At 40.1% G+C, this 126,260-nt stretch overlaps 1 protein-coding gene and 1 long non-coding RNA gene across 2 annotated transcripts; both read right to left on the bottom strand.

The window, feature by feature from the left end:
* Positions 1-10,351: 10,351 nt before the first annotated feature.
* LOC136884279 (uncharacterized) lies at positions 10,352-20,642 on the bottom strand. The gene is made up of 2 exons (XR_010861337.2): positions 20,416-20,642; positions 10,352-10,648 (listed from the first exon to the last, which is right to left on the bottom strand). It is a non-coding gene; the product is annotated as an uncharacterized lncRNA (long non-coding RNA).
* Positions 20,643-47,499: 26,857 nt separating this feature from the next.
* On the bottom strand, positions 47,500-116,256 carry LOC136861673 (hemolymph lipopolysaccharide-binding protein). Its single transcript, XM_067138837.2, has 6 exons — positions 116,161-116,256; positions 100,113-100,253; positions 97,861-97,993; positions 95,165-95,365; positions 94,991-95,065; positions 47,500-47,782 (listed from the first exon to the last, which is right to left on the bottom strand). The coding sequence occupies exons 1-6, from the start codon at positions 116,212-116,214 to the stop codon at positions 47,628-47,630; spliced, it is 759 nt and encodes a 252-aa protein (XP_066994938.2). The 5' UTR covers positions 116,215-116,256; the 3' UTR covers positions 47,500-47,627.
* Between the last annotated feature and the right edge of the window lie 10,004 nt (positions 116,257-126,260).

Consider the following 126,260-nt stretch of genomic DNA (forward strand, 5'->3'; position numbering starts at 1 on the left):
CTATTCACTATAATAATTTATGACACAGACTGATTTCAAATTAAATGTGTATATAAAATTTTTATTGATAAAAATCAAAAAAAAGAAAAGTGAAGATAATTGTTATAAAAATGTGAAATAAATTTTTGTTAATATTATATCATTACCATATGAGACTGTACAAACTAAAATTCTCATAATAACACACATGACCACCTCGTTTATCAATAAAAAATATTATAATTAATTATTAATTTTTTTATATATCCAATAATAATTACCATATTTGTCCGTCCAATTACTTGATATCAGTGTAACTGTACACATTTATTAGGATAGTGACGCTTATATATAACATGTGGATCAATAAATAACAGTAATAATAATAATAAGAATAAGAATATTTAATAATAATAATAATAATAATAATAATAATAATAATAATAATAATAATAATAATATCGATGTGAATGAATTTACTGTGGCTAACCCAAAATTAATCGTCAGAATAGTATTTGCCATCAGTCAAAATAATAATAATAATAATAATAATAATAATAATAATAATAATAATAATAATAATAATAATAATAATAATAATAATAGATACTTCTAAGATATTAAAATAAATAAAATGTTGATACTAATTAATTAATAAAATTATTTTGGTATCACTGAAATGCATTGTAAACTATTTAAAAGAATTCAAAACGTCTCCACGATGCATCATAAATGCGTGTATAAAATCTGAAAAACCAACATGAAAATGTAATACAATAGTAATAATAATAATAATAACTGAAATAATACGACGATTCTGCGTAAATCATAATCCAGAAATATTATTAATAACTCCTGAAATGTGTAAAATAAGTTTACAAACCAACACACAAGGAGTTACTGTAAAAAAATATTAATTAATGTTTACTAATTAAATTGCAATCAAATTTATTAATTACTTAATTAATTACCTAGCTGACAACTGGAAACCATTATCTTATGACTCAACTCTTCCAATATAGTGATATCAAATGAATTAGCAATGCATTGAGATGATAATAATAATATTGCAATAATAATAATATCATTTAATGAATATTATTTCTATATTGGATATCATTAAATAAATCCTTAAGAATTAATATTTGCATACCAAATCCAATACTGTTGATAACCAAATCGTAGATAAATTGAATAAACAAATATATATAAAATGTTAATATTAAATTAGTTAATAAATCCACAATTGACTGACACAAGTGATTAATATTATACTCATCAGGACTCCCTAATAGCCTGTGAATTTCAGTGGTAAAATATTAAATAATAAGAACCAATAATAATAATAATAATAATAATAATAGGCCTAATAATAATAATAATAATAATAATAATATCATTTAATGAATATTATTTCTATATTGGATATCATTAAATAAATCCTTAAGAATTAATATTTGCATACCAAATCCAATACTGTTGATAACCAAATCGTAGATAAATTGAATTAAAAAAATATAAAATGTTAATATTAGATTAGCTAATAAATCCACAATTGACTGACTCAAGTGATTAACATTATACTCATCAGGACTCCCAAATAGCCTGTGAATTGCACTGGTAAAATATTAAATAATAAGAACCAATATTAATAATAATAATAATAATATTAATAATAATAATATTTTTAACCTGACCTGTAATTACGGTACTATTGATCCACCATCCTGATAAACCATAACGTGTTCGTGTCTGTTACCTTAGAACATTCATTTACCATAATTAATACCATTGGAATATAAACTTTATTAACAGTGCTTACTGAATTTTCTTCAACTATAAAACAATATTTGCCAGGATAGATTATAATTTAATGAAATACCTGATTCACTGTGTAAAGGCGTAAACATAAATTTCTCATAATAGGTTTTACAATATTAATAATAATAATAACATTTCTCCAAATAAAACTGTTACTTGTTGTAACCAACGAAAGTAGTTCCTACTAGCGAGCATTCACAACAGCTCAGTTGGGTGTTCAATGTTGCCAACATAATATTAAAATGGCACTCAAAATGCGTACGATAACCTTTCTCTTAGTAAGCGATGTTGTGTCACAGTTGAAATATTATAAGTATCATTTGGTCCTTCTAAATCATACATCATCTTTGACTGGCTTATTCTCCTACTACATTTTTCATTTACGGAGTCATTTCCATTTCATTCTGCATAAATTCTACTACATCTCAGCTATCACGCTGGCTACCTTCATTTCCAGTCATATTAGAGAATATGTTCACCATACTCTTTATTCTATATACTTTTCTACAGCCAATAACATCATGCTCATAACTATGGACCTTCAAACCTCTCAAACATTCTCACCGTCACTCAATATCGTTCTTATTGCTCAACAACACTTCGATTTACCTGAACCAAAATTTTCTGATTAGCACTGTCCACCCAACTGTTTAATTATGGTACTTGCCATAGCAACAAAATATGGATATATCTGTGTTACTGTCGCCCAACCAGAATTTTCGACAGTAACCATCAGATATATGTGGTTTCATCGTTAATTCACTACATCACTCATCTACCACGGTGTCTATGTTTGCGTCAAACAAATAAAATATCTGCATAAATGAAATACTGACAATATTAATAATAATAATAATAATAATAATATAATAATAATAATAATAATAATAATAATAATAATAATAATAATAGCGCAAGTATACGCAAACTGCTCATTATAATTGCCTCAAAAATATAAAATTCAGTCGATAATGACAGATCAAATTATACCTCCAAACTATATTACACAAGATTAATAATAATAATAATATTTACACTAATCATGAACTAAATTATCCTAACTATCTGGCTGTGTACTCGGGCTTTCTAGTTATACCACCGTCACTCGCATACCTATTTACATCAAGATATCATTATCAAAGAAAAGCTTTAGATTCTATTAAAAATATGAGATTTGTACTCACATTGATGGCATTTCGGGATCACCCAGGACTTGAGGCAGCCATGTTGTTTTACAGACTCATGACAAACATATTAATACCAATGATCATTCTTCCTGTATCCGACATTGGCTTATATACCCGTGTTAACACTTTTACACACGTTTTTTTTCTTGCTCATAATATTAAATATGACAACTTGTTATAACACTCAACATTAAACACTATAATATATATACAACACACGCAGTACTCAGATATCTTGAAACTTAAGCATGAATTAACGTACTATGCTCTAGCTCACATTTGCTTCTAATGTAGCGAAGTCTTTCGTGGTATCTGCAGTCCCCTTTGTATACACAAAGCAGCTGGGGAAGAGATTAGCCTCCCTCGACCTAAATATCTGTAGTTAGTGAAAGTGCCTTCTCCGCTCCACGTTCCAAACATCAACTAACAGCTCAGAGTAGCAGGCAAATATGCTCCACTCCACTACGGCTTACAATACATGTTAAACTGTCTGAGTTCCTCTGCGGGCTACATATTCAAACTGTGTCATATAAGACGCAACTACTGCGCAATTCAAAGTTTCATTTCAACCCTGCGTAGACTGAACACTTATAAAATCTGTAAATCTGTTAATCCACTCACTAATGTGGTTTCAAACATTTTACCAACTCAGCTTATGTTTATAAAAGTTGATTCCATCTCCAATATAATGGTAAATACACATAACTAAATACAATTGTACTTGAGAACGGAGCAAAATTCAAACACGTCTGAACGCAAGGAGACTCTGGGTGATGACTGGCCATTGGGAAGCTACTGCTCGGGGATGTTTGGCGCACTTATCGGCGTAAGAACGCTAATTTCTGACATCTAAAATCCCAATTAAAATAGTGCTGGGTAGCTCCAAAATAAAGTTACTAAAAAAATGAAATGTCCTACACACAAAATTTCCATAATTGCATGTTACCACCCTGGTGCATCGTGATTATTAAACTGTTAATAATTTCTCTCACAATATAGTAGGCGTCAGTTGGACTATATCCCGTCCTGTGCTGCTGAACCACTCTCCGCGCTGGCAAGGGATTCCCACTGCTGTTGCTATCGAACACCTGGGTACACAAATACTTCAATCCGTTTCCAACAAACCAGTAAGTTGGTCAAGAATTATTACAATAATTATTGACGTCTCCTCTTGACATAATCTTCATTAATTACTGACCGGGATTAATTATGAGCCACATACCATTTTGTCGCGCTAATTTTGAAAATATTTAAATGCAGTGATCTGATTGGAGCACACACTCCGTTATTCATCTGTATGGACAAGTCCATTTCAAATTAAGGGAATTCAGGTATCTAGGACCACGATTCTCTATCTCACTCACTCCCTCCAGTACTTTTCCACTGCTGCTGCGTAATTTCGAAAGATGACGCAATAACAGGTGTTCCAAAGATATCAATTTATTTTTAGCAGAGAAAAGAAGCGTGGGTTTCTGTTAAGGCTTCGTTCTCACGCAATGGCTACTAGAAATTTCAATGCTGTCCTTTGTTTCAACCTGCCGGACTACTACCATTAGTTATTAAATACAATTATTAAAATTTAGCCAATCAGACTCATCTAATGGGTGCAGTACTGGTCATCCTCCCCAGTTGTATCCCCCGACGCAGAGTCTGAAGCTCCAGGACACTGCCCTTGAGGTGGTAGAGGTGGGATCCCTCGCTAAGTTCGAGGGAAAAACCGACCCTGGAGAGTAAATAGATTAAGAAGAAGAAGAAGAAGAAATACTTCACTGATTCTAGTACATATATAGCTAAAACATTACTAATCATAATAAAAAAGAATAATATACAAATATTCATGTGTTTGGAAATTATCAGGAAAACGGCAAAATAGTGGCCATGATATACCACGATTTTGAATAATTAATTATAGATAATGGCATAGGTTTATATGATTTCGAAATATGTAGGCGTATGATTAAGGAATAATGTGTTTGAGATACTAAGTTTCCTGTTAGTATTCCTTTCCATTATCGCGGAAGAAAGTTTAATACACCCTACTTTTTCTATGTTCAATGCTGTAGGTCCACCCTTAAATCAAATCAGCCATCGAAACCGTCCGGTAGACTAGGCTGACCAGACGTCCCTTATTTTATGGGATTGTCTCTTATTTCTCTAAAGTGTCCCGCTGTACCAGCAAAAAATGTACTGAGCGCATATTGTCCCGTTTTACGTGAAGCGTCCCGTATATTTTAAAATACTATGTTTAAACTTTGATTATCACAAAGCTCTGATGTATATTTCTCATACTGTAAAGTCAAAGCCATGCCCAGGACTTATTTCGGAGGATTTGGGGGTGGAGGTTCCGAAAACAAAAGCTATAATAACAAATAATTTTTACCTTCATATAGATTTTATACAAGGAAAGTTTGAGTTTTAGAACAGTACCATTTAGAACTCAACGGGTCTGCTGAGCAGAATACACTTTTACACGTTCGTGCAGAGCGACACAAATATTTATTTAAAAATGGAGGTAACAATATGTGTCACTGTATTAATAATATTTAGAGGTTTGATTTTTTTAATTTTCTAGAGGTACGATAACATGAACATATTTCTGTACGTTTATTGAAATCATTTTGTATGGTGCAGAGTATTAATAATATTTAAAAAAAACAATCTGTATATCTCTCCAAAATTAAAATTTCCATTTATGTTTTCAGTAAATTTGTTAACTATAGGCTATTCATAGAGAAACATTTAAAGATGGCACATATTTTACTGATTGAATTCACTTGCTTACTTTGCAAGTGCTTATTTATTATAATATTTCTAATTTGTTGTAGGCTTCGAAACAGACTTTCAACCTATTAGGTCGTGTTACGTACATTTAGTACGTGTAGGGGAGATGTTAGTCTGCCTCTGTGGTGTAGTGGTTAGTGTGATTAGCTGCCATCCCCGGAGGCCCGGGTTCGATTTCCGGCTCTGCCACGAAATTTGAGAAGTGATACGGGGTCTGGAACGGGGTCTACTCAGCCTCGGGAGGTCATGCGAGTAGAGGTGGCTTCGGTTCCCACCTCAGCCATCCTGGAAGTAGTTTTCTGTGGGTTTCCACTTCTCCTCGAGGCAAATGCCAATTCATAGGAGTATTATCAAAAAGCTTCGAGAACGAAACAGGTGTTAGACAAGGAGATGATTTGTCCCCCATCCTGTTTAACTGTCTGCTGGAGTAGGTCATTCGGGAATGGACGAACACACTACTTGACAACTCTGGATTAAAAATCGTCTACAAAAAAGACAAGACAAGTTTACAGTCACTTGCTTAGCCTTCGCAGATGACCTCACACTTTTAGCTTCAAGTATGGAAGACTCTACGTACTAGCTATCCTCCCTCGAACACATGACAGCTAAAGTAGGGCTGAAGATCGCTGTCAACAAAACAGAATTTCTGACCAACATCAGAGAAGCACCCAACTTCATTTATTTGGGGGACAGAATAATACACAAGGCCAACTCATTCAATTATCTTGCAGAATGGATAACCCCAAATGTTAATGAGGGCCTTACTAAAAAAGAGTAGATGCACTAAATTAGAAAGAGCTTATCATCTTTGTAAGAACATATACTAGTCTAAATCACTATCCTTGAATCTTAAACTGAGAAACTACAATACCGTAGTAAGACCATCTGTACTGTATGCCTCAGAATGCCTAAACATGACCATAGGACAACTCAGAAAATTGGAACTGAAAGAGCGAAAGATCCTCAGAAGGATTATGGGTTCCATTAAAGAAGGATATGGGTACAGAATCAGGCACAGCAAGGAACTGTAGTAAAATAGAGAGCATTACAACAGCTATGAGGAAGAGAAGATTAATGTTCTATGGTCACATAGTCAGGATGGATAGCCAGAGACTCACTTCAAGGATCTTCAACACTGTATCTAGAGGGAAAGCAACAAATGCCAAATGGACAAATTTAGTTCGGAAAGACCTGCAATACCTAAACATTGATCACATTGACATTTACAACCGAGATAAGTCCAGAAAGTTAATCAAGACATCTGACTCTCTCCAGTCACTAACAGCTAAATCACTGCGTCCAGGAATAGGAGTGAAATGGACTCAAGAAAGAAAAGACATCCATTGCGCTAGAATGAAGGAATACTGGGCTAAGAGGAAGAAAAAAGCTCACCAGCGTTAAGAACCACGTGGTCCGTCGTAGGCCTAAACGAAGAAGAGGAGAGGGGAGTGTCGTAATAAGGGAGATTCGTATTATCAGTCTAGTGAAGTGGAAAATACAGTAACAAACTTAATTAGGCTTCATCCACGACGCTCCGTTCAAGTTTTCCTAGCCGCTTAATTTTCGAACCATTCTGTTTAAGTTCAGCAAAAATTTTATGCTTGCTCTTCCAGATCGTTTAGACTGTGAAATTAACACGGTCAAACTCACGACATACGTCAGCCTTTCTGATTCCATTCTCAATTTTTTGAATCACTTTAACTTTTTCTTCCAAAAACGGCACAGATCTCTGCACATGGTTATGAGGATGTTTAGGGATTGTAGTAAGGGTGTAAAGGAGAGGGCATATACTAAGTCCCTGGTAAGACCCCCACTGGAGTATGGTTCCAGTGTACGGGACCCTCACCAGGATTACTTGATTCAAGAACTGGAAAAATCAAAAGAAAAGCAGCTCGATTTGTTCTGGGTGATTTTCGATAAGAGTAGCGTTACAAAAATGTTGCAAAGTTTGGGGTGGGAAGACTTGGGAGAAAGAAGACGAGCTGCTCGACTAAGTGGTATGTTCCGAGCTGTCAGCGGAGAGATGGCGTGGGATAACATTAGTAGACCAATACGTTTGAGTGGTGTATTTAAATGTAGGAAAGATCACAATATGAAGATAGAGTTGGAATTCAAGAGGACAAATTGGGGCAAATATTCGTTTACAGCAAAGGGAGTTAGAGATTGGAATAACTTACCAAGGGATATGTTCAATAAATTTCCAATTTCTTTGAAATCATTTAAGAAAAGGCTAGGAAACAACAGATAGGGAATCTGCCACATGGGCGACTGCCCTAAATGCAGATCAACATTGAATGATTGATTGATTGACCGTACGTCGGTACCGTTAATACCGCAAGAATTTTCGCCAGGTTGCCAAATTTCTACTAATTACAGGTAGACCTCCTTATACGCGATAGTTACGTTACAGAATTGCCCGTCGTCGGAAGGCCCTACAGCTCAAGGTAACGGCAGACATCTTTTAAATATGTGATAGCTCCAGACAGTTAACTTGAGAGGAAGGTTTCAAACTTCTTACTTAATGTAAAATTCTCAATTTTAATATCACCTAAATATAAATTTTCAGGCAAGTCTAAGGACTCTATTCAAATCCTGGCTGGGAAATATGTAACTTAGGGAATAAACAGTGTTCACCTTCTATTAATTCCCATTCAACTTGGTGTAGGGGTGATTATGATTTTCTAAAAACGCTAAATTCTTCAAAAACCCTTTTGGAACTTAATTTTTCGCATCAAGTCACCGTCTGTAGTATAGGATTAGCCTCTGTAACTTCGGGCCATAAGCCCATATAGGATTTTAAGTGTATTCTAAAAGAAGTGCAAGTGTCTCACCTCCTAGCATTTTGTTTATGGCCGATCTCTTAAACCTTTTCTTTTGTATAGTAAGCCCATTTAGAATGGACACTTATTGCCCCTGCTTAAGGGGAGAGACCCAGCTTAACAAAGGGAAAACATAGGTTAATATTCATTCGATTGTTAAATATGCTACAATTGTTGTTGACAATTGCTGCACATATCCCAGTATTGGCATGCTTCCTGGCAACCAGAAGCAACTTCAATAATGTCGGAAATTTAAAAATTTTAATATTTTAAAATAAAATGTTCAAAATTTCCCGCCTTTTTTTTACAGTACATCACTGTTTCCGTTATAAAATCCAAGTTTATAAGAATTTTCGTACTTTTCCTTTTTTAAAGTGTGTATCAAACTTCCAGCTACAAAATAAACCTCAATCATTAACATAGACTGTGATTTGGATTTTTTTGTCGGGTTTTTATTGCGAGCACCAAACAATATTAATATTTTTGTAAATAAATTTGTTATATAAAATCTAATTTAAATCTTATTGATCTGAATGAGGTACAGATTGTAGTACAACACTATGGGAGGAAACGCTGAAAAATCATAAGTATCCGTGAAACAGTAAGAGAGTTATGAAGGAAACCGTGACATATTGTTAAAAAGGCGGGAAATTTTTGACATTTTAGCATTTAGCATTTGTCAACAACGTTTGTAGCATATATAACAATCGAATGAATATTGGCCTATTTTCCCCTTGTTAAGCTAGGTCTCTCCCCTTAAAGTGTCATTAGTAATTGACGAGTGTGTAATAGACTGTTGTGCTGAAATGACATAAAAAACTGTTTTGAAGTTTATCTAGTGTAACATTCGACAGAAAACTTGTGCCTCTGAGAGGCCGGACTATAATAACATTTTATCCAGTAGTCGGGAGATAGTGGGTTCGAGCCCCACTGTCGGCAGCCCTGAAGATGGTTTTCCGTGGTTTCCCATTTTCACACCAGGCAAATGCCGGGGCTGTACCTTAATTAAGGCCACGGCCGCTTCCTTCCACTTCCTAGGCCTCTCCTATCCCATCGTCGCCATAAGACCTATCTGTGTCAGTGCGACGTAAAGCAAATAGAAAAAAAAAGAAAAATAATAACATTTCGGAATGTAAGTGAGTGGAGCAAAGGTGCTCTTTGAAGTAGTGTAACTTTAGAGCTACAAAGCTCATTTCTTGTAACTTATTGCGTCAACAATTTTCTCTATTGTACCTGATTTTTGGACTTATAGCCCACTCTTGTTATCCGAGCTGACGAGCTCTTTAACTGTTATTTGTTGTTGTTGATTCAGATCATCTATCGAAGTTTGTAGTCAGAAAAAAAGGGGAAATAAATAACATTTCAGAATTTAGTGTTTTAAATTATGCTTTGATCTTTCCTCTGTCCAGCCATTCACCCTGGCAACTTGTTACACCTCTGCGGACCACGATATTCCCGTAACAATGTCCACTACAGAGCGGTCCACTGCTTGGGTATGGTGTCTCGTGTATAGAAACTCCTCCTTCGGAGTGATTTCTTTAGTTTGGAGAACAGGGCTCATGTCCAGCGAATAGGGTGGATTCTGCACGACCGCCACCGTGCCAACATATCCCTCACAGGAGCAGCACTATAACACCGGGCATTGCCCTACAGGGAATGGGCGGATGTATTTGGAAACGAGGCCATTTCCTGCGAGTATTGGCCGTTGGACATATGAAATAAGGATGAATGATGTTACCAAACATTTTGAACAGAAACTTCTCATTTGAACAATATTTTAAAGCTACGATTTATTTTAGGAAGCATTTCCAAATATTATCCTCAAAATAGTAAGAAACCAGTATTTCCTTTGTCCATCTCACTGTACGGGTTGACAGGTTGAAGAAGTCTTCTTACATATGAGGCCTTCCGCGCAGGGACAGAGAACATAGTAGATGTTGGTGACCTGCAGGTCAGATTGACCGTGCCGTGTCACGGTAGTGTTGACTGGCTCGTGAACTCGACAGGTGTCCCCCACACCGCGCATCTCCTCGCAGTGAGGTACAGCGTAGCGGTCGTAGCCTGTTGAAAAATAAGAATAACAATTAGTAGTAATTTCCAACAAGTGAACTCTAGAACGTTACAGACACAGATTGCTTCGAGTTTTTGCGAAGTTAACCTACATGGGAACAAAATCAATACCTAATTGGTAAGGTAAGGGTGTAATCTGCCCGAAGGCAGGTCCGAACCTCCGCAGAGGTGTGCTTGAGCTGGAGTTTACGTACGGTAGGGTGGCCAGTTCCTTTCCACTCCTCCTTTCCCTTACCCCCACCAACAGCGCATGGCAACCCATCCAAATCTTGATCACGCCCAGTGTTTCTTAACTTCGGAAATCTCACGGGATCCGGTGTTTCAACACGGCTAAGGCCTAATTGAAAATTCTCCTTAAGTTTGAGATTTTAGCGTTTCGATAAGCCGCATGCAGAGAAACGTTCTTGTAGCATAGTGATTGAGGCGCTGCTTCTGTATTGAACCGTACAAAGTTTCGGCTCAGGTCATTTCTAATTTTAAAATTAATTTGCTTCCTCTTGTTACTTTTACCCTAGTAAAATAATAATACGCCTCTGTAGTGTAGTGGTTAGTGTGATTAGCTGCCATCCCCGGAGGCCCAGGTTCGATTCCGGGCTCTGCCACGAAGTTTGAAAAGTGGCACGAGGGCTGGAACGAAGTGCACTCAGCCTCGGTAGGTCAAGTGAGTAAAAAGGGGGGGGGGGGCTGGATTCCCACCTCAGCCTTCTTCGAAATGGTTTTCCATGGCTTCCAACTTCCCCTCCAGGCAAATGCCGAGATGGTACTTAATTAGGGCCATGGCCGCTTCCTTCCCTCTTCCTTGTCTATCCCTTCCAATCTTCCCATCTCCCCACAAGGCCGCTGTTCAGCATAGCAGGTGAGGCCGTCTTGGCGAAGTACTGGTCCTCCTACACAGTTGTGTTCCCCGAGCCAAAGTCTCGCGCTCTAGGACACTGCCCTTGAGGCGGTAAATGTGGGATCCCTCGCTGAGTCCGAGGAGCCATCAGCCCTGGACGTAAACGGATTAAGAAAGAATAATAATTATGTCGGTAATAATACATTTTAAAAATAATTTGACTTCTCTCCAACGGGGATTCGAACTTAAATACTTTTCGAAGAAACAAGCATACATTCCGCACCTTGGAGGTTTCCACAATAATAATTTAAAGTTTGTGTAGGTATGTGCTACAAACCCATATAAGTCTCCTCTATTTAGGACCATTTTTATACTTTATAACCTAGTATTATTCTTTCGAAGACTGCCCAAATATGGCTCACCCAGCAGGACGCAGGTTCGATTTCTCGTCTGGAAGTCCAAAATATTTTAGGCATGAGATTCCTGCTTTTGGAGGGGCACCCCCTACGGTTGATAGATCCTATACGAGCAATGGATAATTGATATCCATTCCTGGAAGCAGAGGCGTCAGGTATAGAGCTAAGCACTCTAGCCCACGTAGTGCCAAGGTGGAAGCCTTTACACTCCACCCCTCCAAGGGCCTTCAGGGCTTTGCTTTATTTTTATAACTTAGGACACCTGTCTGTCAATTTCGACGTTCCGTCTCCTTTTCTACTGAATGGATGGGAAATCTGCACTCTATTGGGTGACCTATTACTGAGCTTTAATTAATTTTGCCTATCAATCGTTGATTGTGCAACATGAGTTCCATTTTACATGCCGACTTTGTACGACATAGAGTACGGAAGACTCTTCCCTTCGCCCTCTACATACCCGACCTCTTGGACTCGCAGGGGAACTCTACCACCCACTAATAGGAGGAAATTTTTAAAACTATAATCCTTCCACATTCACAAGCTTTAAACATTTTATATATTGCAAACTAGAATTTGGACAGCCACTCCAAAATGTTTTGATTTTGATTTTCTTTAAAATGCGTTTATGGAATGGGTGCAAGTTCTGGAAAAGAAAACAATGCGAAAAAATTCTCGAAAAGCATCAGGAGTGGTAGGTGTTCATTGAACAATTTTTTCTATTATTTTATACAACAGAACGATGAAAATAAAACATTTGATATGGTTCGTTACTTATTCTTTGCAGAGGAAATACCAAATAATGACAACAATTTAGACTGATAACAATATTACATTACTGGATCTATTTATATGAAAGGTTATAAGAACTTTCCCCTTGGAAAAGTAAAATGTTCATAAATATTTCTTTCAAGAAAATGTGTGACGCGATGTTACCTAGCAACCGTCCAGGCTGTGATGTGAAGTATTGATGGATGGCTATGACATAGAGATCCATGGCCTGTGCATATCTCGAGGTACTGTCGCTAGGTAAGATCGCCTTTTCGGATGACCCTCAACTCGAAGACATATTTATGTCAAAAGGATTCAGTCAGATGTTCCATTTACAGTAATCTGTTTTTACAGTGAGAGACAGCAACAAGTTACCTAAATTTTAGCCGATTTTGTAACTGCAGGTGGACTGGCGAAATGCTTGTTATTTTCCCGAGTATCGGGGATCGAGTGTGCAGTCAGGCAGCGGAGCGAGCATGGTTAATAGTAATTCATGTTTAGTTTACAAGTGGAATGTAAAGCTTTGTCTCTTCTGTCAGCCTATTATTCCAAGATATTAGACTGTAAATCTTCAACATGAACTACCATTAGGAATAAGTCGTCGGTAAAGGCCAAGGTGCTTGCTATACCTCCCCCCAAGTGAATCCCTCCTTGATATTTAATATCTTTCTTTGAATGGTCCATGTACATTATGAACACTGAGCATGAAAGATTACAAACTTGTCTAATCCCTGTGAATTCCTTGAACCTAGGACTCATTCTATCATCAGTTTTCACTGTAGCTTGTTGTCCGACTCGTTGGCTGAACGATCAGCGTACTGGCCTTCGGTTCAGAGGGTCCCGGGTTCGATTCCCGGCCGGGTCCGGGAATTTAACTTTAATTGGTTGATTCCAATGTCCCGGGAGCTGGGTGTATGTGTTGTCTTCATCATCATTTCATCCTCATCACGACGCGCAGGTCGCCTAAAGGAGTCAATTAGAAAGACCTGCACCTGGCGAGCCGAACCCGTCCTGGGATATCCCGGCACTAAAAGCCATACATTTCATTTCACTGTAGCTTGTTTATCAATACAAAACACTTTCGATTACCTGTAATATCGGATCCTGTAGCCCCTCAATATGCTCAACATATTTTCCTTTGTACTCTGTTATATGCCCTTTCTAGATCCACGAATCTTAACTGGCTAATAATATGTCGTAATATCGTAGTATTTTTTTATTATTTATTTATTCACGAAACACAAGATACAACTACACTGAGCGCATTTCACTTGTACTGCCAACAGACTAATTAACAAATGTAAACTTTCATTATAAAATATAACGAATGTAACAATAGATAACAAGATCAGGTACACAGTCTAAGACAGACTAAGACAGACTAAGACAAGTCCATATCGAAAACCACGAGAATGTCCGTGTTCAAAGCCAAGTCGCCGTGGGTCAAGATGGCGGTATAACCACTTCTCATCAATTTATCCTTAAGAGACTATTTACACCCCTATGAAATATACTTTTTCTTGTGGATGTGGAAGGATTATAATTTTTAAAAGTTCCTCCTATTAGTAGGTGGTAGAGTTCCCTTGCGAGTCCAAGAGGTCGAGTATGTAGAGGGCGGAAAGAATCTTCCGTACAAAGTCGGCATGTAAAATGGATCTCAGGTTGCACAAGTGACGTTTCTGCTGCTGAACAGGTTAACAATGGAGGCATTGATACGAAATGCTGCCCAAAGTGTGTGTAATTTTCTTCGCAAAAAGCCATATTTAAAAATAATCTATTTTTTTTAGGTTACTGTTACAAATGCCACATCAAAAATGAGAAGTTGAAATTAAGACAAGTGTAAAACCTGAATGTAGGAGAATCAGCTTAAGTTAGAGAAAAATCGATTTGTTGTGACTCAATATAATTTCTTAGGGCATTAGAGAGTCAATTACCGAGCTCGATAGCTGCAGTCGCTTAAGTGCGGCCAGTATCCAGTATTCGGGAGATAGTAGGTTCGAACCCCACTGTCGGCAGCCCTGAAGATGGTTTTCCGTGGTTTCCCATTTTCACACTAGGCAAATGCTGGGGCTGTACCTTAATTAAGGCCACGGCCGCTTCCTTACCACTCCTAGCCCTTTCCTGTCCCATCGTCGCCATAAGACATATCTGTGTCGGTGCGACGTAAAGCAACTTGAAAAAAAACAGAGAGTAAATTTAGCCGAGATAGGTAGCTCTTGAGGTAGGGCACTAGCCCTCTGAGTTCAATATAGTGGGTTCGATCCCAGGTCATTGAAGGCCAATGTCGGTAACTGGTTCCAGTCTCAACCAGATGATTTCTACGAGCAGGATATTCGCTGTTTGCTAAGACAGTGGGACAAGTGCCTTTTGATATAAACCTGTTGATTTCATTCTGTGTCCCCTATTACGTTTTCATTATTTTGATCCTCCCGAAACCCCAAACTCAAACCCTTCCCCCATCACCTCACCGTTACTTAGAGAGAAGCGAGGTAAATCTTCTAGATCACGGGTTAGTTCACGGCCTCCTTTAGGACAGAGAACACATTCAAATACCAGGACGGGTAAACTTTCTGTTGCGATAAAATTGCATGAGGTATGGAGGATTATAATTTGCAGTTCCTTCCCTCTTTGTTTCAAAGGATCCCTTGATAAAATTAACGTTAGCAAGATTTGGATGCAGGAAAAAAATAAATACGAGTAATATAAAATCGTAAATTCTGAATATTCTTATTCTGTAGGATTAATTTTTACTGGGCATGCAGTTGGAAGTTTCATTTTCTACACATCTTTCATGTAGTATTTGTCGATAGGAGCAGTATTAATGGAAATATTTGAGAATTAATTTTCAGACGTTCTCCGGAACTATTATATCACCCAGCGTGAATAAAAATATTGATGGCGCAGATTTTAGTGTCTTCTGCCCTGACTTTAAATTCTAGTTTTCATTACATTCTATTGAGCCATTTCCTGGTGCCCTGTATAGGCCTACATACATACGTGAAGAAAATATAAAAATTGCATCTCCTTCTTATTCAGTTCATTACCGATACATAAATAAAAACTTTTAGTAATTCTGGCAAAATTGCAGACATATACATTTTTTAAAACAATTTGTTTCACGTCACTCCAACACAGATACGTCTTATGGCAACGATGGTATACGAAAGGGCTAGTATCGTGGCCCTAATTATGATACAGCCCCAGTATTTGCCTGGTGTAAACATGGGGAAACACGGAAATTCATCTTCAGGGCTGCCTAAAGTGGGGTTCAAACCCACCATCACCCGAATGCAAGCTGACATCTACATGACCCAAGTTTATAACCACCCGCTCAGTAATTAAGATTTTATAGGTATTATTATATTTTATAGATAAGCAGATAAGGAATGCATCGGAGTAATGCCAGGCTTCAGTCAGGATATGATATTAAAATGTGTCCACCAGAAGAATAGGAAATGACGTACCATGCGAGTTTTTACGACCGGATGCCCTTCCTGACGCCAACCTCATCAAGGACTAAATGCGAGGAAATGAATGTCGCGTTATATGATCTTAGGAAGGAAGAAATCGAAACCCAGTGCCAGCTCACATAGCCTGCTCCTGTCGAAAGAACCTAGGTGGTCTGCTTAATTCTTAACTTCTCCATCCGACGAATGAATCATTATCATCAGTGTCATATGTTATATTATTATCAGACAATTTCTTTGTTGGTTTTGTGAGACTGAATGGAGCTGGTTTCCATTCTCAGACCCAAATGAAAATATTTGGACTTGTCGGAAATCGAATTCAGGGCCTGTAGGAAAAAGTGAGGTATGCTATTCCGCCATTAAAGAGATGGCTTAAGTAGCTCACATAAATACTTATCACTTGGTCAAGCCTCATACATGAGGTACTTTGTTTCGATTTACAGTTAATTAACTTTGATTCTAGCCCTGGTATAGGAGCTAGAACAGGGCTTAGCATCATTAGATCTAATCTTTCCACCTAGGACCTGTTTCGATCTCCAGTTCATTAATCTTTATTTTAAACCTGATAAAGGAACAGGAACATGGTTTAGTCAGTATCATTAGATCTGCGGAGGTGTTGTCTGATAGTAGAAGCACTGAACCCAGCTGAAGCAATTTTTTTGCAAGTTGCTTTACGTCGCACCGACACAGATGTAGGTCTTACGGCGACGATAGGAAAGGAAAGGGCTAGGAGTGGGAAGGAAGCGTCCGTGGCCTTAATTAAGGTACAGCCTCAGCAGCTATCGAGCTCGGTAACCAGCTGAAGAAGGCCAAATAATATGCATGAAGATAATGTAACGTTGACCACGTGACACTCCAGTACCTGTCGGCTATCTGACTGGGTAACCGTCATCTTGGCAGTCTAAGGCTATGGTCACACGTGCGCTTTTCATGTGGATTTTCGGCGTGAAAATACGCCAAAAATATGTATCACAATAACTTGGATGAGACCGGCCAGACACAGCGTGATATCCCGCCGGAAAAGAAGGGACGCTCGTCTTCAAGGTTACCCGCTGGAAAATGCACCTGGGTCCATTAATTGGCTGGTTTTCGAGCTTGGCTTTCAAGTTTTGTCTAGCCACACGCACGGGGAAACACACTTCTATAGTATAATAATAATACTAATAATAATACTAATAATACTAATAATAATAATAATAATAATTGTACCGGGCGGTACACCTCCACGCCGCTAATTTAAAATGTGCGCCAATTGAAACTCCTCTGCTGGAGGAAGTCTGAACTTTATCTACGGTATTAATTTTCTACTTTCTCAGAAGATGTCACTACCTGGAAATTTTGGAGTTTCTGAACTGTGTCATTTTCGACGTATTTTTGTTTTGCTTGTAGTAAGAAGTGTGAACTTTCTCTTCTAGAGGACACTACTGAAGATCAACAATAGTGCACCCTAGTGCGAAGTGAAAGAACTGTTTCTTGGAGAAAATTTAAATTCAAAAGTTTGTTCTTTGCTAAATTTCTTTCAGTCATTATTTAAGTTGGCAATATTAACCCTTTCTTTCCCCTTGTTTTGAATTTAGCCAATCCCGAATTTCTTCTATTTATTTTCCACCAATTATGTGTTTCTTCTTCCGTTTGTGTAGGGGTTTTCTCGGTTAGCCAATAAAGTTCTTTTTGGGAGGGTGTTCTCATTCCCCTAACGCCTCGAACTTTCCGCGAGAGTATATAAACTGCTGATTTTAGGGTCTCCGGGCCACTTCTGTTCCATCTTTCAGTGTGTAAAGTACATAGAAGGGGGCGGGAAGCGCCTCTTTCGTCGGCAGCGGTCAACAACAAGGTAATGGCCGATTAATAACTTCTTTCTTTGCTAGCTCAGCAGTTTAACTCTCGGGGCGGGTCCGAAGTTGTTCCATTATGTAACCTTCCTTAAAATGTAAAGAAACTTGTATCTATTCTATCTTTTAAACTACATATTGGGATAGAGAGTGCTTAACCCTCTCGAGCTCCCACTCATATTGCTTTGAGGTGAACTTATTTTTTTTCTCTACCTATTCTTCTTTAACGTAATGTAAATTGTTTCCTTCTTAAGTCACCTCTGTAGTATGGGATTAGCCCTTGTATTAGTGGCCTAGAGCCAGATTAGGTTTTAAAAAACAAATGCATTAGGAGAGCAGATCGCCTCCTCTCTAATTGTTATTTTAGAGGTCATGTAATTACCCCTTTTCATTTAATAGACCTCAGTAGGTTGGGTATGTTACCCCTGTGTCTATGTCCTGAGAGGACAACTTGAAGGTGGAGTTTGGTGTGGCCTTTGAGAGGCTTAAAGTTTGAGAGCGTGTGGCTCTTTCTTGAAAATTAAGTGTTGTATGCCTCGAGGAGGCCTTTCTGTGTAATTTGGGGCAAGTGCTCTTGAACATGAATGGGGTTTTCTGCCCCTCTGGTAAAACTTATTTTGGAGTAAAGTTGGGCTAATTGCCCTAGAAGTGTGAAGTCAGGGCGCGAAGCCCAAATCCAGTAAATATTGTAACTACATTTTGTTGACTTGCTACTCTGTACCTGCCGTACTTGTTATTTCTTTATTTTGAAAAGAAAATATAACCTTGTTAAATTTTTAAATTAATTTTACTTTCGTAGCTTGAGACCTGTTCACCACCCCGCACCTTCTTTCACCTCTAACTACCACGGAAATCTCCGTAACAATAATAATAGTAATTTTTTACTACTTTTGTCAGTTTTCGGAGACGCCGAGGTGTCAGTATTTTGTCCCGCGGGAGTTCCTTTACGTGCTGGTAAATCTACCGACATGAGGCTGACGTATTTTAGCATCTTCAAATACTACCGACTGAGCAAGGATCGAATCTGCCAAGTTGGAGTCAGATAGCCACTCAGCCCGGCGCTGCTATAGTATGCACTCAAAAGTTACATAGCAGACACCTACAGCGAACTGTATTCATGTATATCGTGCGTTATCGTTATTGAGTTAATTCACAGCTTTTAATTATTTTGAAACAGTGTACATCACGTTTCTAGTGCTATTTGGAAAAATGGAAATTTTTTAGATAGTGAACTGATAATTTTGGAAGTTCAAACATACCATGAGATGACGGACAACCTGTAATACTCGAAAAAGTTGCCACGATTTTCTTACACTGTGTTACGTAGGAACACAAATTTTCCCTTTACTGACCTGTTCCTCAATATCGGATGAATCCAGTAATTTCTACGCCACCACCGCCGCCGAGTGACAACTAATGCAGTATATAATACAACAACTGCATTCTTACTTCATGAAATTATGTTCATAATCATTACAACTAGCAGTTTCCCGCTGGCTCCGCCCGCAATGTACAACTTATGATGTTGTTCGTTACTATCCTCACGGACGTATTTGCAAAGTTTCGAGTTAATGAAATAAAGAACATCCTCTGCTGTGGTAATAGAATGTAACATTATGTGAACAAAACACTTGAAAGTACATCACACAAAGAAATTGAATTAAACGTTCCTTGGAACAACACTACGCGCTGAATTGTTGAAAAGTCCTTGAAAGATCTTCGTCATGGAGACAAATGTATTCATAACTTTTCTCAGAATCTACCAATTTAAGTAGTTGGTACATCAAAAGAAAGCGTTTGATCCACTGAGTGTTTTTAGACCAAAACGAACTGCGTACCTCAATTAGAACGAAAGATTTAATTGCTTCAATGAAAAAAAATGTTGAAGAAATGAGACGTCAAATTGAATGTGCACTCATAACTTTCCTCAGAATCAAGCAATTTGAATAGTTAAAGGCTGAAATGAAAGATCTTGATCCACTGAGTGTCCTTAGGTCAAAACGAACTCCGTACCTCAATTAGAGCCAAAGATATGATAGCTTCAAAGAGACAAAATGAAAAAATCAAATAATTTGAGGAAGGCGAAAGTTAAGTGATTTATAGTGCCTGATGACAAATCTGTGCACGAATACCTTTCAGTTAAAAAAATGAAGGAAATCGACCGGATAGAATAGCCGTATTGACTGACTTTAGTTTGCATCAATTTTTTTAATATATAGAATAAGATTGCACACACGATGGGTTATGCCAGCGCACTCCGAATGTGAACCGCAACATGAAAACATATGCGTGAGTGGCCATGGGCATTTTATGATTTAAAGCTGCGTGAAAACACGCTTTACCAATAACATGATAACACGCACATGTGGCCGTAACCTAATGCCCGTTTGTGTGTGTTTCCCTTCTGCATTAATTACAGGAAAATTGTTACCTTACTCACATAAGACACAGCAGCTACCCGGCCCGCAATCCTTACTGTCTCGACATCCGACGTCATTCGGGAGCTGTGGGAGTGAGGAGACCAAGACGGCCAGCATCGCTCCGAGCAACAGTAGCTTGGACATCTCGACGTAAACTGAATCCGGAAGGCCAAGAGATGAGAGATGTTATGCACAGTAAACAGGTTGTGAAAGAAACAATTACGTGTGTAGGAGAGGTGTTAGCTTATGTCTGACGAGCAATCAGACTCGTTATAAGTATGAGTGTTGCTCATATATGACGGTAATCCCCAGCAAATTATGTAATTCCATTTAACAGACGAATTGCCATTTTGACAGGGAGGGGAGTGCATTAGCCGCATAGTTCAGTGGTTACAGCTGGAATAACTGATCGGGACGATTGTTAAATTAAAGGGCAAAAACTGGAATCTGAAATTATTTCTGGAATTTCTGGCACTGATCATGTTTAAATCACTATCTGTTCACTGTATATGAAGGGCGATTCAAGAACTCTATGAATGTCTCATTCATTTCTGAGGAAAAAGATGCAACGGAAATTGCATGAGATATGTGCAACATTTCGCTATTTATCAAATGAGATTAAGAAACGTTTTTTGCTCAGGAATTGTTAATACATAAATTCCGAAGTATAAGTGTAAGGTTCATAAGACTAGCCAATACATATATACTTACCTTGGATGTTGTTGTTAGAGTTATCAGTCCATAGACTGGTTTCATACAGCCCTCCATGCCACCCTATCCTGTGATAACCTTTTCATTTCTACATAACTACTACATCCTACATCTGCTCTAATCTGCTTGTCATATTCGTATCTTGGTCTGCCCCTACCGTTCTTACTTCCTACACTTTCCTAAAAAACCAACTGCACAAGTCCTGGGTGTCTTAAGTTCTTCTGGTGAAATTTAGTCAAATCGATCTCCTCTCACCAATTCGATTCAGTATCTCTTCATTCGTGATTCTATCTATCTATTTCTCTCACCTTCAGCATTCTTCTGTAACAACACATTTCAAAAGCTTTTCTCTCTTTCTTTATGAGCTAGTTATCGTTATTTTCTTAAGGAAAGGCCTTCCTTGCTTGTGCTAGTCTGCATTTTATGGCCTTCTTACTACTACCATCATTAGTTATTTTACTACCCTAGTAACGATATTCATCCATTCTTTTCCCAATCTAATATTACCTGCATCACCTGACTTTGTTCGACCGCACTCCGTGACTTTTATTTTGGACTTATTTACGTTTCATCTTGTATTCCTCCTCCAAGACTCTGTCCATACCATTCACCAATTTCTACAGATGTTTTGGAGAGTCAGATATAATAACAATATCATCAGCAAATCTCAGGGTTCTGATTTCCTCTCTTTGGACTTTGATTCCCTTTCCAAATTCCTTTTTGATTTCCTTTATCGCCTGGTTTATGTAAACTTTGAAAAGGAGAGGCGGAAGACTGCAGCCTTGCCTCACTACTTTCTAGATTACTGCCTCTTTCTCAAAGCCCTCGATTCTTATCACTCCAGACTGATTTGTGCATATATTGTAGATAATTCTCCTTTCTCGGTGTCTCATCCCGATCGCCTTCAGAATCTCAAACAATCAACATTATCGAATGACTTTTCTAGATCTACGAAAGCCACGTAGGCCTACGTGGATTTGTCTTTCTTAATTCGGTCCTCTAAGATTAGTCATGAATGCTTCACGTGTTCCCACATTTCTTCTGAAGCCAAATTGATCTTCTCCCAACTCAGTTTCAACTTGTCTTTACATTCTTTTGTAAATAATACGTGTTAACATTTTTCAAGCTTGAGGTACTAAACTAATGGTGCGGTAGATTTCACACTCGTCAGTACCGGCTTTCTTGAGAATAGGTATAACAACATTCTGCCGAAAATCGGATGGCACTTCTCCTGTATCATACATCTTACACACTAAACGGAATAACCTCTCCATGCTGGTTTCTCCTAAAGCACTCGGTAATTCTGAGAGTATGCCATCAATTCCTGGTGCCTTGTTCCTCAAAGCTCTGTCGAATTCTGACCACACAATTGGGTCTCCCATGTCATCAGCATCAACAGCCTCTTCTTGTTCCAGAACCCTATCGCCTATTTCTTTACCTTGATACAACTATTGGATATGTTTCGGCCACCTTTCTGACTTCTCTTCTTTCCCTAGAAGTGGTTTTCCATCTGAGCTTTTAATATTCATACATCTAGTTTCCCTTTCTCCAAAGGTTTCCTTGATTTTCTTGTATGCAGCATCTACCTTTCCTAGGACCATACAACCTTCAACGTCCTTGCACTTCTCTTTCAGCCATTCTTCCTTAGCTGTCCTGCACTTCATTCTTTATTCGCCTGTATTCTTTTATGACCTCCTCTTTTTTTTGCGTTCTTTTACTTTCGTAATTCGTCAATCAAGTCTAGTATCTCTTGCGTTATCCACTTATTCTTAATTGGTCTTTCCTTTCTTCCTAAATTTTCTTCAGTAGCCTTACTGATCTCATTCTTCATGACTGTCCATTCCTCCTCTACTGTTTCCTTCAGCCTTTAAATTTAGTCCTTATGTTACATGTTCTTGAAACAATCCCTCACACTATTTTCTTTCAAATTCTCTAGATCCCATCTGCTTGCATTCCTTCCTTTCTTCAATTTCTTCAATTTCACATGGCATTTCATGACCAGCAGATTGTGGTCAGGGTCCACATCTGCTTCTGGGAAAGTCTTGCAATCCAACACCTGGTTTCTGAATCTCTGCCTAATCATAATTAAGTCTATTTGATACCTTCCAATGTCTCCAGGTCTCGTCCATGCATACAGCCGCCGTTTGTGGTGTTTGAACCAAGTGTAAGCAAGGACTAAATTATGATCGGTGCAGAATTCAACCAGCCGGCTTCCTCTTTCATTCCTTGTCCCAATCCGAATTCTCCTACTCTGCTATCTTCTCTTCCTTGGCCTACCACTGCATTCCAGTCTACCATCACAATTAGATTTTCGTCTCATTTTACATATTGCATTAAATCTTCTATCTCTTCGTATATTCTTTCTATTTCTTCATCATCCGCTGAACTAGTAGGCATATAGATCTGCGCTATTGTGATGGGCATTGGCTTAGTGTCTATCTTGACAACAATAATCCTTTTACTATGCCGGTCGTAGTAGCTTACCCGCAGCCCTATTTTCTTATTAATTATTTAACCAACTCCTGCATTTCCCCTGTTTGATTTTATGTTGATAATTCTGTAGTCGATTCACCAAAAATCCTGCTCTTTCTTCCAAAATACTTCACTTACACCAACTACATCTAACTTTAGTCTATCCACCTCCATTTTCAGATTCTCTAACCTACCACAACGGTTCAAACTTCATACATTCCACGCTCCGACTCGCAGAATGTGAGTATCAATCTTCCTGATGATTGCCCCCTCTCGTGTAGTCCTCACCCGGAGATCCAAATGGGGGACTATTTTACCTCCGGAATGTTTTACCCGGGAGGAAGCCATCATCAGCACATCATTCATACAGATAGAGCTGCATGTCCTCGGGAGTTAGTTACGGCTGTAGTTTCCCGTTGCTTTCAGCCGTGTAGCAGTGTCAACGTGGCTAAGCCATTTTAAGTAATATTACAAAACCATATCTGTCAATCATCTAGGCTGCCGCCCTTGCAACTTCCGAAAGGCTGCTACCCCCCTTTCGATGAACCATTCGTTAGCCTGGTCTCTCGACAGATACCCGTGCGATGTGGTTGCAACTGGGGCTCGGCTATCTCCTTCATCGGGACACGCAAGCCTCCCCACCGCGGCAAGGTCACATGGTTCCCAGGGGAAGCCTTGGATTTTGCAGTGAATAATTGTATTTGTACAACAAAGTACCTCGAACTTTCATTTGGACAAAGTAGTATTTCTACTAGAGAACTCTTCCAGAAACACTTGAATTTTTCAGCTATCATAACTTCGGAGTCCTAGCAGAACATACAGAATATACAGCATATCCTTCAACACATCGAATTTATCCAGACGGATATAATATAACAACAGTAAATCAAACACCTAAAAGGAGGTCGATGGGACCTTCTTTAACTATGATTATTTATAAGCTAGTATTTTGAGGGTTGCCATGAAAGAGTTCATTACAAAAACACGTCATAAATTTCTATTTTATTCTTGGATGGGTGATGAATTTAAATAGTGCACTGGTTACGTAAGAAATAACACAAATCATAAAATACATAATATTGATTTCTTAAATAACAAATAGACGCCTCTGTGGTGTAGTGGTTAGTGTGATTAGCTGCCACCCCCGCAGGCCCGGGTTCGATTCCCGGCTCTGCCACGAAATTTGAAAAGTGCTGTAAGGGCTGGAACGAGGTCTACTCAGCCTCGTGAGGTCAACTGAGTAGAGGAGGCTTCAATTCCCACCTCAGCCATCCTGGAAGTGGTTTTCCGTGGTTTCCCACTTCTCCTCCAGGCAAATGCCGAGATGGTACCTAACTTAAGGCCACGGCCGCTTCCTTCCCTATTCCTTGCCTGTCCCTTTCAACCCTCCAATCTTCCCATCCCTCCACAAGGACCCTGTTCAGAATAGCAGGTGTGGGCGGCTGGGTGAGGTACAGGCCCTCCTCCTCAGTTGTATTCTCTGACTCAATATCTCACGCTCCAGGACACTGCCCTTGAGGTGGTAGAGGTGGGATCCCTCGTTGAGTTCGACGGAAAAGCCGACCCTGGGGGGTAAGCAGATTAAGAAGAAGAAGAAGAGGAAGAAGAACAAGAAGAAGGAGAAGAAGAAAATTAGGCTATTTACTGAACACATCACCTAAAACTAATACAGGGAATTTGTTTTAAGGAAGCAAGATTGAGTTTTAAGTGACTCTTGATATCGTGATACTAGTCTCATGACGTCCAGTTTTACAGGGAATTCAATGCGCCGGCAGGCCGATGCATGTATCAAAATTGCTGACGAAGGGCACTTTGAACATTTCATGTTAGAAAGAGTTTCATGCGGTATGCTGTTACGTTGTGTCTGTGTGTTTCCCTTGATTAATGTTCTATGGAGAGTTGCAGAAACAAAGCCTTTCCGGACCCATGTCCATATAAAAAAATAAAAAATAATTCTTCTACGTGTGAGGAATGTGCCCGAAAAGTTTAGCCGCAACTTACTGTTACATGCTGTAGAAAACTGGTCCCTAAGAAGCAAATATGGCAGGTTTGAATCTTCACTAAAATAGTTCAAGATATGCAGTGTAATACACTCACTCTTACTGCACCGCCTTCCGCCTCCGTAGCGTAGCGGTTAGAGTTATTGGCAGCCGTCCTCAGGGCCCCGGGTTCGATTCCCGGCACTGCCAGAAAGAATGACAGGAGGGCTGGTATGTGGTTGAATTAGTACTTTCTTTCGGTTTGTTCTACGTCGCACCGAGACAGACAGATCTTATGGCGATGTTGGGACAGAAAAGGCCTAGGAATGGGAAGGAGGTGGGCGTGGCCTTAATTAAGGTACAGCCCCAGCATTTGCCTGGTGTGAAAATAGGAAATACCGATCTCGATAGCTGCAGTCGTTGAAGTGCGGCCAGTATCCAGTAATCGGGAGATAGTGGATTCAAGCCTCACTGTCGGGAGCCCTGAAGATGGTTTTCCGTAGTTTCCCATTTTCACACCAGGCAAATGCCGGGGCTGTACCTTAATTAAAGCCAAGGCCGCTTCCTTCCACTTCCTAAGCCTTTCCTATTCCATCGTCGCCATAAGACTTATCTGTGTCGGTGCGACGTAAAGCAAATAGGAAAACCATTTTCAGGGCTGCCGACAGTGGGCTTCGGACCCACTAAATCACAGCTGCGCGCCCCTAACCGCACGGCCAACTCGCCCGGTTGAATCGGTGCATGGACCTCACTTCCATTGGGGGTGTGCTCTGTAAAGAGCTGCACCACCTCAGGATGAGGACACGAGTTTTGACCATGGCTAAATTGTTAGCGTGCTGGCCTTTGGTCACATGGGTCCCGGGTTTGATTCTCGGCAGGGTCGGGAATTTGAACCACAATTAGTTAATTCCTCTGGCACGGGGACTGGGTATGATTGTGCCGTCTTCATCATCATTTCATCCTTATCACGACGTCAGGTCACCTACGGGCGTCAAATCCAAAGACCTGCACCAGGCCTCTCCGAAGGCTACACGGCATGTCATTTCACTGCACCGCTAATCTGTAATTGTCCGTGTCGTATATTAAACAAGAACGTGGAATGAAAGGAAAATACCGTCCTCACTGAGAGCCATCACCTAGTGAAGAACTCTTACTCTGTCAACAAAAACGTACACATTCCCTAGGCATATTTAAATAATGCATTCCGGGCTGAGTTCCTCAGATGATTGAGGTGCTGACCATTAGACCCCAGCTTGGCAGGTTCGATCCTGGCTCAGTCCGGTGCTATTTGAAGGTGCTCAAATACGTCAGCCTCAAGTCGGTAGATTTACTGGCACGTAAAAAAAACTCCTGCGGCACTGAATTCCGGCACCTCGGATTCTCCGAAACCCGCAAAAGTAATTAGTGGGACGTATCGCCAATAACATTATCGTTATTATTTCAAATAATGCGCGTTAAAATAACAAATAAGAATAAAAATCTCAAAATATGGTCTACCATTCATAACACAGCGAAAGGCACGGCCATGCTATGACCAATACCAAAACGACATACAAATTATTACAGCAGCCCGAAACCTAACACTCCTCAAGTTTATTGTTAGTGCTTTCACCCCATTATATTTGAACAATCAGAATTTCGTTCGTCCGCCTCCGTGGTGTAGTGGTTAAATATGATTAGCTACCACCCCAGGTGCCCGGGTTCGATTCCCGGCAATGCCACGAAATTTTAAAAGTGGTACGAGGGCTGGAACGGGGTCCACTCAGCCTCGGGAGGCCAACTGAGTAGAGGTGGGTTCGATTCCTACCTCAGCCATCCTGGAAGTGGTTTTTCGTGGTTTCCCACTTCTCCTCCAGGCAAATGCTGGGATGTACCTAACTTAAGGCCAGGGCCACTTCCTTCCGTCTTCCCTGTCTATCCCTTCCAATCTTCCCATCCCCTTGCAAGGACCCTGTTCACCATAACAGGTGAGGCCGCCTGGGTGAGGTACTGGTCATCCTCCCCAGTGTATCCCGCGACCCTGAATCTGAAGCTCCCGGACCCTGCCATTGAGGCGGTAGAGGTGGGATCCCTTGCTGAGTCCGAGCGAAAAACCGACCTTAGAGGGTGAACAGTTGAAGAAGAAGAAGAAGAAGAAGAAGAAGAAGAAGAAGAAGAATAATTTCGTCCACATGCATTACAGTGGTTGAAAATTACAGATAGCCATGAGCCATCCAGCAATCCAGACCAGAGAGATGTAATACCTTATAACTTTGGTTTTACGTTTCTTGCGCTTTCCCTGCAACTTTCTGAAAATAGCACCTTTTGAACAGACATTCCTCATATGTTCATAAAGGTTCCTTAGCTGTTCTCATACTTTTGACTAAGGACGAGATTTTTATGCACTATAAAACCCCAAAATATGCGTATATTCACACTCCATCAAACTATAAAACATGCGTTATCAACGAAAAATGCACTAAAATAAGCATTTCATATTAATGTCGGAAACACTTCTTAGCAGACAAAGTAGAAGTCTCCATACTAAGAAAAACGTAAAATTAAGCATTTTCTTCAATTGTGTCGAAAGTTGAAGGGCTAAAGGGGCCGAAAAGCTTTTAAATTGTGAGTATTGGATAGCTCTATCAAACTGAAAACACAAATTTCGAAATTTGCAGAAAAACAGAATAAAATCGCTTGTTTCTTTGCTCCTTGCCTTTTTGATTCAAATCCTAGCCAAATTAACTCATTAACATAATTATTTCTGTTAAGTGTGCCTTGGTTCAATATCCTCAAGGGATTTTTTTATTTTTGAAAAATGTCCACACCAAATGTAGTTATAAGGGCTTAAGTGAATCTCTGCACTGACTCACATTAACGCTTGTAGTGGCAGAAAAAGGCAAACTGCTGATATAATCGACCGGATAACGATTGATCAAGAAAAGGATTATAAGTTTTTATATATTCTCATATTCGTAGTTCACTTTACTTTCTTTTCACAGTTAACAAACCATCGATACTTCTAAAATGTTTTCTATGAGGTTCCTGTACTTGTCAGTCGATATGTTTCTCTCTATATCACAAGAAATTATGTGTAGAAACTTGAATGGACTTTTTGTTTTTTACAGTGCCAAGTCCAATATTTCCGTCAAGTAGTTCGCCACAAAGAACTACAAAACAAAAGAATCCCTAGGCCGGATTCGCGTTTAAGACCTTGCCCACTTTGTTCTTCGCCACTATGTCACATTCCCAAGGGCATAACTGAGGAATGTATGAAATTCCTCAACAATTGACAATGAGTCTACCAGTGGCAGATATGTGGATTCTAATTTTGGTTATTATAGAGTTTAGTTTATAGAAGTTCGTTTTATGCACACGGAATTATGCTGCACAATTGTACATTCAAACGATGCTTGTGCATCTCTGATGAAAGGAGGGAGTGTCTGAGGGGAAATTAGTGGCAAGGAATTAGAGCATCTGGTAGAGAATGGAGAGAAACTTTATCATCTAAAAATATTTACTTCCAAATGAAATAAAATAAATTTTAATTACGGTTATGAACGGCAACAAAGTATCGATTTCATTTCATACCAATTTAATGACAACGTATTATGAAACTGGGGAAAGCGAAGCTCAATTCACAAGTGAGCGTGAAAATGGAAAATACAAATCAGAAAAGGGGAAAATTAAGTCAGAATGTTACATTTTGTAAAGCCATTAAAAATGCATTTTAACTGAATATAATCTACATTATGTGCATGATTAAGCTAACAATTCCTTAAATATGTAAGCCTATTATACAAAATGTTCCCCCAAAAGTGCTAAAACATGCAAATATGCCAGGAAAAGCTTCTCTTATTTGGAACCCGAAAGTAATGAAATGGGTAAGTACTCAGTCTGAGCCATGCCCTATGTTCCTGTAAAAACATGACCAAAGAGAAACCTCTACACTCTCATCGGTTTCGTTGAAAATTTGAACATTGGAAAGATCCAGTACTACTAATTTCTACATATAACGGCGGATGGCATGAACCTCTTCCGTACAATTTCCAGAAATGATCTACAAAACTCATACAGGTATTTTTTAAATAAGGAAAACTAGTGCTTTACGAGGTAAACAGGTTTGAAGATTGCCACACTAGATGCATATACCAAGTTGAACCACGTTAAAATAGTTAAAATGTTTGATGACGAAAGGAAATTTCTTGAAAATGTAAAGTACGTCATCAAGAATCTAATCACAATACATGTATTTTCTCTGTGCAAGGAGTGCACCTTGTAATGAGGAAACTGTAGTAGCATTTGTGTTGGTTATTTACATTATTCAACTTCTTATGCAATTCATCCAACGCTGTTAGGTGATGTCATTACTCATCTAAGGTCAGACCTTAATTGATGAAACTACAAGGTTGTAAAGAGTAGAGAAATAGACGTACTCACAGTACATCCAGGAAAAGTGTTGTAATAATCTGTAGAATCTAATATAACTTCTGATGAGTTCACCTCTGTAATGTAATTATATTCAGTTGAACTTCCATATATCGTAGTACTTACGGAGGCTGAAAATACTTCTAGTTATCAAAAATTCGACCTACAGAAAAACGTGTATACTACTTCGGCTCCACATAAATACAAGATTACTCGACCTGCTTACTTTTCGAGGGAAAACGCAAATCTTACGTGCAATTAGAAGTCTTGTCTTTATTTTCATGATAGTTGACAGCGTATTATTGACTAAAACACCAAAATTACACTGCAAGTTTTACTCTTTCTCCTTCTTCTTTCCACTTCTTTAATCAACTTTTATTTTTCAGGCACACTTACAATTTTTAACACAGGTTCTCTTCCCCATGGCGATGACGTTATTGTTCATACCATGGCTCGAGTAATCTGGAAGGTCAGGAATTCCCAACTTACACATCATCGCGTACTGCAAACAGCTGGCTGAGGGTTGCGACTACATAAATATTGAAAAATGAAAGCTTTAACAAAAGAACTGTACTTTTCTGCTTTTTTTATAATTTTTAAAATTTGATGTCTCTTTGAACCATTATCTCGGTAACTATTGAGTAAGAAAATAATTTTTACCAGTGAAATTTGAAGAAAATTTCATGTTCTTCAAATTTTTAAATAGGTGTATTCCAGTGAAAATGCATAGTTTAGGAGTTATAAGTGAAAAAATGAAAACAGTCCGAAAATTTCAAGTTGCAAGGTAAGAATAAAAAACTTACTGTATTTTGAAGTCTATATTATGTAATTTTACGGCTTTGTACAGTATAGTATTAACAGTTCAATCAGTGACAGTAATAGGATGCAAGGTTGAATGAATATTTATTTATAATACAATACAATTATTTTCATTCTTCTGCCTTGCTCTATTCAGATGGATCTTCTATATAAATAAAATCGTAACTGCCGTGTGTCTGTACATTGCCTATTTTGGAGAAATTTCCGTACAGTTAAACGTTTCAGGTGTAATAATGACCATCTGAATATTTTTTGGAACTGGTGTCTGTTTGTCTGTTTGTCTATAACTTGAAAACTCATGGATATATTTCTACCAAACTTCATATTCCGAATCTACCTGTCCTTGGGTAGGTTTTAGGGCCAATATTTGTTCTAAATCACTGAATTCACTGGGAGTTTATACGAAACAGAAACCGTGATTTTGCACTCCCATAAAATATACACAACCAAACTTAATGGAAATCTACCTGCCTTAATAGAAATCAATTTCTAAACCTCTTTTCTCATATGAATCATTTCGATACGAGGATTAATAAGGGAGATAACATTTAACGGACCGTTTTTCGGTACAAGTCCCACCGGACGTAACTTAGGAGTGGGTGCGTGTAAAGCGTATTTCTTACAACTTGAAAACTACTGAAGATATGTTAACCAAACTTCATATTAAGCATCCACATGTCCAAAGATAGGTTTTGAGGTCCATACCATTTCAAATTCCCGGAATGGGCTAGGGGTTTATTGGGAACCGAAATAATGACTTTGCTCTCCCGCAATATATACAAGACTAACCTGACTAGAAATCGACCAACCTTGATGGATATTCTTTTCTAAAACTTTTTTATCATGTGCTTTTTTTCTATAGGAGGATTAATAATGGAGATATAATGAACGGTTGGTTTCGCAGGCTGTGTACAGCGAACATAGCCCCAAAAGTGTTATACGTAGAGCAGATATTTTATATAACTTATATAAATAAAATTGTAACTACCGTGTGTCTGTACATTGACTATTTTGGCGAAAATTTCGTACAGTTACCCGTTTTATGTGTAATAATGACCATCTGCATATTTCTTAGATTTAGTTTCTTGAAAATCCTCATTTTTAAACCCTCCCTCAAAGCAGGATTTAGGCACAGTCTGACAGACGCGCTAGAAAATTGAAATTTGGCAAAATTATATGTCTTAGCCTGTAATCGATGGAAAGCTTCCAAGATCTTTAAATATTTCATTTTTTTATACCCCCGAAAAATTTCGGAATATTGAGGCAATTTTAATGTCCGTGTAGACCTTTGATTCGAGGTATTTCGTGGCTAAACCGTAAGTCGTATCACAAAGTAGATGGCACAATCTCCGTTCAATTTGTAGTGATCTACAACTTTGGTCGTATGACTTTTTGTCGTATCTCTCTCCCTTATAGGTTAGATTTGGCTGTATTTCTGGAGTGTTCGTAAATTTGGTGATTTTTACACGTATATTTAATTGTTTGACACACTTATGGGACAGATAGAGTTATCAAATTTGGTGTGCACATTGACACAATGGAAGGCCATATGTGGTCCAAATTTCATGATTCTAACTTATGCATAAGTATGCAAAAATAATAATATAAAGCGTTAAAAAATGTACCCAAATTCAAATTCAATTTTTTGAACTCAATTTAACCCATAAATATGGGAGATACGAGAAAACGTTTTAGAATCAAACATGTAGAAGAAAAAAGGGCGCGTCTGATGGTGGTAATCGTTTGTTGAAATCATGTACCGATTAGGAGTAGTGAATCTCGGAGTGGAGGTCTGTACTCTTAAACTTGTTCGTGCTTATCTGTCATCTACCCACATATATATAAAAGCAAGTTGGTCTGGAGCGATCTATATAAAGGTATAAAAATGAAAATAGCCGTGAATTAATGAGGCACTTCGAGAAATCTCAGAAATTTGAATTGTGATACCGGAGAAGGTGATGACCCCAGGATTGCTAGAAAAATCGAACATTCTCAAAAATACCCGAAGGGGGCACGCTGAGGGCTTCAAATTTTGGGCTCAGCTGAAGAACGCAGTCGTATAATTTATCCAAAGCGACAACCTATAAATTTTCTGGGCTTAAATATTTTCAGGAATTTCCTAATTTTTATCCCCATTGCCCCCAAATCAAGATGTTCAAAATTTTCACCTTTTACCCCCCAAAAATATTAAAATATGGACGCAATTTTAATGACTGTGCAGACGTTCTTCTTGAGATATTTGTTGGTTAAACGATAAGTCGTATCACAAAACGGATGGCACAATCTCAATTCAATTTGGAGTGATCTACAACTTTGGTCCTATGACGTTTCGTCTTCTCTTCCTTATATGTTATATTTGTCTCTTTTTCTCGATTATACCTACAGTTTGCTCTTTGTATACGTATAATTCGTAATTCGAATCACTTATACGAAATATAGAATCATCTAATTCTGCACGATGATCGGCTCACCCAGTATCCATACGTGAGCCAAATTTTATGTTTGTAGTTGTCGTATTAGTACCCGAGAGTAATGCACTATGAAGAAAACTTACCCAAATATCACCCTATTCAACCTTTCGAACTCAATTTCACCCATAAATTGATTAGACAGGAGAAAATATCTTAAAGCCGGCCATTTAGACCGCTAAATGAGGCGTCTTATGGTACAATCCGTTTGTCGATATGATGTATCGTTTAGCAGCTGTTAATCTGTAAATGATGGTTTGTAATATTGTAAACATGCATATAATTCGTATGTCGATCTATATACTGTATATTCATTGAAGTCGATTTTTAACGATGTGGAAATGGTGTGTTTTGATTGATTCTTTATTCTTTCTCCAGATTTACATAATATGTATATAATCCATTAATGTGGAGAAAAGTAACAAGTCTGACCTAAACCAGCTCACAAAAAGAAAAGGAAAAGAATGCCACCAGATAGGCAGACATATGAACAAAACCATACATAATAATAGTAATAATGATAATAAAAATAACAATAATATAAATAATAATAATAATATGGCAATGAGGCAGGATAAACACCGTCGCCTGGCCCGAGATCAACCCTTATTGGTGGTCTGTTGGCCATGGCAGAAGGCAGTATGGCAGTATGATAATAAGAAACTAAAACAAAAACATATTACAGTGTAGAGGATATTAGTGTCAGCAGACGGCATCTGTAATTTAAACAAACAGCATATCACTTCCGGCCTGGTTCGCAACTCAGCGCAATCCTTTCTGAACACTGACCTCTCTGTTCTTCTACTTAAGTTGCAAACCCAGCTTTCGTGTTACATCCACTGACGTGCCGGTGTGCAGTTATTCTCCTTACGTTTCATTACCATTGTCCACTGTTAAACTCCATTATCTCGCTACACTTATTTTCTTCTAAAATTTCAGGCAACTCTCGACATTAAATGAGACCATCTCACTTGCCATTCCGTACATTACCAGCCAAAAATCACTATCTCCCTATTCATCCACCAGCCTTGACTCATCACATATATTTTACATCCACTCAATTACCTTCTACCATCTAACTCCACACATTAACTTAATCACGAAACCTCGTGATTATTTACTAAGCCACCACACATTCCATCACAACTTTGAATCACACTCATCCTGTTCCCACTTGTATTCACTAACCAAAGTATCTCAACTATAGCGACACAAACCTCTCACCATATTAAATTATACCACTACATTTTACCATCTCACCATATTAAATTATGCCATAACATTTTGCAATTAGCTTTTGCCCTTATCACCTACCCATTTTTACAATCACTCTCTTCCTTACTTACTAACAAAATACCCGCGTCATCTTAAATACAGCCTTCCAATATCATCTAATGGCAGTAATTAATATACACACTTCACCGCCTACTAATTTAACTACTTAGTCGCTCTTATCTCAGTTACAAATAACACACACCATCTACTATTCTCATGTGCTTAACCAATTTACTCACTGCTGCTGCTTGTTTTTTTTTTTACTTCTTGTCATTACGCCTTACGTTCAATTTACTCGTCTTATCCCACATTTATTTTAGGCTGAAGCTTCTGCTTTTCGCCAAGGCACCTCGTGCTTCTGCTTTCTCCCTCCAAGCCGTATTTTCACTTCGTTTATGTGCACTTGTCACATCTTGTGCTTCCCCCCCCCCCCCCCACATTCACTCCCTGTACCTTCTTTTTTTCTCTCGCACTCATCTCCGTCCTCATCTCCTTAATTATTTCCCTGGTCTCCCTCCTCATCTCAGTTGCTGCTTCCCTGGCTCCTTATATGATCGATTCGAAGATAGCATGCGCGACCTCCTCTGCCCTGCTACTTTCTTCTTGCTGCAAGCTCTGTTCCAATGCCCTATTTTCCTTGATTTTTCTTTATCTCCATGTCCGTCTTCACCAACTTTATTGTCTCTAATTAGCCTTTCTTCCACTCTCTTCCCCTTTACCACTTCGTTCTTCATATTCTCCTCCATTTCGCGTAATTTCGTTACTGTCCAAAATCTGGTCCGTTGTCCATTGGTTAACACTAATAATTGGCCCTTAATGTAGGCTCTTAACACTTGCAATCTAGCCCTGACCAAATGTTTTTTCAGTGTGTTTCTATTCTTAATTCTTTCTCTTCCCATGTCTCTTTTAATCCAAATTTTTGTCCTCCGTATATTATCCGCTCCTCTTATCACTATTTCCGCCATGAGGGTGGAAACAACTTCAATTTTATCGGCCTATTACCCCGTGCTTTACCTATCCTTTCCACATCGTCAATATCAGCTTCACTAAAGTTAATTTTCATCATTTTTGGATGATTTTCACAACTTTGTAGATAGTCAGCACTTTGTCCTCTCCTTTTCTTTCGGCACTTTATATATAAATAAGCATTTCTTCCTGCGATCTTGGCTACCGTCTTCTATTTCTGCCTTCAGCTTCACCATGGCTTCCTCCATCTCCCTTATTTTCACCTTGAGTGATATAATTTCTCTCTCGTTGGTTTCAACTTTGGCCATTGTTTCATCTGTTTTTTCCTGTACCCAACGCCTCATATTTTCAAATTCTTTCACTTGTTCCTTCATCATATTTTTAATCTGCTCAAACGGGCATACTTCTTCCACGCCTTCTTTAACCACTCTTCTTATGACCTCCACATCTTCCCCGCTCATGTTGCCACTGGAAGTCGGGCCGAGGTTTACTTCCACACCCCCTATAGCTAGCAGTACCATAATCACCGCTGCCTCCAGTATCATCTCACCATCAATCTTGTTTCCACTTTACCTCCTTCACTCCTGGCTGTTTCGTTCTTCCATCTCCCCTGCCATCTTCCAATAACTACCTGATATTAATCCATACCAATCATCTTCCTCTTCCCTCCCGTCTTTCTTTTTCCACTCGCCGCTCACACTCCACTCCCCCTCTACCGGCACACTCAACTCAGCACGCCGGCTTCCGACAGCTGACTAGGTTAGACTGTGAAATGGTGTGTTTGCCATTATAATTATTTTTTTATATCGATAGTGACTCTCAGCAGGAGGGCGTCAGCTACTGTAATCATTACTCTCGACATCGACTTTGACTGACAGTAGGAATGCGATCCTTCTCCAACTCCTTTGTTAATAGCGTTAGTAAGGAGGGAGTACCATTGTAATTTTTGATTCCCTTCTCGATTTGTCTTGGCAGAAGTCAAGGGAGCATGCAATTTTGTTCAAAACTCCCCTAACCGATTGTGTTTTGGAGGAGGCATGTGTGCCCGCCATTATAAACAAATTTAACCAACTAAAATGTGACTGGCACTAGGCATAGCGGCCTGGCTATTATAATGCAAACTCACCAACTCTGTGTGACTGTCATTAAGAAAAGGGGCCTGTCATTATAATGATAACAGCACAACTCAATTCTGACTGGCAGTAGGAAAGTTGCCTGCTATTATAATAACAACTCTTCAACTTTAATCTGTTTGGAAGTAGGGAAAGGTGCCTGCCATTGTAACGAAAACTCCCCAAAATCTACTGTGGCCGCACATTAGGTAATGAGGCCTCCCATTATAATGAAAATGTACCTAGTCGATTGTGAATGGTAGTAGGCAAGTGAGCTGACCGTTAACATCACAACTCCGCAACTCGCACTTTACGCTGGAAACAACGTATGGGAACCTCCCCCTACTGTTTCTGAATAACGCTAAGAGACATGCAATTTGAAAAAAAATCTTATTTACTGTACATTTACTGTACTTGATATCCGCATACAATTTAAGATACCGTAACGTAGCACGGGCACGTTTGTTAGTATCAAATAAATCTAGATTGTCGACATCAGTTGTAGATACACTGGAGTCACTCGTAAAATTAATGTCTGACATCTGAAAATACACGAGTTCTTATTTCATCAACGATCTGTGATATTCGTGATTAGTTACCTTCCTATCAGTAAGCATAGACTAACAGATCATTAAAATGTATCTAGTTTATCTACAATACTTAGACTCTCTTTCATTGACAGTTCTCATGTGTTTTATCGCGATATTGCTTTTAATTAAAATATGCACTAGATGCAAATTAACTGTTCATGAAAATAGAATGCGCGATTGTTACATTTAATTAAGAATTTATTTAAGAATACCGCCGTCGAGGAATATTATTTTCAAGAAAAACAGGGAACAAATTTATTTATACGGATCTGTGCTTTGTGAACCACGTGTGACAGGGGGCTGATGCGCATGCGTCATTTAGAAATTCGAAAACAATCCCTAAATTCTGTTGACTGTTCTCAAACTGTACGAAACTGGAATCCACGCCTGCTAGAACAGCGGACTAGCAGTCAGAATACCACGCAGAATACCAAACTCTCTCTGCACGAACGCTTCAAATACAGCAAAGTACATGTGCGCATGCGCCTGACAGTTTGAGATAGTTTCGTATCACTGCATTACGGCCGACTGGATCCCTCGCTGCGCTCAGCTAGATAGAGCGACGCATCAAGTCGGCCGTGGCTGCATGAACAAAGCTATTATTAACCTTTGTCACTGATTACTTCACAGCTTTAGTGCCCAGTTTTACGCCTACACTGCGAGCCTCCAGAGTGAGCCACAGTCGCTGTCGCAAGTTTTCATGCCTACTTTCCGCTATTATATTTATAACCTATTTGATTTAAGTAATTACGCCAATGCCTCTCATACTACCGTGACGATCTCTCCGTAGGTGGCCCCGCCGGAGTTTAGCGCTGCAGTCTCAACGAACCAGCTGCAACAACCACGTTCGCCAAATTGTCGACAATGGCAATAGCATGCATGCGTGAAGTCATGGGAACAATGTTAACGCCTATCGAGGGAATTTGTTTGTTTGGATATTTTCCGAAATCTGTATTAATATCTGTGCAGTGCTTTATGTATGCAATCAACTAGTTTTCTGTTATTTCGAGAAAAGGTCGCTGATTGTAACTTGGGTTACGGAAGGAAGCCTGATGTTAGGCAATTTTTGTATACCACCAAAAGAAAATAATCTGTTTGCTCAGTGGATGAGAGTTATTCCGCGGAAAGTTTAGCAATTGTCAGCCGAAAGCAGAATATGTGACCTGCATTTTTCGGCAGGTTTAATTACCTTATAAAGGAGGACTGTTTCGTTGTGAACGGTAAAAACGTTTAATTCTTCGTGTGAGGTGGAAATTAAAACCAGGAGCGGTACCACATATTTTTCCAAATTTACCGAAATATCTACCCACTCAGGTAAAATCGCGAAAGGCAACCGGCAGGAAAAGGAATTAAGACAGTATCTAGAGGATAAGGAACAAGAATCACGATGTGAGTGAAGCAGTGATGGCAACAGTAAGCAGTAAGGTTTAATTTCAGCCTAGCTGTAGTGAAATTCACGGCCAGTCTAGTTCTTTACCGATGTCCAAAAGCCAATATTATCTCCCAAAAGGCGACCAAAGAACGCGTCTCCTAATTTAATGCTAGCTAAAATGTCTCTTTTCTCCCTAGGATTAATTTCCTGCAGGTGCAAATTTAGAACACGGAATGTTCAATGGTTTATGTACTCTGTTTAAAAAGGTCTTTTTAAGTATGCAAAGCACAATATTGCATTCGCTTTTCGTAATGTTCCATTTTATCTCGTGTGTCCTCTTATTGAAGTCAAACATATTTCTTCGTAGGGACTGAGAATATTATTTACAATTCTCTGACATTATTGTTCATAAGTCTATACAATTGGATGTTTATTTGGTTATTTGAGTATCAGTGTAACCTCCACTAAAACAGATGACCGTGTAGCGCTGATGATTGGCTCCAATAGCGCCGCTCTGCGGGAGCGTGCTTGAACTCGGTGAGTGATCTCACGGCCGACTTTATGCGTCGCTCTATCTGGCTGGAGTGCAGCGAAGGATCCAGTCGACCGTGGTGATCTCATAGCCGACTGGTGATCTCCACCGTCGTCTCAATCCTCCTGTACTGCCTGCTCTATGCGAAGCTTTTTGCGAATATGCTGCGACCAACGCCGTCTCGGTTCTATATACAGTACTGCCTGCTCTATGCTGTGCGGTTAACACGCTGTCCAGCGTGAGCTCTTTGTGTCACAAGCTTCCGCTTGGGTCGCCAGCTAACGCACCCAGTTTACCTCCGTACCCACGTTGTTGTGTTCCCGTGCGGTTGCGTGGGGTACTTATGTGTGTGTCTCTGGTTGTAAAATGATGAATTGTTGTGTTCCTCTCTGTATACCATAGCAAGAAATCCAAATTCTTCAGGCGAGGTTTCACGAAATTCCCCAAATAAAGAACATAGGTGAAAATGACTTAACGCTATATCAGCCAAGGGCAGTAAATGGATTCCATCTAATTATCCTTGTGTTTGCATTCTGAATTTTAAAGATGGACGTAAAACTAAAGTCATAAGAGTGTGCCTAGTCTGTTTTCGAAATATCCCATTACCTTCAAACTGTCCGGCCCCTTGGCTAAATGGTTAGCGTGTTGGCCCTTGGTCACAGGGGTCCCAGGTTCGATTCCAGACAGGGTCGGGAATTTTAACCATAAGTTGTTAATTTCGCTGGCACGGGGGCTGAGTGTATGTGTCGTCTTCATCATCATTTCATCCTCATCACGACGCGCAGGTCGCCTTCGGGAGTCAAGTCAAAAGACCTGCACCTGGCGAGCTGAACTTGCCCTCCGACACTCCCAGCAATAAAAGTCATAGGCCATTTAATTTATTTTTTGCCTTCAAACTAGAAAAATAGCTCCACGAAAGACCAGACAGCGACAAGATACTTCCTCGGAACAAATCTATGAAGAAAAAAGCTCTTCAACCGCAGCAAATACATTGAATGGCGAGTACAAAATTCATGTGAACAATGATGTCTCAATCCAAGTCAATAATACAACGAGTAAGAATGACAGCAGTCATCAGAAAATCATACATTAGAGGCTCCGATCGAGAATTCTGAGACTGCGATGAAAGCTGGTGACTAACCACAATGAACTTAAAAGACTACGGAGGAAATTCGAAGACAATCCAGAAAATGATCATCTGAATAATGTAAAGGAAGCAGCTAAATATAAAGAACAAAAGGCCGTTTATCTTTTAGATCAAATCCATAATTTTCGAAAGACGAAAACAGTGCGATCAGAACAAATCACACGGTACTGTGTGGCGTGGAGAATAGTATCCCAATGTTAAAACATTTTAGAGAGGGAAAAGTGAGAACCTGTGTGATTCACCCATGTGATCATTTCTTCAAGTGAGGTTTCATGAAATCCCATTTTTTGATTTAAAAAAAGGGCGAGATCCCAGTTACTAGACAGAGAAATGACAGCAATGGCGTCATCACCTCCAAATATGTGAAAGAAGGTTTGCGCCTTCAGAGGGACTTGACATGCAAGCCTTTTCGGAATTACGAAAAGACACATCGAACAGAGGAATTTTGAAAAGATGGATGTTCTGTTGTACAAATATTTCCCCAGCTGTTATTGCTGCTATTCGCTTCATAAAAGAAAACCAGCCCTCAAATACACGTGAAAATTCCTGACCTGCTCGTGAATCGAACCAGGGGCCTTCGGGTGAGAGACAGGCTCGCTACCCCTACACGGCGCGTTGACAATATGAAAACAATGTTACTGCTTAATGTAGTGTACGGTAACGGTGCATGTCGCTTTTCGATACGTTTTAGAAACTATTTTTGTGAATATAATATTCAGGTGTATTAGTGAAATGAATCTTGGGAGATATTTACAAACTAAAACTGCAAATTACGAAAACTGATTACTTGCAGAGGAGTTAGGACAACCATGACTAGAATTTTGTATAACTCAAGTGTTTAAAGATAAAAATCGAGATATGTAAACAGGAACTTTAACGATCCGCCTCTGTGGTGTAGCGGTTAGTGTGATTAGCTGCCACCCCGGAGGACCGGATTCGATTACAGGATCTGCCACGAGATTTGAAAAGTGGTACGAGGGCTGGAACGGAATCTACACAGCGTCGGTACGTAGGTCAAGTGAGTGGATGGGGGATTCGATTCCCACAACAGCCATCTTCGAAGTGTTTTTCCGTTGCTTCTCACTTCCCCTCCAGGCAAATGCCGTGATAGTACCTAATTTAAGGCCACCTTCCCTCTTCCTTGTCTATCACTTCCAGTGTTTTCATCATACCGCAAGCCCCCTGTTCAGCATAGTAGGTGAGGCCGCCTCGGCGAACTTCTGCTCCTCCTCCCCAGTTGTATCCTCCGACCCAAAGTCTCACGCTCCAGCACACTGCCCTTGAGGCGGTAGAGGTGGCATCCATCGCTGAGTCCGTGGGAAACACGAACTCTGGAGGTAAATGGATTAAGAAAAAGGACTTCAACATAAATGTATTCGAAAAATAGGAATGGATGTATAACTGTCAATTAACTAACGCATTATTTTGCTTTTCCGTGAATTTTTCTGTGATTGGAAGAGACTCAGACCGGCTTAAGAGCTCTAAAATATTCTGCGCCATCTCTTGTGAACCCCACGAACCGCCACCGGTTGTCTGTTAATGTATATTGAGACAAACAAGGACACCCAGTCTCGAGCTACAGAAATTATCTACTCTCTACTAAATGTTTTCATTCTCCCCTGAAGTGTGTGTGGGGGGCGGGCGGGGGCGGGCCTCCTAGACCGTTACGCCGTCTCTCAGGCCACGAGATTTGTGTCGGAGAAAGAAATGTGCGGAGAATGTGAGAGAATTGGCTCCCGTAGCCTGTATTAGGAACTGTCCCGGCATTCGCCTTAGTGCAGGAGAATGGATAAACCATTCTCAGCACAACTGACGGACCAGCCGTGGCCACTTGTGGGTCGAGACACACTCTGCATCCGCTGACTTCTAATCAGACTAAGTTAAAAAAACCAACCAGGTCAGGGTTCGACCTCGGGGACCTCTGGGTTCAATGCTACTACGCTGACATTTCAGCCAATGAGTCGGATCCCTGGTATTGCAGAAATAACGAATAATAATATTTCTGGGATTCCCGCGGAAATTCTTTGACGTGCCGCTGAATCTACCGACACAAGCCTGGACTACAAATACCTGCGGACTGAGACGGGATCGAACTCTCTGCCTGACCAGTAATGAGGAGCTACAGGTAACGTTTTTATCTTTCATTCCTTCCTTCTTTCTTAATCCGTTTACCCTCTAAAGTTAGTTTTTCCCTCGGGCTCAGTGAAGGACCCACCTCTACCGCCTTAAGGCCAGTGTCCTTAAGCGTAAGACTTTAGGTTTGGGTATAAAACTGGGGAGGACCCTCCGTGGCTCAGATGGCAGCGCGTCGGCCTCTCACCGCTGGATACCGTGGTTCAAATCCCGGTCACTCCATGTGAGATTTGTGCTAGATAAAGCGGAGGCGGGACAGGTTTTCTCCGGGTACTCCGGTTTTCCCTGTCATCTTTCATTCCAGCAACACTCTCCATTCTCATTTCATAGCATCTATCAGTCATTAATAAATCACTTTGGGAGTGGCTACCCCATCGTACTAATAGCCTATATCTGCTTCATTCATTACATCCCTGACCCGGTCAATGACTGGAAAACAGGTTGTAGGTTTTCAATTTCATAAAACTGGGGAGGAGGACCAGTACTCACCCAGTTGGCCTCACCTGTTATGGTGAACGGGGGCTTTTTGGAGGGGTGGGAAAATTGGAAGCGATAGACAAGGTATAGGGAAGGAAGCGGCTGTGGTCTTAAGTTAGGTACCATCCCGGTATTTGCCTGGAGAAGAAGTAGGAAACCTCGGAAAACCACTTCGAGGTTGGCTGAGGAGGGAATCGAACTCCCCTTTTACAGATAACGTTACAAAGGTATATACTGTACATAAAGGTGATGGGAAAACACCAGAGGGCACCGTGCAGAAGGTAGAAATATTTAATTGCCTTGGGGAATATGTAACAGAATAGAATAGGAGTAGCGATGGGATAAAACAGAGGGTGAAAATGACGACTACCTACCTTGCGACCAGAGAAGTTTGCAACAAAAGAAACATGTCAACAGACGCAAAGCTCAGAAACAACAACAGTGAGGAACGCATTACAGTACGCGGATGAGATGATGGCGCTAGGAAGGCATGGGGCAGAGTAACTGGAGAGAGAAAGAAACAAACATTCTGAGAATGATACTGGGACCAAGAAGAGGAGGAGAAAGATGGGAAAGAAGATCAAGGAGCGCACTATACCGGAACACGAGGATGATCTCCGAAGAAATAAGACTCAAAAGAGCAAGGATTGACATGCAGAGAATGACTAGAAGAGTATGGGGGACGAAACTGAGTGGAAACTCCAGAAGGAGATGAGGATCGAGGTAGAATGGGCAGGGAACTGGAGAAACAAATATATACCAACCAATATACAAGAGCTCAATGATAGAGGATGGTACAGGAATAGGATAGAGAAGCACCAGTGGGGGAGACAGGAGAATAAGATCTGAAGAATGGGGGAGAAGGGGAGAGATGATGAAGAGGTTCTAGGAGGAGAAGAAGAAGAAAACCCAAACCATGACAAAGATTCCCGTGGTCCTAGAGAGACCGTAACGAAAGAAGAAGAAGAAGAACCATGCAGAAGATGAGATATCCCTATGAAGTACTTTTATGTGTCTATGTGTAAAATTTGAGAGTTTACGAAATGTAAAAGCCATCTTCATTGCTCTCGATGATAAAATGATTCCCTCCTTCTCCTGGGATAACTTTTATGCCTTCCCAGTAACAGTGAACCTTTCAATTCATGACTAAAAATTGACATTTCTACATTCTGCTCACATTACATTTTACTGTCATGGCATGGAGGAAGATTTTCAGGTGGAAGAATACTTGGAAATGAACGAAATCTTGAAATAGAAATGAACAGTTTTTAACAAGATAATTACAATGACGACAAACGAATGAATATTACAGTTCTAACTCATCAAGGCAGTATATTATAAAATGCTACCTTCATAAATTGCTATTTGCTTTACGTCGCACCGACACAGATAGGTTTTATGGCGACGATGGGATAGGAAAGGCTTACGAATGGGGAGAAAGCGGTCTGGGCCTTAATTAAGGTACAGACCCGGCATTTTCCTGGTGTGAAAATGGAAAACCACGGAAAACCATGTTCAGGGCTGCCTATAGTTGGGTTCGAACCCACTATCTCCCAAATGCAAGCTTATAGCTGGGCGCCCCTAACCGCACGGCCAACTCGCCCGGTTCTTCATAAATTAAGGGACAATTCTGGAGGGAGATACGACACTGGCTGATATATTTTCTCGTTGGAATTGAATAAGAGTATAATAAAATATGAATACAAATTATGACTGAAATAGTTGACATTTTGCTGGGGGAGGGAAGCGATCAAACCAGCTTGGACGTAAGAATACTCAGAGTATAGCTTTCGTATTTTTTTTTAATCATACATGAAAGAATAATATGGTAGTGCATTTAATGTCTTTAGTTTCTTCCTTATCTTTAAGTACAGTAGAACGTCTATGTTCCCTTCCTCGATTAACAGGTTTTCTGACGATCTTTACATCTTTTAAATAATGAGTAATCCCGACCTGTATTCAAGTGTATGAACATGGTAGAATATAATAAAGGGTTGTATCTCTCATGTTGTTGCTTATGTCATCGGTCAAGAGACTGGTTTGATGGAGCTCTCCATGCCACCATATTCTATGCTGCCCCTCCCATTTATATGTAACTACTACATTCTAAATCTGCTATAACCTGTCTGTATTTTTTGTACCTTGGTCTACCCCTACCGTTCTTACCGCCTACACTTCCCTCAAAAACCAACTGAACAATTCCTGGGTATCTTAAGATGTGCCCAGTCTTCTCTCTTTTCTTCTCGTTAAATTTAGCCACATCGATCTTCTCTCAAAAATTCGATTCGCTATCTCTTAATTCGTGATATACCTTCATTCTTCTGTGACACCACATTTCAAAAGTTAGTATTTTCTTTCTTTCTGAGTTAGATATTTTACTTCCATACAATGCCTTGCACCAGACGAAAGTCTTCAAAAACATTTTGCTAATAATTATATCCATGTTCAAAATAAGCATATTTTCTTTTCAGAGAAGCCTTTCTGTTTGTGCTACTCTGTATTTTATGTCATCCATACTCCTGCCATAATTAATTGTTTTACTACCCAAGTAACAATATTCATTTATTTCTGGTCGATGACCTAGATGTCAGGGCCCTTTAAACAACAAGCAAGCACTAGCAAGCATCATTTATTTCCGTCAATTCTTCATTTCCAATCTAATGTTTCCTGCACCGGCCGTGGAGTTACGGACGCGCAGCTGTGAACTTGCATTCGCGAGATAGTGGGTTCGAAATTCGCTGTCGGCAGCCCTGAAGATGGTTTTTCGTGGTTTCAAATGTTCACGCCAGGCAAATGCTGGGGCTGTACCTTAATTAGGGCCTCGGCCGCTTCCTTACCACTCCTATCTGTGTCAGTGCGGCGTGAAGAAATGTTGTAAAAAAGAAGAACAACGAGTATTTCCTGCATCACCTGACTTCGTTCGATTGTACTCCATTACTTTTGTTCTGGATTTATTTATTTTCATATTGTCCTGCTTCTCCAAGACTCTGTTCATACCTTTCAGGATATTTTAGGTATTAACCGTCCAAGAAGATACACTGTGCGAGGATACAGTTGCCATTCACCAGATCAAAAATGTTTAAGAAAAAGCTAGGTAAAGACATTAATAGGTAGTGAATCTGACACCTGGGCGACAGCACTACATGCAGATCATTGATTATTGATTGATCAAACCAACCCAAAACGCATGGCGCTATAACAATGACAGGCCTTGGCTTACCAAGCGATCGCTGCTCCACCCGAAGGCCTGCAGTTAACGAGGTTGTGTGTGTCTGTGTGACGAATCCTTTCGACTGATATTCTTAGCTTTCTAGGCCAGTGGCGCTATCTCATCGTCAGATAACCCCTCAATTGTTCTTACTTAGGTTGAGCGGATCTCGAACCAGTCCACAAATTCCTGTAAAAATCCCTGGCATTTCCGGGAATTGAACACGAGGCCTCCGAGTGAATGGTAGCCTCGTTACACCTAGTCCGCCATTCTTAACACAACGGGCATAGTCCTCTTGGCTGTTGTTGAGCCCAGCCTACAGAACGTGACCGATCATTCACAACAGTTTTAAAAGAACACATTAATTTTCTGTTAAATGTCATTTATAACATGCGTACTTATGTACGAAGTATATTACGCAGACGTGCAGTAGCTGTTGCTGCACTAAGCCAACTTCAGAAAACATTTTTGAATGTATCAAGGTATTGCACACAGACTTTTGGCATTCACATATTTTCTTATACCTGTTCATATTATTACCCTTGCATAATAACTGAAAGTTTACTCACTGTTTTACATAATATGCGTGTTATATTATTGAATTCATAGTATCTGAGGATATTCTTATAGAAAGAAACATGTGATCCTGTTATTGAAGATATGTCTACCTCCGTAGCGTAATGGTTGACGCTGGATTGATCAAACAAAACCGTCTGTGGACGCCCAGGTTGGAATCCCGGTACTTCTAGATGCCACGGGGGCGGTATACTCAGATTATGGTAGACCTACATTTGTCTGACAGGAATGGTAGTGCTAGAAAATTCCTGACAAGACGGCTCGCAACCCCTTCCTCGTCCGTCTCCTTATCGTACCAATAAACACAAAGAGCTGCGGCCTTGAGTACCATTATAGGTAACCTTCAAGGGAGGGTAGACCTCTGCTTTATACCTCCATTCTTCATATTCCGATTCCAAGGGATCCATAATTTTTGTTATTTTTTATTTTTATGAGTTAGTCATACATTCAGACCCCAACCTGGAGGACCTGGATATCGATCTGTCCGGCTTTGGTGACCATGCGAGGAGCTTAAGCTCCCGCCGGCCAACCACGTTCTCAGACCAGAGAGACTTCACGCCTTACCGATCACGGCCACCAGGCAGGCTTGCTAGTTTTTTAGTAAAATGGAATTATTTTAAGGAGGAATGAAAGAGGAAAATTGCGGCTGTAGCACTCGCAAAGAAAGATTAGCCTCCTTTGAGTATCATAATTCTTTGATTGTTGGCACATTTATTTAAAAAATACATCAGATAGCTGTGCAGTGATGGGCGTTACTGTTTGTCTACCTGTTGCTCGTCTATAAGAAGAGTAACCTGTGATCATTGCAGCATTTCCTTAATAACAGGATCCAAGAAAATCATAAGCCGTTTCTTGCTTCTCATATTGTATTTCTGATCAAATGTGTACACATTATGTGGTCTCATTCTCAAGGTTGAGGAGGATGGAGGATAAATTAAAACAATACTTTAGAAAATTACAAACAGGAATACATCCTCATCGACTACTGTCATGGTTCGAACTCGCAGATATAGAATTGCTGCCATTCACATGGTCCGTCATGGTATTTCACATCCTTATTGGCAAAGCCGCAGTTGTGATCATTCCTCCTGTTTGGTTTATTGGCATCCCAGCGAGCGTATCCTGACTGATCCAGAGGTTGTCCTATATTTAACAGACAGTCAAAGTTGAATAAGTAATCTATGAAATGGACAAATGCAGTAATTGATAAAGAAATTTCTGCAGCCATTAGAAGTCATGTTTTGCCTTGAAACTGTAGGCATAGAATTGTGTGATGCATTAAGCATTGTAAAACAAACTGAAGTTGAGAGTGGTGATGGTTTTTTAAAGGGCAAGTACAAGTAGATAATTATCCTCTGCTGACAGCGAGAACACGGTGCGAAGTAGCTGACAAGGTTAGCGAAAAATTACGACGTGTGCCTGAACGAAATCCTGGATATACCACATCATGTAAAGTTGCTGACTTTCTCTGTGGAAAATAAGCTGAATTCGACGAAAATGAATCGAAACATTCCGCAAACGATTTGACTTACTTGAAGTATGCCTCCGTTAAGTCTTGCGATGTAGTAAGAAGTTTCTCCAAAAGCAAGGTTGCACTTGCTGACAACCAGTAGTACTTCAGGTCTGACCATCTGAAACCGCGAGTCGTCATCCAGTGCAACTCTATTGAAAATGACAGGTATGAATTATTTAATCTGTAACTAAGTGATAAATGTATTTTTCGTTTATCTTTTTAATTTTATTTCATAACTTCAGGGTTTCAGGTAATATTTTGGTACTTATTAGGACAAAAATGCATGTGTGTTTCAGGAGATTTTAGTTCATACAAATCCGAGTCATAGCAATCATTGCTACGTTTTTCTGCGATGGGTAGTGTTGTAGTATGTTGTATGTAGATGAGGATGTGTTTTGAGACGAACACAAATACCCAGTCCCCGAGTCATAGAAATTAAAGACATATATACTACTTAAATCACTGACCCAGTCAGGAGTCTAACCCGGGACCTTCTGAACCAAAGGACAGACGCTGAGCATTCACAAAAGTTACTGGACACTATTATTATTATTATTATTATTATTATTATTATTATTATTATTATTATTATTATTATTATTATTATTATTATTATTATTATTACTAGTATTGAACTTTGAGTTAGGCATCCCCGGCTATTCAAATCGTCCACCAGCTCTTCTGTTGTGTTCCCTCCTTCACAATTCATGAACTAGCTTATGGAAGAACTTTTAGCTTTGAGGAACATTTGCCTCTATGGGTGCATCAAAAAGGCCGTCTAGTATTCAAACACTTTAACCAAATACAGTAGAGATAATACAGGACAGTCTGCGAGATATGGAGGACAGCGATTAGAGCTCTGTCTAGCAGTGTGACCTGGAGTTACTGATTCTGTCATAAGTGCACGTGTATTAGTCTGTGAAGTTCTTGCTGTTATTTACGCGTTTGCAGTAAGTTAACATACAGTAAGTAAATAGTAGCGTGTGTCATTCACTTATATCTCCTCTCAGCATGAGTGGAAGGATATGTGCTGTGTCTGGCTGCAATAATTATGAAGTGCAGAAGGATTCACGGTCCTTCTACCGTTTCCCTCGTTTCAAGAAAATATTGTGTTTACATATATATATTCTTCCAGTGACAAAGCATTTTATAGTACTTCCTAAAATTCTGACCTGAGCGACTCATGTTTTAATTGGCTTAAAAAATTATAAGCTCATTTTATTGTGTAGTGTAGCAGTTAATATTCATTGCCAATGTGTTGTAGGAGTGATCTGTGGGTTTTGAAATGTCAGAGAAGTGATTTGGATAAGGTGTACAAGAAGGAAGGGACGTTACTCTTGAATAAGAATTATAAGATCTGTTCATATCATTTTTAGGCCAGCGATTTTCGAAAGCCCTCAAAAAGCCCTCAAAACCTAAATATAGACAACATTTTCATGCTTTTATTCCTTTCATCCCTCTTCTCATATTAAGCCTGAATCTGTACCAACACAGAACCTCCCAAGAAAGGAGACATCAAATGCTACCACCCCTTCCAAAAGAGTAGTTCTTTCAAGAGAGAAAGACAGGAATGTGCCGATCTGTTTATTGACAAGTGTCTTAATGTGATGATACATGTTTTATAAATGAGGGAAAAGAAAAAAATTAACCGTAAACGTTCAGGCAGGAATGCTAAATTTTAAAAAAGTACGGTAATGCATAAATGAGACATCAAGCCCTTTCACAGCAATGCATTTCGTATCTTGAATACATACCTAATTTCAGTTTTTAAATAATAACCTGTTAAATAATTCTTAATTCATCAATCCAGAATTGTTTTAGCAACTTTTATTTCTAGAAATAATTTATTTATCCATTTCTGTACATGAATTTCCATTGATATTTGAATTTTGCGCAAATTTCCAGGTCGCGCCACTACGAGCGCCACTGGCGAATTGTCTCCCACTTTAACAAGGTTAAATCCGGACGTGTCCTGCATTGTCTACTGAATACGGTATTTGCTTTAACTATATGAAGAAATTTTGTCTTTGTGAGTTGGATTACGAAATATATACAGTATATTCCTACTTTGTTTATGTTGCTACCCCTGCTAGTAAAGTATCCTCCAATTATGTTGTTCCTCTCCCAAAAATGCCAACGGCCGTAGCCGTGTTGAAACACCGGATACCGTGAGATCTCCGAAGTTAAGCAACATTGGGCGTGGTCGAGAAGTGGATGGGTTGCCACGCGCTGTTGGTGGGGTATAAGGGAATGGAGGAGCGGAAAGGAACTGGCCACCCTACCGTACGTAAACTCTGGCTCAGGAACACCTCTACGGAGGTTCAGAGCTGCCTTCTGGTAGAACACACCCTTACCTTACCTTCCCAAAAATCTACCATCCAATAACGTCTTTTCTTTCTTTTGCTTCTCGGATGTTCGACTCACCTATATATATAAAATAAGAGTTTTGTCTGTACATTGCTCAGAATTTGTAAAGAATGGTATTTCTGTACCGGTCATGTCCACAGTAACAAGGAAATGCACTTTTTACTTTTCCGTAATGTCTGTCTGTCTGTCTGTCTGTCTGTCTGTCTGTCTGTCTGTCTGTCTGTCTGTCTGTCTGTCTGTCTGTCTGTCTGTCTGTCTGTCTGTCTGTCTGTCTGTACACGCCTCACGAGAAAACAGCTGAAGAGAATTTAATGAAAATCGGTATGTAAAGTCGGGGGACGAGCCACTACAAACTAGGATATAAATCATTTTACACACGCTGAGTGAAATGGTAGTTTAGGGGAAGGCCTAAAATTTAATTCTCAAATATTTATATTATTAGTGGTCGTATCGATAAATACTACACAACTAAAGTTATATAGATTTAAATTTCTGATCATTTATGTCCTACACATTTTTACCGTACCGGCTATAACACAGATATTCATGAATTTGTATCTTTATTGCTAAGTCCATGTAAATGCCGAGCCGCGTGAAAATTGTTAACAGAATTTAATGAAAGTCTGTATATTGTACCTGTCCATGGCTTCAGTACATAAACAAGTTACCGTGGTTCATGAATATGATATTAGAATGGAGCACCTCCGATGAGCTTCGAACTCAACCCGGCTATCGAAGACTCACCTTCCCCTACCAGAAAAATTCGCTAGCTGAGTCGGTATAGCATTTCGGGTCTGACTGGAGCGTCCGACGGGGCGATAATTTTTTAATAATCTCTATAGTAGGGGAATGCTAATTATGAGAGGAACACTAGTTCATTACTAATGAGAAGAGAAACAATATCTTGTATAACAAGTTTACTATACTAGTGAAACACATCTTACTAACATGCATATGCCATACAACGCGCTTTACAAATATTATTTAGATTGACCTTGAAGTCGTGAATGTTCGTTAGTCTCTCTCTACACCTCATTCGACGTTAAATTATTTCAAATTCAACGAAGCCTTTCCTCCTGAATTATTTACACTATTTCAAACTTAGAGAGACGTTAACTCTCGAATTATTTACATTAATCACTTTGCGCACACATTTAATTGGTATAGGTATACCCTGCTGTAATTCTGTTTACCTGTTGAGAATTAATATATTCAAATTATATCAAGTTACGATATCCTATGAACTGAAGTGGACGTATGTTTCCATGAATACATTTTTGAACCTTTGAAAGTCGTATCACAACACTTCCCTAAATTAATCGTTGCTGAATATGCAATATAATACACACGCTCGTTTCATCAGGATTTTTATCAATACACATAACACGACATTATTTACACAACGTTGCTACCTGTGGACAATCATAAAGCAACTCAAATATCCAAACATCATAAACAGAGTATCATAGCACTTTCTGCAAGAGATGGGCAAGAACAAATACATTTCAAACACACACGATGAGTCACAGATGGTACAAGTCATCTGCTGCTGGTGACAGTGAGTAGAAGCTTTCACTGTCTCCTGGAATGAACTCAGGATCTTCTGAGACGGGGTATATTTAACCTGGAATTCCCTGCACGCTGTAAATAATTAAGGAAAGAAATTGGAGGGATCCTTCCTTTAATGCACATTGGAATTTATGCGACGTTAGTAATATTTAAATTGACGCACGTAATCGCTGTGCCGAGAGGAATGAACCAGCTACTTGTATTCTGTTCCCCTTCAATGAAGCAAACACTTTACTTCGTCCCGCTTGACGGGCTCGTAAATCACCCAGCTGTGAGTCGCCCACGACCCACTTCCAAATAGCGGGCCACTGGGTCCTCTCATACAATTGCTTCACGGCAAATAATCTCACTTCTTTCTTTCCAGGCCACAATGGCAGCACATTAAATATTGGCTCTAAATTCGGCCGTAATCGTCATCTTCGTAGCACGGTACCCACTTTGCGAATATTAATAACAGATTCCAGGGGAACTTTACATTTCTACTTCACAATATACATTAGGGCTACAGCCTGCCTAACCCCCCCGTTCCTCCTCTCGGTACCTTGAATACAATGCTATTTAATGATGAAAACCTGCCACACGGGTCCGAATTACATCACGCACTCACGAGCTAAATATTTCAACGATATATACCCCAATGTCATGTTTCCATCTGTTGTTTCAGCAGCCTTAATTATTAGTTAGGAGGACTCCCTACCAGGTGTGAAGTGCAAAAAAAGTCAATTACTGAGAGATATTGATGACTCATATTTGCTATAGAGAAGACGATAACTGGAGTCAATTTTATAGAATATTTAAGCCCTCCTTACTCGACAGCGCTTCACACTTAATTAACCTAAGGTCCTTAGAATTACATCATGCATTACCAAAAACCGTTATAAAAACGGAAGTAAAATATGGTTGTTCCAAACCACGATGAAGGTATTCCATACAAAAGCCAAAAATAAAATGAAATTATTATTATCCCTTTGAAATAGAATATTGGCGATCTACGTTACATCCACATGCAAATTTACTCTATATTTGCAATAGGAAACGACTTTCAAAGCTACAAATTGTTGGAAATATACCCATCCTTTCGGAAAACCACGAATACAGCATTACAGGAGGGCACGCCCATGTATTTACTCTGCCCTCATGATGCCATCAGCGATGTGAAGTCCCTTGATGACCAACTGGCAAGTCACGAACACGACGGCTTGATCTCATGAGAAGTTCCAGACGATCCCTGCTACACGAGGCGAAATTCCTGCAGGCAGCTAGATGTCTCGTTCTCTCTGCTACACAAGGCAAAATTCTGGCAGGCAGCTAGATACCTCGTTCACCCCGACGTTCTTGTAGACTCCTTGTGTAAATGAGGCGAAGTTATCTCATGTGAATGCGTTAGTTTATATTACACATCACAGATTAAATATGTGGTTGGGTCTGCTTAATGACACAAGCATCCCAACTTAACGTCGGTTGTGTCCCAGAAGCCCGACATTATTCCCTTCTGATCCACCTATCTTTTTATTGACAGCTACTCTATGTCCTGAAGCTCCACTGGTTAGAAACGTCACTGGTTAGGCCACTAATGTGTTAGCACTCTCGTATTACACAACAATAATTCAGGCATACACCATTGCACTTAGTCATACGTAAGACGAGCTCTCTACTGCGTTAGGGATCGATCTAACGTCGCACTGCCATTAATCATCCCGACAATGCGCCGTTCATTCCCTTTCCTTATATTTCACATTCATATAGAGTACACTCGCTCCACGCACTTAGTTAAATACGTGCCTATTTATGTTAATTGAGCCGTATTAGTTTAGGCATATATGAGGCTCGATGCACGACCTCTTCGGCACACGGACAGCGATCATCATGATTTCGTACCGTTCCTACTATATTTGTTAGCGGCACACTGTACGCGCAAACAAGTTACTCAGATTGTGGGTATTTCCACATACATTCACAGACTTTAATAAATCACTGCATTACACTGCTCAAATTACAGAATGATTTCTTCATAAAAGACTCACACACAAATCACGACGAACTGGCATTGAACTGAAAATGAACTGGTGGTGTCCGTTCCTCGGCTCCTTAATATATAATCGAGATGCCCTGGTGCTAGCAGTGGGGTTAAAACACACCCCTTTCTCAAAATGTGCTCCGGTAATACGCAACGTACAGTGACGAACCGGATATCAAATTGTAGCTCCTGTATTCCCACTTTCACTGAGTGAATATAATTAAAATAGTTTCCTGGATTCTCAAGCAATCTTAAAAGCGTCCTTTTGTCTCTGTCGGTGAATGATGACGAGCGCCAGGGGAATCCTTGAGCTGGCTCCCATGGTTGGGACCCAACATCTGGTAACCATTAAGACGGGCCCTTGTTACGGAGTAGCTACCGTTCTTTCAATTATGTAGAGCACTTCCCGGTCTCAAAATTATGTGAAAAATTTCCTGATTCAAATGAATGTTTGCACGTGACCCTCCGTTGAGTATTTCGCGATTTATAATAATTATCAGGGGGAAAATAATTGGACTCGATAAGTTGGCAGTGGTGAATGAATGAGGGGAATAGGGTATAATGTTAGTTCTCGCGTTGGTTGTACTCCCTGAGCTCTCCTAGTGACCTAGACTCTCTGTCACGTGATAACGTGTCTGTTCCCGTCACGCTCGTGGTTGGAGTGATAAAACTTCAAGAACCAGCGCTCCTGCAATGCCTCGCTGCTAATTACCGACAACTAGAGTTGGGTCGCGCGAGCCACCATACTGCAAATCGCATCCCGGAGCGGGTGCATACACCCTAACTTGGACAGTTTTTACCTCAGAATGACGCGGAAAACTGCAAATTTCATCTCCTGGGTATCATAACATACTATATGTGACGTTGTGAACAGTCAAAATATAGAGTCGGGGAAAAAGATAATACAGTCTAAGCTATATACACTTTTATTCACCTTGGATGAAATGGTAGTTTAGAGGAAGTTGCATAAAATGACAGCTCGGGACATACCACTTAGTCGAGCAGCTTTTCTTCTTTCTCCCAAGACTTCCCAGCCCAAACTTTGCAACATTTTTGTAACGCTACTCTTTTGTCGGAAATCACCCAGAACAAATCGAGCTGATTTTCTTTGGATTTTTCCATTCTTGAATCAAGTAATCCTTTTTTGCAACTTGCTTTACGTCGCACCCACACAGACAGGTTTTATGGCGACGATGGGACAGGAAGGAGCAAGGAGTGGGAAGGAAGCGGCCGTGGCCTTAATTAGGTACAGCCCCAGCATTTGCCTGGTGTGAAAATGAAAAACAACGGAAAACCATCTTCAGGGCTGCCGACAGTGGGGTTCGAACCCACTATCTCCCGAATACTGGATACTGGCCGCAATTAAGCGACTGCAGCTATCGAGCTCGGTCAAGTAATCCTGGTAAGGGTCCCATACACTGGAACCATACTCTAGTTGGCGTCTTACCAGAGACTTATATGTCCTCTCCTTTACATCCTTGCTATAACCCCTAAATACCCTCATAACCATGTGCAGAGTTCTGTATCCTTTATTTACAAACATATTTATTTGATTACCCCAATGAAGATCATTCCTTATATTAAGACCTTGGTACGTACAGTGATCTCCAAAGGGAACTTTCACACCATCAACGCAGTATTAAAAACTGAGAGAACTTTTCCTATTTGTGAAACTCACAACCTGACTTTTAACCCCGTTTATCATCATACAATTGCCTACTGTCCATCTCCCAACATTATCGAGGTCATTTTGCAGTTGCTCACAATCTTGTAACTTGTTTATTACACTGTACAGAATAACATCGTCTGCAAAAAGCCTTATCTCTGATTCAAATTCTTTACACATATCATTGATATATATAAGAAAACATAAGGTAAGGTAAGGGTTTTTCCGCCCGAAGGCAGATCCGGACCTCCGCAGAGGTGTTCCTGAGCCGGAGTTTACGTGCGGTAGGGTGGCCAGGTCCGTTCCGCTCCTCCATTCCCTTACCCCCACCAACAACGCGTGGCAACCCATCCAACTCCTGACCACGCCCAATGTTGCTTAACTTCGGAGATCTCACGGGATCTGGTGTTTCAACACGACTACGGCCGTTGGCTATAAGAAAACATAATCATCATCATCATCATCATCATCATCTGTTTACCCTCCAGGTTCGGTTTTTCCCTCGGACTGAGCGAGGGATCCCACCTCTACCGCCTCAAGGGCAGTGTCCTGGAGCCTCAGACTCTTGGTCGGGGGATACAACTGACGAGTATGACAAGTACCTCGCCCAGGCGGCTCACCTGCTATGCTGAACAGGGGCCATGTGGAGGGATGGGAAGATTGGAAGGGATAGGCAAGGAAGAGGGAAGGAAGCGGCCGTGGCCTTAAGTTAGGTACCATCGCGGCATTCGCCTGGAGGAGAAGTGGAAAACCACGGAAAACCACTTCCAGGATGGCTGAGGTGGGAATCGAACCCACCTCTACTCAGTTGACCTCCCGAGGCTGAGTGGACCCCGTTCCAGCCCTCGTACCACTTTTCAAATTTCGTGGCAGAGCCGGGAATCGAACCCGGGCCTCCGGGGGTGGCAGCTAATCACGCTAACCACTACACCACAGAGGCGGACTATAAGAAAACATAAAGGTCCAATAATACTACCTTGAGGAATTCCTCTCTTAATCGTTACAGGATCCGGTAGCGCTTCATCTACTCTAATTCTCTGAGTTCTATTTTCTAGAAACATAGCCATCCATTCAGTCACTATTTTGTCAAGTCCAATTGCACTCATTTTTTGCCAGTAGTCTCACGTGATCTACCCTATCAAATGCCTTAAATGGGTCATTCGCGATAGAGTCCAATTGACCTCCTGAATCCAGGATATCTGCTATATCTTGCTGGAATCCTACAAGTTGAGCTTCAGTGGAATAACCTTTCCTAAACCCGAACTGCCATCTATCGAACCAGTTATTAATTTCGCATACATGTCTAATATAATCAGAAAGAATGCTATCCCAAAGCTTACATGCAATGCATGTCAAACTGACTGGCCTGTAATTTTCAGCTTTATGTCTATCACCTTTCCATTATTCACAGGGGCTACTGTAGCAACTCTCCATTCATGTGGTATAGCTCCTTCATGCAAAGAACAATCAAATAAGTACTTCAGATATTTTGCTGTATCCCAACCCATTGTCTTTAGTATATCCCCCGAAACCTTATCAATGCCAGCTGCTTTTCTAGTTTCCAACTTTTGTATCGTACTGTAAGTGTCATTGATGTCATAGGTAAATTTTAATACTTCTTTAGTATTAGTCAGCTCCTCTATCTGGACATTATCCTTGTAACCAACAATCATTACATACTGCTGACTGAATACTTCTGCCAAGAGTGGTATTTCAGAGTCGGAAGAAAATTAAATGTGAAGGCCTACAATATCGAAAGCGCATAACATTGATCAACAATAACATTACGTTGACCATTGTTTGTTGTGATGTTCTTTGTCTCTTATGTTGACAATTAACTCCGGTAGATGGGATTAATACTGCTTACCGAGTATAATAGCCTAACTGAATATCGGCGGTAAATAGCTGGGGAGTTAGATAACTTTCTTCTTTAGCACGCCATTCCTCAGGTTCATACATTTTCTGATACTGAAATGGCGTATGGCTTTTAGTGCCGGGAGTGTCCGAGGACAAGTTCGGCTCGCCAGATGCAGGTCTTTTGATTTGACACCCGTAGGTGACCTGCGCATCGTGATGAGGATGAAATGATGATGAAGACGACACATTCACCCAGCCCCCGTGCCAGGGAAATTAACCAATTAAGGTTAAAATTCCCGACCCTGCCGGGAATCGAACCCGGGACCCCTGTGGCCAAAGGCCAGCACGCTAACCATTTAGCCATGGAGCCGGACTTTCTGATACTGCTGGTTACGTGACACACTGGTTCATCATAATATTCCAGCTATTTGATCCCTATTCTGACGACCTGTTTTTTTATTGTGCACTGTGCACGCTTAAGGTAGAGGCTCTCTTAGTGGTAGTATGAACTGGTCTAGAATTACAATTTCGGCCTATTCCAAATTATACCACTACAATTCACTAAATAACTCAAATTTCAACTCTGGAAAGAGCTGTTTTTTAAGTAAAGCTTCTTGCTCTTCACTCTTATTAAATCTAAATTCAATTTATACCAAATTAGCAGCGAAGATGAGGTTTCTCCTCTGGCTAGGAGGAAAAATTTGCCTCCAATTCAGGTAGTTTTTTCCCCGCCAGTGTAGTGAATTGAGATTTTTCGACTCATCGGATATTCCCAGGAAACCGGTAAATAAACGGGCGTAATTTTTGCATTGGAACTGTCCACTATTCAAACTCCACGATAAAAAATGAAGAGTGTTCACGGATCACGGTTATCTGCGGGCTGATCATTCCATCTCTGGAAATTTGGACTGTTTGATCGGCAGCGTAGTTTTCATCGTTAAAATTGAGACAATTTGTGGGTTTTCATTTGATGGTTTATATCATATGAAAGCATTGCTTTTATTCGCGCCATTCCTTCTGACGATGTAGCAAAGGCTTTTCAGTCTGTCAAACACATAGCAAATACAATGTAAATTAAAAAACTAAAAGCATATCTGTAAAACACACACTAACATACAAAGAATGACATGTTTCGTTCTACAAGAACATCCTCAGATTCTATCAAATCACTTAAAATAAGCTTATATATGTACAGTATTGTTTACGTAGCGTAAACTTGTCAATGATAGAGAGATAAGTGATAACATGAAACAGTAATGACAAAAAATAAATTATATACAATACTGTGACAGTCCTGAAATAGTGTTTGGTGACAACAGACTTAACATCGGCAGTCTAGATAAATACGTAAGTTTTTCACTATATTATAATTGTATATAATTTATTTTTTGTCATTACTGTTTCATGTTATCACTTATCTCTCTATCATTGACAAGTTTACGCTACGTAAACAATACTGTACATATATAAGCTTATTTTAAGTGATTTGATAGAATCTGAGGATGTTCTTGTAGAACGAAACATGTCATTCTTTGTATGTTAGTGTGTGTTTTACAGATATGCTTTTAGTGTTTTAATTTACATTGTATTTGCTATGTGTTTGACAGACTGAAAAGCCTTTGCTACATTTAACTAAGTCAACACTGGAAAACATGGCTTCATTTTTAACAAAATTCCTTCTGACATCATGATAACCTATGTTCATTCTAGTTGGGAAAAGCACTAAGAGAGATTTCCTGAGGATTAAAAATTCATTTTCAAATTTAAGTTTGTGTCTTACCAAAAATTTATTATGTCCCATTATCCTGGGTGCAGCTTTAATTTCTCATTCTGGTCTTGTGCTTGATCTTCAAAGGAAGTCATGCACTTTCAAATTTGCAAATAAGCTGTCTATTCTGCATCATCAGTGTGATATGACGTTATAACTTAGTCGTCTACTAGAGGAACAGACCGACAGTATTCGTACAGTATGTCAGTCATTCTTTGATGTGTATAAAATTAAGGTTACGGATTCGATTCCTGTAAGATTTCCACCATATAGGTAGTCTCCTCCTTACATAAAGGCTCTCCAGAAGATCATTGATAAAATGTTAAGCGATGGTATTGTACCATTACGTTACAGTTGAGATGATCATTAGCATGGAGATGTAGCGGGTAAAATGGCGCGGAGCAGCTTCAAACAGCGCAAATATATATGAAGTGTATCCATGTGGCATGTTGATCGCAATTAGAAGGCGGAGACTTATAAAGACCGTCGAGAAAGGAAAGAGTTTCTTAGATAGAACAAGTATGGTCCTTAAAAATAATTCAATTTATTCTGTTCTTAACTACTTTGTAAGAGAAAATCACATTTAAAAGATAGCAATTTTACTCCGAGCAAAGAAGAATATTATCAACGAACAAGGACAAAGCCGAAAGATAATATACTTTCGAGCGAAGAATTTAGTTAATTATACCTGCAAAAATAAGCCGAGACGAGCGGAAAACGTATACATTTCGTTTCAAAGTATTTAAGTTAAGAAAAGCTACGGACCAGTAAAAGATTGAGAAAGAAAGGGCCAGTTACAACATAGTAAGTGGCCAGATACCGTCAACAACTGCAGAGATATTAATCACAAGTTCTGGTCAACATTCAGTAGATGATATATTTAACGAGAACAAGCTTTATCGGAAATATATACTTAGAGCACAATTTAGGAGTATTAAAAATACCAAATAGCCATTTATACGTCCGAAGAAGCTTGTAAGGGATGATCTAACTATGTATTCTGCCCAAATAATGTTATCTTCTTATTGCATGGACACCGGAGATATGATGAAACACGCTTAAACTGGTGAAGGACGACTACCTGAGCTGCTTTAACTCAAGCCAGACTGCCGAGACCGATCCCCAGCTGTGACGTACACGGAGACCAAGGGTGGGTGCTCAGAGACGGAATAAAAAGTGAGAAGGAGCCAGCAGTTGACCCAATCGAGACGAGATAAGTAATAAGTTTCCAAATTACCAGTTTAAAGTTATTTGTAGTTGTTGAAATATAATAGTAGGAGTGCAGAATTGCCTACAAATAAATTATATGTGCCAGTAAGTGAATGGCAGTGCTAGATTTTAAGAAGTTAACCGCAAGCGTGTGCCAATTTGAGTAAGGCCTATATTACACTATCACATTTCTGTGTCGCAGAATATGCTAAAATCTTTGATCACATGAATATGATCAAATTTCCTCATTAAAGACTTCTTGAGTATATTACACTATGTCAAAGCTTTTATCATATGTCACAGTACTGTAATGATGAATCCAGGCTTCGGGGCCAGATGAGATACCTCCGATACTCCTACAGGAAGGACGGGAGATACTCGTCAATACCCTGACGGACCTCTTCAGAGCTAGTCTAGCTTCATGGTCTGAAGCTAAAGCAGTATTCATACGTAAACCTGGAAGAGCAAACTATGCCCAAACCGAAGCACACAGACCATTATATTTAACCTTCTTCACGCTGAAAGCAATGGAGAAAATTCTGGATAAATATATCAGAAGAACGGTGCAACTGAACTCGACGTTATAAAAAGTAATCATAGAAAGAGATGTCAAGATCATAGAACGTTAAGCTTGGTAACACATGCCTCCAAAATTATTACAAGAATTGTTTACCATCGCATGGAGAAAATAATAGAAAATCTCCCAGAGGATCAATTCGGGTTTAGAAGAAACAGAGGAACAAGAGAAGCAATTCTGAGCCTTAGAACAATAACTGAACAAGCCCTAAGAATCAATAAGAATGTCCTAATTGCTTTCATTGATATAGAGAAAGCGTTTGATAATGTTAACTGGAGTATTATGCTTGAAGCTCTTAGAAATCTGAAAGTGAACTACAGAGATCGGAAAATTATCTATCAGCTGTTCAAGAACCAGACAGCGCTTATAGGAAAGGAGCAAATCAACGAGAAAATAAGAAAGGAGTACGGCAAGGATGTGATCTGTCATCTATTATTCAATGTGTATTTATAAGAAGCAATGAAAGAGTTTTCAGCCACCTCCACCCTTGGAATAAAAATAAATGGCCAACTATACCAAACAATACGTTTCGCAGATGATATTGCTCTCATAGCTGAAACTGAGAAAGAGATACAGACCTCACTAAAGAAATTGAATGATCTACTAGTACTAAAGTATAACATGAATGTTAACAAAACAAAAACCAAGATAATGAAATGTACTCCGGATGGTAAACAGGATGTTAATGTTTGGTTGGAAGGAGAAAAATTGACTCAAGTAAATCAGTTCATTTACTTGGGAAGCATCATTTCATCTGATCGGAGGTGTGAAAAGGACGTCCCTTCTCGAATAGCCCAGGCTAAAGAAGCTTTCAATAAAAAAGAAGCCTGTTGACCTGCAAGGCAATATCCCTACCAGTAAGAAAACATTTCATTAGGAGCTTCATTTGGAGCATTGCGACCTATGGCTCTGAAACCTGGACTCTATTAAAGGCTGATAAGAAGAGAATAGTTGCATTTGAAATGTGATGGTGGCGTCGAATATTACGAATACCCTGGACTCCCAGGCTAACAAATGAAGAAGTTCTCAAGAGAGCTGAAGAAACCATCAGTCTAGAGATAATGATCACGAAAAGAAGATGTAGTTGGACAGGTCATTTACTCCGGCATTCATCACGGTGCACCACACTGCTTGAAGGGAAACTGGAAGGAAAGACTAGAAGAGGACGACCTAGAGCAGGGTTCCTCGATGGCATTAAAGGGCGACGTCCATATCAACTAATCAAGCAGCTGGCTCAGGATAGAAGGTCGTTGGACGACGACAGTCATGCTACCCACCAACCATCAGGTTGAGGAGAACGAGAGAGAGAGAGACAATGATTTTGTTAATTTTCAGTCTTCTGTTTCTGTTTTTATAACCTTTATGCTTCGAATTGTGCAACATTTCATGTGATTCATAATGTGAAATAAGAAGTTTTGTGGTTACCACAGACCATGTGCACTTATTACCCGCCATTTTCTTTCTGCCTTGTCACAGATTTGATCAAAGGTATGATCGTGAGTATAACTTTTATCACACAACTGTGTCACAGCTAGATGTGATCAAAGATGCTGTATTACACTGTAAAATATTTTATCACATAAACATTATCAAACTTCTGTGACACAGAGATGTGATAGTGTAATATAGGCCTAATAGTTATACCGTGCTCGTAAGAAGATTTTAGGTTATTGTAAGCATATATGGAATGTGAATATCGATGTTTATGTACCAGTCTACTCGAAAAGATCATTTAGCTTTGAACTAGGCGAGATAGAGAAGAGAGTCTGTGAATTACGGAGTAAAACCTGGATATTGCAGAGACCAGATCGGCAGACATGGCCATCATGACTGTATTATAAGAAATGGATTAAATATTGGGAATTTGCGGTTAATAAGAAGAATTTGTTGTCGATGGACTAATAAAATGTAACAAAGAGGTTGCTTAGAAGAAGTGAGAAGAGAATTTATATATGCAAATGAGTCTCGAAGAAGAGACATATTGAGAACGTGCAAGATAACCGTGCTTCGCTACGGTATTATACTGAAATTTATAATTGAATGCTTATTGTTTTAGATATATAATCCGCCGAAATTCGCGATCTGACTCGTTTTCTGCGAGAATCCGGCAAAATTCGCGATCTGACTCGTTTTCTTATAGATTACGGCAAGTTTCCTCCCATTTTTCAATCCTACCTTCCAGCAATCGAATTCGTACTACCCGGGCTAGGTCCAGGTATTCTACCCGGTCAGTTGGGTCCCTAAATCTTTGCCATCTTTTTTCTATAAGCACTTTTAATATGGATCAAATCCTTGAGGAGATCCGGCGTGGTGTCGTCTTGGGTGCCTTGGCGGTACTGAACCTGCTGCCGGACTGCATTCTTAGTCATTACCCGTCCATTACCCGTTTCCAGCGCGGTCCTCACATTTGACGACGGTCCAGAACAATATTATTATTATTATTATTATTATTATTGTACCGGGCGGTACACCTCTACACCGTTTATTTAAAAGTTGCGCCAGTTGAAACTCCTCTTCTGGAGGAAGGTTGAACTTTATCTACTCTATTAATTCTCTACTTTCTCAGAAGATGTCACCACGTGGAAAATTTTGAGTTTTTGAACTGTGTCACTTTTGATGTGTTTTTGTTTCGCTTGAAGTAAGAAGTGTGAACTTTCTCTTCTAGAGGACACTACTGAAGATCAACAATAGTGCACCCTAGTGCGGAGTCAAAGAACTATTTTGTTGGAGAAATTTTTATTTCAAAAGTTTGTTTCTTGTTAAATTTCTTTCTGTTATGGTTTAAGTTGGCTGTTTACCCCTCTTTTTCCCCTTGTTTTAGATTTATCCAATCCCGAATTTCTTTTAGTAATTTCTGACCAATCTGGTGTATTTTCCCCCAACTTGTATCTGTTGCGGGGTCCTATCCAATAAAAACATTGTGGGCGGGTGTTTTCTTTCCCCTAACGCCTAGAAACTTCCGCGAGAGTATTTAAACTGCTGATTTTTGGGTCTCTGGGCCACTTCTGTTCCATCTTTCAGTGTGTTAAGTACCTAGCAGGAGGCGGGAGGCGCCTCTTTCTTCGGCAGCGGTCAACAATAAGGTAATGGCCGATTAATAAATTCTTTCTTTTCTTGCTCAGCAGTTTAACTCTCGGGGCGGGTGCGAAGCGTTCCACCATGTAACCTTTTCCTAAAATGTAACTAGTCTTTTCTTCTATTCTCTTGAAAAGCTACATACTGGGATAGAGAGTGCTAACCCTCTCGAGCTCCCACTCATAATGTTTTGAGGTGAACTTATTGTTTCTCAACCTATTCTTCCGTAATGTAATGTAAATTGCTATTAAGTCACCTCTGTAGTATGGGATTAGCCCTTGTAATAACGGCCTAGTGCCAAGGTAGGTTTTAAAATCAAAGTGTATTAGGAGTGCAAGTTCGCCTCCTCTCAAATTGTTTTAGAGGTCATTTAATTAACCTGCTTTTCATTTAATAGACCTCAGTAGATTGGGTATTTTACCCCTGGGTTTGTGTCTGTTGTGGACAACTTGAAGGTGGAGTTTGGTGTGGCCTGGGAGAGGCTTAAATTAAAGAGCGGGTGGCTCTTTTGGAAACGGAGTGTTGTGTGCCTCGAGGAGGTTTAACTGTGTAATTTGGAGCAAGTGCTCCAGGGTTTGATTGGGGTCTTCTGCCCCTTTGTTAAAATTTGTATATCGGAAAGTTGGGCTAGTTGCTCAAGAATTGTGAACTCTGGGCTCGAAGCCCAAACTCTGTAACCCCTGTAATTGTACTTTTCAAATTGTGTTTTGGCTACTAAGTACCTGTTCTTTGTTATTACTTAATATTGAAAAGAAAATATAACCTCGTTAAATTTTACATTAACTTTGATTCCGTAGTTTGAAAACCCATTCACGCCCGCACCTTCTTACACCTCTACCTACCGCTAAAACACGGTAACAAGTGGTAGCAGAGCGTGGTTGAATGGGTCTCAATTTAGCCCCTTTTGACGGCTAAACATTGTTTGTTCCAAACTCTAACTATTTTCCCAGTTGCTGGAATTTTTTGAGTTTTTCAAAATTGTGCTGTCACCATGCCCGGCCCTCGCGATGTTCTCCTTCTTAACTATTTGCGCAAGGAGGAGTTGATCTATGAATTAACTATCAGAAATGTGCAATCTGGAGGCACGGTTGCAATAGACACTAATAAGCTTAGAGAGTCTCTTGATTTGCCCATTTCCATCCCCAATTTGGGAGAGAAAGAAATTGACGACTCTCTTTCCACGATCACGGAGAATATTACTGGGCTAGCTTTTGTAGTTAGTTTTTTTGATGAAAATGATCCGTCTCCTAATCAAATTAAGCGTGTGCAAGGCAGGCTATATCATTTTTCGAATAGGGTTAACGATCTGTTGTCTCTAAAACTGAATGACGTTCAGAGGAAGGAAGCTAGTACGCTCCTGGAAAATATTTCTGAATTATCTAGTAAGGTCACTCAATTGTTAACTGGGGAAGTTCCTCCCAAATCTGATCAACCCACCATAGTGAATGCAGGTAGTGAGGAAGCGCCTCCCAAGGGAGAAGTTAATAGGATAACCGTTGCTGCTCAAACTATCCCTGCCCCATTGGACAACGAATCTGAACGTCGTGCATCATTGAGTAACATCCGTTCTGAATTGACTTCCTTGCCATTGAAACCTTTACCTACTATGTCACCCGGATTTAGTAGCTTGCCTCATCCATTGGCAATGTTGCTCAGAGGTATATCCAAGTTTTCTGTTAATACCACCAGTGACGTAATTTCATTTTTAAGATTTCTAGTGGAATTTCAGGATCATGCCCTTGTTTTTTCTCTGTCTCCGTGTCAAATCTTGCAAATTATCTATCCGTATGCTATTGGTATTCTCTCCGACAAAATAGTAAGAGCCATAGCTGAACAGTCATCCATCGAAGATTTTCATGCACATCTACTTGCTAATTTTATTCCTGCCCGCGCAAGGTCATCTCTGATTCAGAAATACTATTATCGAGTACAGAGGTTGGATGAAAACTTGGCTGATTTCATACAAGACATTAAGTTTTATACCAGGGTGTTTGCTCTTCACTTCCCTGAGGACCAAATTGTACAAGCTATTGTGGAAGGCATTTCACCATCTTATAGGTCATACTAGTGTTTTGCGGCGTGCCCGCAAACTTTTTCTGAACTTGAAGCGTTGGCCGTCTCAGCGGAAGGAGTTAGATACGCCGATTCTTTGCGTGTAGCGAAAGAACCCCCGCCTTCCTTTAGTAACACTCGGCCTCCACCTCGCCGACCAGTCACACCCCGTAAATGTTATGCTTGCGGGTCGCCTGACCATCTTCGCAATAAATGTCCATTGGTCAAAAGTAGTAGGGCAAATAATGGAGCTGGTTCAGCACAAGGCTGTTTTAAATGTGGGGCCTTCTCACATATCGCCAAGAATTGTCCGAACTCAAATAGCACCCCCTCCTGCTCAACTTCTGGTGCAAATTCCACCTATGTCAATAATAAAAAGTGACTAGTGGCTTCGGTTGAGTCGACTAATCCATCTTCCCGAGACTCAGCCCCTAGTAAACAGATTGTAAATGCAGAGAACGATCAGCCTTCAAATTCACATTTTGAATGCCCTAAAGAATGTCTTAGGATTGCGGCGGATACCCCCGCACCTGTTCCTTTTCTTAAGATTGAGTTAAATAACGAGCCTATAACAGCTCTCTTAGATTCAGGTAGTGTTTGTTCGATTATTGCGGCTGAATGGTATTCTAAATTGAAATCGGTTTGTAAACTTCCTGACTATGTCTCTTCTCCTGTTCAATACGTTTCGGCTAATTCATCTCCATTAGAAATTCTAGGTTCCTTACTGGTCAAAATTCGTGTTTTTAAGTTTACATGGAAAATTAAATTGTTTGTGGCCAAGCAATTGTCTTGCCCCATTATATTGGGAGCTGACTTTATCTCTCACACTGGTCTTGTGCTCGATCTCAAGTCTAGGTCGTGCACATTCAAATTTGCTTCTAGTTGTAAAATACCACTATTAAAGTGTAATTCTGTGTCATGTTCTTCTATTTCGCTTACCCAGGATGAGATGTTGTTAGACCTTAGACATCTACCTGAGGAGCAGGCTGATAGTATTCGCAAACTGTGTCAGTCGTTTCCCGAGGTGTTCTCTGATACTCTTGGTGTTACTGACCTTATTGAATACAAAATTGAGGTTACGGATTCGATTCCTGTCCGTTTTCCACCGTATAGGCTATCTCCACCTAAAATGAAGGCTCTGAAGGAAATCATCGATCAGATGTTGAAGGACGGTATTATTAGGCCCTCTAAGTTAGCGTATTCTTCGCCTATTTTTCTAGTACCGAAACCCCAAGGAGGCTTCAGGCCTGTCATTGATTACAGGGCTCTCAATCGGAAGGTGGTGTTACAATCTGTGCCCCTTCCCGACCTTCATTCTTGTTTTTCATGGTTTCGTAAGGCCAAGTTCTTCACCATCTTGGACTTAAATCAGGCCTATAATCAAATTCCCCTTGCCGAAGAGTCTAAACACCTTACAGCGTTCGCCACGGACTGGAATTTATATGAATACAACCGCGTGCCTTTCGGGCTCCCCACGGGAGCAGCTGTGCTCACTAGGCTGCTAGATAGGGTCTTCTCCGACATCAAATTCGAGTACTTATATCACTACTTAGATGATGTCGTAGTATTTTCAGAGACTTTTGAAGAACATCTAGATCATCTGCGAGAAGTTCTTGATCGCCTTCGTAAGGCTGGGTTAACTGTTAAGTTGTCCAAGGTTGCCTTTGCTAAGCCCTCTATGTCATTCCTAGGGCATATTGTGTCACCCGATGGTGTAGCAGTCGATCATTCTAGAACACAGGCCATCCGTGATTTTAAACCTCCCAAGGACATTAAAGGTATCGCCAGGTTCATTGGTATGGTGAATTTCTTCAGAAAGTTCATTCCTAACTTTGCTAATAGAGCGGCGCCCTTAAACCTTCTTCGTAGGAAAGGCATCAAATTCGAGTGGGGACCTTCTCAACAAGCCGCTTTTGAAGATCTGAAATTAGCTCTCTGTAATGCCCCTGTCCTTGCTATGCCTGATTTCTCGAAGAAATTCATTGTCCAAACCGACGCATCGTCGTCAGCAGTAGCGGCAGTCCTTCTTCAAGAGACTGAACTAGGGAGGCGACCCATCGCCTATGCGTCTAGGACATTGTCGGCTCAAGAAGCCAAGTATTCCATCTATGAGCTCGAAGGTTTGGCAGTCTTATTTGCCTTAGAAAAGTTCCGTCTCTATCTGGAACATGTCAAATTCGACCTGGAGACAGATAATCAAGCCTTAAGCTGGGTCTTAGGTAGGCCGCGTCGTACTGGTCGTATAGCCCGCTGGGCTATTCGTATTTCCGCCTTCCAGTTTGATGTTAGACATATCAGAGGTACCGAAAATGTTGTTGCTGATGGACTCAGCCGTATGTTTCATAACGACGTCGAGACCCACGAACCGGTCGACAGTTCATCACCTTCCGAGTCCATGCTATCTGAGGTTAATGCCATCCTAACAGATGCTCCCATGCTTTTTAGGGATATCGAGAAATACCAACGTGAAGATCCGACGCTGGCTCCGATAATGGAAACCCTTTCTTCTGGGGAACATGTTGTCCCTTATGTTCTGAGGAATGGTGTTTTATGTTGCCCTTCGAGGCATGATAAGATGATGAAAGTTGTTGTTCCAGCAGTTCTTGTACCAATGATCTTCAAGTATTATCATGAGACCCCATTAGGAGGGCATCTGGGTATCTTTAAAACTCGTGAAAAGATTCGTGAAATGTTCATATGGAAAGGTATGGACGGTGAAATTCGGGAACTTGTAAAAGCTTGTAAATCTTGTTTGATCAGTAAACCCACCATGTCCACTAAAGTAGGCCTTTTGTCTTCTCATCAAGCGTCGCGCCCCATGGAACGCCTGTATATTGATTATGTAGGACCCTTCCCCCAGTCGAAGGGAAATGCCAACAAATTCATCTTTGTATGTGTAGATGGTTTTACCAGATTTTCTTGGTTATTTCCGACTAAGCTGGCTACCGCTCAGTCCACCATTACCTGTCTAAATTCTATTTTTGCTTCTTTTGGTCCGTGCCAATATATTGTATCTGATAATGCTAAGGCGTTCACATCAAATCTTTTTCGTAAATTCTGTTTTGACTTGTCCATCTCTCATGTAACCACTTCTGCTTATTACCCTCAACCATCTCTGGCTGAACGGGTTAACCGTAATCTCAGGTCCGCACTTATTGCCTATCATCATGAAGATCATTCTAGGTGGGACACGTCCCTGCATTGGTTAGCTTTTGCTTTGAATTCGGCGGTTCATGAATCACACAAGTTTACTCCAGCTTCCTTGATGTTTAAGTTTGTTCCCAACACGCCGCTCTCTAACCTCTGGTCTCTGAGTGACATTCTGCCCGAGACAATAGATCCGGATAATATTAAAGATCTTTGGAAGAAGGCTAAAGCCAATCTTAAGGTATCTCATGAAAAGGTTAGGGAAAGGTATGATCGTGGACGGAGACCCACCCCTTTAAAGGTAGGTGACCAAGTAATGGTCAAAAATTTTGTTCCCGCGGGCAAGCTTGCCCCCAGATTTCAGGGGCCTTGTATCATTCTCGATTTTCTTACGCCGGTTACCTTATTGTTAAGTAATCCAGCCACCGAGAGGATATTTAGAGTTCACCTGTCCCAGGTGAAGCCGGTGTAATTTCTGTGTTAACTTGCTTTATATTATTTTGAAAGGATATGAAGGTTATATTTTTTTTTGAGTTTCATTTTTAAGGCATTCTGCACTACCTATAATATTTTGTTTCAGATGTAAGCATTTTTGTAAAACCTGTCCCGACCCGTTAAACTGCTTTCTGTCCTTTCCACGGCCATTACCACGCTCCCGTCTCCTGCTCCACTACACTCAGTGGCTGGCTTAGATGAAATGCCATGGATATCTGCACGCCGCTGGCCCCTCAATCTCTTTACATGCCTGTGCCCTTAAAAGAAACATGATGGTCCAACACAATTCTGCCGCCTAGCTTTAATGTTTCAGTGCCCCCGCAGCCGCGCGGCGCCGTGCAGTAACTGGGGAGGGGGATGGGCCCCCTCCTCTCCAGCGAGGACGACATGTGCACGGCGAGCCGGAGCTCTCCTCCCGGCCAAGGCTGATGTGCGGCGCACGACCTGCTACTTGCCCGCAGCCTGTATATGTTCACCGCGGGCGCGGCGTGCTTCAACACCTCTGCTCCCCTCATAGTGCGGGCGAGCGGTATCTCAGGGTACTTAAGGGGTCCGAGCGGCCTCCTTTTGGACGCAAGCTGCAACGCCCGGTCCGGCCATCCAACTTCATCAACATCAACTACATGGACAGTTACTATAAGAGATAACTACACTTGGGAATTCAACAGCAATATTTGGTGGACATTGCAAATTTTTCCTTCACTTTTAAGTATTAAAAGCTTATCTTCAGAAATTCAACTTCTATAAACATAAAGACTTTACTTCACCTGCAACAACAAAATTTTGGAACCGACTTAAGAAATTTCTCAAATACTTCTGCAAGTTATCTTAATCTCAACATCAAAACTTGGAACTTATTTTCAAACAAAAGTTTATGTTCTTCTGTGTTACCCCTTGGAGGAACTTTTGGGGGGGGGAGGTCTGTACCGGGCGGTACACCTCTACACCGTTTATTTAAAAGTTGCGCCAGTTGAAACTCCTCTTCTGGAGGAAGGTTGAACTTTATCTACTCTATTAATTCTCTACTTTCTCAGAAGATGTCACCACGTGGAAAATTTTGAGTTTTTGAACTGTGTCACTTTTGATGTGTTTTTGTTTCGCTTGAAGTAAGAAGTGTGAACTTTCTCTTCTAGAGGACACTACTGAAGATCAACAATAGTGCACCCTAGTGCGGAGTCAAAGAACTATTTTGTTGGAGAAATTTTTATTTCAAAAGTTTGTTTCTTGTTAAATTTCTTTCTGTTATGGTTTAAGTTGGCTGTTTACCCCTCTTTTTCCCCTTGTTTTAGATTTATCCAATCCCGAATTTCTTTTAGTAATTTCTGACCAATCTGGTGTATTTTCCCCCAACTTGTATCTGTTGCGGGGTCCTATCCAATAAAAACATTGTGGGCGGGTGTTTTCTTTCCCCTAACGCCTAGAAACTTCCGCGAGAGTATTTAAACTGCTGATTTTTGGGTCTCTGGGCCACTTCTGTTCCATCTTTCAGTGTGTTAAGTACCTAGCAGGAGGCGGGAGGCGCCTCTTTCTTCGGCAGCGGTCAACAATAAGGTAATGGCCGATTAATAAATTCTTTCTTTTCTTGCTCAGCAGTTTAACTCTCGGGGCGGGTGCGAAGCGTTCCACCATGTAACCTTTTCCTAAAATGTAACTAGTCTTTTCTTCTATTCTCTTGAAAAGCTACATACTGGGATAGAGAGTGCTAACCCTCTCGAGCTCCCACTCATAATGTTTTGAGGTGAACTTATTGTTTCTCAACCTATTCTTCCGTAATGTAATGTAAATTGCTATTAAGTCACCTCTGTAGTATGGGATTAGCCCTTGTAATAACGGCCTAGTGCCAAGGTAGGTTTTAAAATCAAAGTGTATTAGGAGTGCAAGTTCGCCTCCTCTCAAATTGTTTTAGAGGTCATTTAATTAACCTGCTTTTCATTTAATAGACCTCAGTAGATTGGGTATTTTACCCCTGGGTTTGTGTCCGTTGTGGACAACTTGAAGGTGGAGTTTGGTGTGGCCTGGGAGAGGCTTAAATTAAAGAGCGGGTGGCTCTTTTGGAAACGGAGTGTTGTGTGCCTCGAGGAGGCTTAACTGTGTAATTTGGAGCAAGTGCTCCAGGGTTTGATTGGGGTCTTCTGCCCCTTTGTTAAAATTTGTATATCGGAAAGTTGGGCTAGTTGCTCAAGAATTGTGAACTCTGGGCTCGAAGCCCAAACTCTGTAACCCCTGTAATTGTACTTTTCAAATTGTGTTTTGGCTACTAAGTACCTGTTCTTTGTTATTACTTAATATTGAAAAGAAAATATAACCTCGTTAAATTTTACATTAACTTTGATTCCGTAGTTTGAAAACCCATTCACGCCCGCACCTTCTTACACCTCTACCTACCGCTAAAACACGGTAACAATTATTATTATTATTATTATTATTATTATTATTATTATTATTATTATTATTATTATTATTATTATTATTATTATTATTATTAGCTATTCTGGACCCCACAGCAAGATGAAGACCGCTACTTGGCGGTAAATTACATACGCTGCCATTGTCATTGTTGACAATGTGACCAGTACCATTGTCGCGCGTAGGCAAGTGTGCTGGATTTCTGGCGATACGAATGACATACTTCTGTGCATTATTGACCTTATAGAGCTGAACAATTTGACGGTCAATCTCATTCCAAAGCAATACTTCGGGGCAATGATCGATGAATAACAAATTAAATGAAATATTGGGCAGTGTTGCTGGAATGAATGATGACAAGAAAAACCGGAGCATCCGGAGTAAACCTGTCCCGCCTCCGTTTTGTCCAGCACGAATGTCACATGAAGTGACCGGGATTTGAACCAAAGAATCCAGCTGTGAGAGGCCGGCGCGCTGCCGCCTGAGCAACGGAGGCTCCTTATAAGTACATTATGAACAGTAAAATCAATTGGTCTCACCTGCTTTTACACCCCACCGCCGTTAAGTTTATTTACCCCCCCCCCAAAAAAATTAAAAGAAGGCGTGTTTCTTTATGTTTAAAGGAGATTCCAAACACCGATGTTCAAGTCTATTACCTTCAGTTTTGAGATATAAGTATCCCCATAAAAATAATTCACTTTTTTCACTTCATTTCACACTCCTCCTCCCCCAAGTGAATGTTCCAGCAAAAAATACTTGTTTCTTTAATAGTAAACGATCTTCTAAATACCCTTTATCACGACTCTAACTTCTTCAGTGTTTGATTTATGTGTCTTCATGAAGGGAATTCAACTCCTTTTCACTCCCCCAAAACGCGCTTTTCTTTCTTTTTAAAGGAGATCAAAATGCAAATATTCACGTCTGTAACAACTTTAGTTTTTATTAGATGTATATATTCTCATACAATTAAGTCAATTAATTTTTCAATTCTTTCACCCTTCATTGGATTTTCCGAGAATACGTGTTTCTTCACTTTTAAAGCAGATTCCAAATATCAAATTTCACGTCTGTAACATCTTCATTGTTGATATATCAGTAGCCTAATTAAAATTTTTCAAAACCCAAGTGGTATTTCCGAAAGAAACCGCGTTTCCTTATTTTTAATAGAGATAAAAGTACCATTTTTCACTTCTGTAACATGTTAAGTTTTTGAGATATACTCTAGAAATTCTCATTTTAAAATTTCACCTCTTATTAGTTCCCTTAAAGTGGAGTTTTCAGAAACAAATCACCTATGTTTATTTATATTTACAGGAGAATCCAAATACCCACCTTTTACGTCTGTGACATTTTACGTTTCTCAGATATTCTGTAGTGTACCAGGAAAGCCTAGGTCCTGGTCCATATTAATTGAAAGAAACATTACTTCAGCATAAAAGATCCGACCGACGTACGAACATCTATGTAAAGAATGTTCCAGTATGTGCCAGACCCTACGAGTGCACTAGGCGGAGTCAAGTGACGTCACCTGTAGCTTGAAGCTCACCTCCCCTAGAGATATTTCTCGAAAGAATTTTTCTTTTAACAGCTTTTTAACACCTTAACCAATTTCAACGGGACAAACGCTGAATTATAGCGGACGTCATACAAGTTAATCCCTGTGAATTTCGAATTAATTCATCCCATGGTTGTTGAGTTATAATAATTTAAAGTTTCAACGAAATTACGTAATCACGGTCACATGGCCGAGAGAGATGCTACCCTTCCCAGCGCTGGTATCTATATATGCCAAGGCCAGCCAGCCAGCAAGCAGTACAAGGACGAGTAGACAGCTGTGTGATTGAGACAGAGGAGAGACCGGCCCGCGTACAGTATGTTCGCGCAGTCACGGTGAAAGTACTTTCCGTCGTATTTCCGGAACGCGAAATTATATCGCCGACAGAATTATAGAAGACGTCGCACTATATTTAGTATATCGCGTCTCGACTACAGTCTAATCCTAAAGACATTTAAGAATATAATACGAGTGAACTTATTGAAGTGCAAACATTAACTATTTTACGTTCACAGAATATGTCATTACGTGTAGACTTATGATTTTGAACTTCTGCAGAAACTAATGTGTAGAATCACCAGAACTCGTTTCTTTCCGAGTATTGAACTGTATTCCTTTATTCATGTCACGTCAGTATACGACTCACAGTAATTTGAGTGAAAATTAAGAACTTTCCTGAGGTAATATAACATTATAAGAACAAGATAAGCAGAAAATAATTCTTAGTGACTTAATGACTGTGTTCAAAGACTGTGATTATCGACTTGCCTTTTCAAGTGTGAACTGTGCATTTATGAACGTTTCAATAACGACTGTAAATAGTAATTCATACAGGAAGGACTGTGATTCTTTCAATTACGCCATAAATAGTGTTCAACAGTCAATGACAGTGTCAGTGTTAACTACTGGCACTAAGTGAATTTTTCGTGTGCGAAAAATCACCCTAACGAGCTGCAATTCTACATGATCCAGTTCCAGCCGTCATCACCTCATCGGGAACGTCAACATGGTGTGTCAAGGGAACATCGCCGATCCTGATTCTCCACGGAACATTCCAGATGTCCATCCTTCGACTTTGTAGTAACATTTCTTGCCATAAGTGAGTAGTAACAAACTGACTAAAATTTTTTTCTTTCATTAATTTGTGAACAGTGGAAACCAGTGCCGCGTGTGAACAAATATTTCAGAGTTCTCATAATTTCTCAGAAGTGATTAATTTAATTTCAAATTTCAGTTTCATATCTCGTAGAAAGACTTTAGGCTTTTCAAGTGTGCTATATATCAAGGGTGACGAACTGAGAACTGAAAACTATTAACCAAAATTTAATTTCTCATATCAACTTACAATTATAAGTGTGCTTAGGTTTAGAAAGACTTTAGGTGGAAATTCAATACCTCATATTCTCACATATGAAAGACTTTGAAATCAGTAGTATTTATGCCATTTTCATGAACAGAATTCAGGAAGATTACTTTCAAACTTTTAATTTCAATGCCAGATTTGAATCAAAAATCATATCGCAGGGTGAAGAATTAATAAATTGTCTAAAAAAATATTTTTTAACCATCTATTATTCGCTCTGCGAGTCTATCCTACTCTGTATCAGCTCCAAAACCAAGTCCACTCCCTGAGGTCCTACTCATGCCCTTTGCCCACAACTTTTCCTGGTACAGTAGATATAGTCTTTCAAAAATTCACCCCAATTTTTAAAGGAGATCCCATATACAAATTTTCAGTTCTATAATATCTCCAGTTTCTCAGATATATGTATCTTCATATATACACCCTTATGCACTCCTCCTATTGGGATTTTCCGAAAACAAAAATACGCGTTTCTTTATTTTTAAAGGAGATTCTAAATACCAATTTATACATATATAAACTTTAAAAGTTTTGAGATATAGATACACTCATTTTAAACATTCGACCCCTTTTTACGCCCCCATTTAATTTAATTTCCCAAAAACAAATAATACGTGTTTCTTTAATTTTAAAGGAGATCCCAAACACCAATTTTCAGATCTGTAATATCTTCAGGTTCTGAAATATAAGTAGACTCATTAAAGGCATTCAACCTCCTTTTCACCCTTGTCCACCCTTCCTATTGGGATTTTCCAAAAACAAAAAATGCGTGTTTCTTTATTTTTAAAGGAGATTCTAAATAAGATTTATTACATATATAAACTTTAAAAGTTTGGAGATATAGATACACTCATTTTAAAAATTCCCCCCTTTTCACCCCTTTCCATTATTTGGATTTTCCAAAGACAAAAATACCCTTTCCTTATTTTTAAAGGAGATCCCAAACACCAAATTTCACGTCTGTAATATCTTCAGTTTTTGAGATATAAGTATACTCTTTAAAGGCATTCAACCCCTTTTTCACCCATTTCCATCCCTCCTATCGGGATTTTTCGAAAACAAAAATACGTGTTTCTTTATTGTTACTGAAGATTCAAAATACCAATTTTTACATCTGTAAACTTTCAAAGTTTTGAGATATAGATTCACTCATTTTAAAAATTCACCCCCCCTTTTCACCCTCCCATTATTTGGATTTTCCAAAAAAAAAATATACGTGTTTCTTTATTTTTAAAAGTGTTCAAAAGTACCAATTTTCAGGTCTGTATATCTTCAGTTTCTGAGATATAAGTACCGGAATCCTGATTAAAGGCATACAACCACTTTTTCACCTTTTTCACCTCTCCTGTTGGGATTTTCTGAAAACAAAAATACGTGTTCCTGTATGTTTAAAGAAGATTCTAAATACCAATTATCACATCTGTAAACTTTTTAAAGTTTTGAGATATAGATACACTCATTTTAAAATTTCACCCTCATTTTCACCCCTTTAGCGACGGAATATCCAAAAATCCTACATCTTAATATGAATATATCCCCAAAATTTCATTTCTTTATGTCCAGTAGTTTTGGCTCGGCGATGATGAATCTGTCAGTCAGTCAGTCAGTCAGTCAGTCAGTCAGTCAGTCAGTCAGTCAGTCAGTCAGTCAGTCAGTCAGTCAGTCAGTCAGTCAGGACAAGTTATTTTATATATATAGATTACGAAGTAATGATAGTATTGGAGAATATTATTTGTTCACTGTGTGATCAGTGGTTGGAAGATGTTGTTACAGATTTATGTGTTAGTTACCGTTACTGTATGATAAATAAAACGCAAGCAGCGAGGTTAGGTCATGCTCATATGAATATAGAGATACAGTGCGGGTTATTAATGGTCGAGTGGTAGTATAACATGAGAGATTATACTAGGTTAATTGAATCTCACATACTTTATGGAGTAGATATATGGATATTAAGGAACGTCGCTTTACAGAACAAATGTTTCACAATGTGAATATAGATTGGTCAATTGAATTACAACGTAGTATTAGCACAGCGGTAAATGATATGAGTTTATTTTAATTACAGTAGCACATAAATATGTAATCAGACAGCACGATTTTCATAGTTTGAACTGATTGGTTATTCTATTAATGCCACTTACTGACAAAATATTTGATTTCTACTGGCATGTACGAATGAATATGACAATATTTACTCGGTATTCTTATAGACATAGTAATTTATTGTGATGACATTTTATATCTATACTCAGGAAACTTATTGGTTATCTCGTATCTCGAAAAAATTAATACAAAATCCAAACAAACTAAATATGAAGAAATCCTATTCCCTCCTGAAATAAAGAATCAATCCTCATTTGCTGCATGAAATATTTGTACGCAAAAAATGATGGAGTGAAATTATTCAGCAAAATAATAATGACAAGTTATGAATGAAAGGTTATAGTATAACCAGTTTCAACTATGTCAATGGAAACAATTTATGTATTTAACCTTAATATGTAACATAAATGCATTTTCTTTTCCCTACGGCCCTCAATTCGATTTCATTGTATTTGATATCCTATTAGTATGCTAATAAACTAGACTTAGCATAATTTCTGCGTTTTCTTTCTGAGAATAGGTAGTAAAATGTAGCCATAAGGTAGTATAAGTGTTAATAGTAATAATCTATAAGATATGAGCGATATCATGGTTAATTGATTGATTTTTGGGGGGTTGAATGATTGATATTCGAATATCTTTACTCTTCAACGGAACCTGCGATTATATTAACAGTCTTTCCTAATTAAGTAAGATTTAGTGAAAGAAAAGCAAACTTTGAATATTCAGATAAGCATATAGATAAGACTGATAGACTATTTTGTAATGAGATTTGGAAGCTGAATTATTTAATGTTGAAGGATATAGAGAGAGTTAGTCTTATAAATAGCTTAACGCCAATAGTAGAACATTCTAAACGATATAATTTTTTAAAATGTCGAATTTAGCTCAGTTGAAATCGCAATTTGAGAGTTATCAGAAGGAAGTTGAGGAGGAAACCAAGAAAGGAGATGAAGCGATAGGTAATAATCAAGAACAGATACAGAAAGCCAAGGAAGAACAAAATGGAATCTTGGAAAAACTCCAAGAGATGATTAATAATCAGAATGAGGAAATGATTAACAGACTGGAAGGAAAGCTCCTGGAAAGGATTAATAAGAATGAGGAAGCGAGAAGAGAAAGACAGGAAGAATTAAGGAAGCAGAATGAAGAAACGATTAACAGTTTGGAAGGAAAGCTCCTGGAAAGGATTAATGAGCAGAATGAGGAAGCAAGAAGAGAAAGACAGAAAGAAGCAAGAAAGCAGAATGAGGAATTTCAAGAGATGATTAACAGGCAGAAGGAGAAACAGAAGCAAAGGATCGAGGAAAAATTCCGGGAAATGATTAATGAGCAGAACGAGGAAGCAAGAAGAGAAAGGCAGGAAGAAATCAGGAAGCAGAATGAGAAGCAGCAAGAAATGATTAACATGCAGTAAGAAAAGCAGCAAGAAATGATTAACAGGCAGGAGGAGAGGCAGCAAGAAATGATGAAGGAAATGAAAGAGGTTGTAAGGACGGAAATTGAGAAAATTGGAAGCGAAATAACGCAAATTAAAACGGATATCGACGCTCTACGTACTGAAATTACAGGGATTGTGGAGAATACGAGTAAAGAGGTTTATCAAGAAATAAATAAAGTCAGAGAGGAATTGACGGAGGGTAGAAACGATATACAAAATCTAAAGGCGGAAGAAGTAAAGAGTCTGACGGATAATTTAGAAAGCCTGAGAATAAACTCCACGAAGAGATGGGAACAATATCAAGGAAGGATAAACAAATTAAATGATGCAATCGAAACCACGAATAAGTCGATGGAAGTAAATTTCATTCTGGCAAGAGATCAGGTAGCAGATAAAATGTGTATAATGCAAGAAGAAGCTGAACGGAGTAAAAACGAGACCGATAATAGGGTTTACAAAGCAGAAAGGGAATTGCGAACCATACGTAGAGAAATACAGGAATTAAAACTAGAGAACCGAACCACAAAAAACAATTTATTAAGGATGTGGAAATTCAGGTTAATGACAGAGAAACGACACCAACGATGACAACTGATTCGAGCCAAGTTATTAATGGTGGTACAATAGGAAACTGAAATTGTAATAATGGGAGTCCGGCAGTGATAAATATAATCAAGACTGTCGACGACAGGCCAAAGCATTTCAATAATACCGCAAGTTTATCCCCGAAGCAATTTCTAAGGGAAATGGAAGATTACTTTAAGGAGAATCAAATTCCAAAAGAGAAAATACTCAGAGTTATTGAAAAGCATTTAGACTTCAACCCAAGTATATGGTATCAAGAATTAAAATATAGTTTTCATGACTATGAGGAGTTTAAAGCAGCATTTCTGAGAGGATATCGGAACTCAGAGGTTCAGCAACAGCTTTATTCGCGTAAATATACATCTAATGGGCAAACAAGATATAGTGATTACTTTGCATTCCAGTTTCGTCGTTTCCAAGATTTAAATGCCGCACCGAGTGAGTTGGAAGCCATAAAAACAATTCAAAGGCAGTTTCCACCCGATGTGCAGAGGCTGTTGGCATCTGCGGACGTTCAGACAGTGATTGAGGTGGAGGATAGATTGAGACAAATTGATACGACAACTGTACATCCTACGGCTAGGTTAATGCGGAGTACAGGAAATGAGGAATCGATAAATGTAATAGCGCAGGAGAACTTGGAAACTGGTAGACGGAGAGAACATAAAAACAATTCTAAGGATTAAGAAATAGATGGAAGAAGAGAGTTAAGAGATTGCCAATGTCAGAAAGGTCATGAATGTCGGCGAACATATCAGGTAAACGATAGGTATAAACCGTATTACAGGCCAAATAACAGGTATACGGGGAACGGAAATCGGAGTAATTTCAAAAGAAAACGTTTCTACGAAGGAACAAGAGGACAGAATTTCAAGGAAAGGGAATTTGCAAATAGAAAATATATTCAGGAGCTAAAGGAAAACACAAGGAATAAAGAGAAATGGGAACAAGCAATAAAGGACAAAGAGCTTGTCGGAGATATGGAAGGTGCAGAAAGTTAGGAGCTCCAGGAATACAAAAGCATGGAGACAGGAAACCGTCGACTAAATCCAAACGCGCAAAATTTTAATGCAGAATTAGACGTTTCCGAGAAGAAAAGAACGTCAATTATGAATTAGATATTGATAAAAATCGCAGTAAAGAAAATAACATAATAACAAAATTACGAGTTGTTTGATCGCGGAAATTGAATCACGGGAAGTTGGACCGGAGGATTCATTACATGATCTTTCGTCGAATATAATGCCACAGGGATTGAATTTACCGATAATTGTTGTGAGAGTCAATGAAATGGGAACACATTGTCTCATAGATTCAGGAGCAAGCATAAGTGTAATCTCAAACGTGTTATTTCTAGAAATAAAGAGAAAAATGCAATTACCAAGTATACCCGTGTCTGGAATAAAAATTATAAGGATCAAACCGGATAAAACGGTAGAATGTAAGATGCAAACGTACCTGTGTATTGGAATTGGGAATCAAAGGTTTGAACACCCTTCCGTAATTATGAATAGAATAAAGTACAACATAATTTTAGGTGTGGACTTTATGATAGCCACAAAGATGACTATTGACATGGAAAAGCAGGAGATTAGATCTCCAATTATCGAAAATTATGGAAAGGAGATCACTGTAAGGATCAGCTTAAGCATTAATAAAGAGCACATGGAGCATATGAGAATTGAAGGTCGAGAAATGAATGATAGCTATCAAGAAAGCATCCATACAAATGAAAGCCGAAGCCCAATTTGTAAAGCAAAAGCAGAAATAGTGTATAAAATTGAGAGAATAGTAAGTTTGGAAGAAGAGAAGAATCTTGAGATATGGAAAAGCTTCGTAGAAACTAGAATTTCATCAGAGGAGAAAGTCACATTATACGAAATTTTGATGAAATATTCAGATGTATTTAAAAATAAACCAGGAAAAATTCTAAATTTCAAGTACAAGTTACTAGTTAACGGTTGGACGCCATATAAAGCGAAACTGTATGAGATACCCGAAAAAGATGTCCAAGAATTTAAAGGAATTATACAAGTGATGTTGGACGACGAAATAATTATTAAAACAACCACTCCTTATCTAAACACTTTAGTTATTGTAAAGAAAAGCAATGGAAGCTTGAGGATTTGCCTAGACGCGAAAAATTAAACGAGAAGCTGATCCCAGAATACGATCAAGTGCCCAGAATAAAGGACATCATCAAGAGGTTCAAGAACATGAAATCCTTTACTAGTTTAGACTTCACCTCGTCATTCCATCACATCGTGCTGGAAGAAAAATCATGGTTGTTGACTGGATTCATGTTCGATAACCAGACGTACGCCTACTGCAGGCTTCCATTTCGCTTAAAGAATAGTTGTGCCGTTCTCATTAGGGCTCTGGACAGAAATATAACAGCAGAGGTAAAGAGTTATGTGACCTCTTACGAGGACGACTTTGTCCTTGCTACGGAAACGTATGAAGAGCATTGTGAAAGGCTTGAAAAACTGTTGGATAATTTGAGGAATACAGGTTTTAAGGTCAATTTCGCCACATCGAAGTTTTTCCAAGTGCAAATACCTTTCGTAGGACATATCATTGATGGAGAAGGGATACGACACAATCCAGTTAAAATTAAAGTAATATGCGATTTTCCACGACCGGCCAGGATAAAACAGCTCAGACAGTTCCTCGGAATAACGCAATTTTTCGCGGATCACTGCAAAGGACATACTGAAGTAGCAGCACCCTTGCAAGAATTATTAAAGATAAATAACAGATGGAAGTGGGGTGAAGAAACGGATAAGGCTTTCATAGAAATGCAGGGGCTAGTGGCGAACAATATCAAGCTGGGTTATCCTGACTATGAGAGGGAATTTGTCATACAATCTGATGCATCCAATATAGGAGTCAGGGAATGCTTGTACCAAGAGGAAGCGGATGGTGAAAAGAAGCGAACGTACTTGGCATTCGTGAGTCGTAAGCTGAGAAAGCACGAACACCACTATACGACAACGGAACAGGAATTATTAGCAATAGTATTCGGGTTACAGCAATGGTCAAAAATAAGTGGATATCCGGTTATCATACGTACCGATCATAAAGCATTAACTTCCGGTCTAAAAGCTGCAATGGCAAGCGAACCTGTAACTCGATGGATCCTATTTACGCAACAGTTTCAATTAAAATAGAATACTGCAGAGGCAGGGATAACGTTTTACCTGACGCGTTAAGTAGGAATCCAGAACAAAGAGAGGAGTTAGTATATCAGATAGAGATGGATGACCATGATATGGAAATAATGAATAGGCTGCAAACAATAGATACCTTACAAAGAGCAGACACAGAGCTGGCTAAAATCAGAAATAGATTGGAAGGACAGACCTAGGAATCACAAGTAGCACAAACATATTGATTAATAAATGGAAGGGTGGATAAATATCTTGATAAGGGCCAGAGAAGAGCACGAATTATGGTGCCAATGCCGTTGCAAAGACAACTAATATGGTTGACCCACCAGATTACTGGACACTGAGGTATTGATAAAGTGTTGTACACCATCTTAGAAAGATTTACTTGGAAAGGACTGAGAGCAATGATAAGAAAAGTAATTAGAACATGTGATATATGCCAAAGAACGAAGCACAATACAAGATTAGCTAGTCACCAACCAATAGCTATATTGCCAACTAAAGCCAATGAGATATTCGCGATCGATATATTTGGACCACTTCCAGTAGCCAGGAAAGGAAGAAAATTTATTGTGGTGACTATGGATATATTCCCCAAATACGTAGTTTTGCAACCTATTCAATGAGCCAATTCAAAGCAAGTCTTCCATGCATTCATGAAAGGTGTAATACCAAGAATGGGAAAGCCAGAAAGAATACTGAGTGACCGTGGCACTCAATTTACATCAGATCAATTTCGTGAGGCCATGGAAAGATTGAATATAAAGCACGTATTGTGTTCAGTTAGACATCCGTCATCTAACCCGGTAGAGCGTTGCATGAAAAAAATCTTGAAATTCTGCCGAATTTACTGTGGGAAGAATCATTGGGGATGGATCGATGTTATTCCTATAATTGAACATAGTATAAACAACACTGCGCATGAATCCACTGGGCAGATCCCGAATATTGTACATAGAAATGAGGTCCCAGAAAGGCCATGGGATGCCGTTATAGGAAACATGGAAGAAGATAGACCCAATGCGCAAGAATTAATTAGCATGGTGCGAAGAAAATTGGAGGAGCAATCCCAGAAAAGGCTTAGAAGAATGCGGAACAAAACGTTTCACCCTCAATTAAAAGTAAATGACCTAGTGCTGATCAAGAAGTCGCCAAGTTCCTGTGTCACAGGAAGGATTTTCACAAAATGTTTACATTTATATGATGGTCCATACGTTATTAGGAAAGTATTCGGGAACAACGCATACCAGGTCGAGAACATGTCCGGGACATATCAAGGAGTCCACAATGCAGCGAACATTAAATATTATTATAGAGAAGATGAGGAACTGATCCCAAGAAACATGCTGGAAATGTGCGGGAAAGAAGAACGCTCTGATACAGAATACCAAACAGATAGTGAGAATGAAACTGTTTAAAAAGTAAATGAACGAATTGAGTTTAAAATAATATAAAATCATTTAGTAGGTCAACGTACAAGGAACGAAGTTCGGAGAGAAAAATTATGTAACGTAAAGGTCCATTACACGTGGAATGGAAATATAATTTAAATATATTGTGACTAACATATTTAAAACTAACTGGGAGGAGAAATGTACCATTACGTTACAGTTGAGATGATCATTAGCATGGAGATGTAGTGGATAAAATGGCGCGGAGCAGCTTCAGACAGCGCAAATATATATGAAGTGTATTGCAACCTGCGGCAACAGTGTTTTTCTCTTCACTTTGCCCCATGTATGGGCAACAAATTTAATGCAACCTATTGGTGGCCTCGTAGTCCTAATTCTTACCAAGGTCCAGGTTGGACTGATAAAAATATAGGTATCACCATGGCGCTGTACTTCCTCATACTTCACCTCAAGTTGTAGTACTAATTTAATATGATGTTGCCCGTGCAATATTTCCACTTACATGTTGCTAATTAACTATGCGAAATCGGGGATGGATATACCAATCAAACGCGGTGGTTGCATGTCCATATTAAGTCAATATCTCAGGGTAAAAACATCTATATATATTCAACAATACTATTTACCTTCGCAAGTTCCGTTGAAGAGAGTGTATAGTTCAATGTGTTACTCATTTACTCCGAAATCCTACCGTAGAATTAATATAAGCCTTTAAATATCATGACTCCGAAATATCAGCCTAAATGTATCCTTACAACTAATCTTCCTATCTCTACCTTTGAAAATAAACGCTAGAATAAACTTAAAACTAATTTATTAGCATGCCAATATTATAATTAACAAAATAATGATCATCTTTGGTAATAGAGGAAAGTAAATCAAAAAAATCACATATTATTTTTCTTGACAACTAAAATTGACGAATTGACATAATTAAAATTGGGCAGGTATCTTTAATTCATCTGGGCAATTATTATTCTGTTGCGTGACCACACTTCATCATTTTATTTCAATATGGGGACAACTAGGATTTACTCTTTATTAAAGGAGGGAGTGGTCTTTCTTTCCTTTAGGTCTATTTGCACTACTCTTTGGAATTGGTTTGGGAATTTGCGTATTGACTTGTTTATGGCATGAGATAAGTAACTCTTTCCAATGATGGCTTCAAAATGCCATTTTAAGTATCTAAAAGAAATTAATCCTAACCATAAATATAAATTCCAACATCCTATATATATATTAAAAATGTGTGCCAAAAATAAAATCAAATATCTTCATTTACGAATGCCATCGCCATGTTCTTCAACCGTCATGACCTGTCAGAATCGTACCGACCGATTAATTATTATGTGTATTTTCAATTAAAATTACTCCTTCAACTGCCTACTAATTTTACCATTTTCAGGTTAACGCGTGCTCCACTGCTATATATTCATTATATGAGACGAATATATTACTAGGCGACTATATCTCTATTCTATATACACTTCAAATACGTGTAAATTACGATCCATCTATCTCCATATTCCATATAAGTTCGACCAATAGACCATTTAATCTCACTGCTTCACTTAATATATTCACGTATCTAGGCCTTAATTTCACTGCTTGCCTCATTTTCAATCGCAACATAACTGTAGCTAAGAATAAATTCGCACCTATTTCCATCAATCATTTACTTACACAATACCTATTCAACATCTCAAATCTCCAACAACATATTATCATTTATGCATTTAATTACTGCGATTCCTTCGCATACAACAATATCTCTACTCAGATTCCACGTAATGTCTACCACGTCGCAGTAAAAACATTCCTTTTACTTAAATATCTACTCAAAACACCGCAAGCTGCTACTGTTTATTTCAACTCATCGTAAATGTAGACGATATTGGCCTAGTTATTCAATCTGGTCATTGGGTAGCCTAGGTTTATTATTATTATACTGCACTTCACTATCTTAGCCTTGCCTAGTTTAATATATGACGTTCTCGTAAGCATATAGGTTCAAAAACATCAATTCTCTTCCCGATACTGCTCACATTAACCTCATATCAAACTTATGAGCACGGCAGTATATTACTACACATAAATAATACGTATCTGTGGTTATTTTCTCCGGCATATGCCTTAGAATTCACACAATGGCACAAACAGGTCATACCTTTGGCACTTCAGCATTCCTACAATTATACTACACCAAATGAAATACTTTATAGTTAAATTTACTAGAACGTTACTTATCTCTGGCCATGTTATGTCCGACTCTGCTTTTTTCTTGCTCGTCACGGCTTCTCGGAACGCTTAGCCTTGCACTGGATCACGTCATGCTGGATCTCTAGGTCTTCAGGCTTGAGCTTACGATGATCTGGTCAGCCTCCCTCCATCGCTTTAGGCTAGCTCCATTTCGTGTCCAATTTCCATGCAACGAAAAGACAATATTAAATTGATAGAATACATCTTAATTTTCAGTATATAAAGCTTTTCCAAGTACTTTCCCTAATTGTATATATATTTCTTTTCCTCTAAAGATACTGCTCAGATTCAATCTTTATTTTCATAAACTGGCTCTTCCTTGGTCTTTTTTATGTTGTCTGAATAATGTTCTTTAAATCTTATCAATGGGCAATACGTATAATTTGATGAAAATTTGGCCGTTTATTAAGTCAGTGTAGGCCTTATTTACGAATGCCGTATCCCAACACCTCTTCTTCCGTACAGTATTTGAAATCTTTTATGCGTGTTTCCCTGCCGTTTTTATGTATTTTCCAGTGGTTTGTTTCTGGATTCTTCCTTCGTATGGCTCCTATTATGGTTATATTGATTATGTCAGCTAATCTTCTGGTCAAGTAATCGCAATTCACAGTCCGTTTACGACGAAAACTCTTCTTGCCAAAGTAGATAATAATAGACCGTTTTTCAATTTTTTTACGTATAATGGTTCATTTCTCATAGAGTTTCCTTTCCATCTCGCCAGGCACTGCCTCCTAATTGCGGTCAACTTGTCACAAAAAGTTATTCCGTGCATTCTTAACGCTTGAAGCTGATCTGCGCCATTTTTCTTCCGATGTATATTCATGTAAACTGACGTCAATCGTAACGTAATGGTACAGTATCCATGTGGCATGTTGATCGTAATTAGAAGGCGGAGACTTATAAATACCGGTGAGTAAGAAAAGAGTTTCTTAGATAGAACAACTATGGTCCTTAAAAATATTTGAATTCATTCTATTCTTAACTACTTTGTAAGAGAAAATCACATTTAAAAGATAGCAATTTTACTGCGAGCTAAGAAGAATATTATCAAGGAACTAGGACAAAGCCGAGAGATAATATACTTTCGAGCGAAGAATTTAGTTAATTATACCTGCAAAAATAAGCCGAGACGAGCGGAAAACGTATACATTTCGTTTCAAAGTATTTAATTTACGAAAAGCTACGGACCAGTAAAAGATTGAGAAAGAAAGGGCCAGTTACATCATAATAAGTGGCCAGATACCGTCAACAACTGTAGAGATATTAATCACAAGCTCTAGTCAACATTCAGTAGATTATATATTTAACGAGAACAAGCTTTATCGGAAATATATACTTAGAGCACAATTTAGGAGTATTAAAATACCAAATAGCCATTTATACGTCCGAAGAAGCTTGTAAGGGATGATCTAACTATATATTCTGCCCAAATAATGTTATCTTCTTATTGCATGGACACCGGAGATATGATGAAACACGCTTAAACTGGTGAAGGACGACTACCTGAGATGCTTTAACTCAAGCCAGACTGCCAAGACCGATGCCCAGCTGTGACGTACACGGAGACCAAGGGTGAATGCTCAGAGATGGAATAAGAAGTGAGAAGAAGCCAGCAATTGACCCAATCATGACGAGATAAGTAATAAGTTTCCAAATTACCAGTTTAAAGTTATTTGTAGTTGTTGAAATATAATAGTAGGAGTGCAGAATTGCCTACAAATAATTTATAAGTGCCAGTAAGTGAATGACAGTGCTAGATTTTAGTAAGTTAACCACAAGCTTGTGCCAATTTGAGTAATAGTTATACCGTGCTCGTAAGACGATTTTAGGTTATTGTAAGCATATATGGAATGTGAATATCGATGTTTATGTACCCGTCTACTCGGAAAGATCATTTAGCGTTGAACTAGGCGAGATAGAGAAGAGAGTCTGTGAATTATGGAGTAAAACCTGGATATTGCAGAGACCAGATCGGCAGACATGGCCATTATGACTGTATTATAAGAAATGGATTAAATATTGGAAATTTGCGGTTAATAAGAAGAATTTGTCGTCGACGGACTAGTAAACCGTAACAAAGAGGTTGTTTCGAAGAAATGAGATGAGAATTTATATATGCAGATGGGTCTGGAAGAATTGATATATTGAGAATTTTGAAGTAATGATAGTATTGGAGAATATAATTTGTTCATTGTGTGAGCAGTTGTTGGAAGATGTTGTTACAGATTTATGTGTTAGTTACGACTATTGTATGATAAACAAGACACATGCAGCGAGGTTAGGTCATGTTCATATGAATATAGAGGTACAGTCCAGGTGATTAATATTGCCGATTGGTAGTCGCAAATCGAGGATTGTGGCGACGTTTAGTAAATTCGCAGAGGCTTGCAGACTGAACGCTGAAAGGCATAACAGTCTATAATGATAATGTATGTATGGTAGTATAACATGAGAGATTATGTTAGGTTAATTGAATCTCACATACTTTAATGAGTAGGTATATGGATATTAAGGAACGTCGCCTTACAGGACAAATGTTTCACAATGTGAATATAGATTGGTCAATTGAATTACAACGTAGTACTGGCACAGCGGTAAATGACATAAGAGTTTATTTTAATTACAGTAGCACATAAATATGTAATCGCACAGCACGATTTTCATAGTTTGAACTGATTGGTTATTCTATTAATGCCACTTACTGACAAAATATTTGATTTCTACTGGCATGTACGAATGCATATGACAATATCTACTCGATATTCTTATAGACATAGTAATTTATTGTGATGACATTTTAAAACCGTACTCAGGAAACTTATTAATTATCTCGTATCTCGAAAAAGTTAATACAAAATCCAAACAAACTAAATATAAAGAAACCCTATTCTCTCCTGAAATAAAGAATCAATCCTCATTTGCTGCATGAAATATTTGTACGCAAAAAATGATGGAGTGAGATTATTCAACAAAATAATAATGACAAGTTATGAATGAAAGGTTATAGTATATCCAGTTTCAACTATCTCAATGGAAATAATTTACGTATTTAACCTTAATATGTAACATAACTGCATTTTCTTTTCTCTACAGCCCTCAATTCGATTTTATTTTATTTGATATCATATTAGCATGCCTTTACTGGCGGGACCTAGTGTTTACAGTGCACTATGTCTTCTGGTATGGGCTAGAGCAATCTTGTTACTTTCATTGATCTGTCTCAGCTTTATCCTTGGCTTTGACAAAATGAAAGTGACTGAGGTATGAGTGATGCTAGTAATGCCATTTGCCCTGAAAATGGTTTTCCGTGGTTTCCCATTTTCACACCAGGCAAATGCTGGGGCTGTACCTTAATTAAGGCCACGGCCGCTTCCTTCCAACTCCTAGGCCTTTCCTATCCCATCGTCGCCATAAGACCTATCTGTGTCGGTGCGACGTAAAGCCCCTAGCAAAAAAAAAAGTAATGCCATTCCTTCTGCAGCCAGTCCCTACTATGAATGGTGTGAAAATATTGCTCATAGGGTCGGTTGGTGCATGCATTTCAGTGGGCTTGGCAGACTGATATGTAATAGCAACTTCTGGCTCAGTGAGGAAAGCAACGGGAAACTACCTCACTCCTCATTGCTTTAGTACGCCTCTTCAGTGATGCCTAGGCCATCTATGACAGCTGATGGTGGAGCTGTTGAGGATCCAACCAGCCTTCGGGCTGAGGACTAAACATACATTAGCATGCTAATAAACTAGACTTAGGATGATTTCTGCGTTTTCTTTCTGCGAATAGGTAGTAAAATGTAGCCATAAGGTAGTATAAGTGTCAATAGTAATAATCTATTATAAGATATGAACGATATCATGGTTAATTGCTTGATTTTTAGGGGGTTGAATGATTGATATGCGAATATCTTTACTCTTCAACGGAACCTGCGATTATATTAACAGATTTTTGTGGACTAAGTTGATATATTTTTACCCTGAGTAGCTAGCTGGAGCATATACTTCCTACCACCGTACATGATTTACGCAATTAACCCCCGTTCTTGAAAAGATTTATGAAATAGTGATTGGTGGAAGGGTGTAGTATCATCCGTCAATCTACCTCGGCCTATTTTTATCCTATTTCCCTAGTGCCCAAACCTCCAGGGGTTATCCACCCGGGGTGGATTATAGGGTGTTGAACAGGAACAGGTATTTCTTCAGTCACTTGCATTCGTATTTTTCTCGGTTCCGTAAGGCGAAATTTTTCACCATATTGGATCTGAACCAAACTTATAACTAGATACCCGTTGCTGCAGAATCTAAGCATCTAAATGCCATCGCAACTGACTGGAATCTCCATTAATTCAAACGTGTGCCCTACGTACTCTCCACAGGAGCAGCTGTCCTCACTATACTCCTAGGTAGAGTCCCCTCGGGTGTCAAATTCGTCTACGTTTATCATTATTTGGATAACGTTGTTGTATTTGCTGAAACCTTTGAAGAACACCTATTCACTTTGAGGAAGTCCTTAAGAGCCTCGGAATTATAAACGTTTTCAGGAAATTAATCCATAATTTCTCCAACCGGGTGGCTCCGTTGAATCTACTCTGAAGATAAGTTGTTGCATTTGAATGGGGTCCTTCCCAACAGTCCGTTTGTTAAGATCTTAAATTGGTCTTCTGTAATTATAATCCGCCCATCTTGGCAATGCCGAACTTCCCTAAATGTTCATTGTTTAAACCAATGCTTCTTCATCTGCTGTCACGTCTGTCCTGCTTTAAGCTTCTGAACTCGGTAGGCTACCTATTTGCCTTTGTGTGTAGGACTCTATAAACTGAAGAATCTAAACATTCGGTATACGAGTTAGAGGGTCTAACAGTTCGTTTTTTCCTGGAGTGATTTCGCTTGTATTTAAAATATGTCAAATTTCACTTAGTAACTAACGGCCAGGTTTTTAGTTGGGTACATGACGTATTGTGTGTTGGGCCATTTGAATCTCGGCTTTTCAGTTTGATGTACGACACAATCGGAGTTCTGAGAATATAGTCCGTAATAGTCTTAGTCGATCTTTTGAAGCATTACGGTATATTGTTAAGTACCAACGGGAAGATTCTGTGCTTACTCCTATTATCGAGACCCTTCGTTCTGGGGAACATGTCGTCCCTTATGTTCTGAGGAATGGTGTTTTGTGTTGTCCTCGTCATGATCGGAAAATGAAAATTGTCATCCTCGTTGTGTTCGTTTTCATGATTTTTTTTACATATTTTCATGAAATGCCACCCGGTGGGAGTTTTTCGTTTGTTATCTATGGATGGCGAGTTTAAGAATCTGGTTAAAGTACTGTATATAAGACTTGCTTAGTTAGCAAGCCCGTCTTAAACACCAAGGTCGATCATTTGTCTTCTCATCAAGGTTCCCGCCCTAAAGAGCGGTTGTATATCGACTACGGGTGACCATTTTGACAATTAAAAAATGGCAATAAATTCGTACTTGTTCACCAATTTGTCTTGGTTATTCCCTACTAAGCTTGCTACCGCTCAAACTAGTATTTCTTGTTTAAATTCAATTTTCTCCTCTTTTGGGCATGCCAATATTCCAATATTTAGTTTCCGATAACGCTGAAGATTTCACTTCCAATCTCTTCGTACATTTTGTTTTCATTCCATTTCTCATGTGACCACATCTGCCTATTATCCACAGCCCTCCTTGGCTGAGAGTGTTAATTGCAACTTTCGTTCGGCACTCATTGCCTTTCATCATAATGATCATTCTCGCTGGGATATGCAATTTAATTGGTTGTCGTTCGCCTTCAATTCTGCTGTTCACGAGTCTCACGAGTTGTCTCCTATCTCTTCAATGTTTAAGTTTATCCCGAACTCTCCACTGTCTAACTTGTGGTCTATTAATGGACTTCTACCTAAGACAATAGATCCTGAGAGCATCCTTGATCTATGGAAGAAGGCTAGGGATAATCTCATAGGAGAGTGAAGATGAGGTAGGATCGTGGACGTCCACCTATCAATCTAAAGATTGGAGATCAGGGTTATGTTAGGAATTTCGTCCTATCTGGTAAACTTGCCCCCAGATTTCATATACATTGTCTTATTGTAGATTCTCTTACTCCTGTTACGTTATTGGTCCGTAATCCGGAGACTGAGAGAATATTTAGAGTTCACGTGAAGCCTACCTTAGTAACTATTACAGTCTCAATCATTTCTGTTTTCTTTTCCAAGTTCAGATTGTAAGTCTAAGGTTAAGTATATTTAGGTTAATGTGCTTGCGCCTCCTTATAATCCAGCTTTCTAAAGGCACGTTAGCCTTTACAGTTTGCCTTGAACTTTAATTATTGTGAAATTTCCCATTTATGCTGCGTTAGGTTACACCTGAATTTTCAAATTATTTTATTTTGAGTAATACTGTAAAATCTTCCCATTCGTTTAGTGTTTCAGTATCCTCCCTACCCCACCCAAACTCCTCAAAAGCCGTAGTTACCCTCAGGAAACCTCATTAATGCCACTCCTTCCTCATTAAACAGCCACGTTACTACCAACAAAATTTTCAACAAAGGTGTGCTTCCGTTAAGTGGTTTGTGTTACAGTTCCCGCTTTAACACCGGTGGTGGTGAGAAGATTAGCAGCCGCTGTCCTGGGCCCATCAGTTCCGATATGATGCCCACCTAGTTCCTGTGCTTGAGGAACCCACTGGAACTTCACATCAGCATAACCACCTGGTTGCTGTCCAGTGCTATGGTCCTTGGTGGTGACCAGTCTCCCTGCTTACTTCATTCCTCATCGCATCGGGGTGTATGTATCTGAGGGTACTTGAGGGGTCCGCCCATCAACCCAGGAATTCGGCGAAAACGGCCGACTTGCCGTCAACATCAAGACTACTGCTCGGACTTGGGATCATTCGATGCAGTTGTCGAAACGTCTCCTCTACTTTACATCGAATTTAATACCATAATCACAGTCATTCTGCTAAAATTTGTTCAACATCCAAAATGTTTTTTAAAAGTTCGCAAGTTCTGGTTTTGTTCACAAGTGCTTTATTCTCTTAACCCACTGTGGATGGGAGTGGTAAATACTCCACGGTATCCATTGCCTGTCGTAACAGGTGACTCAAAGTGAGTTCAGGGGCTCTCAACTTCAAGCGTGGGTTGGCGATCACTTTTCCCCTAACTGAGCCTGACACTCACTAACACACTAACTTGTGTCAGACTCCTCACTTTTATATTTTCTATCCGACCTCATTTGGTCATTTCTTGCTCTTTTCCGACCCCAACGGTATTAGGCCCAGGAAGTCTTTCATTTTCTCACCCTTCGTGATCCTTTGTTTTCCTTTTGCCGATATCTCATTCTTCAAAATGTTGAACATCTTCCATTTTCCCATCTGATTAGTTATAATTGAGGATGGCTGTCCAGGTGCACTTTCTGTTGAAAGAATAATCCCAACCGCTACCACCAACATCACCACCATTTCTTCTTCTTCTTCTTCTTCTTGCGTTCCGGCCTTCTAATTTCAATTCTTCCTCCTGAGTTGTTCTTTCCTTTTCTTGCAGTATTCTTTCATTGTTTCACTGTGCTTCTTTTTCCTATCTCCAGCCCATTTTGTGCCTGTTATTTTCCTTCCTCCCTTGGAATCCTTCCATTTTTAAGACTTACTTCCTAAAAATCTTCTTCCCAATAATTATTCTTCTCGTATGTTGTTCCTTTCCAGTTCTTTCTTGACTTCTTGAATCCAGGTGGTAGTTGATTTCTTTTCCCGAAGGTACTCGAAGATTCGTTTAGTTAGTCTATTGTCATCCATTCTGTAAATGTGTCCAAAAAAATAGTAATCACCTTTTTCTTATTGTTTCTGATATGTTTTCTATGTTCTGGTAAATTTCATTGTTACTTCTTAATTTCCAAAACTCTGTAATTCTTAGAGGACGTAATATTTTCCTTATACTTCTTTCTAATATTTCTAATTTATTAAGCTTGTAGTTCAGTGCTAGACATTCGCTGGCATACAGGCATTCTGGTTTCACTACGGTGCTGTAGTGCTTTATTTTAAGTTTTGTTGATAAGTACTTTTGGTTGTAAGTATTCTTAGTTATACCGTAAGCTCTTTCCATCTTTCGAATCCTCTCCTCTATAGCAGATTTTTTAAACCATTTTCTTGAATTGTCTCACCCTAATACTTGATTTTTTTTACCTTTCCTATTTGACCAATATCGCTGACTAAAAATTTCGGAGCGCTTTTTATATTCGTCAAAAAATTGGTTTTCTCGGCAGAGATTCTCAAGCCTGTCATGTTGGCTGTCTCTTTAAGGAGATTGACTTGCATTATTATTATTATTGTTGTTATTAGTATTATTATTATTATTATTATTATTATTATTATTATTATTATTATTATTATTATTATTATTATTATTATCTTAGGTAAACTTTTCTCCTCCACTGCTCCCCTGGCCCAAATGATCCAACCACCGAAGCCAGTAAATGTATACCTGCCATTGTTCCCCTATTTGTACCAGCAAGTACCTATTCTCACTTACATGAGTGTTACCTCTGACTTACGAGTAACTTAGTTCAATTTATATATAATTTACATTACGTGGAATCAGAAGCAGAAAAAAATAGTTCATGCAGTTCATGCCGTAATGTGAATTCTTGAACATTATTGCCAGACTCCGCTGTCGCCGGGACACAAATATCTTCCTCACATAACTTATTTAGTAGCCTACTCCTTTCCTCTCTTACGGCATCAATGACTATATCATACCTTGCAGAGTAACGTACTTTCCCTCCTCGTAACGATCATGGAAGCCCACATGGGCAAACAGAGCAGAATGTATACCTGAAAGAATAGAATTCACCAATCATCTAAATTATTTTGCAGTATCTACAGATATACATCAATCATTGTTTTTAATTGGCAGTCATTCAGTGTACAAACCTGAAAGGTTCTGAATAGGAGGTTTTCTCGCAAAAAATGTCCGGACCACATCAGCCTCCTCATCAGAGTTGATGACGATAAGATGAGCACCTTCCTGTACACATTTATCTCTGGCATCCTCCCACCTCAGAGCTGTTGTATGCATCTTGTAAAAACCGAGCCCGTTTACTACCGCATAACCGACAGGAGGTGATGGGGGAACTGTAAACATCGAAATTCAAAACGAAATTATAAAAGGAGGAAGAAAATATTAGAGTCAACAATAACACATATTTGGAAAGTTATCTCTCTGCTTATTTTATGTTGCTATTTGGTTTACGCCGCGCTGACTCAGAAAAGTTTGATGGCGATGATGGGATAGGGGAGGATAAGGCTAGGTTGTGTGGTGGTGGTTGTGGTGGTGGTTATTTTAAGACGAAGTACAAATGGGCAACCAGCCTCTCTTAACACTAATCAGGAGGAGAATGGCACTTCGAAAAGTTTTTTTTTTTTTTTTGCTAGGGGCTTTACGTCGCACCGACACAGTTGGAAGGAAGCGGCCGTCGCCTTAATTAAGGTACAGCCCCACCATTTGCCTGGTGTGAAAATGGGAAACCACGGAAAACCATTTTCAGGGCTGCCGATAGTGGGATTCGAACCTACTATCTCCCGGATGCAAGCTCACAGCCGCGTGCCTCTACGCGCACGGCACTTCGAAAAGTGAAGGTATCGGATGAAGTGTAACAAGTACTGTGTTACACCTACGTTACATATTATTACGCAACAGTTTATTCTTTAATATATATTATTTTTATATTCTGTGAACATCCTCAGCCTGTTTCCAGTCATTCGGCCGGGTCAGGAATGGAAAGAATGAAGCCCCATCTAGCGGCGAGGATAGGAACCGTGCCGGCTGCCGAAGCCTGTCGCACTCATCTGGGGCGATGATTATTAACTGACAGATAAAATGAAATGATATTGGAGAGTGTCGCTGGAATGAAAGATGCTTAAAAACCGCAGTACCCGGAGATAAACCTGTCACGCTTCCGCTTTGTCCAGCACAAACCTCTTATGCAGTGACCGGGATTTGAACCATGGAACCCAGCCGTGAAAGGCTGACGCGCTGCTGCCTGAGCCACGGAGGGTCTACATGATTTTTATACTCTGTATTATATTTAATTTAAATTTAGCGCATCGAGCGAGTTGGCCGTGAGGTTTATACCGCTTTATACCCAGCCCTTATCTCCTCATCCAAGAACCCTACGTCACTGTTCCCACCTGCTTCAATCAACTACCTTCGTGCCTGTTATTTCCACCTTATTAATATCGTGAGTCCACCTGTTTCACTCCCGTCTAGAAATGTCGTTCTGAAAACAGATCGATGGAATCATACTTTCATCCAAAAAGCTGACTGCTTTCTTACAGAATATCGTTGACCATGCTCAAGTAAATGCTGTGAGTAAATTGATAAATTAATCTTCTTCTTCTTCTTCTTCTTCTTCTGACTATTTTCCCCACACTCTCGTAGGGCCGCGGGTGCGATCTGTAGCACACATGTGGACTTGACACTGTTTTAGGGATGGATGCCCTTTCAGTCGCCAACCGCATGTGGAGGCATACACTGATCAGCCAGAACGTTATGACCACCTACCTACTATCGATATAAACCGGTCACCTGACAGGGAATGACTGCTAGCCAGACACACGCACAGTGCATGAAGTATCAGTGAGAGTGCTGCTTGTGTGTAGAATGGGGAAGGCGCGCGATCTATCTGAGTTAGACCGAGAGCAGACTGTGATGGTCCGGAGGTTCGGCACGAGCGTTCCTGAAACCGCACGTCCTGTCGGATATTTGAGGAGTGCTGTGGTGAGTGTCTTCAACAAGTGGCAAAACCAAGGTGAAACCATGTCCAAACCTCGAGGGGTAGGGTGTAATGGAGTGGTTCGAGGAACACAGTGGCGAGTTGCAACTGATGTGTTGGCCCCAACTCGCCAGAACTTAACCCGATCACATCTGGGATGTGATCGAACTTGGCGTCAGAGCTCATCGCCCCCTCTCCGAAATTACGGGAATTAGATGACTTGTGTCTGCAGATGTGGTGCCAACTCCCTCCAGCGACATACCAAGGCCTCATTACTTCCATGCCAAGACGCGCCGCCGCTATTACCATCCGTGCTAAAGGTGGGCTTACCGGCTATTAGGTAGGTTGTCATTATGTTCTGGCTGATCAGTGTAGGGCCTATATTCACTGTGGCGTGTTTCTGTGGTGGTTGGTGGTGTTTGTATAAAAGTAAGAATGTTGGGACAAACACAAACACCCAGTTCCCGAATCAGGGGAATTACCCAGACGCAATGAAAATCCCTAACCCGGCCTAGAATCTAACCCGCGACCCTCTGAACCGAAGGCCACTAGGCCGATCATTTAGCCAAGGATCAGATCCTTCTTCGACTTATTCCAGCTATCTGTGGGGTGCTACAGCCATCCATACCTTTTTTTTGTTTTGTTTTTTGTTTTTTGGTTTGGCTGGGCGATTAAGGTGGATGGCATTTCTGACGACGCATGATATTCGACCGGGGTTTGAACCTCAGCCTTCCGGTTTGGAAGCCAGCTTCTAAGTCACTGTGCTAATCACACCGCCGAATGAATAAATAAATAACTAGCTAACTAAGTAAATAAAATGAATATAATTTTTCATTTTTCACCTCAGAAACTCACCTCTAGCAGTAACTATCATCTGTGTAATTTCAGAGCCTTGGCAGTTGTCTGAGCCATGTTTCATGTCCAGGACTACTTGACTGAGTTTCTGCAGCGGTAGACCCCTTCTGGCATCCGACATTTCCGTTGTTATCTATTACAAAAGACACAACATTTTCAGATTCATTAAGACTAGAACTAAGTTTAGGTATTGTAACATTGGCCTAACGACAATTGTATTTGTCTGATAAGAAACAATTGGTCATCGATATATATGCCTTACATGAACAATAATATCGTGGGTTAACAAGAAAAAAGTATTACTTACTCCTGAGAAAAACAGATTTGAAACTTTTCAGTCATTCATCGGCAATATTTGCTCTCAAAATGAGGATAAGAATATTTACATTTAAAGTTATATTAGGGGGTCCTGAACAGCGCTATGTGGCTAAACTTGTATTAATATGTTTTACTTGAATGGATATTCCCTCTAGAGACTTAATAAAAGAAAGAAAAAATCAATAACTTAACTGACCTCGTACAACTAAATGGTTACTTTTTCTTTCTTTCTTAATCCGTTTACCCTCCAGGGTTGGTTTTTCCCTCGTACTCAGAGAAGGATCCCACCTCTATCGTCTCAATGGAAGTGTCCTCTAGCGAGAAACTTGGGGTGGGGGATAAGTGGGGAGGAGGACCACTACCTGAACAGGGTCTTGTGGAACGGGGATGGGTAGATTGGAAGAGGTTAGACATTTATTAGGGAAGGAAGTGACCGTGGCTTTAAGTTAGGTACCATCTCGGCATTTGCCTAGAGGAGAAGTGGGAAACCACGGGAAATCCACTTCGAGGATGGCTGAGGTGGGAATCGAAACCCCCACTACTCAGCTGGACTCCGGTTGCTGAGTGGTCCCTGTTCTAGTCCTGGTATCACTTTTCAAATTTCGTGGCCGATCCGGGAACCGAACCCGGGCCTTCGGGGGTGGCAGCTAATCACACTAACTACTGTACCACAGAGATGGACATAGATACGTGTTTATGAAATAAACTGTTGTCAGTGAAAAGCTTTATTAAATTATTTATTTCAAAATACGTTTAAGATGCTCCATTGTCCGGTGGTAAAAAGCTGACGTGTAATTGTTGCTCTACTGATACGCAACTGTTTTCAAATAATATTTTACTATTGTATTTATGAGTAGGAGCTACATGCCTTATGAATTACCGTGTAAGTGGCCGCGTGATTTGTGTAACGTAGCTATCAGCTTGAATTCGCTAGTAAGCGAATTCGAACCCCAATGTCGGCAGGAATGAAAATGGTTTTCCGTGGGTTTACATTTTCACATCAGGTAAATGCTGTTGCTGTAAAATAATTAAAACCATATTCGCTTTCTTGCCACTCCCTAATTCATTCCTCTCCCATCGTCGCTGCAAGACCTATCTGTATCGGTGCGACGTAAAACAAATATTAATTGTGCGCATTATGAATGTATAACAGCTGTAGGTGTGTGCCGTCTCAGAAATATACAGTTGCTGTTGAAGCTTAATATTTTTAAATACTCATTTTCAGTGTTATCATTATCTATTAACTGATGTCTATAAATTTCAAGAGTTTCCGAAATGTTCCGTTTTATCCCTTTTGGATATGTGCATAAAATAATGAGAGAATTTTATATACTTTATACTTCATGTTCAATTCCATGTAGATGTACAACAACTACCGATTTTTCATGCTTATTTAGCCGAAATGCTCTCAGATGTTCTTGAAATCCGATGTCAAAATCCTCTTCCAGTTTGTCCAAAGTAACATTCACAGTTTTATCCGAGTGATTTTATACACACCACCCTGTTTGAATTTATTTGGTTTATTGAATGAGTGTGGTAGGATCTGATACAGATTGTTTATGGTTCAGAAGCGGATAATCATATATTGCTTCTTGGGGGTTCTGGCTATCTGGTATGATACCGTTCATTTGTAAAGCAGAGCAAAGGTCATGGACATTAATATAATTTTACTCACACTGTAGAAGTTGTTGTATGGAAATACGAAAACTTAATTTCGGGTACTCAGTTATAGCGTATTCAACATAAATATTAGTTCACACGAGAAACCACCTCATTCACATCTATAGCGGAGAGTGCAGAATTTACAACTAACCGAGTTGTAGCAATAAAGTTATAAAACATAATGTAATGTGCATTCAATCGTAATGCATCCATCATCCAATATGACGTACAGAGAATAATTGTGAACACATACAGCACATAGATTCCCGTACCGAAATTACCCGGTGCCCTGAGACGTTCCGTCCACTGGCGATAACCAAACTGAAGTCATTGGACAGTGATTGACAGCTGTCGCTTCTCACATAACTAAGCGTCATGATCAACAGCAGCGGGAGGAGCAGAAGCTGGAAGTGCTGGAAAAGAGAAAAGTGTGACATCAACTTCGACTTCTAATTTCTTTCCTTTTTCTAACTCAAACTCGTTAAAACTAATATGCTATGAGCTTGTAAGGAACATAAGTAGTATAATTGGATGGTTCGGCCGCCACCGCCACCTCCGGCTCCCAGTGGCCACCTCCACCTCAGCCAGTGGCCTCTTCCAGTACTGCCAACTTAACCTAACTAGCGCGACAGTACTGCCAACTTAACCTAACTAGCGCGAAATTTGAATTTGTAAACAAAGCCACGTGCTTTTTGACAGCTGTCATCGACAACAACGCATCGCTAACCTCAGTACTGCCATCTTGACGGGCCTAAACCTCAGTAGTGCCAACTTAACCTAACTAGCTCGAGATAAACAAAGCCACGTGCTTTTTGACAACCACGTGCTTTTTGACAGATTTGTAAACAAAGCCACGTGCTTTTTGACAGACAACAACGCATCGCAAACCTCAGTACTGCCATCATGACGGGCCTAAACCTCAGTAGTGCCAACTTAACCTAACTAGCATGAGGTAAACAAAGCCACGTGTTTTTTGACAGCCACGTGCTTTTTGACAGATTTGTAAACAAAGCCACGTGCTTTTTGACAGACAACAACGCATCGCTAACCTCAGTACTGCCATCTTGACGGACCTAAACCTTAGTGATACCAACTTAACCTAACTAGCGCGAGGTAAACAAAGCCACGTGCTTTTTGACAGCCACGTGCTTTTTTGACAGCTGTCATCCGCCATCTTTAAACCACAAAGCACTGTGCTGCCCTCTATATCGCAGTAGCTGCAAAATTCGTCACCTGTCATCGGCAGTGCTGCCATCTTGACGGGTCTAAACCTTAGTGCTACCAACTTAACCTCACTAGCGTGAGATAAACAAAGCCACGTGCAGCTGTCATCCACCATCTTTGAGCATCGTGCTGCCCTCTTTAGCTACTTACCTTTGAAATGTGGTACGTTATCCGCCATCTTGCATCCGAAACCTCAGTGCTGCGCTCTATGTAGTGGCGGCAAATTCCATGTGCTCTTGTTTGGAAACAAAGCCACGTGCAGCTGTCATCCACCATCTTTGAGCATCGTGCTGCCCTCTTTAGCTACTTACCTTTGAAATTTGGTACGTTATCCGCCATCTTGCATCCGAAACCTCAGTGCTGCGCTCTATGTAGTGGCGGCAAATTCCATGTGCTCTTGTTTGGAAACAAAGCCACGTGCAGCTGTCATCCACCATCTTTAATCACCGTGCTGCCCTCTTTAGCTACTTACCTTTGACAGTTGTCATCCGCCATCTTGCATCGCCAACCTCAGTGCCGCACTCTATGTAGTGGCGGCAAATTCCACGTGCTCTTGTTTGGAAACAAATTCACGTGCTTTTTTGACAGCTGTCATCCGCCATCTTTGAGCACCGTGCTGCTATCATGCGGGCAATTTCGTTAGCTGTCATCCGCCATCTTTAATCCAGAGAGAACAGTGCTGCACTCTATGTGGTGGCGGTAAATTCCATGTGCTTTACAAACCTATGTGCTTTTCTGACAGCTGTCATCCGCCATCTTTAATCACCGTGCTGCCATCTATGTGGTGGCGGTAAATTCCACATGCTTTACAAACCTATATGCTTTTCTGACAGCTGTCATCCGCCATCTTTAATCCAGAGAGAACAGTGCTGCCCTCTATGTGGTGGCGGCAAATTCCACGTGCTCTTGTTTGGAAACAAAGCCATGTGCAGCTGTCATCCGCCATCTTTGAGCACCGTGCTGCGAGCAAGTTCGTCAGTTGTCATCCGCCATATTTAATCTACAGAACACCGTGCTGCCCTCTTTATGGCTACTACCTTAAGCACGTAGTAGCGGGCAATTTGAAAAGTTCTGTTAGCTATCATCCGCCATCTTTAATCACCGTGCTGCCATCTTTAGCTAGATACCTTTGAAATGTGGCGGCGGATAATTTGAAAAATGCTTTTTGACAGCAGCTATCTTTGAGCACCGTGCTACCCTCTATGTGGTGGCGGCAAATTCTACATGCTTTACAAACCCACGCGCTTTTTTTTTTTGACAGCCATCTTTAAGCAACAGAGTACAGTGCTGCCCTCTTTGTTGTGGCGGCAAATTCCACGTGCTCTTGTTTGGAAACAAAGCCACATGCTCTTTTTGACGGCTGTCACCCGCCATCTTTAACCAACAGAGCACTATGCTGCGGGCAATTTCGTTAGCTGTCATCCGACATCTTTAATCAACAGAGCACCGTGCTGCCCTCATGCGGGGTAATTTCGTTAGCTGCCATCCGCCATCTTTAAACACCGTGCTGCCCTCTTTATGACTACTACCTTAAGCACGTAGTAGCGGGCAATTTCGTTAGCTGTCATCCGCTATCTTTGAGCACCGTGCTGCTCTCTGTAGTAGCGGGTAATTTGAAAAGTTCTGTTAGCTGTCATCCGCCATCTTTGAGCACCGTGCTGCCATCTATGTGGTGGCGGCAAATTCCACATGCTTTACAAACTCACGCGCAGCTGTCATCCACCATCTTACATCGCAAACCTCAGTGCTACACTCTATGTGGTAGCGGATAATTTTAAAAAGAAAAATTCTACAGCAGCCATCTCTCGACGCTAATTGCACAAGATGGTAGCTATACATGACTCCTTAAAGGTGCTCATGCAAGATGATCGCTATACATAGACGCCCTTGGGATGCTTGCGCAAGATGGCGGTTATACAAGGCTCCTTATGAGGGATGCTTGCGCGAGATGGTGGTTGCTCTTATGAGGCGGCTGAAGGATCCATGGCTAGAGACGCCCTAAGGATGCTTGCGCAAGATGGCGGATGCAAGATGGCGGCTATACATAGCTCCTTATGAGACAGCCAGTACAACATGTGATCAGAACATTGATTGATGTGTTCAGAACATAAAATAAGTAGAATCGAACACTGTACTCGATACAACATGTGATTAAAACATTGTGTGGTGTGTTCAGAACACTAATCGAACGCTGTATTAGGGGATACCTTTGTTTAGATTGAAACATAACAAGACTAGAATTGAACACTGCACATTGATTGATGTGTTCAGAACACAAAATAAGTAGAATCGAACACTGTACTCGATGTCGTTAACTTCAACATGTGATTAAAACATTGGCTGGTGTGTTCAGAACACTACATAAGTAGAATCGAACGCTGTATTAGGGGATACCTTTGTTTAGATTGAAACATAACAAGACTAGAATTGAACACTGCACTCGATGTCGGAAGATCAGATTGAAAACATAACAAGACTAGAATTGAACACTGTACATTGATTGATGTGTTCAGAACACAAAATAAGTAGAATCGAACACTGTACTCGATGTCGTTAACTTCAACATGTGATTAAAACATTGTCTGGTGTGTTCAGAACACTACATAAGTAGAATCGAACGCTGTACTCGATGTCGTTACATGTGACCCGATACAACATGTTAGGGGATACCTTTATCCTAAGAACCGAACACTGTACAACATGTTAGGGGATACCTTTGTTTAGATTGAAACTAACAAGACTAGAATCGAACACTGCACTCGATGTCGTTACATGTGATCCGATACAACATGTTAGGGGATACCTTTGTTTAGATTGAAACATAGCAAGCCTAGAATCGAACATTGTTTGATGTGTTCAGTACAACTTCAATGATTAACATACACACTGTGCACATATCGCATAGCTAAAAACACACTGTGCACATATCGCATACCTAACACTTCAAATGATTTGCTTAGTACGAAAATAAAAATAAAAAATCTATACCGCGTAGCTAACTCGTTCATCACACTGCTAAGACGCTTAGTAATTGTGAATACACTCATACGAAAATCAAGAAAGCACACTGCGTAGCCAACTCGCTCGGCACGAAAAAATCTATACCGCGTAGCTAACTCGTTCATCACACTGCTAAGACGCTTAGTAATTGTGAATACACTCATACGAAAATCAAGAAAGCACACTGCGTAGCCAACTCGCTCGGCTCACTCGCTTAGTAATTGCAACACACACGGATAAGAATGTTCCGAGATACTTACATGTTTTTTAAGGGGGGTGAAAGATCATAAATTATATGTACACACATGTTGTCTCCTCCAAGTTGTAAGATGAAATAGACGCAGTACTGCGAGTTTCCACTCTAGCTGGCGAACGGAAGTAGCATGATATCTCAGCAAAAAATAAAAATACGCGTGAGCTTGCAAGTCAGACACAATGATGGATACCGCGATTCAAATCCTAGTAACTTATGCCGTCGGGAAGGGCATCCGGTGAGCATCTAGCTGTAAATCCCCGATTCTCGACAGATTCTTAATCCGAGTTCTTTGACGTCAGGAAGGGCAGCCGGTTAACAACAATTATCAAACACGCATCGCGAAGGTAGGAGTGTGCAGCGATATGCATGTTTAGACTTGCAGATTACGAAAGAAACATAACAAGACTTGAGTCTTAAAACAAATTCTTGCGATTTAAAATCTTAGTCGGGAAGGGCATCCGGCAGTAAAACAATAGTTCGTGATTTAAAATCTAAGAAGAGCATCTAGCTGAAAAACCCCCCGATTCTCGACAGATTCTTAATCCGAGTTCTTTGACGTCAGGAAGGGCAGCCGGTTAACAACAATTATCGAACACGCATCGCGAAGGCAGGAGTGTGCAGCGATATGCATGTTTAGACTTGCAGATTACGAAAGAAACATAACAAGACTTGAGTCTTAAAACAAAATTCTTGCGATTTAAAATCTTAGTCGGGAAGGGCATCCGGCAATAAAACAATAGTTCGTGATTTAAAATCTAAGAAGAGCATCTAGCTGAAAAACCCCCCGATTCTCGACAGATTCTTAATCCGAGTTCTTTGACGTCAGGAAGGGCAGCCGGTTAACAACAATTATCAAACACGCATCGCGAAGGCAGGAGTGTGCAGCGATATGCATGTTTAGACTTGCAGATTACGAAAGAAACATAACAAGACTTGAGTCTTAAAACAAATTCTTGCGATTTAAAATCTTAGTCGGGAAGGGCATCCGGCAGTAAAACAATAGTTCGTCATTTAAAATCTAAGAAGAGCATCTAGCTGAAAAACCCCCCGATTCTCGACAGATTCTTAATCCGAGTTCTTTGACGTCAGGAAGGGCAGCCGGTTAACAACAATAGCGTATGATGTAAGAGCTTAGATACTACCAGTTTTGCGTCAGGAAGGACAACTAGTCTTAAAACAAAACAGATTCTTAATCAGAGTTGTCAGGAAGGGCAACCGGTTAAAAAACTATAGTGTATGAGGTTAGATACTGCTAGTTTTACGTTAGGAAGGACAACTCAACAAATTCATGCGATTTAAACACATTTTTATTCCCAAGAGAATCGAACCCGAGACTACCGGGTGAGAGGCATGCATACTGTAGGCTATAGATTTGTTCTACAGTCCTCGAAGTATCGGCACAGTCATTCTGAGCGAGTTGTGTGGAATGCATGTGTTAGCTGAAATTGTACACGTATCTTCCGGCTCGACCTTGAGCGAGGACACTGATAAGCGACTTGTAACTCGCGAACGTCTTCTTAGCTGAGTGTAAGCTCTTAAAACACAGTACTAATTAAGGTTGTAAAATATTCTGAAATAGTCCTCCTCTGTGGTGTAGTAGTTAGCTGCTACCCTCGGAGGTCCGAGTTCGATTCCTGGCTCTGCCACGGAATGTGTAGCATTTAGCCTATGTAAGTTCCTAACGTAAAATATCATGATTGTACGGAGAGGTTAAAACACACACAGTGCCTACTCCTATCGAAAGAACCTGCACGGTACCGGCATGTAGGCTTCTCCTGGTGAAGGAGCCTGCACATAGTTTAACGCCTCCTATCAACAGCCCTTACTTAATGCTGGCTTTTTTTTTTTGCACACCCAGCCTCACACCATAGTTTTATACGACCGGCTGCCCTTCCTGACTAGGATTTTAAATCACAAGAATTTGTTGAGTTGCCCTTCCTAACGCAAAACTGGTAGTATCTAACCTCTTACACGGAATGTGTAGCATTTAGCCTATGTAAGTTCCTAACGTAAACTATCATGATTGTACGGAGAGGTTAAAACACACACAGTGCCTACTCCTATCGAAAGAACCTGCACGGTACCGGCATGTAGGCTTCTCCTGGTGAAGGAGCTTGCACATGGTTTAACGCCTCCTATCAACAGCCCTTACTTAATGCTGGCTTTTTTGCACACCCCGCCTCACACCATAGTTTTATACGACCGGCTGCCCTTCCTGACTAGGATTTTAAATCGCAGTATACGCGATAAATTTTTGTAGCGGGTTTTATAACTAGATATCCCGGTACCGATACATAGCCTACTCCACTGAAGAAGCCTGCACAAGGCTTATTGCCTCCATCCGACAAATGAATCAGCATCAACACACTTGTACTCAAAAAATAATTTTCGAAGGAGTCTGCACAAGGTTTAACGTCCCCATCAACAGCCCTTACTTATTGCTAGCTTTTTTGCACACCCCGCCTCACACCATAGTTTTACGACCGGCTGCCCTTCCTGACTAGGATTTTAAATCGATATCCCGACATAGCCTACTCCTACCGAAGAAGGCAGCTTAACGCCTCCATCCAACAAATGAATCACACTAAAACACTCTTCAATCATTCTCGCTACTTCGGATGATAGCGGGTTCGAACTGGAAGCTGTAAATGCTAGGCGTGGGACCTGTGCGATCATCATTACATGATCTAGCCGGATGCCCTTCCCGACGGCATAAGTTACTAGGATTTGAATCGCGGTATCCATCATTGTGTCTGACTTGCAAGCTCACGCGTATTTTTATTTTTTGCTGAGATATCATGCTACTTCCGTTCGCCAGCTAGAGTGGAAACTCGCAGTACTGCGTCTTTTTCATCTTACAACTTGGAGGAGACAACATGTGTGTACATATAATTTATGATCTTTCACCCCCCTTAAAAAACATGTAAGTATCTCGGAACATTCTTATCCGTGTGTGTTGCAATTACTAAGCGAGTGAGCCGAGCGAGTTGGCTACGCAGTGTGCTTTCTTGATTTTCGTATGAGTGTATTCACAATTACTAAGCGTCTTAGCAGTGTGATGAACGAGTTAGCTACGCGGTATAGATTTTTTCGTGCCGAGCGAGTTGGCTACGCAGTGTGCTTTCTTGATTTTCGTATGAGTGTATTCACAATTACTAAGCGTCTTAGCAGTGTGATGAACGAGTTAGCTACGCGGTATAGATTTTTTATTTTTATTTTCGTACTAAGCAAATCATTTGAAGTGTTAGGTATGCGATATGTGCACAGTGTGTTTTTAGCTATGCGATATGTGCACAGTGTGTATGTTAATCATTGAAGTTGTACTGAACACATCAAACAATTTTCGATTCTAGGCTTGCTATGTTTCAATCTAAACAAAGGTATCGCCTAACATGTTGTATCGGATCACATGTAACGACATCGAGTGCAGTGTTCGATTCTAGTCTTGTTAGTTTCAATCTAAACAAAGGTATCCCCTAACATGTTGTACAGTGTTCGGTTCTTAGGATAAAGGTATCCCCTAACATGTTGTATCGGGTCACATGTAACGACATCGAGTACAGCGTTCGATTCTACTTATGTAGTGTTCTGAACACACCAGACAATGTTTTAATCACATGTTGAAGTTAACGACATCGAGTACAGTGTTCGATTCTACTTATTTTGTGTTCTGAACACATCAATCAATGTACAGTGTTCAATTCTAGTCTTGTTATGTTTTCAATCTGATCTTCCGACATCGAGTGCAGTGTTCAATTCTAGTCTTGTTATGTTTCAATCTAAACAAAGGTATCCCCTAATACAGCGTTCGATTCTACTTATGTAGTGTTCTGAACACACCAGCCAATGTTTTAATCACATGTTGAAGTTAACGACATCGAGTACAGTGTTCGATTCTACTTATTTTGTGTTCTGAACACATCAATCAATGTGCAGTGTTCAATTCTAGTCTTGTTATGTTTCAATCTAAACAAAGGTATCCCCTAATACAGCGTTCGATTAGTGTTCTGAACACACCACACAATGTTTTAATCACATGTTGTATCGAGTACAGTGTTCGATTCTACTTATTTTATGTTCTGAACACATCAATCAATGTTCTGATCACATGTTGTACTGGCTGTCTCATAAGGAGCTATGTATAGCCGCCATCTTGCATCCGCCATCTTGCGCAAGCATCCTTAGGGCGTCTCTAGCCATGGATCCTTCAGCCGCCTCATAAGAGCAACCACCATCTCGCGCAAGCATCCCTCATAAGGAGCCTTGTATAACCGCCATCTTGCGCAAGCATCCCAAGGGCGTCTATGTATAGCGATCATCTTGCATGAGCACCTTTAAGGAGTCATGTATAGCTACCATCTTGTGCAATTAGCGTCGAGAGATGGCTGCTGTAGAATTTTTCTTTTTAAAATTATCCGCTACCACATAGAGTGTAGCACTGAGGTTTGCGATGTAAGATGGTGGATGACAGCTGCGCGTGAGTTTGTAAAGCATGTGGAATTTGCCGCCACCACATAGATGGCAGCACGGTGCTCAAAGATGGCGGATGACAGCTAACAGAACTTTTCAAATTACCCGCTACTACAGAGAGCAGCACGGTGCTCAAAGATAGCGGATGACAGCTAACGAAATTGCCCGCTACTACGTGCTTAAGGTAGTAGTCATAAAGAGGGCAGCACGGTGTTTAAGGATGGCGGATGGCAGCTAACGAAATTACCCCGCATGAGGGCAGCACGGTGCTCTGTTGATTAAAGATGTCGGATGACAGCTAACGAAATTGCCCGCAGCATAGTGCTCTGTTGGTTAAAGATGGCGGGTGACAGCCGTCAAAAAGAGCATGTGGCTTTGTTTCCAAACAAGAGCACGTGGAATTTGCCGCCACAACAAAGAGGGCAGCACTGTACTCTGTTGCTTAAAGATGGCTGTCAAAAAAAAAAAAGCGCGTGGGTTTGTAAAGCATGTAGAATTTGCCGCCACCACATAGAGGGTAGCACGGTGCTCAAAGATAGCTGCTGTCAAAAAGCATTTTTCAAATTATCCGCCGCCACATTTCAAAGGTATCTAGCTAAAGATGGCAGCACGGTGATTAAAGATGGCGGATGATAGCTAACAGAACTTTTCAAATTGCCCGCTACTACGTGCTTAAGGTAGTAGCCATAAAGAGGGCAGCACGGTGTTCTGTAGATTAAAGATGGCGGATGACAACTGACGAAATTGCTCGCAGCACGGTGCTCAAAGATGGCGGATGACAGCTGCACATGGCTTTGTTTCCAAACAAGAGCACGTGGAATTTGCCGCCACCACATAGAGGGCAGCACTGTTCTCTCTGGATTAAAGATGGCGGATGACAGCTGTCAGAAAAGCATATAGGTTTGTAAAGCATGTGGAATTTACCGCCACCACATAGATGGCAGCACGGTGATTAAAGATGGCGGATGACAGCTGTCAGAAAAGCACATAGGTTTGTAAAGCACATGGAATTTACCGCCACCACATAGAGTGCAGCACTGTTCTCTCTGGATTAAAGATGGCGGATGACAGCTAACGAAATTGCCCGCATGATAGCAGCACGGTGCTCAAAGATGGCGGATGACAGCTGTCAAAAAAGCACGTGAATTTGTTTCCAAACAAGAGCACGTGGAATTTGCCGCCACTACATAGAGTGCGGCACTGAGGTTGGCGATGCAAGATGGCGGATGACAACTGTCAAAGGTAAGTAGCTAAAGAGGGCAGCACGGTGATTAAAGATGGTGGATGACAGCTGCACGTGGCTTTGTTTCCAAACAAGAGCACATGGAATTTGCCGCCACTACATAGAGCGCAGCACTGAGGTTTCGGATGCAAGATGGCGGATAACGTACCAAATTTCAAAGGTAAGTAGCTAAAGAGGGCAGCACGATGCTCAAAGATGGTGGATGACAGCTGCACGTGGCTTTGTTTCCAAACAAGAGCACATGGAATTTGCCGCCACTACATAGAGCGCAGCACTGAGGTTTCGGATGCAAGATGGCGGATAACGTACCACATTTCAAAGGTAAGTAGCTAAAGAGGGCAGCACGATGCTCAAAGATGGTGGATGACAGCTGCACGTGGCTTTGTTTATCTCACGCTAGTGAGGTTAAGTTGGTAGCACTAAGGTTTAGACCCGTCAAGATGGCAGCACTGCCGATGACAGGTGACGAATTTTGCAGCTACTGCGATATAGAGGGCAGCACAGTGCTTTGTGGTTTAAAGATGGCGGATGACAGCTGTCAAAAAAGCACGTGGCTGTCAAAAAGCACGTGGCTTTGTTTACCTCGCGCTAGTTAGGTTAAGTTGGTATCACTAAGGTTTAGGTCCGTCAAGATGGCAGTACTGAGGTTAGCGATGCGTTGTTGTCTGTCAAAAAGCACGTGGCTTTGTTTACAAATCTGTCAAAAAGCACGTGGCTGTCAAAAAACACGTGGCTTTGTTTACCTCATGCTAGTTAGGTTAAGTTGGCACTACTGAGGTTTAGGCCCGTCATGATGGCAGTACTGAGGTTTGCGATGCGTTGTTGTCTGTCAAAAAGCACGTGGCTTTGTTTACAAATCTGTCAAAAAGCACGTGGTTGTCAAAAAGCACGTGGCTTTGTTTACAAATCTGTCAAAAAGCACGTGGCTGTCAAAAAACACGTGGCTTTGTTTACCTCATGCTAGTTAGGTTAAGTTGGCACTACTGAGGTTTAGGCCCGTCATGATGGCAGTACTGAGGTTTGCGATGCGTTGTTGTCTGTCAAAAAGCACGTGGCTTTGTTTACAAATCTGTCAAAAAGCACGTGGTTGTCAAAAAGCACGTGGCTTTGTTTACAAATCTGTCAAAAAGCACGTGGTTGTCAAAAAGCACGTGGCTTTGTTTATCTCGAGCTAGTTAGGTTAAGTTGGCACTACTGAGGTTTAGGCCCGTCAAGATGGCAGTACTGAGGTTAGCGATGCGTTGTTGTCGATGACAGCTGTCAAAAAGCACGTGGCTTTGTTTACAAATTCAAATTTCGCGCTAGTTAGGTTAAGTTGGCAGTACTGTCGCGCTAGTTAGGTTAAGTTTGCAGTACTGGAAGGGGCCACTGGCTGAGGTGGAGGTGGCCACTGGGAGCCGGAGGTGGCGGTGGCGGCCGAACCATCCAATTATACTACTAACATAGATTACAACCTATGACTACATAATCATATTATATCTACCATCTTCAGATTTTTATGCACGATAATTTTTGAAGACTCCATTTAGAGTATTGCTCCACTGTTTGGGACCCACAACAGGACTACTTGATAAGAAAACTGGAAAATATCCGAAGGAAAACATCACGATTTGTTCTTAGTGATTTCGAACAATAGTGTTACGAAAATGTTGCAAACGCTGGCCTGGGAAGACTTGGGAGTAAGGAAACGAGATGCTCGAATAAGTGGAATGTTCCGAGCTGTCAGTGGTGAGATAGCGTGGAATGAGTAAGCTTGAGTGGAGATTTTGAAAGCAGTAAAGATAATGAAAATAAATATGGAATGCACGAGGACAAATTGAGGTTATTACTCAATTGTGGTTAATACAAACTGAAATGACCGATACATTTTCGAGTTCTTTGAAAACATAAAAAAAAGCCAGGTAAACAATTGATAGGGAATTTTCCATCTTTGCGGCAGCCCTAAATGCAGATCATTATCAATCAATCAATCAATCAATCAATCAATCAATCAATCAATCAATCAATCAATCAATCAATACTGATCTGCATTTAAGGCAGTCGCCCAGGTAGCAGATTCCCTATCTGTTGTTTCCTAGACTTTTCTTAAATGATTTCAAAGAAATTGGAAATTTATTGAACATTCCCATTGATAAATTATTCCAATCCCTATTTCCTCTTCCTATAAAAGAATATTTTCCCCAATGTGTCCTCTTGAATTCCAACCTTATCTTCATATTATGATCTTTCCTACTTTAAAAAGCTCAACTCAAAGTTATTCGACTACCAACGTCATTCCACGCCATCTCACCAGTGAAACTCTGAACATACCTCTTAGTCGAGCACCTCGCCTCCTTGCCCCCAAGTCTTCCTAATCCGAAAATTACACCATTTCCGTGACAATTATTCTTTCAAAGGGAACAAACAATTCCCTCTATGAATTATGATATTAGAGTGGAATAAGGTGCAAAGATGGAAATATATCTCCGCCAACTCACAAACCGAATACCACCAACTCAGAAGAAAAAAGTGTTGATGCAGGGAGAAGACACCGAGGTAGGTAGGCTTCGGCTGGCAGCCTGGCAGCCGTGCATTCAGGAGGCGGCTGGGCAGGTTCCAGTCGCCGGCTGCTCTGAGAATGGTTTTCCATTCTTTTTCATTCTCCTGCACTAAGGAGAATGTAGGGACAGATGCTGGTTATGATTCACAAGCCGACCATCGCATGTTCACTAGTAGGCGCCGTCAAATATTATAAGATTATGTTCATTAGAGTACAACGAAGGAATAGAGGTGCGAAAATACTGGGTTTTCGTATTATTACCTGGCATTTCCGACATTGAAGAGTGCATAAACTATACATGACTAAGAGAGCACATGGCGACCATGTTTACGTGGTCACAGAGGGGTGGTGACGTCATACCTGACATCGTGAGGGGTTAGAGAGAGAGAGAGAGAGGGGGGGAGGGAGAATTAATACCCAATAACTAAGTCCGAATTTTTGCTACTGCGCATGCACGACTAATTGAATTATTTAACGTTTCACCGTGAACAAGAAAAATGATCGTAACGTTTTAAGTATGACGTCACACCACCCCTTGTACCCCTGTAGAGCTTATGAGCTTGGGTTCATCTAAATTCCTACACATACGTGTCCCTCGTAATAGGTTATTGAAGAAATGCATAATGTTTAACTAAAAATATTCGGGAAAATGTAATCATACGATTTATTTCCTTCGTCAATAAACAGGTAAGCAGGGGAGTTACGGGTTGAAGGGAATCGCCAAGTAGTTACGTCAGGTTGGTAGTTCTTGTGCGCATGTGTAGATCGAAGATGAAGGGGCGGTTACCTATAGCCGTTACCATGTGGTCGTGGTATTGGTGCCATTACTGTCAATTCAAGTTATGAATTGTATTTAATAAATAATGTTATTTGCTTTACGTCCCACTAACTACATTTACGGTTTTCGGAGACGCCAAGGTGCCGGAATTTTGTCCCGCAGGAATTCTTTTACTAGCCAGTAAACCTATCGACACGAGGCTGACGTATTTGAGCACATCCAAATACCACCGACCTGTGCCAGGATCGAACCTGCCAAGTCGGGGTCAGGTCAGCACGTCAACCGTCTGAGTTACTCAGCCCGGCATCGTCCGACTCGTTGGCTGAATAGTCAGCGCACTGGCCTTCGGTTCAGAGGGTCCCGGGTTCGATTCCCGACCGGGTCGAGGAATTTAACCTTCATTGGTTAATTCCAATGGCTCGGGGGCTGGGTGTTTGTGCTATCCCGAACATCCCTGCAACTCACACACCACACATAACACTATCCTCCACCACAATAACACGCAGATGCATACACATGGCAGATGCCGCCCACCCTTATCGGAGGGTCTGCCTTACAAGTGCTGCACCCAGCTAGAAATAGCCACACGAAATTATAATTTTAATTATAGTCCGGCATGAATGTTATTTAATTAATGGCTCGTGTATGCAAATTTTTCCGGCCCCGCGGTGTAGGGGAAGAGTGCCTGCCTCTTACTCGGAGGCCCCGGGTTTGATTCCCGGACAGACCAGGGATCCCTTGATCTGAGGGCTGGTTCGAGGCCAACTCAGCCTACGTGATTACAATTGACGAGCCTTCTTACGGTGAGAGGGCGGTCCTGGACTAGGACACTTAGTATAACGGCCGAGAGGATTCTTCGTGCTGACCATATGACACCTCAAAATCTGCAGGCCTTTGGGCTGAGCAGCGGTCGCTGTGTAGGCCGAGGCCCTTCTGGGCTGCTGTACCATGGCGTTTGGTTTTCTTATATGCACATTGTGCGGTATTGTGTAGTTAACTAATTAAGGAATGCTTCGTGCATTCGAGGTGGATTTATGTGCATTGTTTTCGGTATTTAATTGCGTATCAAAGTGGGATGTAACTAACCTCGAGTGCTTTCAAATTAATGCTGGCTGGCTTCGTAGACGATGCCGGCAGTACGTGCAATCGTTACCAAAATAAAATTCTATGAGGATCATTTGAGCACACTACTTTCTGTTCTTGCTACTGTGTGAACTTGCAATTTAATGTAGCCTCCGTTTTAATTTTTCTGTTTGAGTAAAAACACTTTTTTGGGTGTGTCGGTAGGTCACTGGCAAGAATAAAGGAGATATCTCCTTATGGCTACTTCACGTATCAATTCATATCGTTCGTGCATGCTTGTCTGGTTCCTAAAAATGCTCTCGCGTTCGTAAATTGGGAATCGAAAATTGCTCCATAATGATCGGGCGCTCAAAGCGACCTCTGATATTTTCTTCTTTTGTTTTTAATTTCAAGTATTTTAATAGTTCACTGCCTTTGAGGATCCAACCAGCCTTCGAGCTGAATACCAAACATACATACATACATACATACATACATACATACATACATACATACATACATACATACATACATACATACATACATACATACATACATACATACACTGTGATTTCTATGGTGGATTTATATCGTCAGTGTACATTCTGTGATGTAAGGTGATAATCTTCTGCTGTAACCCATGGTGTATGTAGTTTGTGTTTTTATGTCAATTTACATGCCAGATGTTGGCTCCTGAGGTCATAGTTTCATCATGACTGACCTTCAACAATTTGAAGGGATGTACTGACTGTGAATGATGATGTCATAAACATGGCTACCGTGGCAAAAGAGTCGTAGTGCTTGACAGATATTTGCATTTCATAATTTCTTACTAATTGCAAAAAATCATAACTTTTGAATCTAAGTTCCTTCTTTGGACATGGTAGAATTCGCCCTTCTGAGACCCGTACTAGAGATAGTCAGCTTGTGTACCGGACCCCCAGATCCATTTATAAACAACGGCCGCCACCACCTCAAATTCCCTGCACCATAAATCACCTCTCAAATTCCCTGGCCTGAGTGTGTGTGTGCCACACTCTAAGAGGCCCGCCGTACCCCTTTCAGGATACGGAGTGAAAGCTTTTGTGGTTAGTTAGTTAGTTAGGGAGAAGACAGAGCAGAGCAGGCTTTAGCTTACCAGCGGGGGTGGGGGTGGGGGGTGGGGGTGTTACTAGCCTGACAGCTCTGCATTCGGAAGGCGGAGGGGCTGGCTCCAAACGCTGACTGCCCTGAGATTGGTTTTCCAGTGGTTTCCATTCTCTTGCCCTACGGCGAATGCCGGAGCAGTTCCTATTTTAGGCCACGGCCACATCCACCTCCTAGACTCAGCTTGGAGCATCGTAGTCACTCTCATGAAGCATTTCTATCACATCCAAGTAGGATTGAAATATCACAACTAGATTGGTATTGTCTTATTTCATTGGCTGAATGATCAGCATCGAGGCCTTCAGTTTAGAGGATCATGGGTTCGATTCCCGGCCGGGTCGGGAATTTTAATCGCGTGTGATTAATTATTCTGGTCCAGGGACTGGGTGTTTGTTTTTGTCCCAGTACTTTCCTCTTCATATTCAGATAACATACTACAATACAAACCACCACAGAAACACGCAATAGTAATTACATCCCTCCATAGAGGATTGGCGTCAGGAAGGGCATCTGGTAGTAAAACATGGACAAATCTACATGTGCAACACAGATATGGGAAAAGTGGAGGCAGAAGAATAAGAAAAAAATTGGTATTGTCTTACCTCATTGATCATCATGGAGAATATTATATCCAGGTAGACTAACAGACTGCACATTTATTGACCACATATTTTTGCTGCTAATATACTGAAATAAACTCTCCGGGGAAATCAGCGCTTGTATAGTAGTGAGTTGATAATGGATCATCGTTTTATCAAATACCGCTTGACATATGACACATGACGTCGGCTGGGTAATTTTAGATTGTGATAAAAAGGAGGCTCCCGCTCCTCATATCACAGTAATTCTTTGTAGTAGCACAGGGCTTCCCTAACTTTTTGTCTCTGAAGCCCGCTGAGCACATCACGTGGATGTCCAAGGCCCCCTTAGCCACAAAACATAATACTGCATTCAGTAAGCAAAAACAGAATGTTGTAGTGATACCATGTTTGTATTTATTCCTATAATTAGGACAAATATTTACTTTCTCTGAAAGTTTCATTTAACTTCGTTTACATAAAGATACTTTATAAATACACAGACATCATTAAACAATGTGACACTTAGCTAACAATTACAACAGTGTGGATCTGGAAAATTACTTGGTAATTCATATTTTGCGATTGTTAGATCAATGGGACGGATGGTGAGCGAAGTCACAGGGAGCCGAAGATCAGCCTCTAAATTAGCTCTGTTCCTGCACGCAGGTATGTTTTCAGGAGAGGCCAAAACGCAGTATTTCCTTTCTAGAAATTGTAGGGTGTAGGGGACGTCATACACCCAAAAATTAATCAGAGACGTGGAGTTGTAATATAGTCATGGAACTTCCTGGAGCTAAACATGCCACTCTATGTGATTCTGCAATCATATCATATTTCAATTTATTTTTCTCTTTCTCTGTGCCAAGAAATTTTGGCTAGTTGATCTTCCTCTAGGGAGGGCAGTTAATCTTCAGTTTCAAAGAAGAGATTTCTAATCCACGAGATTATCTCAACCAGAGGCGAAAAGTATGGTCTGATATTATCAATTCCAAGTGTCCCACAATTACATCACTTGCACTGCCTTGTGGTATTTATTCCTTTTTCCGCTGCTAGCTTGTACCATCCATCAGCCAAATTAAGAGGTACATATATTCTACTGTATGTAAGTTATACAATAGTGAAGGCATAGTTCCGAAATTTAGTATAACGGTCTCTAAATTGTGCGCATGCAATAAAATTTCACCATTGAAATACAACTTACATTATTATTGCGGACCTCTTCGATTATTATCGTCGTGGCCCCCCAGGGGTCCGCGGGCCACAGTCGGGGACTGTCCTAGTATCTTCCCAGTGGACTTAGCCCAGTTTATTAACCGGATGCTTTTCCTGACACCAAATTTATGCCAAAGGATGCATTCACTATTGCGTGTTTCTGAGGTGATTTGTAGTGTGATACAGGCGCAGTTCTACCTTTAATTCACACGGTCACATATCCTACCGTACATGAAGTACTTAAAATAAACCGTATGTATAACGTTATTATTCTTCACAATTTTTTTTTTTTTGTTTGTTTGTTTTTGTAGTTTATCCTTTCCCGTGTGTTGGTAGAGGCTTGGCAACACAGTAATGGTCACATTCTAGCTGTGGACTTCCTCTTTCATTCAACAACACCATCCCCTCAAAACTGAGCGAGGAGGAAGCGGGTTTACAGTGAAATCCACTGACTGAAGACACAAAGCTTTCAAGACCGGACACTCCGGCGCTGTAATAGACCTTCCGCACAGTTCATATTCTCTATCCTTCATAGTAACAAAAGCAGTTTTGTTAACATCCTTCAGAGCTATTTGATAGGTAGAAAGAAATTTCTTTTTATTTCTTAAAATGTTTCAACCCTTATTCTCTAATGACTAAAAGCTATCTCCTGATAGAAACTGTATGAGACCAGAAACACAAATAATGCGAGGAAAGATATAAATCGAAAATGGAATTTATCGGGAATCGGGAAGCGTGGTCTGTCATTGCTGAAGAGTTCTCATCATCAAAAAAAGCGAATCACAAAGTATTTCAGACAAAATGCAATGGTATTCAATTTGAAACCTTGTAAAATTAAATGTTACGGCATTACAACAATTGTAGAAATATGTCGTAGTCCGACTCGTTGGCTGAATGGTCAGCGTACTGGCCTTCGGTTCAGAGGGTCCCGGGTTCGATTCCGGGTCGGGGATTTTAATCGCTTCTGATTAATTCTTCTGGCTCGGGGACTGGGTGTATATGTCCGTCCCAACACTCTCCTCATCATATTCAGACAACACACTACACTACCAACCACCACAGAAACACGCAATAGTGCTTACATCCCTCCATAGAGGGTTGGCGTCAGGAAGGGCATCCGGCCGTAAAAACAGGGCCAAATCCACTTGTGCGACGCAGTTCGCACCCGCGACCCCACGGGTGTGGGAAAAAGCGGCAGGAAAAGAAGGAAAAGAAGATAGCAATATGTCGTAAGTTAATTAGTCCGTTTGAGAAGTTTTAGCGCTATAATTAATTCCTGCCTTTTGACAAGAATAACCTCAAAGAGCTGTCTTAAGGATTTTATTGCTACTTCGTAAGAATTCTCGTGCCACTTATTTTTGTGGACCTTACGGCTGGTATACAACAGTTATTCTTGCTTCTTGTCTCTTCCACCTGAAAACGCAGCAAGAGCCGTAGCAATAGTGAAGGATGGGCGCAGTACACTCTGTGTAGCAGACTTTATAGACAAGTCTTTTTTTCTGGCGTGTACAGAAATCTTGAAACGTACAAAGAGGACGATATTTACACCAGGGTAGCCTCCGTGGCTCAGACGGCAGCGCGTCGGCCTCTCACCGCTGGATACCGTGGTTCAAATCCCGGTCACTCCATGTGAGATTTGTGCTGGACAAAGCGGAGGCGGGACAGGTTTTTCTCCGGGTACTCCGGTTTTCCCTGTCATCTTTCATTCCAGCAACACTCTCCATTCTCATTTCATAGCATCTGTCAGTCATTAATAAATCACTTTGGGAGTGGCGACCCCATCGTACTAATAGCCTATATCTGCTTCATTCATTCCATCCCTGACCCGGTCAATGACTGGAAAACAGGTTGTAGGTTTTTCATTTATACCAGGAGTCACGGTTCTTGTAGGAGAAGCACCACTGAGCGCGCGATGATCGCTTTCTCGTAATGAAACTTCTTCTCGATCGACACACAACAACTGTGGAGGCCAGAAATCGTTTGAAGCAAGTACGGGGCACCAACATCAGCGAAAGGACGATAAGAAGGAGATTATATGGAGCGGGTTTAAAGTCCAAGAGGCCCGCCACAGGACCTCTGCTTACAAGTGAGCACTGCGCCTCTCAGATGCAGTTCGCCAACGCCCATCGAACTGGACTGTGGAACAGTCGAGATCAGTCCTGTTCACGGATGAATCCAGATTCTCTTTGAGGTCACCCGATGGAAGGGAGAGAGTGTGGAGAAAGTCCGGGGAACATTATTCACCGTGTAATTTCTCTGCGACTACACCGCTCAATGGAGGCTCTTTAATGGTCTGGGATGGAATTACCACTGATGCGCGCACGGAGCTCGTGTTCGTCGAGAATGGAAGTCTGACAGCCTGCCGATATATCGAGGAGATTTTCGTGTATGACATGCTGCCTTTTGCACATGTCATCGGAGAGAACTTTATCCTGACGCATGACAATGCTCGCCCACACGTTGCCGTTTGTGTACGTGGGTACCTGGATGAAGTCTGATTTGATCGCATGGTGTGGTCTTCCCGTAATCCCGACCTAAACCCAATAGAGCATGTCTTGGGAGACGTGCTGGGAGTCGTTTCCCTGACACGCTGGCTCAACTTCGGGCTGCACTCCGGGCAGATTGGGAGCTCATACAAAAAGAGAACATTCGAGATTGCATCCTGAGCATGCCTGATCGAACTACAGCTGTAACTGCGGCTAGAGGTGGTAATACTTGTCACCGAGGCAATGGAAATTTGTTGAAAACATGAGGAAAAGTAGACTGCATACGAAACTGTGCTGAGATGCAGGTTTCGACATTTCCAAATGCAACTCAACGTTGACAACATCGTAGCGATATGAGCTAAGAATTTTAGGTAAATTAAATATAATAAAGTACGGGTATGGGAATATATTCTTTATTTATTCCTAAAAATTACAATTATTTTCTTAATCATCGTTATCCGGGAGTACGATGCGCATTGGTATCACCCAAATATCACTATAAAATTTGTCACAAATGGAACATAATAATTGCTTTTACACATATCAAGTGAAAAATCTGCGGCAAATTAAGAAATACCATCGTTATTTGAGAAATATGAAAACATACTTAAGGCTTGTAGACAGGACTGGTTTTATGTCGTACTCCGCTGCTGGTGCCGTCTTTTGTTACTTTCTTCAGGTCCAAGGCTAGCACCGTGGAATGGGAGTGCTATGTCTGTGGATTCTCATTATCTTTGTCCATTCGCTGCTGGTGCCGTCTTTTGTTACTTTCTTCAGGTCCAGGGCTAGCACCGTGAATGGGAGTGCTATGTCTGTGGATTCTCATTATCTTTGTCCATTCGCTGCTGGTGCCGTCTTTTGTTAATTTCTTCAGGTCCAGGTGCAGGGCTAGCACCGTGGAATGGGAGTGCTAAGTCTGTAGATTCTCATTATCTTTGTCCATATGACTAGAGCAGCCAGTTCAAACAGCAAAATGGAGGTCAACAGAAAAATAGCATGTTCCCTGGACCAATAAATATTTTTATTTCTGTTCGAACGAAAGTAGCTCTATCCCTGGACCAATAAATCACTAGTCCACTGAATTTTTCTTATGTACATTGGCCATACCATTTTGTCGCCTATTAAATATTGCATATCGCTATACTAATCTTGACCATGATGTCATTGACAAGTGAAGCAATGAAACGAAAGCAAAGAACTTCAGTGAACACAGATATCACACACGAAATTGTTGAAAGTGTAAGACAAAAGACATACTTGTGTCACTGTGAGCGCAACACCAAATGTACTTGTAAAGTGGAAGTACGTATACATAATATTCTCCAAAATTCAAATATTTCTTAATTAGTCGCAGATTTTTCACTTGATATGTGTAAAATCAATTATTATGTTCCATTTGTGACAAATTTTATATTGATATTTGGGTGATACCAATGCACACTATACCCGTTATCCGGTCGATTAGATCACGGCCGACTGGATCCCTCGTTGCGCTCTTGCCAGAGCGACGCATCAAGTCGGCCGTGATTAGATTAGCAACTTGCATTTTTCCACCACTACGAGCGCTAATGTGAGTCAATGCAGATGATACAGTTTCACTTAAGCCGTTATAACTACATTCGGGGTGCACATTTTCAAAAACAAAAAAAAAAAAATCCTGAGGGTATTAAACTAAGGAACACATTAGAGAAAGAATTATGTAAATAATTTGGCTAGGATTTGAATGGAAAAGAAAACAAGTAAAGAAACAAGCGTTTTTAGGCTCTTTGTCCGGAACTGCATTAAGGCCGGAAGTGATTTTCGAAATTTGCTTTTCTTTCGTTTGTTAGAGTTATCCAGGTTTCACCATTTGAAATCTTTCTGGGCCCTGTATCCCTTCAATTTTCGGCACAGTTGAGGAAATGTTTGATTTTACGTTTTTCGACGTACGGGGACCCTTACTTTGCTGTCTCCCTCAACACCGCAACAGGCTCCTTACAAAAGACCTGTGCCAAATTATTTAAAAATTATCACAGCAGTGAAAATTGACACCAAAATTCTTCTTATTTTCCTACAGCTTTTTCCCACACCTGTGGGGTCACGGGTTCGAACTGAGTCACACATGTGGATTTAGCCCTGTTTTACGGCGGGATGGCTGGTTAGTTGTGATTAGCTGCCAATCCCGGAGGACCGACTTCGATTCTAGGCTCTGCCACGAAATTTGCAAAGTGGTACGAGGGCTGGAACGGGGTCTACTCAACCTCGTAAGATCAACTGAGTAGAGGGGGCTTCGATTCCTCTCTCAGCCATCCTCGAAGTGGATTTCCGTTGTTTGCCACTTCTCCTCCAGGCAAATGCCGGGATGGTACCTAACTCAATGTGACGGTCACTTACTGCCCTCTTCCCTGTTATCCCTTCCGATCTTCCCATCCCTCCTACAGGGCCCCTGTTCAGCATATCAGGTGAGGCCGCCTGGGCAAGATACTGCTCCTCCTTCCCAATTGTATCCCCCGACACAAAATTCTCACACTCCAGGACACTCCCCTTGAGGTCGTAGAGGTGGGATCCCTTGCTGAGTACGAGGGAAAAACCAAACCTGGAGCGTAAGCGTATTAAGTAAGAATGAAAGAAAGGTATAAAGAAGAACTTCAACGAAAGTTGTACGAAAAATGGGAACTGATGTGTGGTTGTAGTGTAGTGTTGTAGCGTATTAGAGTATGTATCTTATTATAAACTAGTGTGTTTATTCTATTACTGTGAAATATTTGTGTAGTATAGTATCTGTAGTATCTATAGTATTTGTTGTATCTGTATTAACTCTCTCACTAGAATTCTGTTGAAGTAATTAGGGTAGACTTAACTGCAGTTTACAATTGTGTAGACCTTATTCTTGTGTGTTACTTTCGGTCTTCAGTAATTAACAGCAATTTTCATTCTGTTAGGGTGTTGTAGAAAAATATTCGTATGACTAAGTAGTATTGTAGTGTAGTAGTAGCTTATATTAATTACCTTGTTGTTGTGTGACCTTTGTGAACTATCCTAGACAATATTTCTTTCCTTTCATTTTCATAGGCAATATTTCTTTCCTTTCATTTTTATTTGTACAGAATAAGTTATTTTATTTGTACTTTTCTTCCCATTGTTCCGTAAATAATGGCTACGCAGTGTAAGTGTAGGAACTGTGGGTGTGACCAGGCATTAAAGAGTATGAGGGAGGAGTTGGAGAGTTTCTGGGAGATAATTAGGATTCTCTCAGAGGACAGGAAAGAAAGTAGGCCTCCCTCAAATAATGTACAGGATACAGTAGGTGTAAAGGAGGGATGGGAAGGAAATGGGATAATTGTAGAAGACAGGTGGTCTAATGTTTTAAGAGGAAGGAGATTGCAGGCTAAGGGTTCTGTTCAGGATCAGAATTCAGGACAGGTGTCTGTGAGAAATCGGTACGAGTCACTGCAGGTAGAACAACCGAGGGAAGAAGAGGAACAGGGAACTGTTGCTGAGATGTGTGGAAGTAAGAGGAAAGGAAAAGGTAGGAAAGGGAAATGTAGTGTAGTGGAAAGCAAAAGACAGGTGGAACATGGTCATAGGAGGGAGAAAAGGGAGGAGGAAGTAGCTTCTGCAGCAGTGAGAGCAGATAGCGCAGACCACGAGAGGAGGGGTTCAAATGAGGTGGGTAGGGTTTAGGCTCTGGTCATGGAAGATTCCATCGTTAAACATGTGGGGAAAGTGTGTGGAGGAAAGAGAACCAGGGTAGAGTGTTATCCAGGAATCAGATTGAGGCAGCTGTTGAGGAAAGTAGAAGAGAAGGAAGAGGGAAAGGAGAAGGTCGTAGTGTTTCACGTTGGTACTAACAACGTAAGGCAAGCAGGTATAAGTGTCAACATAGTTGGGGATGTGTGGGATCTGGTAAATGCAGCACGGATGAAGTTTAAGGAAGCGGAGATTGTTATCAGTGGAATACTGTGTAGGAGGGATACTGACTGGAAGGTGATTGGGGATTTAAATGAAACAATGGAGTGGGTATGTGGGAAACTGGGTGTGAGATTTCTAGATCCTAATGGGTGGGTAGTAGACAGATATCTGCGCTCAAATGGCCTTCACTTAAACCGCAGTGGTATATATAAGTTAGGAAACTTGTTTAAAAGGGTTATAGGTAGGTAAATTCAGGGAAACGGGGGGGGGGTAGGGAGCGGTGTTAAGCGAACAGGGAACTAGAAATCAAATAGGGATGACATAAAAATGTTAGTGCTCAATTGTAGAAGCATTGTAAACAAAGGAAAAAATTGAGTAATTTAATAGATATATACTTACCAGATATTGTAATAGGAGTTGAATCATGGCTGAGAAACGATATAATGGATGCAGAAATATTCTCACGGAACTGGGGTGTGTATCGTCGAGATAGGATAGGAATGGTAGGAGGGGGAGTATTCATTCTGGTGAAAGAAGAATTTGTAAGCTACGAAAAAGTTAAGGATGAAACCATGAAATTCTGGGTGTAAGGCTCATCTCTAAAGATAATAGGCAACTTGATGTCTTTGGAGTGTACAGACCGGGAAAGGGTAGCGTTGACGCCTATTCAGATTTATTTGATAAGATAATCAGCTATGTGGGAAACAATAAGGAAAGGAAAGTGACTGTAGCGGGTGATCTCAATTTACCAAATGTCAATTGGGAAGGTAATGAGAACGACAGGAAGCATGAACAACAAATGGCAAATAAGTTAATATGGAAAGGGCAGCTGATTCAGAAAGTGTTGGAACCAACTAGAGGGAAGAATATTTTGGATGTGGTGCTGATAAAACCAGATGAGATCTGTAGAGAAACCGAAGTAATAAATGGTATTAGTGATCACGAAGCTGTTTTTGTCGTAGTTAAAAATAAATGTGAAAGAAAGGAAGGTATTAAAATTAGGACTATTAGGCAGTACCATATGGCTGATAAAACAGGCATGAGGGAGTTTAAAAAAAGTAACTATGATCGCTGCAAAATGGAAAATAAAAATGTAAACAGACTCTGGAACGGGTTTAAAGCAATTGTTTACGAATGTGAAAATAGGTTTGTACCTTTAAAGGTGGTAAGGAATGGTAAAGATCCACTATATTATAACAGAGAAATAAAGAGACCAAGAAGGAGGTGAAGGTTGGAACGAAATAGAGTTAGAAATAGTTCTGGAAGTAAGGAGAAATTGATGGAACTTACTAAGTAATTGAATCTAGCAAAGAAGTCAGCTAGGGATAACATGATGGCAAGCATAATTGTGGTCATACAAATTTTAGTGACAAATGGAAGTGTATGTATAGGTACTTTAAGACAGAAATAGGTTCAAAGAAGGACATTCCAGGAATCATTAATTAACAAGGGGAGTGTGTATGCGAGGATCTTCAAAAGGCAGAAGTATTCAGTCAGCAATATGTAAAGATTATTGGGTACAAGGATAATGTGCAGATAGGGGATTTGAGTAATATGAAAGAAGTATTAAAATTTACCTATGATAACAATGATATTTACAGTAAAATACAAAAATTGAAAACTAGAAACGCAGCTGGAATTGATAAGATTTCTGGGGATATACTAAAGACATTGGGTTGGGATATAGTACCATATCTGAAATACTTATTTGTTTGTTGTTTGGTTGAAGGAGCTATACCAAATGAATGGAGAGTTGCTATAGTAGCCCCTGTGTATAAAGGAAAGGGTGATAGAAATAAAGCTGAAAATTACCGACCAGACAGTTTGACATGCATTGCATGTAAGCTTTAGGAAAGCATTATTTCTGATTATATTAGATATGTTTGCAAAATTAATAACTGGTGTTACATAAGGCAGTTTGGGTTTAGGAAAGGTTATTCCACTGAATGTCAGTTTGTAGGTTTTCAGCAAGATATAGCAGATATCATGGATTCAGGAGGCCAAATGGACTGTATTGCGATTGACCTATCTAAGGCATTTGATAGGGTAGATCATGGAAGACTAATGGCAAAAGTGAGTGCTATTGGACTAGAGAAAAGAGTGACTGAATGGTTGGCTATATTTGTAGAAAATAGAACTCAGAGAATTAGAGTAGGCGAAGCTTTATCTGACCCTGTAATAATTAAGAGGGGAATTCCTCAAGGCAGTATTATTGGACTTTTATGTTTTCTTATATATATCAATGATATGTTTTTGAAGAAGTGGAATCAGAGATAAGGCTGTTTGCAGATGATGGTATTTTGTACAGAGTAATAAATAAGTTACAAGATAGTGAGCGGCTGCAGGGTGACCTCGATAGTGTTTTGAGATGGACGGTGGGCAATGGCATGATGATAAACGGGGTTAAAAGTCAGGTTGTGAGTTTCACAAATAGGAAAAGTCCTCTCAGTTTTAATTACTGTGTTGATGGGGTGAAAGTTCCTTTAGGGGATCATTGTACGTACCTGGGTGTTAATATAAGAAAAGACCTTC

This window comes from Anabrus simplex, chromosome 1 (assembly GCF_040414725.1).
Source record: "Anabrus simplex isolate iqAnaSimp1 chromosome 1, ASM4041472v1, whole genome shotgun sequence".
Taxonomy (NCBI): Eukaryota; Metazoa; Arthropoda; class Insecta; order Orthoptera; family Tettigoniidae; genus Anabrus; species Anabrus simplex.

Excerpts from the sequence above, each read along its gene's own strand:
- LOC136861673 (XM_067138837.2), bottom strand. The coding sequence starts at position 116,214 with ATGTGCAGTCTGTTAGTCTACCTGGATATAATATTCTCCATGATGATC. Across the intron at positions 100,254-116,160 it reads TCTCCATGATGATCAATGAG|CACTTCCAGCTTCTGCTCCT; the intron begins GTAAGACAATAC and ends TCTCTTTTCCAG. Across the intron at positions 97,994-100,112 it reads CAGGGCACCGGGTAATTTCG|ATAACAACGGAAATGTCGGA; the intron begins GTACGGGAATCT and ends CTTTTGTAATAG.